The 144,179-nt window shown below is 49.5% G+C and overlaps 2 protein-coding genes across 2 annotated transcripts; one reads left to right on the top strand and one right to left on the bottom strand.

The window, feature by feature from the left end:
• Positions 1-44,424: 44,424 nt before the first annotated feature.
• Positions 44,425-57,696, top strand: TBX6 (T-box transcription factor 6). Its single transcript, XM_063935291.1, has 8 exons — positions 44,425-45,289; positions 51,278-51,530; positions 54,107-54,374; positions 54,987-55,133; positions 55,275-55,345; positions 55,635-55,702; positions 56,064-56,355; positions 56,461-57,696. Exons 1-8 carry the CDS (start codon positions 45,172-45,174, stop codon positions 56,804-56,806), a joined length of 1,563 nt encoding a protein of 520 aa, XP_063791361.1. The 5' UTR covers positions 44,425-45,171; the 3' UTR covers positions 56,807-57,696.
• Positions 57,697-71,399: 13,703 nt separating this feature from the next.
• Positions 71,400-104,907, bottom strand: PPP4C (protein phosphatase 4 catalytic subunit). The gene is made up of 9 exons (XM_063935290.1): positions 104,592-104,907; positions 82,925-83,046; positions 82,248-82,299; positions 75,558-75,608; positions 75,185-75,286; positions 74,794-74,967; positions 72,836-72,962; positions 72,560-72,749; positions 71,400-72,480 (listed from the first exon to the last, which is right to left on the bottom strand). The coding sequence occupies exons 2-9, from the start codon at positions 83,020-83,022 to the stop codon at positions 72,351-72,353; spliced, it is 924 nt and encodes a 307-aa protein (XP_063791360.1). The 5' UTR covers positions 83,023-83,046; positions 104,592-104,907; the 3' UTR covers positions 71,400-72,350.
• Positions 104,908-144,179: the final 39,272 nt, after the last annotated feature.

Genomic DNA, 144,179 nt, shown 5'->3' with positions numbered 1-144,179 from the left:
GCTGGCAGCAGAGTCCTGTGAGTAATATACAGAGAGCCCCAGTCCTAGTACTAAGGCAGCAGCGTAGAGGGCAGGGCCGTCTTTCCGTATTGGCTCAATGGGCTCTTGCCCAAGGGCCCCAGGAGTATAAGGGTCCTTGGCTGATAGCTGAGGGTCCCCTCTTTCCAGGGGTACCAGATTTTTGAAAATCGGCCCTGGGGAACCGGAGATATCTGACTTCAAAGCAGTGGTCCCCATCTGAGCCTGTTATTTGCTCTTCCCAGACAGATATCTTCAGTTCTGTCTAGCTTAGAGTATTTCTAAGGGTATAATCCTAAAGCTGCGACTCTCACCTTTTGGTGGACACTGGCAGCTTGTCTCTACTATGCCCAGAACCAGAGATATCAGCCTTCCAGCAGCCAGTCCCTTCTCCAGCTCCACACGCCTGGTATGCAGTTTTACATTTTCGTTGGTGGATTGCTCTGACTCCTGAACTCTGATCCCCAAGTCCCCAGTAACTCCTGAAAGGTGGGACTCTCTAGTTTTTTTTATCCCATTCAAATCAAATAAATATATTTCCAGGAACTGGAGATATCTGCAGTCAAGTAAGCTGCCCTCCCACCGGAAAATGATAAATATTAAACCCACTCCACTATCCACTCCTCCCCTGCATATTAAACACCCCCTACCACCCTGGAAGTCATGTACCAGGGACCCTTCATTCAGCCCAATGCCCCTTTCTACAGTTTAGCCCCATCTGTGCAGTAAAGGAGTAATTAGCAGAAATTACCGCTCCAGGTCGTACATGCTGAGCGGAAGATAGAACACCCCCTACAGCCCGGGGGACATCAAAGCTGCCGCTGGAGGATGGGTAGGGGGCCCAGTGCATTGCTGTGCCCAGGGGCCTACACTTCTGTTAAGACGGCCCTGCGTGGAAGAGCGGTGTCCTAACTGTAGGTTTGCAAAGGATGGGAGAATCCCATAAAAGTGCAATTATTATACTAAAAATACATATCCTAATCTTGAATGTGCAATTGATTGTGCAAAGTGATCCCAGAGCTCTAATTGCCAGCGTTCTAGAATATTCAGATATCCTTATAGCATTTATTTATTGTTAGTAGCAAACTGGAGCCTGTGTCCTCAGTGCTGGCCTAGCTCTGAATTCAAAAATGTTGGTATACTGTGTTTAAAGTCCTTATGAATATGAAGCAATGGTTGACTGAAGGCAGAGGTTACTTACCGAGGTCAGCTAGGAAGGGATCAGTCTGTGTGGCGGTCACATTCAGATTAGGCAGCCTCACAAGACTTGTGACCATTCGCTCTGGTTCACCTGCCGCTGGCTGGGAAAGGTCAGTGTGTGTAGCTCTACCCAGAGGGTCCGCGAATCGCAACAAAATGCCGCAAGTGGGCGGAGCCTAATGCCGCGAGTGGGCAGAGCTACACTCACAAGCCGCGATTAGCAATAACATTTATTTGGTCGATCAGGGGGGGGGTTGGGGTACTCAGAACCCCCCCCCTGGGTGCGCCACTGATTTAGGTGATAATAAAATAATGTGAAAACACCCATTTCACATATTTTCGTGAAAATAATATTGATAAATATGCCTAGTAAAGCATATTATCTCCATAGCTCTCAATGGAGAAGAGAACATCTTTTCTCCAATGTTTTCTCCAAAAAATAACACCATTTCTTTTCTAGATGGTGTTCTGATAGAAGAAATTAGAGATGTACACACAACGGTACAGGCAGACAACAAATATATTCATAAAAAGAAATACTGTGGGGAATTGAAAATTGATACATATGAGATATATTTGAAATAGATGCCAATGGGATATACACATAGAAGATAAGAATTAGATATGAGATGTACTGTACATATGAGACAAATGTGAGCTACATACATATTAGATAGATAGATAGATAGATAGATAGATAGATAGATAGATAGATAGATAGATAGATAGATAGATATTTGTACATATGACAGAAATACATATGATAGTAATTAATTTAGATACAGTGGCGGAACTACCACCAGTGCAAGCTGTGCCTTGCACTGGGTCCCACCGCTGTGACGGGGCCCAAAGCCAGGGGCACATAATGAGTCAAACTGACTCCTTACATGCCGCCTGCCGCTGTGTGCTGCGGGACACCGAAGAGAAGAGAAGGAGAGCACAGGGACGCAGCCACGGGGAGAAGGAGGGAGAGGGACTCGGGAGCCACAGCAGGGAAATGTAATTGGTGGAGGCGCCGCTGCAGCTGTCCCTCTCCTTCCACATAGGCTGACCGCCGCCACTGTGAATGCTGGGATGCACTTCCCTCATCACAGCAGCGGCGGCCATCCTATGTGGAAGGAGAGGGACAGCTGCAGCGGCGTCTCCACCAATTACAGTGCGCTGCTGCGGTTCCCGAGTGCCCCTCCCTCCTCCTCCTCCTCCTCCCCTGCCCGGGATCTGCCAGAAGCTGCACGGAGGAGCATGACTGCCTGAGCCAGTGGAGACAGCATCATCTTATCTTTCTGTCTGTCTATCTATCTATTTATCGATCTATCTATCTATCTATCTATCTATCTATCTATCTATCTATCTAATATCTATCCTGTCTGCCATAATGTGTAAAAAGGGGGACGCTGTCTGCCATAATGTGTAGAAAGTGGACACTGTCTGCCGTAATGTGTAGAAAGGGGAACGCTGTCTGCCGTAATGTTTAAAAAGGGGGACTGCCTGCCGTAATGAGTAAAAAGGGGGACGCTGCCTGCCGTAATGTGTAGAAAGGGGGACTGTCTGCCATAAAGTGTAAAAAGAGGATGCTGTCTGCCGTAATGTATAAAAAGGGGACGCTGTCTGCTGTAATGTGTAGAAAGGGGACTTTGCTGTAAGGTGTAAAAGGGGCTCTACCTGGTGTAGTGGCGCTACTGTGTGGCGTAATTTGAATAATGGAGACTACTGTGCACCGAAATATGAATTGGTATTATTTTGTGGCCACACCCCTTCCCCATGATGCCACGCCCCTATATATTTTTGCGCGCAATGCCCCTATTTTACATAAAGGGGGGCGCAGATGCCGTTTCTTGCACACAGCGCTAAAACGTCTAGTCACGGCACTGTTGCTAGGTATCCATTTCCCTGGCCCTGAGCAGGTCCCCCTCACCAGATCCTCTCCAGCACAGTGCCCCCATTGCATCCAAATAATCACCCCCCTCTCCACATCCTAAATCTAGGACACATCCACATCCTAAACCTGAACGGATCCCATCTGTATGTGTATCTCTACCCTGTTATGTCATACTGTACTTTGCATCCCTGAGTGCCGCTGAATATTGTATATATATATATATATATATATATATATTTATTTTATGTATAGCTATTGATATATTATTTAAAAAAAGGGATTGCTGGCCACACAGGTGTATGTGTATATGTGTATATATATATATATATATATACATATACATAGAATATGGACGAATTGGCACTCCCATATCGGTGTCAGAGATGCACAGGTGCCTCCTCCAAATAAAAGAATCGTATAGACAGGAAGAAGGAGCGTCACTCAGCGACTTGAATAGCAAAACGGTGTATTAAAACAACACAAATGTACACCTTGACAAAAGGGCATGTGAGCCCCGAAACGTTGGTTTCCGATTGTGTTGTTTTAATACACCGTTTTGCTATTCAAGTCGCTGAGTGACGCTCCTTCTTCCTGTCTATATATATATATATATATATATATATATATATTATACGGGAGCATGCAAGGAATCCCTAATTTGGAGTTGGAGGTGAGGGGGTGGACTTGGACGGGATGAGGAGGGGGGGGGGGGGGGCAAAGCATTTTGTTGCACCTGCGGCCCACCACTCGCTAGTTCCGCCACTGATTAGATATATATATTTGAGATAGATATGATAGATAAATATTAGATATATAAATATTATATAGCTATGAGATATAAGGAAATATGAGATAATAATATGAGACTGATATGAGCTATAGTAGAGTCATATTAGATATATACATATGAGATATATGTGAGATAAATATTAGATATATACATATTATATAGACATGGAATATAAGGAAATATGAGATAATATGAGATTGATATGAGATACAGTAGAGTCATATTAGATATATACATATTAGATAGATAAATATTAGATATAAACATGTTATATAGACATGGGATATAAGGAAATATGAGATAATAATATGAGACTGATATGAGATACAGTAGAGTCATATTAGATATAGACAGATACATAAGGTATATATATAAGGCAATGATCCTCTGCACTCACCGCTCCTAGATCTGGGGTGCAATATTGTATGTGACCACATTATCTAAATACAAATCACAGAGGCTCTGCACACACCATAGCACACAGCGAGTAACCAGCGACACAGGTTGGATTAAATAAATTACCAGGGGTGCATGGGAAGGGGTGATCACAAAAAGATTCACTCAAAAAGTAATCACATAAACAATAGGCATTAATCCACGGCACTCACCATTCCTAGATCTGCCGTGCAATGTGGTATGTGATCAAATTGTTTAAATAAAAATATGTATTGATCAATATATGACCCAAAACCCCACTGCTTACTATGGTGAGTGCAGAGCCTCTGTGGTTTGTATATATATGTGTATATATATATATATATATATATATATACACACACACATGACAGATACATATCAGACAGATATGCGTTTGAGCATGAGACTAGCAGCACCCACTTACAGAAGATTGCTGGGAAATGCACGGCTTCATAAAAAAGGTAAATAGAAAAAGACACTAAAGCCAGCAACATCCAATTATAAATGTTTATATTCACTTTTCAACATATAACCAAAAGCACTAAAAATCACATATAGTGCATGATGCAAAAAAGACAAAAGCAGGAGACCAATTACTGATGCATGTAACACGGCATAATTGCATACTGCTACTCATTATATATATATAAACATAAATAACTGGATGCTGCGGCATTAGTGTCTTTATATATATATAAATATATAATATACATATGAGCTACATACATATACAGTATATATATATATATATATATATATACTTTTTTTTTTTTAGATAGATGGGTAACTAAGATATTAAATAAATGGGTAACTCAGGGCTACTCACAAATGTATAAGCTACATATATATTGGATAGATATGAGATATAAGTAAGTATGAGAGATATATCTCATACATACAGATGATATATAGATTTATATGTGTATAGACGGATGGGTAAGGCAGGGCTGCTCACACATGTATAAGTCACATATAGATATATCTCATACATACAGATGATATATAGATATATATGTGTATAGACGGATGGGTAAGGCAGGGCTGCTCACACATGTATAAGTTACATATAGATATATCACATACATACAGATGATATATAGATATATATGTGTATAGGGTTAGACGGATGGGTACGGCAGGGCTACTCACACATGTATAAGTTACATATAGATATATCTCATACATACAGATGATATATAGATATATATGTGTATAGAGTTAGACGGATGGGTACGGCAGGGCTACTCACACATGTATAAGTCACATATAGATATATCTCATACATACAGATGATATATAGATATATATGTGTATAGACGGATGGGTAAGGCAGGGCTGCTCACACATGTATAAGTTACATATAGATATATCACATACATACAGATGATATATAGATATATATGTGTATAGAGTTAGACGGATGGGTACGGCAGGGCTACTCACACATGTATAAGTTACATATAGATATATCACATACATACAGATGATATATAGATATATATGTGTATAGAGTTAGACGGATGGGTACGGCAGGGCTACTCACACATGTATAAGTCACATATAGATATATCTCATACATACAGATGATATATAGATATATATGTGTATAGACGGATGGGTAAGGCAGGGATGCTCACACATGTATAAGTTACATATAGATATATCACATACATACAGATGATATATAGATATATATGTGTATAGAGTTAGACGGATGGGTACGGCAGGGCTACTCACACATGTATAAGTTACATATAGATATATCACATACATACAGATGATATATAGATATATATGTGTATAGAGTTAGACGGATGGGTACGGCAGGGCTACTCACACATGTATAAGTCACATATAGATATATCTCATACATACAGATGATATATAGATATATATGTGTATAGACGGATGGGTAAGGCAGGGCTGCTCACACATGTATAAGTTACATATAGATATATCACATACATACAGATGATATATAGATATATATGTGTATAGACGGATGGGTAAGGCAGGGCTGCTCACACATGTATAAGTTACATATAGATATATCTCATACATACAGATGATATATATGTGTATAGAGTTTGACGGATGGGTACGGCAGGGCTACTCACACATGTATAAGTTACATATAGATATATCTCATACATACAGATGATATATATGTGTATAGAGTTAGACGGATGGGTACGGCAGGGCTACTCACACATGTCTCTGCTGAGTTGGGGAGGGGAGGGCAGGTAGCAGCCCCGCATTACTCTGGTGTCCAGGCTCTGATCTGACACAGGACACATGGGACCAGCTTTATACAGAGGGAGGAGTGGCACTATACACTGGGAGTGGAGAGAGAATCCCATCACTGTGCAATACATTCAGCCACCAGGGCATAGATTGTTAGCTCTTGTGTCAAGTTTTATTCTACAGTCTACTCATAATAAATGTGTCCAGATTATAAACTCTGTGTTTCGTATTAGCATAATATTAATGCTTGTGCCACCTATGAGTTCTACAGAGTGACATAGGGGGTCATTCCGAGTTGATCGCTAGCTGCCAATGTTCGCTGCGAAGCAATCATTTTAAAAAATGGCAAAACTGCGCATGCGTATGGGCCGCAATGCGCACGCGCGGCTTACGGGTACAAAGAGCATAGATGTTTTGCACAGGTTCTAGCGACGATTCCATTCGCACAGCCGATCGCTAGGAGATTGATAGGAAGAGGGCGTTTATGGGTGTCAACTGAACGTTTTCTGGGAGTGGTAGGGAAAATGCAGGCGTGGCCGGGTGTTTGCAGGGCGGGTGTCTGACGTCAATTCCGGGACCTCCGTCGCTGCGATCATCGCACAGAATAAGTAACTACTACAGGGCTGGTCTTGTTTTGCACAAAATGTTTTTGTACCGCTCGGCTGCACAGGCGTTCGCACACTTGCAAAGCGAAAATACACTCCCCCAAGGGCAGCAACTATGCGTTTGCACAGTAGCTAAAAGTAGCTAGCGAGCGATCAACTCGGAATGACCCCCATAGTACAGATACCAGTCCGTAACAGCATAGTTCTGATGCAGGAGGTTACTGGCAGCTGGGCCTGATCTGTACATAAAGCAGCACCTAGGGCACCTGCCAGGACCACGTTACATTGTCTGTACACAGCGCCTAGGGCACCTGCCAGGACCACGTTACATTGTCTGTACCCAGCACCTAGGGCACATGCCAGGACCACGTTACATTGTCTGTACCCAGCGCCTAGGGCACCTACCAGGACCACGTTACATTGTCTGTACACAGCACCTAGGGCTCCTGCCAGGACCACGTTACATTGTCTGTACACAGCGCCTAGGGCACCTGCCAGGACCACGTTACATTGTCTGTACCCAGCGCCTAAGGCACCTGCCAGGACCACGTTACATTGTCTGTACCCAGCGCCTAGGGCACCTGCCAGGACCACGTTATATTGTCTGTACCCAGCGCCTAGGGCTCCTGCCAGGACCACGTTACATTGTCTGTACACAGCACCTAGGGCACCTGCCAGGACCACGTTACATTGTCTGTACCCAGCGCCTAGGGCTCCTGCCAGGACCACGTTACATTGTCTGTACCCAGCGCCTAGGGCACCTGCCAGGACCACGTTACATTGTCTGTACACAGCGCCTAGGGCACCTGCCAGGACCACGTTACATTGTCTGTACCCAGCACCTAGGGCACATGCCAGGACCACGTTACATTGTCTGTACCCAGCGCCTAGGGCACCTACCAGGACCACGTTACATTGTCTGTACACAGCACCTAGGGCTCCTGCCAGGACCACGTTACATTGTCTGTACACAGCGCCTAGGGCACCTGCCAGGACCACGTTACATTGTCTGTACCCAGCGCCTAAGGCACCTGCCAGGACCACGTTACATTGTCTGTACCCAGCGCCTAGGGCACCTGCCAGGACCACGTTATATTGTCTGTACCCAGCGCCTAGGGCTCCTGCCAGGACCACGTTACATTGTCTGTACACAGCACCTAGGGCACCTGCCAGGACCACGTTACATTGTCTGTACCCAGCGCCTAGGGCTCCTGCCAGGACCACGTTACATTGTCTGTACCCAGCGCCTAGGGCACCTGCCAGGACCACGTTACATTGTCTGTACCCAGCGCCTAGGACTCCTGCCAGGACCACGTTACATTGTCTGTACACAGCGCCTAGGGCTCCTGCCAGGACCACGTTATATTGTCTGTACCCAGCGCCTAGGGCACCTGCCATGACCACGTTACATTGTCTGTACCTAGCGCCTACGGCTCCTGCCAGGACCACGTTATATTGTCTGTACCCAGCGCCTAGGGCACCTGCCATGACCACGTTACATTGTCTGTACCCAGCGCCTAGGGCACCTGCCAGGACCACGTTACATTGTCTGTACCCAGTGCCTAGGGCTCCTGCTAGGACCACGTTACATTGTCTGTACCCAGTGCCTAGGACTCCTGCCAGGACCACGTTACATTGTCTGTACCCAGCGCCTAGGACTCCTGCCAGGACCACGTTACATTGTCTGTACCCAGCGCCTAGGACTCCTGCCAGGACCACGTTACATTGTCTGTACCAAGCACCTAGGGCACCTGCCAGGACCACGTTACATTGTCTGTACCCAGCGCCTAGGGCACCTGCCAGGACCACATTACATTGTCTGTACCCAGCACCTAGGGCACCTGCCAGGACCACGTTACATTGTCTGTACCCAGTGCCTAGGGCTCCTGCCAGGACCAAGTTACATTGTCTGTACCCAGCGCCTAGGGCACCTGCCAGGACCACGTTACATTGTCTGTACCCAGCGCCTAGGGCACCTGCCAGGACCACGTTACATTGTCTGTACCCAGCGCCTAGGGCACCTGCCAGGACCACGTTACATTGTCTGTACCCAGCGCCTAGAGCTCCTGCCAGGACCACGTTACATTGTCTGTACCCAGCGCCTAGGGCTCCTGCCAGTACCACGTTACATTGTCTGTACCCAGCACCTAGGGCACCTGCCAGGACCACGTTACATTGTCTGTACCCAGCACCTAGGACTCCTGCCAGGACCACGTTACATTGTCTGTACCCAGCGCCTAGGGCACCTGCCAGGACCACGTTACATTGTCTGTACCCAGCGCCTAGGGCACCTGCCAGGACCACGTTACATTGTCTGTACCCAGCACCTAGAGCTCATGCCAGGACCACGTTACATTGTCTGTACCCAGCGCCTAGGGCTCCTGCCAGGACCACGTTACAGTGTCTGTACCCAGCGCCTAGGGCACCTGCCATGACCACGTTACATTGTCTGTACCCAGCGCCTAGGGCTCCTGCCAGGACCACGTTACATTGTCTGTACCCAGCGCCTAGGGCACCTGCCATGACCACGTTACATTGTCTGTACCCAGCGCCTAGGGCATCTGCCAGGACCAAGTTACATTGTCTGTACCCAGCGCCTAGGGCACCTGCCAGGACCACGTTACATTGTCTGTACCCAGCGCCTAGGGCATCTGCCAGGACCACGTTACATTGTCTGTACCCAGCGCCTAGGACTCCTGCCAGGACCACGTTACATTGTCTGTACCTAGCGCCTAGGGCTCCTGCCAGGACCACGTTATATTGTCTGTACCCAGCGCCTAGGGCACCTGCCAGGACCACGTTATATTGTCTGTACCCAGCGCCTAGGGCACCTGCCAGGACCACTTTACATTGTCTGTACCCAGCGCCTAGGGCATCTGCCAGGACCACGTTACATTGTCTGTACCTAGCGCCTAGGGCTCCTGCCAGGACCACGTTATATTGTCTGTACCCAGCGCCTAGGGCACCTGCCAGGACCACGTTATATTGTCTGTACCCAGCGCCTAGGGCACCTGCCAGGACCACGTTACATTGTCTGTACCCAGCGCCTAGGGCACCTGCCAGGACCACGTTACATTGTCTGTACCCAGCGCCTAGGGCTTCTGCCAGGACCAAGTTACATTGTCTGTACCCAGCGCCTAGGGCTCCTGCCAGGACCACGTTACATTGTCTGTACCCAGCGCCTAGGGCTCCTGCCAGGACCACGTTACATTGTCTGTACCCAACGCCTAGGGCACCTGCCAGGACCACGTTACATTGTCTGTACCCAGCGCCTAGAGCTCCTGCCAGGACCACGTTACATTGTCTGTACACAGCACCTAGGGCACCTGCCAGGACCACGTTACATTGTCTGTACCCAGCGCCTAGGGCACCTGCCAGGACCACGTTACATTGTCTGTACCCAGCGCCTAGAGCTCCTGCCAGGACCACGTTACATTGTCTGTACCCAGTGCCTAGGGCTTCTGCCAGGACCACGTTACATTGTCTGTACCCAGTGCCTAGGACTCTTGCCAGGACCACGTTACATTGTCTGTACCCAGCGCCTAGGCCTCCTGCCAGGACCACGTTACATTGTCTGTACCCAGCGTCTAGGACTCCTGCCAGGACCACGTTACATTGTCGCCAGGACCACGTTACATTGTCTGTACCCAGCGCCTAGGGCTTCTGCCAGGACCACGTTACATTGTCTGTACCCAGCACCTAGGGCTTCTGCCAGGACCACGTTACATTGTCGCCAGGACCACGTACATTGTCCCCAGTGCCTAGGGCTTCTGCCAGGACCACGTTACATTGTCTGTACCCAGCGCCTAGGACTCCTGCCAGGACCACGTTACATTGTCGCCAGGACCACGTTACATTGTCTATACCCAGCGCCTAGGGCTCCTGCCAGGACCACGTTACATTGTCTGTACCCAGCGCCTAGGGCTTCTGCCAGGACCACGTTACATTGTCTGTACCCAGCGCCTAGGGCTCCTGCCAGGACCACGTTACATTGTCTGTACCCAGCGCCTAGGGCACCTACCAGGACCACGTTACATTGTCTGTACCCAGCGCCTAGAGCTCCTGCCAGGACCACGTTACATTGTCTGTACCCAGCGCCTAGAGCTTCTGCCAGGACCACGTTACATTGTCTGTACCCAGCGCCTAGGGCACCTACCAGGACCACGTTACATTGTCTGTACCCAGCGCCTAGGGCACCTGCCAGGACCACGTTACATTGTCTGTACCCAGCGCCTAGGGCTCCTGCCAGGACCACGTTACATTGTCTGTACCCAGTGCCTAGGACTCCTGCCAGGACCACGTTACATTGTCTGTACCCAGCACCCAGGGCACCTGCCAGGACCACGTTACATTGTCTGTACACAGCGCCTAGGGCTCCTGCCAGGACCACGTTACATTGTCTGTACCCAGCGCCTAGGGCTCCTACCAGGACCACGTTACATTGTCTGTACCCAGTGCCTAGGGCTCCTGCCAGGACCACGTTACATTGTCTGTACCCAGCGCCTAGGACTCCTGCCAGGACCACGTTACATTGTCTGTACCCAGCGCCTAGGGCTCCTGCCAGGACCACGTTACATTGTCTGTACCCAGTGCCTAGGACTCCTGCCAGGACCACGTTACATTGTCTGTACCCAGTGCCTAGGGCTCCTGCCAGGACCACGTTACATTGTCTGTACCCAGTGCCTAGGACTCCTGCCAGGACCACGTTACATTGTCTGTACCCAGTGCCTAGGGCACCTGCCAGGACCACGTTACATTGTCTGTACCCAGTGCCTAGGACTCCTGCCAGGACCACGTTACATTGTCTGTACCCAGTGCCTAGGGCACCTGCCAGGACCACGTTACATTGTCTGTACCCAGCGCCTAGGACTCCTGCGTTACATTGTCTGTACCCAGTGCCTAGGGCTCCTGCCAGGACCACGTTACATTGTCTGTACCCAGTGCCTAGGACTCCTGCCAGGACCACGTTACATTGTCTGTACCCAGTGCCTAGGGCACCTGCCAGGACCACGTTACATTGTCTGTACCCAGCGCCTAGGACTCCTGCCAGGACCACGTTACATTGTCTGTACCCAGTGCCTAGGGCTCCTGCCAGGACCACGTTACATTGTCTGTACCCAGTGCCTAGGACTCCTGCCAGGACCACGTTACATTGTCTGAACCCAGTGCCTAGGGCACCTGCCAGGACCACGTTACATTGTCTGTACCCAGCGCCTAGGACTCCTGCCAGGACCACGTTACATTGTCTGTACCCAGCGCCTAGGGCACCTGCCAGGACCACGTTACATTGTCTGTACCCAGCACCTAGGGCACCTGCCAGTACCACGTTACATTGTCTGTACCCAGCGCCTAGGACTCCTGCCAGGACCACGTTACATTGTCTGTACCCAGCACCTAGGGCACCTGCCAGGACCACGTTACATTATCGCCAGGACCACGTTACATTGTCTTTACACTTTGAAAACGTCACTACAGAAATGTGTGGCATCTTACAAATACATAATAACAAATAATTATTAATAATAATAACAATTATAACAGAGCACCTCCTTCCTGCATTGCGATAGCAATACTGCCATCGCATCACAGGCCGGGATGAACCTCACAACCATCAGTCTCAATGGGTGGGTGGGGGGGGGGGGGGGGGGTGATAACTTCTGCTGTTTATAGAGAAAAATTACCAGGAAACTGCACATAGGCATTGGATCGCTTGTAACAATAATAATAATAATAATAATAATAATAATAATAATAATATAACTGTGTGACCCATTCCGGCCCAATGTGAGCCCTGATAACCACCCACGTGTACAGTATTAGTAAGTACAGTATCTGTCTGTGCTGGGTGTAATGTTCCGCTCTATAGATGAAGGAGTACAGTATGGCAGTACATATACTGTGGTGTGGGCGGGGAGGGGTCATCTGCCTATTCTCCTTCATTACACAATTAACACCTTGTTACCTGGCAGCTCCTCCCTTATACCCAGTACCCCTCCAGCTGCTGTTACACATCTGCTGCTGCCTTATTGTTTATGTCATTATATTATTATCATCATTAGTAACTATTTATATAGCGCCTCTATATTACACAGCACTGTACACCGATGTATATTCACATGGGCAGTATGGATGGTGTAATGGTTAGCATTACTGCCTCACAGCACTGAGGTCATGGGTTCCATTCCCACCTTAGCCCTAACTGTGTGGAGTTTGTATATTCTCCCCGTACTTGCGTGGGTTTCCTCCCACAATCCAGAAATATATTGCTAGGTTAATTAGATCCCAACAAACTTGAACCCTAGTGTTAATGTGTGCGCGTGTACATGTGTTAGGGAATATAGAGTGTAAGCTCCACTGGGGCAGGGACTGATGTGAATGGCCAAAATATTCTCTGTAAAGCGCTACGGAATATGTGCGCGCTATATAAATAACTGGTGACCAATAATAATTAAATCACATCGTATTATTGTAAACATTAGTAACTTTATATAGCGCCTCCATATTACTCAGCACTGTACACTGATGTATCACTGTAATTGTGTAGGTTCTAGATAAACACATAGTATTGCCCTGTAATACAGTAGTGCGTATTACTGTGTAGCGCCCACAGTTACATGGCCCCAGGGTGCTACCACTAATATACAGTAATCATTACAAATCCTCATTACCCACAGCCTCATATTCCTGGGCAGATTCCATTTTATCTGGGTGTGTCCCTTAATCCAATAACCTACCGCTAACTAGTAATGTGAATTTAAATGAAAGCTGGCCATAGCCTGTGCTATTGGATAGTGTATTGTGTATTGGATATTTAGTAGAACACTCATGTTCTCATTGGTTCAGACCACAACACGGCCGCCCATCTGTAGGGAGAGGAGCCCGTTAAGGTCAGCAAGTTGGAGAATCACTAGTAATTAAAGGTTTACAGTATACCTGCCCCATTCTCTGTCCTAGAATTCATAAAACACCAGATCTGCTTTTTTGTTCTATCATTTATTTATTTGCTTTGCGGATCATTATTGGTTCTCTGCTACACTGCTCCATACAGAGTCCTGACACCAGCACCTGATCCAAATCCAGACCCTGATGGGTCCTCTGCCCCAGAGCTATGGTACCGGGGACTGGTCAGCTGGTACTGGATGTCTCAATGTGCCCGGTCAGAGACCCCACCCCAAGGCAGAGACAACACAGGCTGTCAGCCCCCGCTCTACACAAACACTTTCCAGGTTATTAGTTTACGACGGACTAATAATCTTTACATTTGCCACTAATTACCCAGTGATGAGGTTTGCGGAGGAAGTGACCCAAATTCTGCATTTATATGTTCTCCTCACATCTGGGGGTAAATCTGCGTATTTAAGCAGGAAATATATAATGACAATACTATTCAGAGCATAACATGGAGTTTGAACGGTATTGCCGGTTTAAGTTTCCTGCTTTTCCTGCAAGTGTCGCAGCGACCGGGAGTACAAAGGCACAACCATCGGACGCACATCGGTCAAACATAGACCCTGCAAGTAACCCTATGGTCGCGCAGCACGGGCGCTGGAAATAAGGAGCTGGAACCAGTTTTACTGGGTACGGGATCAGTCGCAAGTACGTAGTAACACGCCCATAAAAACGGTCACGTTGTTGCCGCCACTCCTCCCCCGTTACCTCCCCCAGTGCTGACTAGCTGTCAATCACTTTGCAAGCAAATCCTCTCTGTGAGCGCCGTCACATGACCACTGCGGTACGTACGCAGTGCGACCTAAGACGCAAGAGCAGTAGCAAGCAATCGTTCTACTGCGCAAAGCATCAGCACTGCCTCCATGTTTCTGGAATCATTGCCTCTACAATCATCCCCATCTCCAGTTTAATCATGTTTCTAGGGACGCCAAGCTCCAATATCTGTATTAAGTCATGCCTGTTTTTACAGCATTGGAATAGGACCTATTTACGTAGAAGATGTATGTCTAGAGATGGGTGAAATTGCAGTTTCACTGCAGGACAGGACACATAAAATAGGTAACGTAATCCAGATGACACAGTCCTGCAGTTTTGCAAATCCGAACAATGGGACCGATTCAGTAAGGATTGCAAATTCTACTAATTTTCAATCCTTTTGTTAGCGTGCTGGGGGCCGCTCCCCGCCCCCCCCTCCCTTCAACAAGCAGAAATTGCAAAGCATCGCAATTTCTGCTTGGTAGCAGAAATTAAGGATGCCTCCTGCCGGCGCAGCTTAGCTGTGCCCGCAGGAGGCCCGGTGCCATGTTTCCTATCGCGCCGGCTGCATGTAACGTCACACAGCCACCATGATCACGCACCTGCCACGCCCCCGTTCATGCCGCACTGCCCCCCATTTGGCCGCCTCCGCCCCCGCAACGCTCCGTCTCCACACTGGAAACGGAGCGCTGTCGCTCCTCCCCCGCCCGCCTCTGTCTGATTGACAGGGCAGAGGCAATCAAATTTGCTGCCCCCCCCCCCCCCCCCCCCCTCCCCCGCAGAATATGCTCCCACCTCTTTTTCTCAGTCTTTGCTGTTGGACCCAATCTGAATCAGCCCCTATATATGCAAATTTAGGAGTGGATTTATCAATGGGTTTTATCCTGCGCAAGGAGTTGTAAAACTTGTTGCGTATGATAAATGGTGCTCCAGCCAAACAGCTCCCAACTGTCATTTTCAAACACATGGCAGTTGGAAGCTGATTGGCTGGAGCCCCATTTAACATGCGCAACGAGTTTTAAAACTCCTTGCGCAGGATAAAATCCGTTGATAGATCAGGCCCTTACATTCTGCTGAGTCTAATGGGCCCTACACACTTTGCGATCCGCCGCCGAGCTGCCCGACGGCGGATACGGACTGCGGGCGACCCGGCGGCGGGGGGGAAGTGACGGGGGGAGTGAAGTTTCTTCACTCCCCCAGTCACCCAGCTCCATAGCAGTGCAGGCAAATATGGACGAGATCGTCCATATTGGCCTGCATGCACAAGCGACGGGGCACCAGCGATGAACGAGCGCGGGGCCGCACATCGTACATCGCTGGTGCCTCCACACACTGAAAGATATGAACAGTATCTCGTTCATTAATGAACGAGATCGTTCATATCTTTCAGTATTCTCGCCCAGTGTGTAGGGCCCATAACTCTTCATCCTCTCGTCTTAAGAAATGTGTCATATTTCCTATGTACCGCGCCCATTGGGCGGCCCCTGCTTCCAGAATAGAGTCTGTTGTGTTACATTGCAGTCTGGAAATGGTTTATTATACAGCTGTCCCTCACGGATGGACCACGCCGCTGGCAGTATGGCTCTGCGCTATGTGCGCCGTGTTCACATACAGGTGTCCCAGCAGGTACAATAAATACTTGTGTGTGCTTATGGCCTGTGTAAACAGAAGTGTTTCCCCATCTGTCCAGTTCTCTCGCTGTCCCCTCTCTCCGGCTTCCTCTCTGCTGTTTTCCTTTCTCTCTCCCTCCTGTTATCCCTGCCTGTGATCAGAGCACGCTCTCCCCTGGGAGGTTGCTGGCTGCACTGCTCTCCTTTAATCTACCTCTCACCCCATGTGTCGCTTTCTGCGCCCGCACAGTCAGGGTGTGGAAATGCCCAGTGCCCCCCATGGCAGAATCAGTGGGAGCAGCTCTCTCCTCCCGGCTACACAGCCCTCTGATCTCTGGTGGGTGTTGTTACTGTCTTAGCCAGGCTGGAGCTTTCTGCAAGGCACCAGGCTTTCCCAGAATTCTCTGCGGCAGTGCAGGCTGGCCATGGAAGGGTTAAACCGATGAGCGCCGTTATGCATGGCGCGCTATGGCAAAGAGTATGGGGCAGATTTAACAACGGGTGATATGCTTGTTATCACTCGATACGCATGTTAAAGGGTGCTCCAGCCAATCAGCTCCTGTCATTTTTTAAACACATGACAGTTAGAAGCGGATTGGCTGGAGCACCATTTATCATTCGTATCGAGTGATAACGAGAATATCAACCTGCCCCTAAATCTGTCAATCCTGCCATGCGTTGCCCTGCACGTGGTACTGTGGAAAAAGTATATACAGAAGGTTTACTATTGAGCTTGCTATGGCTAAATAGGATATAATAAGTACTTACTGCGAGGTTGAGAGGTCAGTATAGCCAACGTGAAATACTCTGGACATTAGGCCCAACTGTCCATCATATACCGTCCAATGTCCAGCATAGTTCTCCTACCCAACTCATACGGTGCCAGTGTCCAACATATAGTTACATTACCAGCAAAACAGCCCCATGCCATCATATATATTCCCATCGTGCCACCCTATAGCCCCATTAGGTACCTGATAGCACGGGAAGCGGTCAAGATCCCGCCGGACGGAATCCCGGCGGTTGGAATACCGACACCGGGACCCCGACCGGCACAATACCGACATATTCTCCCTCTGTGGGTGTCCACGACACCCATAGAGGGAGAATAAATTAGTGTGCCGAGCGTAGCGAGGCACCGCGCCCACAGCGTGGCGAAGCTCCCCTGTCGGGATTGTGCCGGTCGGGATTCCGGTGTCGGGATTCCGACCGCCGGGATCCCGTCCGGCGGGATTACGTACTGATCCCAATAGCACCACCAGTAGCACCATACAGTCCCATCACACACCATATAGAATAAATAAGATTTTACTCACCGGTAAATCTATTTCTCGTAGTCCGTAGTGGATGCTGGGAACTCCGTAAGGACCATGGGGAATAGCGGCTCCGCAGGAGACTGGGCACAACTAAAGAAAGCTTTAGGACTACCTGGTGTGCACTAGCTCCTCCCTCCATGACCCTCCTCCAGACCTCAGTTAGGATACGGTGCCCGGAAGAGCTGACACAATAAGGAAAGGATTTTGAATCCCGGGTAAGACTCATACCAGCCACACCAATCACACCGTATAACTCGTGATACTATACCCAGTTAACAGTATAAAATATAACTGAGCCTCTCAAAAGATGGCTCAACAATAACCCTTTAGTTAAACAATAACTATATACAAGTATTGCAGACAATCCGCACTTGGGACGGGCGCCCAGCATCCACTACGGACTACGAGAAATAGATTTACCGGTGAGTAAAATCTTATTTTCTCTGACGTCCTAGTGGATGCTGGGAACTCCGTAAGGACCATGGGGATTATACCAAAGCTCCCAAACAGGCGGGAGAGTGCGGATGACTCTGCAGCACCGAATGAGCGAACTCAAGGTCCTCCTCAGCCAGGGTATCAAACTTGTAGAATTTAGCAAATGTGTTTGACCCCGACCAAGTAGCTGCTCGGCAAAGTTGTAAAGCCGAGACCCCTCGGGCAGCCGCCCAAGAAGAGCCCACTTTCCTCGTGGAATGGGCTTTCTCTGACGTCCTAGTGGATGCTGGGACTTCCGTAAGGACCATGGGGAATAGCGGCTCCGCAGGAGACTGGGCACAAAAGTAAAAGCTTTAGACTAGCTGGTGTGCACTGGCTCCTCCCCCTATGACCCTCCTCCAAGCCTCAGTTAGATTTTTGTGCCCGAACGAGAAGGGTGCATGCTAGGTGGCTCTCCTGAGCTGCTTAGAAGTAAAAGTTTAAATAGGTTTTTTATTTTCAGTGAGTCTTGCTGGCAACAGGCTCACTGCATCGTGGGACTAAGGGGAGAAGAAGCGAACTCACCTGCGTGCAGAGTGGATTGGGCTTCTTGGCTACTGGACATTAGCTCCAGAGGGACGATCACAGGTTCAGCCTGGATGGGTCCCGGAGCCGTGCCGCCGGCCCCCTTACAGAGCCAGAAGAGCGAAGAGGTCCGGAGAAATCGGCGGCAGAAGACGTTCCTGTCTTCAGATAAGGTAGCGCACAGCACTGCAGCTGTGCGCCATTGCTCTCAGCACACTTCACACTCCGGTCACTGAGGGTGCAGGGCGCTGGGGGGGAGCGCCCTGAGAAGCAATAAAACACTATAAAAACCTTATATGGCTAAAGAAATGCATCACATATAGCTCCTGGGCTATATGGATGCATTTAACCCCTGCCAGTTTTCCTGAAAAAAGCGGGAGAAAAGGCCGCCGTGAAGGGGGCGGAGCCTTTCTCCTCAGCACACAAGCGCCATTTTCTTTCACAGCTCCGCTGGAAGGACGGCTCCCTGACTCTCCCCTGCAGTCCTGCTACAAGAATCAGGGTAAAACAAGAGAGGGGGGGCACTATTGGCAGCTAATATAAAACAGCAGCTATAAAGGGAGAAACACTTACATAAGGTTATCCCTGTATATATATAGCGCTCTGGTGTGTGCTGGCAAACTCTCCCTCTGTCTCCCCAAAGGGCTCGTGGGGTCCTGTCCTCTTTCAGAGCATTCCCTGTGTGTGTGCTGGGTGTCAGTACGATTGTGTCGACATGTATGAGGAGGAAAATGATGTGGAAGCAGAGCAATTGCCTGTGTTAGTGATGTCACCCCCTAGGGAGTCGACACCTGACTGGATGGTCGTATTTAAAGAATTACGTGACAATGTCAGCACTTTGCAAAAAACTGTTGACGACATGAGACAGCCGGCAAATCAATTAGTGCCTGTTCAGGCGTCTCAGACACCGTCAGGGGCGCTAAAACGCCCGTTACCTCAGATGGTCGACACAGACCCAGACACGGATACTGAATCCAGTGTCGACGGTGAGGAGACAAACGTAATGTCCAGTAGGGCCACACGTTACATGATCACGGCAATGAAGGAGGCATTGAATATTTCTGACACTACAAGTACCACAAAAAAGGGTATTATGTGGGGTGTGAAAAAACTACCAGTAGTTTTTCCTGAATCAGATGAATTAAATGAGGTGTGTGATAAAGCGTGGTTTTCCCCCGATAAAAAACTGCTGATTTCTAATAAATTATTGGCACTATACCCTTTCCCGCCAGAGGTTAGGGCACGTTGGGAAACACCTCCTAGGGTAGATAAGGCGCTCACACGCTTATCAAAGCAAGTGGCGTTACCGTCTCCCGATACGGCCGCCCTTAAGGAACCAGCTGATAGAAGGCTGGAAAATATCCTAAAAGGTATATACACACATACTGGTGTTATACTGCGACCAGCAATCGCCTCAGCCTGGATGTGCAGCGCTGGAGTGGCTTGGTCGGATTCCCTGACTGAAAATATTGATACCCTGGATAGGGACAGTATATTATTAACTATAGAGCATTTAAAGGATGCATTACTATATATGCGAGATGCACAGAGGGATATTTGCACCCTGGCATCTAGAGTGAGTGCGATGTCCATTTCTGCCAGAAGAGCGTTATGGACACGACAGTGGTCAGGTGATGCGGATTCCAAACGACATATGGAAGTATTGCCGTATAAAGGGGAGGAGTTATTTGGGGTCGGTCTATCGGACCTGGTGGCCACGGCAACGGCTGGAAAATCCACCTTTTTACCCTAGGTCACCTCTCAGCAGAAAAAGACACCGTCTTTTCAAACTCAGTCCTTTCGTCCCCATAAGGGCAAGCGGGCAAAAGGCCACTAATTTCTGCCCCGGGGCAGAGGAAGGGGAAAAAGACTGCACCAGGCAGCCTCTTCCCAGGAGCAGAAGCCCTCCCCCGCTTCTGCCAAGTCTTCAGCATGACGCTGGGGCTCTACAAGCGGACTCAGGCACGGTGGGGGGCCGTCTCAAGAATTTCAGCGCGCAGTGGGCTCACTCGCAAGTGGACCCCTGGATCCTGCAGGTAGTATCACAGGGGTACAAATTGGAATTCGAGACGTCTCCCCCTCGCCGGTTCCTGAAGTCTGCTCTACCAACGTCTCCCTCCGACAGGGAGGCGGTAGTGGAAGCTATTCACAAGCTGTATTCCCAGCAGGTGATAATCAAGGTACCCCTCCTACAACAGGGAAAGGGGTATTATTCCACGCTGTTTGTGGTACCGAAGCCGGACGGCTCGGTGAGACCAATTTTAAATCTAAAATCCTTGAACACTTACATAAAAAGGTTCAAATTCAAGATGGAGTCACTCAGAGCAGTGATAGCGAACCTGGAAGAAGGGGACTATATGGTATCTCTAGACATCAAAGATGCTTATCTCCATGTCCCAATCTACCCTTCTCACCAAGGGTACCTCAGGTTTGTGGTACAAAACTGTCATTATCAGTTTCAGACGCTGCCGTTTGGATTGTCCACGGCACCACGGGTCTTTACCAAGGTAATGGCCGAAATGATGATTCTTCTTCGAAGAAAAGGCGTCTTAATTATCCCTTACTTGGACGATCTCCTGATAAGGGCAAGGTCCAGGGAACAGTTAGAGGTCGGAGTAGCACTATCTCAGGTAGTGCTACGTCAGCACGGGTGGATCCTAAATATCCCAAAATCACAGCTGATTCCAACAACACGTCTACTGTTCCTGGGGATGATTCTGGACACAGTCCAGAAAAAGGTGTTTCTCCCGGAGGAGAAGGCCAGGGAGTTATCCGAGCTAGTCAGGAAACTCCTAAAACCAGGCCAAGTGTCAGTGCATCAATGCACGAGAGTCCTGGGAAAAATGGTGGCTTCTTACGAAGCGATTCCATTCGGAAGATTCCATGCAAGAACTTTTCAGTGGGATCTGCTGGACAAATGGTCCGGATCGCATCTTCAGATGCATCAGCGGATAACCCTATCTCCAAGGACAAGGGTGTCTCTCCTGTGGTGGTTACAGAGTGCTCATCTTCTAGAGGGCCGCAGATTCGGCATTCAGGATTGGATGCTGGTGACCACCGATGCCAGCCTGAGAGGCTGGGGAGCAGTCACACAGGGAAGAAATTTCCAGGGCTTGTGGTCAAGCATGGAAACGTCTCTTCACATAAATATCCTGGAACTAAGGGCCATTTACAATGCCCTAAGTCAAGCAAGGTCTCTGCTTCAGGGTCAGTCGGTATTGATCCAATCGGACAACATCACGGCAGTCGCCCACGTCAACAGACAGGGCGGCACAAGAAGCAGGAGGGCAATGGCAGAAGCTGCAAGGATTCTTCGCTGGGCGGAAAATCATGTGGTGGCACTGTCAGCAGTGTTCATTCCGGGAGTGGACAACTGGGAAGCAGACTTCCTCAGCAGACACGACCTCCACCCGGGGGAGTGGGGACTTCACCCAGAAGTCTTTCAAGTGATTGTAAACCGTTGGGAAAAACCAAAGGTGGACATGATGGCGTCCCGTCTCAACAAAAAACTGGACAGATATTGCGCCAGGTCAAGGGACCCTCAGGCAATAGCGGTGGACGCTCTGGTAACACCGTGGGTGTACCAGTCGGTGTATGTGTTCCCTCCTCTGCCTCTCATACCAAAAGTACTGAGAATCATAAGAAGGAGAGGAGTAAAGACTATACTCGTGGCTCCGGATTGGCCAAGAAGAACTTGGTACCCGGAACTGCAAGAGATGCTCACGGAGGACCCGTGGCCTCTACCTCTAAGAAAGGACCTGCTCCAGCAGGGACCTTGTCTGTTCCAAGACTTACCGCGGCTGCGTTTGACGGCATGGCGGTTGAACGCCGGATCCTGATGGAAAAAGGCATTCCAGATGAAGTCAGGAAGGATGTAACCGCGAAACATTATCACCGCATTTGGCGAAAATATGTTGCGTGGTGTGAGGCCAAGAAGGCCCCCACAGAGGAATTTCAACTGGGTCGTTTCCTGCATTTCCTGCAAGCAGGACTGTCTATGGGCCTAAAATTAGGATCCATTAAGGTTCAAATTTCGGCCCTGTCGATCTTCTTCCAGAAAGAACTGGCTTCAGTGCCTGAAGTTCAGACGTTTGTCAAGGGGGTACTGCATATACAGCCTCCTTTTGTGCCACCAGTAGCACCTTGGGATCTCAATGTAGTTTTAGGGTTCCTAAAATCACATTGGTTTGAACCACTCACCACTGTGGAATTAAAATATCTCACATGGAAGGTGGTCATGCTGTTAGCTCTGGCGTCAGCCAGGCGTGTCTCAGAATTGGCGGCTTTGTCATATAAAAGCCCTTACCTAATTTTTCATTCAGACAGGGCAGAATTGAGGACTCGTCCTCAATTTCTCCCTAAGGTGGTTTCAGCGTTTCACATGAACCAACCTATTGTGGTGCCTGCGGCTACTAGGGACTTGGAGGACTCCAAGTTGTTGGACGTAGTCAGGGCCCTGAAAATATATGTTTCCAGGACGGCTGGAGTCAGAAAATCTGACTCGCTGTTTATCCTGTATGCACCCAACAAGCTGGGTGCTCCTGCTTCTAAGCAGACGATTGCTCGTTGGATTTGTAGTACAATTCAGCTTGCACATTCTGTGGCAGGACTGCCACACCCAAAATCTGTTAAAGCCCATTCCACAAGGAAAGTGGGCTCATCTTGGGCGGCTGCCCGAGGGGTCTCGGCTTTACAACTTTGCCGAGCAGCTACTTGGTCAGGGGCAAACACGTTTGCTAAATTTTACAAATTCGATACCCTGGCTGAGGAGGACCTGGAGTTCTCTCATTCGGTGCTGCAGAGTCATCCGCACTCTCCCGCCCGTTTGGGAGCTTTGGTATAATCCCCATGGTCCTTACGGAAGTCCCAGCATCCACTAGGACGTCAGAGAAAATAAGAATTTACTTACCGATAATTCTATTTCTCATAGTCCGTAGTGGATGCTGGGCGCCCATCCCAAGTGCGGATTGTCTGCAATACTTGTATATAGTTATTGTTACAAAAAAATCGGGTTGTTTATTGTTGTGAGCCATCTTTTCGGAGGCTCCTACGTTTATCATACTGTTAACTGGGTTCAGATCACAGGTTGTACAGTGTGATTGGTGTGGCTGGTATGAGTCTTACCCGGGATTCAAAATCCTTCCTTATTATGTACGCTCGTCCGGGCACAGTATCCTAACTGAGGCTTGGAGGAGGGTCATAGGGGGAGGAGCCAGTGCACACCAGCTAGTCTAAAGCTTTTACTTTTGTGCCCAGTCTCCTGCGGAGCCGCTATTCCCCATGGTCCTTACGAAAGTCCCAGCATCCACTACGGACTATGAGAAATAGAATTATCGGTAAGTAAATTCTTATTTTTACAGATTTAGGATGCGTCAGTCCAGCCGCAGAATGTGCAAGTTGAATCGTGCTACAGATCCAGCGAGCAATAGTCTGCTTTGAAGCAGGTGCATCCAACTTGTTGGGCGCATGCAGGATAAATAGCTAATCAGTCTTTCTGACTCCAGCTGTCCTGGAAACATAGATTTTTAGGGCCCAGACTACGTCCAGCAACTTGGAGTCCTCCAAGTCACGAGTAGCCGCAGGCACCACAATAGGCTGGTTCAAATGAAACGCTGAAACCACCTTTGGGAGAAATTGGGGACGAGTCCTCAATTCCGCCCTATCCATATGGAAAATCAGATAAGGGCTTTTACAAGACAAAGCCGCCAATTCTGACACACGCCTGGCCGAAGCCAAGGCCAACAGCATGACCACTTTCCACGTGAGATAATTTAGTTCCACGGTTTTAAGTGGTTCAAACCAATGCGACTTTAGGAAATCCAACACCACGTTGAGATCCCAAGGTGCCACTGGGGGCACAAAAGGGGGCTGAATATGCAGCACTCCCTTAACAAATGTCTGAACTTCAGGTAGTGAAGCCAGTTCTTTTTGGAAGAAAATCGATAGAGCCGAAATCTGGACCTTAATGGAACCCAATTTTAGGCCCATAGTTACCCCTGACTGTAGGAAGTGCAGAAATCGACCTAGCTGAAATTCCTCCGTTGGGGCCTTCCTGGCCTCACACCACGCAACATATTTCCGCCATATGCGGTGATAATGGTTTGCGGTCACTTCTTTCCTAGCTTTAATTAGCGTAGGGATAACTTCCTCCGGAATGCCCTTTTCCTTCAGGATCCGGCGTTCAACCGCCATGCCGTCAAACGCAGCCGCGGTAAGTCTTGGAACAGACAGGGCCCCTGCTGCAGCAGGTCCTGTCTGAGCGGCAGAGGCCATGGGTCCTCTGAGATCATTTCTTGAAGTTCTGGGTACCAAGCTCTTCTTGGCCAATCCGGAACAATGAGTATAGTTCTTACTCCTCTCCTTCTTATTATTCTCAGTACCTTGGGTATGAGAGGCAGAGGAGGGAACACATACACCGACTGGTACACCCACGGTGTTACCAGAGCATCCACAGCTATCGCCTGAGGGTCCCTTGACCTGGCGCAATATCTTTTTAGCTTTTTGTTGAGGCAGGACGCCATCATGTCCTCCTGTGGACTTTCCCATTGTTGTACAATCATTTGGAAGACTTCTGGATAAAGTCCCCACTCTCCCGGATGGAGGTCGTGTCTGCTGAGAAAGTCTGCTTCCCAGTTGTCCACTCCGGGAATGAACACTGCTGACAGTGCTAACACATGATTTTCCGCCCATCGGAGAATCCTTGTGGCTTCTGCCATCGCCATCCTGCTTCTTGTGCCGCCCTGTCGGTTTACATGGGCGACCGCCGTGATGTTGCCTGACTGGATCAGCACCGGCTGGTGTTGAAGCAGGGGTCTTGCCTGACTTAGGGCATTGTAAATGGCCCTTAGTTCCAGAATATTTATGTGTAGGGAAGTCTCCTGACTTGACCATTGTCCTTGGAAATTTCTTCCCTGTGTGACTGCCCCCCAACCTCGAAGGCTGGCATCCGTGGTCACCAGGACCCAGTCCTGTATGCCGAATCTGCGGCCCTCTAGAAGATGAGCACTTTGCAGCCACCACAGCAGCGACACCCTGGCCCTCGGAGACAGGGTTATCAGCCGATGCATCTGAAGATGCGATCCGGACCACTTGTCCAACAGATCCCACTGAAAGATCCTTGCATGGAACCTTCCGAATGGAATTGCTTCGTAAGAAGCGACCATCTTTCCCTGGACTCGCGTGCAGTGGTGCACCGACACCTGTTTTGGTTTTAGGAGGTCTCTGACTAGAGATGACAACTCCTTGGCCTTCTCCTCCGGGAGAAACACTTTTTTCTGTTCTGTGTCGAGAACCATCCCCAGGAACAGTAGACGCGTTGTAGGAACCAGCTGCGACTTCGGAAAGTCCAGGATCCAGCCGTGCTGTTGTAGCACTGCCCGAGCTAGTGCTACTCCGATCAGCAACTGTTCCCTGGACCTCGCCTTTATAAGGAGATCGTCCAAGTACGGGATAATTATAACTCCCTTTTGTCGAAGGAGTATCATCATCTCTGCCATTACCTTGGTAAATACCCTCGGTGCCGTGGACAGACCAAACGGCAACGTCTGGAATTGGTAATGACAGTCCTGTACCACAAATCTGAGGTACTCCTGGTGAGGGGGGTAAATGGGGACATGCAGGTAAGCATCCTTGATGTCCAGTAATACCATGAAATCCCCTTCATCCAGGCTTGCAATAACCGCCCTGAGCGATTCCATTTTGAACTTGAACCTTCGTATATAAGTGTTCAAGGATTTCAAATTTAAGATGGGTCTCACCGAACCGTCCGGTTTCGGTACCACAAACATTGTGGAATAGTAACCCCGTCCCTGTTGAAGGAGGGGTACCTTGACTATCACCTGCTGCGAATACAGCTTGTGAATTGCCTCCAGCACTGCCTCCCTGTCCGAGGGAGCCGTCGGCAAGGTAGATTTGAGGAAACGGCGAGGGGGAGACGTCTCGAATTCCAGCTTGTACCCCTGAGATACTACCTGTAGAATCCAGGGATCCACCCGTGAGCGATCCCACTGGTCGCTGAAGTTCTTGAGACGGGCCCCCACCGTACCTGGCTCCGCCTGTGGAGCCCCAGCGTCCTGCGGTGGACTTAGAGGAAGCGGGGGAGGACTTTTGTTCCTGGGAACTGGCTGTATGCTGCAGCTTTTTCCCCCTACCTCTGCCTCTGGGCAGAAAGGAAGCGCCTTTAACCCGCTTACCTTTCTGAGGCCGAAAGGACTGTACCTGATAATACGGTGCTTTCTTTGGCTGTGAGGGAACATGGGGTAAAAATGCTGATTTCCCAGCTGTAGCTGTGGAAACGAGGTCCGAGAGACCATCCCCAAACAACTCCTCACCCTTGTAAGGCAAAACTTCCATGTGCCTTTTAGAATCAGCATCACCTGTCCACTGCCGAGTCCACAATCCTCTCCTGGCAGAAATGGACATTGCGTTTATTTTAGATGCCAGCCGGCAAATATCCCTCTGTGCATCTCTCATGTATAAGACTGCGTCTTTAATGTGCTCTACGGTTAGCAATATAGTGTCCCTATCTAAGGTATCAATGTTTTCTGACAGGGAATCTGACCACGCAGCTGCAGCACTGCACATCCATGCTGAAGCAATAGCTGGTCTCAGTATAATGCCTGAGTGTGTATATACAGACTTCAGGATAGCCTCCTGCTTTCTATCTGCAGGTTCCTTTAAGGCGGCCGTGTCCGGAGACGGTAGTGCCACCTTCTTTGACAGACGTGTGAGCGCTTTATCCACCCTAGGGGATGTCTCCCAACGTGACCTGTCCTCTGGCGGGAAAGGGTACGCCATTAGTAACTTTTTAGAAATTACCAGTTTCTTATCGGGGGAAGCCCACGCTTCTTCACACACTTCATTTAATTCATCAGAAGGGGGAAAAACCACTGGTAGTTTTTTCTCCCCAAACATAATACCCTTTTTTGTGGTACCTGGGGTAATATCAGAAATATGCAACACATTTTTCATTGCCGTAATCATGTAACGGGTGGCTCTATTGGAATGTACACTAGTCTCATCATCGTCGACACTGGAGTCAGTATCCGTGTCGACATCTGTGTCTGCCATCTGAGGTAGCGGGCGTTTTAGTGCCCCTGATGGCTTTTGAGACGTCTGGGCAGGCACAGGCTGAGAAGCCGGCTGTCCCACATCTGCTATGTCGTCAAACCTTTTATGTAGGGGGAGGGTTAGGCACTAGGGGAAGGGTTACGTACTGGGGGGGGGTTACGGTTAGGCACTAGGGGAAGGGTTAGGTACTGGGGGGGTTAGGGTTAGGCACTAGGGGAAGGGATAGGCTTAGGCACTAGGGGAAGGGTTAGGCACTAGGGGGAGGCTAGGGATAGGCACTAGGAGGAGGCTAGAGTTAGGCTACAGGAGCGGAGGTATAGGGTTAGGCACTAGGGGGAGAGTTAGGCACTAGGGGAAGGGTTAGGTTTAAGTACTAGGGGGAGGATTAGGGTTAGGCACTAGGGGTGTTTAGGGTTAGGCACTATCGGGGGTAAGGGTTAGGCACTAGGGGGAGGTTAGGGTTAGGCTACAGGCGCAGAGGGTTAGGGTTAGACACTAGGGGGAGGTTAGGGTTAGGCTACAGGCGCAGAGGGTTAGGGTTAGACACTAGGGGGAGGTTAGGGTTAGGCTACAGGCGCAGAGGGTTAGGGTTAGACACTAGGGGGAGGTTAGGGTTAGGCTACAGGCGCAGAGGGTTAGGGTTAGACACTAGGGGGAGGTTAGGGTTAGGCTACAGGCGCAGAGGGTTAGGGTTAGACACTAGGGGTAGGTTAGGGTTAGGCTACAGGCGCAGAGGGTTAGGGTTAGACACTAGGGGTAGGTTAGGGTTAGGCTACAGGCGCAGAGGGTTAGGGTTAGACACTAGGGGGAGGTTAGGGTTAGGCTACAGGCGCAGAGGGTTAGGGTTAGGCACTAGGGGTGGATTAGGGTTAGGCTATGGGAGTGGAGGGTTAGGCTACAGGAGCGGAGATTTAGGGTTAGGCACTGCCACTAGGGGAGGTTAAGGTTAGGCCTACCACAATGATATAAAATTTTCACCAAAAAAACCCAACAACAATTAAATCGAGTATGGAGATATAAGGGACACTAGGGGTTGCCAGGTACACATTAAGGGGTACTTGGAATAAAATCCCTTGCATTTGTGTATGAGGCACTGTAACTCCTCCCAAAGCCACCCCTTTCCTCACCCCCACACAGAGGAAACATGGAAAAATGCTACATTATAGCTAAAAATTCATACCTTGAAAAACACACTGTTAGGCTTCCATGAGGACTGAGTAACACTGACCTAGAGTACAGGTTCTCAAACTCGGTTCTTAGGACCCCAAACAGCGCATGTTTTCAAGGTCTCCTCACAGAATCACAAGTGAAATAATTAGCTCCACCTGTGGATATTTTAAGCTGGGTACATACCTGGTCGATGGATCTAATGATTGGTAAGTGCATACACACTTACCAATCGTCCACCTGATGTGTCGCGCCTGACATCACAATTGGGCGGGCATTTAAATGCACCTGCCCAGTAGAGATGTCAGTCACCGGCGGTCCCTGCAACAAGTCTACACACAGCCTGTAGATATATATCGGCCATCGGCTGTGCTGCAGGACCGACGCGGTATGTCTGTGCTCTAGGGTATCCGGTCTCTAGGGTTAGGGTTATGGAGTTACGGAGAAAACGACACCCAAAAAAACAAAAAACTCATGTAGACTTTTTGTCACGTCGACCTTGCTCATGTCAACCTAATGCCTGTGTCGACCTATTTTATGTGTCGACTTAGTCACTGTTGACCAATAGTTGTCGACCTAGTTACTGTCGACTTAAGTGTGATCAACCCTCCATACCACACCTGTGCTCTAGGGCAGTGTTTCTCAAACAGTCCTCATGGAACCCTAAAGCCCCTTTCAGACATGTGACCCGGGAATTTGCAAATTCACAGGTCTCAGCTCCGTGAGTTGTGTGTCCTTTCACACATGTAGAAATCCCAGGTTGATGCACGTTCACCTGCAACACCCCAGGATTTAGCTGCATGTCTGAAAGTGGCTTTACTGTTACAGCGCATTTTTCAAGGTATCCCCAGGAATAATTAGCACCATCTGTAGATCTATTGGGTTAGTCAATTAACACGCCTGTGCTCCAGCTAGATGATCTGGAAAACTTGCACTGTTAAGGGGCCTACACACTGGGCGATGTTTTCGATCATCAATATTATTGACCAACGATATTATCGATGGCCATTTTTACCTACACACTGGACGATATTGATGGTCAATTTGGATGATATGAGAGTGTAGAGATGTGCCCTGTGCGGATGTCGCACTTCAAACTTGGCGTCGATTCGGCAGGCAATTGGAAGCGCCGCCCGCGGGCTTTCAAATCCGGCGCCCTCCGTGAGCCAATTGCGGCTCGCGGAGCGGCAGCCAATAGGAAGCGTTCGCGGCAAGCCTATCGGAGCTCGCCGCGCCACCCCTGGCCTGACGCCGCATGGACCAGGAGAGGAGAGGCCGCACCGAAGAGCGGTGAAGAGATCCTGAGGCCGCGGAAGAGGCCAGAAGACTCCGGGGTCCAGCAAGAAGATCGGCGCCGGCAGCTGGATGCGGAGAAGAGGCGGTGGCGCCGCTGGCCAGGACGGGCCAGCGGCAGAAGATTGAAGTTGAGGACCGGAGAAGGCTGTAGTGGTGGGATGAAAGAGGGCTCCACGAAGTACCCCACTACAGCCTCTCCCACCGGGACAGGTAGGCCCTCAGTGAGGGTACCTGTCACCCCCCCTCCCTAGACCATCATGGTTCGGGCACTAGGCCCGTGGGTACATTCAGGCCCCAGGCCTGTGGGGCAAGATAGGCAGGCACTAGACCCGTGGCCAAAATCAGGCATTAGGCCTGTCCCCATATTAGAGGGCATTAGGCCCTAGTATAAGTGCGGCCAAATTAGGGATGTATGGTGACTTGGTACTAGGCCCAGGTCACCAAGCATGAGCCCATTGAAGGCAGGCTTGTAAGCCTGAGCCAAATTAAATAAGAGTGATCTGGGCACTAGGCCCAGGTCACCCATCTGGCCCCAAATTAGGCGGGCGCTAGGCCCGTGGGATAAAGTCAGGCCTCTGGCCTGTGTGCAGCTAGGGGGCACTAGGCCCAGTATAAATAGAGTGCACCCTCATTTAGGCCTTGCAAGGTGGTAGGCCCAATTAAGCGGCAAGGGGAAGTGGGCAAGTTGTGCGGCGCCCACTCCCCAGTAATCCAAAGTAAGTTTCCCCTGTGTGGAGCAGCGGTCCAGCTCCACACACGTAGTACCAACAGTCAGGGCCGGCTCCAGGCCTACTAGCACCCTGAGCGAGAAAATGTAAAAGCGCCCCCCCCCCCCCATGCGCGCGCCGCAGGCGCGCGCTCTCGGAAAAGTGGGTGTGGCCTCTGGAAAAGTGGGCGTGGCCTCATAACTTCATATCATCAAACTATAAACACATTTTCACACAATTAGCCGCCTTACACATAGCCACAGTAGTGTTCCTTACACACAATGTCTCCAGTATAGTGCCAGATACACATAATGTGCAGTGCCAGATAGACATGACATGCCCCGCAGCAGTGCCAGCTACACATGACATGCCCCGCAGCAGTGCCAGCTAGCCAGCTACACATGACATGCCCAGCAGCAGTGCCAGCTAGCCAGCTACACATGACATGCCCCGCAGCAGTGCCAGCTACACATGACATGCCCCCCAGCAGTGCCAGCTACACATGATAGTGTTCACTTTTTAGGGCATGGTGCTGATCACAGGGAGGGCACTTTTTTAAGTTAGGAGGGCAAAATGATGTACATACTGCTTGTTGTTCCCATACCTATATGCCAAAGAATGGACAGTGCGCGCCGAAGGCGCGCAGCAAAAATTAAGGGGAGTTACTTCGTGAGGAAGGTACGTGGCCACATAATAGTGGCAATTTGCATTACACCACACAGTAGTGCAGCTAATACACACTGCACCAGGTAGAACCTCCTATACACTTTGCGTCAGGCACAGCACTGAGACACATTGCACCAGGGAGAGCACTGAGACACATTGCCTAGCCACAGACGCCTAGCGGGAACACTACATGACATGCCCCCCAGCAGTGCCAGCTACACGTGACATGCCCCCCAGCAGTGCCAGCTACACGTGACATGCCCCCCAGCAGTGCCAGCTACACGTGACATGCCCCCCAGCAGTGCCAGCTACATAAATGGCCACACAGTGCCAGATATGCACCCACAGTTCAGATACATAAATGCCCCCAAAGTGCCAGATACATAAATGCCTCCACAGTGTAGATATGCCCCCCACAGTGCCAGATACATAAATGCCCCCACAGTGCCAGATACATAAGTGCCCCCACAGTGCCAGATACATAAGTGCCCCCACAGTGCCAGATATAAAAATGCCCACACAGTGCCAGATATGTCCCCACAGTGCCATATATAAAATTGCCCCCACAGTGCCAGATATGCCCCCACAGGGCTAGATATGCCCCCAGTGCCAGATACATAAATGCCCACATTGCCAGATGCATAAGTGCCCCCACAGTGCCAGATATGCCCCCCACAGTGCCAGAAATGCCCCAACAGTTCCAGAAATGCCCCCACATTGCCAGAAATGCCCCCACAGTCCCAGAAATGCCCCCACACAGGGCCAGATAAATGCCCCCACACAGGGCCAGATAAATGCCCCCACACAGGGCCAGATAAATGCCTTCACAGAGCCAGATATGCCCCCACACAGGGCCAGATAAATGCCCCCACAGAGCCAGATATGCCCCCACAGGGCTAGATATGCCCCCAGTGCCAGATACATAAATGCCCACATTGCCAGATGCATAAGTGCCCCCACAGTGCCAGAAATGCCCCCACAGTTCCAGAAATGCCCCCACAGTGCCAGAAATGCCAGAAATGCCCCCACAGTGCCAGAAATGCCCCCACAGTCCCAGAAATGCCCCCACACAGGGCCAGATAAATGCCCCCACACAGGGCCAGATAAATGCCCCCACACAGGGCCAGATAAATGCCCCCACACAGGGCCAGATAAATGCCCCCACACAGGGCCAGATAAATGCCCCCACACAGGGCCAGATAAATGCCCCCACACAGGGCCAGATAAATGCCCCCACAGAGCCAGATATGCCCCCACACAGGGCCAGATATGCCCCCACACAGGGCCAGATAAATGCCCCCACAGAGCCAGATATGCCCCCACAGTGCCAGATATGCCCCCAGTGTGCCAGATAAATGCCCCCACACAGGGCCAGATAAATGCCCCCACAGAGCCAGATATGCCCCCAGTGTGCCAGATATGCCCCCAGTGTGCCAGATATGCCCCCAGTGTGCCAGATATGCCCCCAGTGTGCCAGATATGTCCCCAGTGTGCCAGATATGCCCCCACACAGGGCCAGATAAATGCCCCCACAGAGCCAGATATGCCCCCAGTGTGCCAGATATGCCCCCAGTGTGCCAGATATGCCCCCAGTGTGCCAGAAATGCCCCCAGTGTGCCAGATAATCCCCCCAGTGTGCCAGATAATCCCCCCAGTGTGCCAGATAATCCCCCCAGTGTGCTAGATAATCCCCCCAGTGTGCCAGATAATCCCCCCAGCGTGCCAGAAATGCCCCCACATTGCCAGAAATGCCCCCACATTGCCAGAAATGCCCCCACACAGGGCCAGATAAATGCCCCCACAGAGCCAGATATGCCCCCAGTGTGCCAGATATGCCCCCAGTGTGCCAGATATGCCCCCAGTGTGCCAGATATGCCCCCAGTGTGCCAGATAATCCCCCCAGTGTGCCAGATAATCCCCCCAGTGTGCCAGATATGCCCCCACGGTGCCAGAAATGCCCCCACACAGGGCCAGATAAATGCCCCCACAGAGCCAGATATGCCCCCAGTGTGCCAGATATGCCCCCAGTGTGCCAGATATGCCCCCAGTGTGCCAGATATGCCCCCAGTGTGCCAGATAATCCCCCCAGTGTGCCAGATAATCCCCCGTGTGCCAGAAATGCCCCCACATTGCCAGAAATGCCCCCACACAGGGCCAGATAAATGCCCCCACATAGCCAGATATGCCCCCAGTGTGCCAGATATGCCCCAATGAGCCAGATATGCCCCCCACAGTGCCAGAAATGCCCCCACAGAGCCAGATATGCCCCCAGTGTGCCAGATATGCCCCCAGTGTGCCAGATATGCCCCCAGTGTGCCAGATATGCCCCCAGTAGAGCCAGATATGCCCCCAGTGTGCCAGATATGCCCCCAGTGTGCCAGATATGCCCCCAATGAGCCAGATATGCCCCCCACAGTGCCAGAAATGCCCCCACAGAGCCAGATATGCCCCCAGTGTGCCAGATATGCCCCCAGTGTGCCAGATATGCCCCCAGTGTGCCAGATATGCCCCCAGTAGAGCCAGATATGCCCCCAGTGTGCCAGATATGCCCCCAGTGTGCCAGATATGCCCCCAATGAGCCAGATATGCCCCCCACAGTGCCAGAAATGCCCCCACAGAGCCAGATATGCCCCCAGTGTGCCAGATATGCCCCCAGTGTGCCAGATATGCCCCCAGTGTGCCAGATAATCCCCCCAGTGTGCCAGATAATCCCCCCAGTGTGCCAGATATGCCCCCACGGTGCCAGAAATGCCCCCACATTGCCAGAAATGCCCCCACACAGGGCCAGATAAATGCCCCCACAGAGCCAGATATGCCCCCAGTGTGCCAGATATGCCCCCAGTGAGCCAGATATGCCCCCAATGAGCCAGATATGCCCCCCACAGTGCCAGAAATGCCCCCACAGAGCCAGATATGCCCCCAGTGTGCCAGATAAATGCCCCCACAGTGCGATCCATAAATGTTTGACCCCCCCACCAAATACCTGAGGCGCTGAGTCTGAGAGAGGGAGGAGGAGTGCTGGCGTGAGTGCTGGCGGGCGGGAGAGTGAGGATCCGAGTGCCGGTGGGCGGGCGGCCACTTGTGTGCGCTATGCGCGGCGCCGGCGTCTGACGTTAGACACCGGCGCCGCGCAGCGCACGCCGCACACACGGACGGCGGGGACAACGCGCTGCACACACACACAGGGCCGGCTCGCTTCGAATATGGCGGCGCCAGCGCGCGGCGCCCATTAAGGGTGGCGCCCTGCGCGGCCGCTCTATTCGAACATGCCTAGAGCCGGCCCTGCCAACAGTAAGCGGAAAGAAACTTAAAGGGACAGCACTGTTGTATAATCTTGCACCGTACTGTTATTGTGATGTGTGTTATTTCCGTGCAGGACAAAGTTTGTGCATAGTTTGTGTTGCACCACATACACCTGGGCTAGTTTGAGGGCTCTGTTCATGTAGCTAGTGTAGCGGACGCACACTAAGTTAGTTCTTGGCCCTGCGTGGCTGTTGTTTCTTTTTGCCTCCTTACAGGGACCTGTAAGTGGAGAAGATCTGAGTACAAGATTGGAAACGGTGAGCATCATCTGTGTCAGTCTGTCCCTCTGTCCCCTGAGTGCCGGTTCAGTGGACCTTGCTCGGCTATGCGAGGTCCTGAGTACACCTCAGCATGAGAGCGCTGTTAGGTGAGAGTTGAGTGGCTGAGGCTTTCTGCCGATGATGATTTTCACCTAACCGGTGAAGGTCGCCGCCACACCGGGAATATCCTATTTTCCTTTGGAAAAGAGTTGATACTCCTTCATTGATTTCCTTTCCTTCCTAGCTCTTCCGTCGTCTGCTCCTAGAAGGGGATTGCCGTGTCCGGGTCCAAGTGAATATTCCAGGCCCATTGAGGATTCCGTGACCTGAAGGTGAAAGTGCGGCGCGAGGTAAGCAGGAAGACTAATCCTGCACGGCAGCAGGCACTGCACCCGCACCCCTCTCACAAGAGTACATAGGGGGTCATTACGAGTTGTTCGCTATGCTGCGATTTGTTGCTAACTGCGCATGCGCATGGTACGCAGCGCGCATGTGCTAAGTTATTTAACACAGAACTTAGTAGATTTGCTGGTGTTCGTACGACGCTTTTCAGTCGCACTGCTGTTCGGTAAATGACAAGAAAGGGGCGTTTCTGGGCGGCAACTCAGCGTTTTCACGGCGTTGGCTAAAAACCGCAGGCATGTCAGGGAAAAACGCGGGAGTGTCTGGAGAAATGGGGGAGTGGCTGGCCGAACGCAGGGCGTGTTTGTGATGTCAAACCAGGAACTAAACGGACTGAGCTGATCGAAATCTAGGAGTAGGTCTGGAGCTGCTCAGAAATTGCAAAGAATTATTTAGTAGCAGTTCTGCTAATCTTTCGTTCGCTATTCTAAGATACACTCCCAGAGGGCGGCGGCCTAGCGTGTGCAATGCTGCTAAAAGCAGCTAGCGAGCGAACAACTCGGAATGAGGGACATAGATCTATATCGTCCAAATTGAGTGGCATGTATCAACGTTGATCGTTCACCGATGAACGATTGCGGGCACACGCATCGTTCATCATTGATGCATCCACACTGAAAGATATGAACGATTTATCGTTGCTGCATCTTGGCCCCTGCATAGCCACATACAGTGTTCTTGGAATGCTCCGGCCACGCACCCTGCAGCCTTTACAGCCGCTCGGAACAGGGCAATAGTGTCTCACGATGGCAGTCCCATTGCCCTGCTACGGCGATTGACCCCCAGCAGTGATTATACCATTTTATAGTATCAGCAACCCTTGCCGACACAGCCTAGTGCTGGTAGTGTAATTTTCAGGGGGAGTCTTTGCTTTTTGTCCCCCTGGACTCACTTAATTCGTGGGAGAGGGATATAATCTTATTTACTTTACTCATATTTACTTATTTTTTCAGCCGGTGCAAGGTCCACGCTGGTGATGATGGTTATGGCATCACTGCCATGTTGTTCCGCATTTACCTCACCTCACGTCCCTGCTTTCTTCAGACCACACATGCCATACCTCCCAACATTCCTGGTTTAAGCAGACATGTTTGTCCCGGTGGAGAAGTTGGGGGGGGGCGGGTAGCAGCAGAGCGGGAGGGAAAGGTGCCACGTGCAATAAGTAAGGCGAAGTGGCAAAGGGTAAGGATGGACAACGACCATCAATTTTATCAGCAAACATCTATGGTTTGCAAACGGTGGTCAATATTTTTTCCCCAATGGTGGAGGTCCATTGTTTCTCCGCCAGATAGTGGAGTACCAATAGCGATGTGGCAATGATTTCCTGCCATCGATGGAAAGTACTGATGGAGACCATCAATGGTGAACTATTCGATGGCCATCCCTAGCAAAGGTCACCCAGAATTCTCATCATATTCAGCACATAAATCGCCACTTATATTACACTCGGCATTCAGAAGTCCTACAGACATCATTATTAAGGAGTAGGAGCCATATCTCTCCCCACAGTGCCCCCAGTGTTTGGGCATGGGATAACGCCCCCATGACCACTAAGTTGCAGTGATGACCATAGACAGAGCAGTATTTACTGTGACGATTCTCCAAGATTAACCGCTGGCTCTGCCAGGCCGTTAGCCCCCACTGGCTGGGAATATAGGGGGTTAATAACATTCCCCAGATCTCCTTCATATAATGGTGATCATAGCATGGTGATATACAGAGGAGTGCCTATAACGAAGCATCAGGCGCGGCAAGTTTTTGGGGCAGCAAGACGAAGGGAAATAAAACAAATTACAATATTTTGATTGCTGATACATCTATTATTGGGGGTCATTCCGAGTTGATCGCTCGGTAACAGTTTTTAGCAGCTGTACAAACGCTATGCCGCCGCCCACTGGGAGTGTATTTTAGCTTAGCAGAAGTGCGAACAAAAGGATCGCAGAGCGGCTACAAAAAAATTTTGTGCAGTTTCAGAGTAGCTCAAAACCTACTCAGCGCTTGCAATCCCTTCAGACTGTTCAGTTCCTGTTTTGACGTCACAAACACGCCCTGCGTTCGCCCAGCCACGCCTGCGTTTTTCCTGCCACGCCTGCGTTTTTCCAAACACTCCCTGAAAACGGTCAGATGACACCCAGAAACGCCCACTTCCTGTCAATCACTCTGCGGCCAGCAGTGCGACTGAAATGCTTCGCTAGACCCTGTGCAAAACTACATCGTTCGTTGTGCTTGTACGACGCGCGTGCGCATTGCACCGCATACGCATGCGCAGAACAGCCATTTTTTAGCCTGATCGCTGCGCTGCGAACAACTGCAGCTAGCGATCAACTCGGAATGACCACCAGTATCCGTAATTTATATGGCGCCACAAGGGCTCAAAGGTTTGGTGCTATTGTTGGCTGGGGTTGAGGAGATTATGGTATAAATGAGGGAAGAAAAAGTAAATGAGGGAAGGGGGCCCTGCTCGTGAGAGTTTATAATCTAATTAGCCTTTCTCCCTGGCAATGTGCACAAATCTCATATGCAAGGGTCTTTGGTGGTCTGGGTAAGGGGTGAGAAGGACGCCCCTCAGGCACACCCCTGGTATCATATCATGATGATGTACACTAATTAGCAGTAATAGAATGTAACTGCACTCATTATGGGTATGTGTGAAAGCTCTAGCACAGTCTGTACACCTGTTAGGTGGAAGTGGACGTGTCACCTGCCCACACCCTCAGCTGCTGTCACTAGCAGGGCCAGACGGACGCTATATTCCTTTTTATAGGCAAGCCGCTGTCCTAGCTTTTTCCCTAGAAACCTGCATCCAGGACATGAAGTGTCCTTATCTCACTAATGTCGGCATCTGTCGTGCTCTTACACAACATGCCGACGCAGCCGTGGAAGTAAGTGTGTACGGGGAAAAAAAGTGTTTGTTCTCTCGTCCGCAGAGCTTTACTCATCTGAAGATAAGACCACCCCTATGTGTTTGAATGTGCATCGCATGGGCCTGCCGGTGCTAAGTTCCGGAACATGCGCAGTGCCAAAACACGCAAGATCAGCCTCCAAATGGAAGTTCCATTCGCCAGCGCGCCACAAAAAGCCTGTTTATTTTAGGAATGGATTTTGCCCTGTTAACAAAATAATCCTAAGTATTTAAAGAGGCGGCATTTACGTTGTCTGGATTTATGCCGGAAATAAAATCATGATTATTAGTCATGTGCAAAATAAACGTAAAGGCGCATATAGCGCTGGACGCATATTCCCTGCCCCGAATCCAAAAATGAAGTAGCACAACCCTTCTGTCACCAGGCTGCTGTAATGCTGGCACAGGATCCTACGTTCTACCCACCATCCTGCCTATATGACATCATATGGAGCCTCTGCATTATTATTATAAGTAGCGCGGCCATTTATTATGAGGTAACGGCCGCAAATGTCTATGGGGACTGTGATAATGAGCAATTTACCAAATGACAATAAGCTTAGCCTCTCGGAGCTTGGCCCGGGAGCTGGCACCATCCTTACACGGCGTTAGCCTACTGTAGCCTAAAGGCCCTCCAGCTGCTGCGGGACTACACATCCCAGCATACCCTGCCACAATGTTAGAATGCCCTAATAGCAAAACTGTGGCAGGGCATGTGTAGTTCCACACCAGCTGGAGGGCAGAATATTAAATACCACTGAGCTACAATATCACAATATTTTCCCCCGTCAGCTCGCACATGCCCAAAGGCAGCGCATACACATTAGATATACTGGGTATGTAACGTAACGTTACTTCATGGTGACAGGCGCTAATCAGAGCCTGTGTCAAGCAAGAGACAAGTAATAAATGCCACACTGATATAGGGGTCTATTCATGAAGCAGTGAAAAGTGTGGAGAAGTTGCCCATGGCAACCAATCAGCTGCTCCGTATCATTTTATAGAATGCACTTTATAAACGTTACCTCAACACTGAGTGGTTGCCACGGGCAACTTCTCCACTGGCTCACTTCTCCACTCTTTTCACTGCTTCATGAATAGACCCCATAATGTGATATAATGGGGAGAAATGTCACAATATTAGTAAATGAGCACTTATACACCCCTCTCCGTTTAATGTATCCCTTCCCAGTCCCTTCCTCACCAACTTTCACATTACAGAGACAGTTTTCAGGCCCGGCAGGGGTCCAGAGAGTGATTTTCTGCATTCCCACAGTAGGAAAGGCGTCATATACCCCCATCGCCACCGGGGGAGCCCTTCCTCAATTTTATTCCCTGTGCCCAGTATAATGAGACATCCCCCAGTATACAGCTCAGCAATGGTTGTGTCTATGTTGCCTTCGTGCAAAGGACCTGGACGTGACAAAACGAGTGGGCAGGAGACAACTTCCGCCCTTACAGCTCCTAAATGTTTTCTTCGTTCTCCGATCGTTTGGTTTTTTTTTTTCTATGCAGGATTGGACCCTCGCCACACTTTTCTATTCCAAATAGATTGTGACATGGACCCAGGGGGTTATGGGTAAGGTCCTCTGCACGAAGAGAATTTAGACGCTACCGCTCAGCAATGTCAGTCTGGACACATATGATGTATACGTGTCTTCTCAATTTGCTGCCCACCAAAACTTGCTGCCTGAGGTTACCCCAAGATAAGCCCATGCTGGTGCAGTTCTGTATCTGTACTTGCTTATTTTTGTTCGTTGCCCCATGGGGCTGGGTAAAAAAACTCAGCAAGTCCAGGCCAGACTCTACAGCAACAGTCCCCCCTCACTCCTAATTTAATTGACCCCTGTAAATGTATTATAATGACATCACAGGCCTGATTTAGAGTTAGGAGAATTTTTTTCATTTTTTTTTTATAAATCTGCAACTATCCAGATTGTCAGCAGCTTTTACAGCACTGCGTGCGATATGGGGAATGGGGGCACGGCCTGGTATGTACCAAAGCTCGGAGAGAGATAATGTACCAGCCAATCAGCTCCTGTCAGTTTACAGGCTGTGTTTGAAAAATGACAATGAGTAGCTGATTGGTTGGTACGGTAAACTGAGCTAGAAGCTGGTTGGTAGCTATGGAAAACTCTCTACTTTATCTCTCTGGAAGGTTTGATACACCTCCCCCCCTTATCTTTTATAGGATATGCCCCACGAGAGGTAGGACGACGAGATACTGGATTGGTCACATGACTGAGAGGCAGAAGCAGCAGTCATGTTAGTTGGGACAGCACCATAGACTCGGCATTGTGGGAGCAATTGGGAGGAATGGCCAAGTGTCAGAAATCATCCTGCCACCTAATGTCTGGCAGGCGACCAGGAAGGTTAGCCTAGACATACACCAGTAGCCCCGGGCACCTTCGGACAGAAGTCTGGTCCAGCAGGATGTTTTGTCGCATTGATCGCCAAAATTAATATGGGTCCTTTCTATTGTAAACTATAAATCCCCCTTTGATAGTTGGGGTTGGGGGGGGGGGGGATTATAACATGGTCGGCTCCCAATTCTTGGATGTACCATTCTCTGGCAGAGGTCTCCCTCGCCAATGCAGGGTTGGCATCCAATATATACTAATGCAGCTCCACCTTACTGATGTTTGGTGACTGTGGGCCTAATTCAGACCTGATCGCAACAGCAAACTTTTTCTCTAATGGGCAAAACCATGTGCAGTGCAGGTGGGGCAGATGTAACATGTGCAGAGAGAGTTAGATTTGGGTGGGGTTCCTTCAAACTGAAATCTAAATTGCAGTGTAAAAATAAAGCAGCCAGTATTTACCCTGCACAGAAACAATTGTGCACAGAGGAGAGAGAAGCGGATTCTCTCCCCACAGGGTGTCACAGGGCCAAATTCAGACCTGATTGCAAAAGCAAAATCTTTCTGTATCGGGCAAAACCATGTGCAGTGCAGGTGGGGCAGATGGAACATGTGCAGAGAGAGTTAGATTTGGGTGGGTTATATTGTTTCTGTGCAGGGTAAATACTGGCTGCTTTATTTTTACACTGCAATTTAGATTTCAGTTTGGAGGCACCCCACCCAAATCTAACTCTCTCTGCACATGTTACATCTGCCCCACCTGCACTGCACATGGTTTTGCCCAATACAGAAAGATTTTGCTTTTGCAATCAGGTCTGAATGTTGCCCTGTGACACCGTGTGGGGAGAGAATCCACTTCTCTCTCCTCTGTGCACAATGCGCATACAAGTAGATTACTTATTATTACTAGAGATGAGCGGTTCAGATTTACTCGGATCTCAAAAATGGCATCTTATTGGCTATACAGCTGTCACGTGTTTTGGATAGCCAATTAGAAAAATCCAGATAAATCCCAACTTGTGCTAGTTTAGCATTAAGAACCGAGTCAATCCGAACTCGCACACCTCTAACTATTACTACCTGAATCTGTAATCACTACTTCCTGTTCTGCGGGGATTGAGCCGAGAATGGTGATAATTTGGAGAACTATTGATAAATAGGCGGGTAATGACCCGTAGTGGGAGACTTTCCTTACTCGGGGAGGCTCCCGGTGCGCAGAAAGCTACGTCACATTCCACTCCGGCTGGGAGGTTTGTGGGGGCCCCAGGGCAACTAGCTTGTGGTGGTCCTCACCCGTAACATTATCAATATGATATGCTGGCGTTAGTAAAAAGTATAATGTGTACATATTCCCAACATCAACAAATGTGATAAACACCCTCTAGTGCCCCACTACACATTATGCCGCACAGAAGCTCCAGGTCACGTTAGACCACGGTGCCAGCCACGCTGGTGATGTAACTATGTGTGAGGGGCCCTGGGTTGTTCAGCGTATCCATGACTACATCAAGGGGATCTCTCCGCTCCTAGGTAGTGTCCTCGTCACCTTATGCTCGGGGCCTGGTGCGGCCCAGGAACACCCATGTCGCTGAAAGAGCGCTCCGATGGTAGACGGAGCAATCTGTACACTCTTGCAAACTCTATTCACCTACAAAAGGCGGAGGCCTATCTTAGTATGACGGAAGCTCGGCTGGGGCTATAATGCTCCCAGTCAGGTCTGGAGAGCAGTGTCAGGACAAGGTGACTCGGCCCCCAATACAGAAGGTGACAAATCGCGCCCATCTCTCGTCTTCCACATATCCGAGCCCGGGAAAAAGGGAATTCTCCTTACTGAAGGCATCACGTGTGCCTGGGTTGGTGTGGCGACACAGTAGCTAGCACTGCTGTCTCACATTGGCTACATTTTACACAGGGCCGCATCTGTGTGGAGTTTGTATGTCCTCGCTTTTTTCAGCTATTTCCTCCGGGGGCTCAGTTTCCACATACAGCCCAAAAACACACTGGTAGGCTAACTAAGTGTATGTGCCTGCGGTACAGGACTTAGGGGACAATTAATGCACGGACAGATATCCCTACTGCTGGCAAAAATAGGCGTTTTCGCTAATAATGGGGATTTTCTCTTAATTTCTTTCCTATACAAGAATTACGGGGAAGCCTATTTAAAAAATATCACCACAGTCCTTATCACAACGGGCCTGGTTCCTGAAGTGGCAGCAGCTGGGCCGTGTCTGCGTCTTTTGGTGATCGCGCATCTGCAACTGTAAGCAAACGCCAATACAAAGCCCTTCCCTGGGGCACATCCGTGTGTATGACTGTGCAAGGACTGAGACGCCCACCACGAGCGCCTATAGACGCTGTAATACCGCCTGGTGCGTCTTTAGACATCATCATCAGTCACGGCGTCGATGCTTGTAGAAAGTGACTGTTTGGAGATGTTAATGGGGAGTTACAGGGAGTGGTTGGAATAACGCAGGCGTGTACGTGACGTCAGCTGCGAGCTCGTACGTGCAAAAACATGTCACCTGTGCCGCTACTGTACCAACCCCAGACCTTGATGTACCTCATTTTGTACGCAGCTGCGACTGAGTTTGCAATGACTCCAGAGGACCGCTGGTCAGCCACACCACACCCAATCTAACTCTCTCTGCACATGTTACATCTGCCCCACCAGCAGTGTTTTACACATTAGCTAACAAATTTGCTGCTGCGATCAGATCTGAATTAGGCCCAATGTCTCTTATTATTTGTGTAATGCACTTTTAGAATATTTTTGAATTTTTAAAAAAATAATTTATATCTATTTTTTTTTTACTAGTGAAAGTAAAAGCCCAAATCGGTCTTCAAATTCCAAAGCGCAAACGTATTTAGAATATGCAATCTCCATACAAGTAGCGTCCCGTGACCTCAGCGCTACAAGGCAGCTCTGCTAACCACTGTGCTGCTGCGCACTAAACTATTAGGTGCTTCATAATCTAAAAAAAAAAAAAAAAACTTCATACCGTTAAGCACAATTTATTGTCTGCGTAATAACCTTCAATAATTAGTAACTGCTGCATGACGCAGGGCAGGAGCCGAGGACTGCCACCAGCACACACGTAAATATGGCCGGCGTGGGGAAAATCTATAAATACCATCACTTTTCCCATTTTGACAACTCCTTAAACACGGCGAGTCTTCCTGGAAATTAGCGGCCAGTGCAGGGATTGACACGCTCCTAAATTCTCTCTCATTCTTGTCACCATTGCAACAATCTGGCCAGCGTGCCAGGGGTCTCAGCACAGACTGTGTGTGGGGGAGCAGCCAGTCAGGGGTTAAACACGGGCAGTTCAATGTTCGCACCTACCTGTGAAAGAAGTACAAAGAGGAGTTTGGTGTCTGCACCCAGATGTCACCTAGTTGTTTAGGACATCTGCGAGGACCATGTTATCGTTGGGGGGGGGGGGGGGGGGGGGGGGCGTGTAGGTATGAATTTGGGGTAGTGGTTGGGTGTCTCAGTACTGGGGTACGGAGACCTAATGTGTAGAAAGCTGGAACATGTCTGTCTGATAGAGTGCTAGCCCGTAGTGGCTCTCTGGTACATGCAGTGCAGCCGGAGACGCACAGGCAGGCGTTATAATGGCAAGCACAGAATTATGCCTGTATATTAATACATTGTCTTGTGTAACTTTACAGAACATGAGCAAAGTTTATCCTGCAAACATATGTTCTCTCCATATTCCAGAAATAATAATGGAAAGCAGAGTGGAAGCTTGCGAGCAGGGCCCTCCTACCTCTAGGTCTGTTCTTCCAATTGTAAAGCGCAACGGAATTTGCTGCGCTATATAAGAAACTGTTAATAAATAAATGTCGCAAATATATAGCAGGTTCCTATGAGCTTATGGATGCAGATCATTTGTATGACGCGTCCATTACACAGGGACTTGTCCTCTTATCACCCATTCCCGGCCCCCCTCCTGTTTCCCCATCTCCACTCCCTGAATACTGCATTTCCTGACAACTGGTCAAACTGAGGCTCGGAGTGGCCATAAAGACCCTTTAATAAAGTTTAATTCAGTCCTAATGTGTGAAGAGACCTCCCCCAGCTCTTCCCTCTCACCTAGCAGGAGGGTCTTACATCAAAAGGTATAGGATGGGCTTTAAGGATCACTCAATGTGCTGCCCTCATACTAGCTGCTGCCAGTTGGGAAGGGTCTGGGTTATCTTAGATCGTGTTGGCCTGGGACCCTCTAGCAGTTGATGGTGTGACACTGCAGAGCCATGTATCATTCTGATATATTCCAACAATATGGACCATCGTACACGGTGAGACCACCACACGCCCTGCCGCCCACCTACCCTGCAGCCAGTGGGCACCATGAGGCCTACAGATACTCAGGTATGTATGACTTGTGGGGCCTTTCCATTGCATGCCGTCTCCCGTAGTAACTGGACCATCAGCTGGCGATAGCTCTACTAGTCACATAGAAACACTTGTCCCCTTTTTTTTACCTTAGTTCTTAGTAAGGAGATCATTATGTCTGTGCCATTCATGTTCAAATTGCTGTACTGTACTGGCCTCTACTACCTCTGATGGGAGGCTATTCCACTGGTCCACTACTCTTTCTGTGAAGTCATTTTTCCTCAAGTTTCCTTTGAAGCTACTACCCCACTCTGCAGTGTCTGCCCATGTCCTTGTGTTCTAATACTTCTTTTCCGTTGGAGAATGTTTCCCTCCTGGACCTTGTTAAAACCTTGTTATATATGAAACTTTCTATCATGTCCCCCCTTTTCTCTTCCAGCTCAGGACTCTCTAGATAACTGTAGAGGACTGTGAGGTCCTGGCATGTAAGAGGCTATTCTATAATTATGGGGGCTGCACCTGGATGACAAGTGTGTATCTCTGAGGCGATGGTGTATTATAGTGTGTATCTCTGAGGTGCTGGTGTATAATAGTGTGTATCTCTGAGGCGATGGTGTATAATAGTGTGTATCTCTGAGGCGATGGTGTATAATAGTGTGTATCTCTGAGGCGATGGTGTATAATAGTGTGTATCTCTGAGGCGCTGGTGTATAATAGTGTGTATCTCTGAGGCGATGGTGTATAATAGTGTGTATCTCTGAGGCGATGGTGTATAATAGTGTGTATCTCTGAGGCGATGGTGTATAATAGTGTGTATCTCTGAGGCGCTGGTGTATAATAGTGTGTATCTCTGAGGCGATGGTGTATAATAATGTGTATCTCTGAGGCGATGGTGTATAATAGTGTGTATCTCTGAGGCGATGGTGTATAATAGTGTGTATCTCTGAGGCGCTGGTGTATTATAGTGTGTATCTCTGAGGTGCTGGTGTATTATAGTGTGTATCTCTGAGGCGATGGTGTATAATAGTGTGTATCTCTGAGGCGCTGGTGTATAATAGTGTGTATCTCTGAGGTGCTGGTGTATTATAGTGTGTACCTCTGAGGTGCTGGTGTATTATAGTGTGTATCTCTGAGGCGATGGTGTATAATAGTGTGTATCTCTGAGGTGCTGGTGTATAATAGTGTGTATCTCTGAGGTGCTGGTGTATTATAGTGTGTATCTCTGAGGCGATGGTGTATAATAGTGTGTATCTCTGAGGTGCTGGTGTATTATAGTGTGTATCTCTGAGGCGATGGTGTATAATAGTGTGTATCTCTGAGGCGCTGGTGTATAATAGTGTGTATCTCTGAGGTGCTGGTGTATTATAGTGTGTATCTCTGAGGTGCTGGTGTATTATAGTGTGTATCTCTGAGGCGATGGTGTATAATAGTGTGTATCTCTGAGGTGCTGGTGTATTATAGTGTGTATCTCTGAGGCGATGGTGTATAATAGTGTGTACCTCTGAGGTGCTGGTGTATTATAGTGTGTATCTCTGAGGCGCTGGTGTATAATAGTGTGTATCTCTGAGGTGCTGGTGTATAATAGTGTGTATCTCTGAGGTGCTGGTGTATTATAGTGTGTATCTCTGAGGCGATGGTGTATAATAGTGTGTATCTCTGAGGTGCTGGTGTATAATAGTGTGTATCTCTGAGGTGCTGGTGTATTATAGTGTGTATCTCTGAGGCGATGGTGTATAATAGTGTGTATCTCTGAGGTGCTGGTGTATTATAGTGTGTATCTCTGAGGCGATGGTGTATAATAGTGTGTATCTCTGAGGTGCTGGTGTATTATAGTGTGTATCTCTGAGGTGCTGGTGTATTATAGTGTGTATCTCTGAGGTGCTGGTGTATTATAGTGTGTATCTCTGAGGTGCTGGTGTATTATAGTGTGTATCTCTGAGGTGCTGGTGTATTATAGTGTGTATCTCTGAGGTGCTGGTGTATTATAGTGTGTATCTCTGAGGTGCTGGTGTATTATAGTGTGTATCTCTGAGGTGCTGGTGTATTATAGTGTGTATCTCTGAGGTGCTGGTGTATTATAGTGTGTATCTCTGAGGTGCTGGTGTATTATAGTGTGTATCTCTGAGGTGCTGGTGTATTATAGTGTGTATCTCTGAGGTGCTGGTGTATTATAGTGTGTATCTCTGAGGTGCTGGTGTATTATAGTGTGTATCTCTGAGGGACTGGTGTATAATAGTGTGTACTTCTGAGGTACTGGTTTATAATACAGTAGGTGTGTATCTGTGAGGCACTGGTGTATAATAGTGTGTATCTCTGAGGTGCTGGTGTATAATAGTGTATACCTCTGAGGTGCTGGTGTATAATAGTGTGTATCTCTGAGGCGCTGGTGTATAATAGTGTGTATCTGTGAGGCACTGGTGTATAAAAGTATGTATCTGTGAGGCACTGGTGTATAATAGTGTGTATCTCTGAGGTGCTGGTGTATTATAGTGTGTATCTCTGAGGTGCTGGTGTATAATAGTGTATACCTCTGAGGTGCTGGTGTATAATAGTGTGTACCTCTGAGGTACTGGTTTATAATACAGTAGGTGTGTATCTCTGAGGTCCTGGTGTATTATAGTGAGTGTCTCTGAGGCGCTGGTGTATAATAGTGTGTACCTCTGAGGCGCTGGTGTATTATAGTGTATATCTCTGAGGCACTGGTGTATAATAGTGTATACCTCTGAGGCACTGGTGTATAATAGTGTATACCTCTGAGGTGCTGGTGTATAATAGTGTGTATCTCTGAGGTGCTGGTGTATTATAGTGTGTATCTCTGAGGCGCTGGTGTATAATAGTGTGTATCTCTGAGGCACTGGTGTATAATAGTGTGTACCTCTGAGGTACTGGTTTATAATACAGTAGGTGTGTATCTCTGAGGTCCTGGTGTATTATAGTGAGTGTCTCTGAGGCGCTGGTGTATAATAGTGTGTACCTCTGAGGCTCTGGTGTATAATAGTGTGTATCTCTGAGGCGATGGTGTATAATAGTGTGTGTCTCTGAGGCGCTGGTGTATAATAGTGTGTATCTCTGAGGCTCTGGTGTATAATAGTGTATATCTCTGAGGCGCTGCTGTATAATAGTGTGTATCTCTGAGGCGCTGGTGTATAATAGTGTGTACCTCTGAGGCGCTGGTGTATAATAGTGTGTACCTCTGAGGCGCTGCTGTATTATAGTGCGTGTCTCTGAGGTACTGATGTATAATGATTGTGAATCTTAGGAGATCTGACATATATATCGTACCTATAATAATCAGAGGGTTGGTCTAGAACAGTGATGGGCAACAGGCAGCCCTGGGGCCACTTGTGGCCCTTTGCTTACAGCTCCAAGCTCCTGATTCGTTGTCATATTGGTTTGCTATATCGTGTAACACTTGTTTAAGCAACCTGCAGATATTATTACACATAGGTGCCTCTGTCATTGTTTACATTAGTGGTTCCCAAACTCCATCCTCAAGGACTCTCAGCAGTTCATGTTTTCCAGGTCTCCTCACAGAACCGCAAGTGAAATAATTACCTCCACCTGTGGATCTTTTAAAATGTGTCAGTGAGTAACGAATACACCTGGAAAACATGACCTGTTGGGGGTCCTTGAGGATCGAGTTTGGGAACCACTGGTTTACATGTATTGATTTAACTTGGTGCTGATGCGCGGCCCTTTTGAAGACCAGAGGGCCACCCAATGCAGCCCCTGAAGTTTATCAGGGTGGTGATCACTGATCTAGAAGTGGATATTGGGGTGAGAGGTAATTGGGGTGTGTGAGGTGCCACTTCTGTATGATTTGGACACAGCTCAGTATTTAATCATTGTTGAGTGTGTAATGCAGAGGTTCTCAAACTCGGTCCTCAGGACCCCACACAGTGCATGTTTTGCAGGTAACCCAGCAGGTACACAGGTGTATTAATTACTCACTGACACATTTTAAAAGGTCCACAGGTGGAGCTAATTATTTCACTTGCGGTTCTGTGAGGAGACCTGCAAAACATGCACTGTGTGTGCCCCCAAGGACCGAGTTTGAGAACCTCTGGTGTAATGTATCCCGCTGTTACACAGACTCTCCATTGAATGTCACACACAGGCTGACACACATCATGAGGAGGTTGTTTATCTGAAGAGCTGATAGTGAGGTTCTGTCTCTCCTGGAGCTGGCAGGTCCTGATAATGGGGTAGCAGTTGATTTACCGATAGACACAATACCAAAGGTCATAATCCCTACAGCCATTGACTGACAGTCAAAATACCAACATTCATTATACCGGCATGTCCAAAATGCCGACATAGAATACCGACATGTCAAAATGCAGACAGGATTTTTTGCCCCAAAACAGACTTGTTCATGCTTTACCATCCCAGTGACCTGGAAGGGGAATATAATAGTGTGCCAAGCGCAGTGAGCCATGCGAGGGGACGCGGTACACTTACATAGTGTCCATGTCGACCTATGTCCACATTGACGCCAAAACCCCCCAGAAAAACTCATGTCGGTATTTTGAAATGTCGATATTTCAAATGCCGGTATTCTAACTATGTCGGCATAATGAATGTCGATATTTTGACTGTGTCGGTATTGTGTCCGTAGGTTAATCATACCGAACCCCTGATAATGTTGTGTTCCAGGTGTGTTTGTCAGGTTCTGGGTCTGTGAGGTTCTGTGCACCTGGGTCGATGAGGTACTGGAATATCTGATACTATGAGGTACTAATGTGCTCCGGGTCTGTCAGGTTCTGATGTATCTGGGTCTAAGATGTATTGATGTGCCCTGGGTCTGTGAGGTACTGATTCCCTGGATCTATGAGGTACTGATGTATCAGAGTCTGTGAGGTTCTGGTGCACCTGGGTCTATGAGGTACGGATGTCCCCTGGGTCTGTAAGGTTCTGGTGTATTTGGTACTGTGAGGTTCTGGTGCACCTGGGTCTATGAGGTACGGATGTCCCCTGGGTCTGTAAGGTTCTGGTGTATTTGGTACTGTGAGGTTCTGGTGCACCTGGGTGTATGAGGTACTGGAATGTGCTCTGGGTCTGTAAGGTTCTGGAGTATCTGGGTCTGAGAGGTATTGATGTCCCCTGGGTCTGTAAGGATCTGGATCTATGAGGTACTGGTGTTCCTGGGTCTTTGAAGTACTGATGTACCCTGGATCTGTGAGGTTCTGGTGCCCCTTGGGTCTGTGAGGTAATTATGTTTCCTGTTCTATGAGATACTGGTGTACCTGGGTCTTTGAGGCACTGGTGCACATGGGTCTATGAGGTACTGATGTTTCCTGGGTCTATGAGGTACTGATGTGCCCTGAGTCTGGGAGGTACTGCTGTATCTTGGTGTGTGAGGCACTGGTGCACATGGGTCTATGAGGTACTGATGTGCCCTGAGTCAGGGAGGTACTGCTGTATCTGGGTGTGTGAGGCACTGGTGTACATGGGTTTATGAGGTACTGATGTGCCCTGAGTCTGGGAGGTACTACTGTATCTGGGTGTGTGAGGTACTGATGTTCCCTGGGTCTATGAGGTACTGATGTATCTGGGTTTGGGATTTTGGCATATTTGTAAGGTTATGGTACCAAACTCAGGAACTGGGATATGTGGAAATCCTGTTGTATTTTTGAACCTTTCATATTTGAGGCTCTGGTGTTCCTGATTGTGTGAGCCGGGCTGTGTTATGGATATGTAATACAGTTGTGGTGTGTTTGTGGCATCTGTACTCCTGGTCTGTGTTAGATTTATTTGGGAAGAAGAGGGAATCCACCCATCTCGTTACCATAACTCCCTGCAGGGTTCCAATTAGCAGGACATGGCAGCCATTTAGCACCTACTTGTCAACCAGACCAGCTTGTGGCTGACTTGAGGCCTGTGAGAACAGCCGGCACTAGCAGGATGACACGCAGGCCTGGCCTGACATGTTTCCTGCATACGTGTATGTATGTATGTATGTATGTATGTATGATGCGCACTAGATCCTATGCTGTTACTTTCTGATTTGTCTCCTCATTACAGAATTGGACGTTGCCCCCAGTCAGAGGTATGATGGCCTGTTTACAACGCTCGATCCTTCCCAGAGGATCCTGGGAGCAGCCCCCCTCACACCTCTCTCATTGCCTCCCGGTCCAGCTCTGGGGTTTGGCCAGCCGCAATCCATGTGTGAAGCACCTCGACTTCCCGGGAACGTCAAGATGACGCTGGAGAACAAGGATCTGTGGAAACAATTCCACGCCATAGGCACAGAAATGATCATCACTAAATCCGGGAGGTGAGAAAATGGCAGCGGGGGTCTTACAGGGGGAACAGAGCAGGAACTCCGCAGTGTCAGTAGTGCTTAGTGAATAGATAGACAAGAGTAAATCTTTATGGCAGGATAGGGCAACACGGGGGCAGACACGGCATGCTGGGATTTGTAGTTAACAGCTAGAGACCCACAGCTCGCTGTGGATGAGGTATGGGAAAGGAAAGTGCAGGTACATGACAACACAAGCCCAGGAAAAGTATCCTGTATTGTTTCTCCATGGTTTAAGAAGGTGCTAGAAGCGTAAGACATGTAACCAATCAGCAATGATGTATCACCCAGCACCCATACACATTTCAGCTTTCCTAAAAGCTGATTGGTTACCGACGGCTAAGGTACAGAATAGCCCTATGACCTATGCAGTTTAAGGTGCGAGTTGCGGCCTCCATGGGACGTGTTTTCCCAGCACATCCCACAGAGGCTCGATCATTTTGAGATCTGGAAAGTATGGAGACCAAGTGAGCACCTTGAACTCTCTGTCATGTTCCTCAAACCATTCCATTAGCAGTATGGCCAAGCGCATTATCCTGCTGGAAGAGGCCACTACCATCAGGGAATACCACTGCCGCTAAGGGGTGTACTTGGTCTGCAACAATGTTTAGGTAGATGATACATGTCAAAGTAGCAACCATATGAATGGCAGGGAATACATACGATATACTGGCTGTTGGGATGACAGCTGCCAGTATCCCGACAGTGGCATCCTGGCAGCCGGCATACCAGCTTCGCTGCACTCGTCACGCCTCGGGCCCGTGGACCCACCACCCGAGTGGGAATACAGGGCGGTAGTGGGGATTCCAACGACTGCCGGCATTTAGCCACCTGTCGGGATTCCGTCGTTGGATCCTGGATGCTGGGATCCTGACAGGCGGTATATTAACCGCAGACCGAATGGCAGGGCACAAGGTTTCCCTGCAGAATATTGCCCAGTGCATCACACTGCCTCCGCCGGCTTGCCTTCTTTCCATAGTGCCTCCTGGTGCCATCTCTTCCCCAGGAAAATGCTGCACTCGCAGACGGATGTCTACATGATGTAAAAAAGAATGATTCATCAGACCAGGCCACCTTCTTCCATTGCTCCATGGTCCAGTTCTGACGCTCACATGCCCGTTGTAGGTGCTTTTGGCGGTGGACAGAGGTCAGCATGGGCACTCTGACCGGTCCGGGGCGGCTACACAACCCCATACTCAAGCTGTGATGCACTGTGTGTTCGGACTCCTTTCCATCGCAGCCAGCATTAACTTCATCAGCCGTCTGAGCTACAGTAGCGCTTCTGTGGGATAGGACTGGACGGGATAGCTTCCACTCCTCACATGCCTCAATGTTCTGACCCAGTCATCTAACCATCACAATCTGGCCCATGTCAAAGTCTTTAAACCTCGGCACTCATGAATTATACAGGTTCTGTGGCTGGCTGACTTCATGCCTGCATTCCACCTGGTTTTGATCAGCCACAGAACCTGTGTAATCCATGATCGTCCCTGTTGAAAGAGATACTATGGTAAGCCTACTCTTAAGGCATTTTATACTGTTTTGATTTTACATATACTGTATATACATAAGCTTACCATACTATCCCTTTAATCAGGGACGATTATGGCTTACACAGGTTCTGTGGCTGATCAAAACCAGGTAGAATGCAGGCATGAAGTCAGCCAGCCACAGAACCTGTGTAATGCATGAGTGTCTCAGTTTAAAGGGATAGTATGTACAGTCTTAAAATCATCAGTGAATGGCCTGATACCTCTGTGTATCTCAAGATGCCCTCAGTTTCATCAGGTTCTGCCCAAGACGGCTCCCTACATATGTGGGCAACCTAGGAATGGAGCCCAATGCGTGGTGCTCTGGCCGAATGGCTGGAATGATCTATGTGCGGCCAGCGTAATTCATTATTATCTTATTCATTATATACCTCCCAACATTTTAAAGTAACAACATTGGGACAAAATAAGGCCTTGCACACAAACCCCACCCCAATCTGTGTAGCCACACCCATATTCACTTAAAGGCACACCCATTGTCCCATAAATCCCACCCCTTTTAGGACCTTAAAATTGGAACAATTTAGAGGTAACAAGCATTTGTGTTTATGATGTTCAGTTATAGGGTTATTATCATGGTGGTGACTTTGCCGAAAGGACCTTTCCCGTCAGGCGCTGGGTCAACGTCATTGTCTATTGGGAATAGTAACCAGGCCTCTGAAAATCAGACAGCCTCTTGGGTAGTCTTATATAAATTTCCTATAGAAACAGGTGCAAGCACAGTCAGTTATATCACTGAAAGCATAACTGACACGCTGTGCTTTGTCTATTTCACCTTTTTCTCCTAGCTAAGCATCGCTATAATGACATTGTAAGAGCCCTAGGAGGGCATTAGCTGTTTGCGATGGGGGTGGGATAAAATGCTCCCTTACGTTTACTTTATTTGAACCCCTCCCCATCTCATACCAGTGCCTCCAATCTCTCTATCTGCCTGGTTCCTCTTACAGTTTGCTTTCTCTTCTGCACTTAACCTCCTCGCTCTCTTATTTGTGTCCCTTCCAGGAGGATGTTCCCTCAGTGTAAGATCAGCGTGACTGGGCTGGAGCCGGACGGGAAGTATGTCCTCCTAGCTGACATCCTACCAGTGGACAACTCCCGCTACAAGTGGCAGGAAGACCACTGGGAGCCCAGTGGGAGAGCAGAGCCGCGGCTGCCCGAGAGAGTTTACATCCACCCGGATTCTCCCGCCCCTGGATCCCACTGGATGAAGCAGCCAATTTCCTTCCACAAGATCAAGCTCACCAACAACACCCTGGACCAGTTGGGACATGTAAGCCACGAGAGGCAGCGAATGGTCCGCAGCTGTACGGGTTGTGCCAAACCAAAAAGTTTTTGTTTTGTTTCCAATATGCTTTGTTGTGGGATGTGTTGGATGCGTGGAGCTACAAGTGTACAATTGTTTTTGGATGCATCTAAGGAATAGGAATCCTGCAGCATTTATTATATATATGTGCTCACGGCTGCATATACAATTGCCACAATAGGACATTATGAAGTTTGCACCTTGAGATAACTTTTATTTACTTGCTTATTCGCGCACTCCTGCAACTTTTACAAAATATAGATTTATCTTACTAATTCATCATTGCATATGACGCTGCTGCTTCTGCGCTGTGTATACGTCTAGAGATCAGCATTGTGCTTGCCTTCACTAGCAACAAAATGACTGATGATATAAAGGCCTGGCTTCAGGGCACAGGCATTCTTTAAAGTCACTGACTTGTACGGTATATAAACATCCCCAACTGTAACGGATCTTTGTGCTCGCATCCATGAACCAATGGGGCTGACGCTAGTAAAATCATGGGAAGAGAGTTAGGTGGGGACAAGATGGCTGCCGTGCTAGTGAGCTAGTCAGCTGACCTGTACTCTTTTCCCGCAGATCATCCTGCACTCCATGCACCGATACCAGCCGCGATTCCACATCGTTCGAGCCCAGGATGTGTTCAGCCGAAGATGGGGGGGCTGCTCGTCCTTCACCTTCCCCGAGACCATGTTCCTTACTGTCACAGCCTACCAGAATGAGAAGGTCGGACGAATGGGGAAATTTGGCTCCACTGTACGCCGCTGTAGTGAGGCGTTGTCAGGCAGCTTGTAGGAATGGGAGCAGGGTCTCGTGGATGAAGGCCTACATATTTTTATAGGATTTCTTTTATTTACTTGTTTGCAGATAACGCAGCTCAAGATCCAGACAAACCCATTTGCAAAAGGTTTTCGGGAGGACGGGCTGAAGAATAAGAGGTTAGTAGGGTGCGCAGTGTATACATTCATGTCTGTGGACCCGTATTTGGGGTGAGAGGTCCCATTGCATCTGAGGCCACTGTACCCTGGGGCGCATCTGTAAGACAAAGTGAACGGATGGGGATAACGCCCCGTTTATCACCTTATCCAAACCACTCTCGTCTGTCTCAGCCCCCAAATACGCCAAGATCCTGCACTTTGGGCGGCAGCGGATTGCGTTCAATACGTGTTTTATGCGCTGTACTTATTATTATAATAGTGATAACACAGCTGTGTGCTTTTTTTGTAGAGATCGCCCCATGCGGGTGAAGAGGAAACTGATCAATGTAGAAGAGGAAGAAGAGACCTTTACTCCACGTAGGTTGCCAGTACTCTCTGCCAATATGCCACCTTCATTCTATAGGGGGCTGTGTTAACTCCCATGGCACCCAAGAAGGGGCAGCATTCTTACTACTCCGGCAGGCCCTATGCCAGCTGCCATGCGTGCCAATGACTGCAGAGAGGTGTATGTATAGTGCAATAATTCCTGCCAGCTGTGGGACAGCTTTACACCATCTCAGTAACACATGAATTACTGCCATGCAGCACATGTTGGTACTTGTAGTTCCCCAACAGCTGGTGACTCAAAGGTTGCCAAAGCACAGAGTACATCATAGGTATTTTAGTCCGTGCAAATGTTAATTGTTCCTTTCTCCCCATTTGCTATCCCCTCTCCTAGCGGAATGTAAGAGACCCCTGTATTCAGGACCCTGTGATTCCACTCTGGATCTAGGAGGAGGTCTGGGTATCCCATTACCCAGCCCGGATTGTTCTTTCCATCCCATAACACCCCCAGACCCAACGCCACCCTCCTCTGAAGCCACTGACCCACCCACTCTGCCGATGACAGCAAATCAGGACCAGGGGGATACCATAGAGATGAACCCCCAAACTACAGAGACTTACCTGCAGCCTGAGAGCCAGCCCTACCCTGAGCTACAATCCTCCAGAGAGGACGCAATGTACACTTGGTGAGTATCTGTGTATGGGCTGTCAGTGCAGTATTATAGTGCTGTTTAATCTGCTATGTTTATGTATAGAGGAAACAAGTATCTCAGTCCTCTTCTCTCTATCAGCAGTGCACCCGAACCAGCTGTTTCGCAGGGCCCGGGGCCCCGTCGTCCACCCACGCTACAGCGCTTCCCACCACCATTTCAGGTGCCCCACGAAGCCACTCAGCTCTATGACAGCCAAGCAGACTACAGGCTTTACAGCCAGGACCTAGGCTGTGCGGGCAATTATGGCCCAGGATCCTGCGCCCTCACCCCGTCTGGCCGCGAGGAGGAAGGGGGTGGCCGAGGTTACCCCAAGAACTCAGACATCCGCTTTCAACACTTTCTCTCCAATTCCGGGCCCAAGCTGGGGTTGCCATTTTCCGGTGCTCAGCTGCAACGTCTCTACACAGGGGGAGGCTGGATGTGAGAGCGACGCTCTGCAGAGACTGCGCCTAGGGAGCCCTGACCGGGACCTAGCGGAAGAGAACTCCTCCTAGATCAGCGATTATAGTCTGCACGCAGCGGGTGTGAGCTGAGTGTGCAGCGATTGGACACACCATGGGAGCCGAACAATGACTCTGCCAACCGTTGTGCCACAGCGCGATCCCCTTCACCCTTTCCATGTGTGTACACCGCAGCTGCCTGGCCTGTTGGCGCTGGGCAGAGTCTGTTTTGATTGCTAGCTTAGCTGTGCCTAAGACACAGACAATATTGAACTCAATCTGACAGAGCTGGGGGTGGGGAGCTTGTGTTTGAAAGTTATGTTACGTATTATCGCACATTTTCAGCCAATGTGGAGGTGGTGGCTGTATAAATCTTACAGCAGTCATGGGAATTGCTAGAACCCAGTAACAGAAGGACTGAATAGCACAAAGAGGGTAACTGCAATACTTGGTGTAAAGCGTCAGTACAAGACCCGCCGTCACCACATTGGTGGGAACGAAGAATTCCAAGGGACTGGTTTTATTTTCCTGCCCATAGCCACCATCTATATTACTGGCTGTAATTAGCAGCCGCCCAAGAGAACATTTTCCGGGTGCGAGATGAGGACACACAGAGAAGGGCAAAATCCAGCTCTGCCATCAACCTTTGTGTTATTCACCCTGTCTTTGCATTAAACTGTTTGATGTGTGTGTTTCTATGCGTGTGCACGTACACTATATAGGTCTGCTGCATTCTTGGAAGAAAGCGACAAGTCTTGAAAGCAGCGGTCCTTACAGTGGGGTACACAAGGATTTATCTGTCTGGTGGAAACAGAACTCTGGCAATGTATGGGAACAGATGACAATCATCCATTTGCTCCCAAACACTGGAAACCAAACCATGGTCGTTCAGACAAATCAGTTAAATCTGTTTGATTTAACAAATTTATCTAAACAATCTTTTTTGTCCTTTTTCCAGCATTTGGGAGCAAATCGTTAACTGTCATCGGCTCCCATACATTGCCAGAACTTTGCTCCCACCAGACAGATTAATCATCAGGTGTGTACCCAGCGTTAGGCACACAAACAGGCCAGGGTTTAGGGATTCCATGCTTGAGCATACCTGACTTAATCAGTCTCTCAGTCAATTTGATTCAATCATGGAAATCCTTAAAACCGGTCCTGCTGTAACCTTTTCAACACTTCTGACAGCAAGAACGCTTCTAAACCAGTTTTGGCAATCTATAGCTACTCTGGAACTACAAGTAGCAGCATCCCCAGGCAGCCCTATACAGATACTTGCGGCCCCATCCCTAGAAAGGCATAAGACACCTAACACTGACCCAGAGGGATAGAAGTAGCAGTGAGGCTGCAGCTGCATTCTCATTAGTATTATCCTGTCTGCACCTGCACCCCCTCCACAAACCTCAGACACCATTTGTCCTCCACTCCCCCCCCAATCCCCTTTCATCCCAGTGTCTCGTTTCACACCTCCCCATCCGCTAACATCTGCTCTGCCAGCCCCAGTACACAGGAAGATGTAAATGTACCATCCTCACCTACAGGAACTTCTATTAATTCACTTGTAAAACATTTTACAAAACACTGATCAGTTCCTTCAGCAGCCTGCAGGGGGAGTACACTCTGAGATACCCAGATGACTTGCTTGGATCACAAACCAGTTCATTACAGATACCTCATAAGGGGACAGTCCCTGCAGATGGGAATGAGCCCAGTTACACAGATGAAGAGACAGAACAATGGGGATAGTGGAAGAAGGAAGAGCGAGATTATCCGCCATAAGCTACATTATCTATGGTGCCAATATCTCCCTATTAGTAGCTTTCCCCCCCCCCCCCCCTCCCCCCCTCCCCCCTCCCCCATCCCGAACAGGATTGCTCACGACTGTATTATATTACTATCCCCTCTTTTTTACCACCTTTATTTTCTTACCACATTTCTGCCATTTGTTACTTTGTTAATATTATCTATAAAATGAATAAAATGTCATTTGTTTCATAAAGAATTGCCTCATGTCAATGTTCAAAAGAACGAATGCTTAGTAGGGGGTACGGTCTGTGCCGCTCCTCTACACAGAGGTCATTACAGAAGTCATCTAGTGCATTGTGCAGCCACTGTGGGTTGGAAGGAGAATCCAGAAGCCGCTTGGGGATGGGGACAATGACAATGTAAGAACAGAATCACCGCTTGGCCACAGGTTGGCTAGATGAGCCATAGTGGGAAAAATGAGAGTACATAGTCCAACAAAAAGTATAAATCTACCAAAAATATTTATTCCACCATTGAGGCACTATGAGCTGATAGCATCTCATAGGCTTATGAGAAAGTATTATGCGTTTCACGGGTCACTGGCCATTTCCTCAGCTAGCGACATGAGCTGACAAGAGCGCCAGAAGTAGAGAGCCGGCAGTTTTCAGTTTATTACAGACAACCTGCTACACTTCATTCCTTTCCTACAAAATGATTAAATGTAAGAGCAGCACAGCGATGACACGTGGGGAGCAGCTACCGTAACCGCGCACAGCGGTGTGACATGTAGGGTGCAGCTAATTGTAACCGCGCACAGCAGTGACACGTGGGATGCAGCTAACTGTAACCGCAGTGACACATGGGGTGCAGCTAATTGTAACCGCGCACAGCAGTGACATGGGGTGCAGCTAACTGTAACCGCAGTGACACATGGGGTGCAGCTAATTGTAACCGCGCACAGCAGTGACATGGGGTGCAGCTAACTGTAACCGCAGTGACACATGGGGTGCAGCTAATTGTAACCGCGCACAGCAGTGACACGTGGGATGCAGCTAACTGTAACCGCAGTGACACATGGGGTGCAGCTAATTGTAACCGCGCACAGCAGTGACATGGGGTGCAGCTAACTGTAACCGCAGTGACACATGGGGTGCAGCTAATTGTAACCGCGCACAGCAGTGACATGGGGTGCAGCTAATTGTAACCGCACACAGCAGTGACATGTGGGGTGCAGCTAATTGTAACCACAGTGACACATGGGGTGCAGCTAATTGTAACCGCGCACAGCGGTGACACGTGGGGTGCAGCTAATTGTAACCGCAGTGACACATGGGGTGCAGCTAATTGTAACCGCGCACAGCGGTGACATGTGGGGTGCAGCTAATTGTAACCGCGCACAGCGGTGACATGTGGGGTGCAGCTAATTGTAACCGCAGTGACACATGGGGTGCAGCTAATTGTAACCGCGCACAGCAGTGTGACACGTGGGGTGTATTTAATTGCAACCGCGCACAGTGACGTGACACATGGGGTGCAGCTAATTGTAACAGCAGTGAAACATGGGGTGCAGCTAATTGTAACCGCGCACAGCGGCGTGACATGGGGTGCAGCTAATTGTAACCGCAGTGACACATGGGGTGCAGCTAATTGTGACCGCGCACATCGGTGACACGTGGGGAGCAGCCAATTGTGACCACGCACAGCGGTGACACGTGGGGTGCAGCTACCGTAACCGCGCACAGCGGTGTGACACGTGGGGTGCAGCTACCATAACCGCGCACAGCGGTGTGACACGTGGGGTGCAGCTACCATAACCGCGCACAGCGGTGTGACACGTGGGGTGCAGCTACCATAACCGCGCACAGCGGTGTGACACGTGGGGTGCAGCTACCATAACCGCGCACAGCGGTGTGACACGTGGGGTGCAGCTACCGTAACCGCGCACAGCGGTGTGACACGTGGGGTGCAGTTACCATAACCGCGCACAGCGGTGACACGTGGGGTGCAGCCAATTGTAACCGCAGTGACACATGGGGTGCAGCTAATTGTAACCGTGCACAAATGTGACGTGGGGTGCAGCTAATTGTAACCACGCCCAGCGGTGACACGTGGGGTGCAGCTAATTGTAACCGCGCACAGCGGCGTGACACATGGGGTGCAACTAATTGTAACCGCAGTGACACATGGGGTGCAGCTAATTGTAACCGCGTACAGCTGTGATGTGACACGTGGGGTGCAGCTAATTGTAACCACGCACAGCGGTGACACGTGGGGTGCAGCTAATTGTAACCGCACACAGCAGTGACACGTGGGGTGCAGCTAATTGTAACTGCAGTGACACGTGGGGTGCAGCTAATTGTAACCGCGCACAGCTGTGACATGTGGGACGCAGCTAATTGTAACCGCGCACAGCTGTGACATGTGGGACGCAGCTAATTGTAACCGCGCACAGCTGTGACGTGGGGTGCAGCTAATTGTAACCGCGCACAGCGGTGACATGTGGGACGCAGCTAATTGTAACCACGCACAGCGGTGACATGTGGGACGCAGCTAATTGTAACCACGCACAGCTGTGACATGTGGAACGCAGCTAATTGTAACCACGCACAGCTGTGACATGTGGAACGCAGCTAATTGTAACCACGCACAGCGGTGAAACGTGGGGTGCAGCTAATTGTAACCGCGCACAGCTGTGACGTGGGACGCAGCTAATTGTAACCACGCACAGCTGTGACGTGGGGTGCAGCTAATTGTAACCGCGCACAGCTGTGACGTGGGATGCAGCTAATTGTAACCACGCACAGCGGTGACACGTGGGGTGCAGCTAATTGTAACCGCGCACAGCTGACACGTGGGGTGCAGCTAATTGTAACCGCGAACAGCTGTGACATGTGGGACGCAGCTAATTGTAACCGCGCACAGCGGTGACATGTGGGACGCAGCTAATTGTAACCACGCACAGCGGTGACATGTGGGGTGCAGCTAATTGTAACCGCGCACAGCGGCGTGACACATGGGGTGCAGCTAATTGTAACTGCCTACAGCGGTGACACGTGGGGTGCAGCTAATTGTAACCGCAGTGACACGTGGGGTGCAGCTACCGTAACCGCGCACAGCGGTGTGACACGTGGGGTGCAGCTACCGTAACCGCGCACAGCGGTGACACGTGGGGAGCAGCCAATTGTAACCGTGCACAAATGTGACGTGGGGTGCAGCTAATTGTAACCACGCCCAGCGGTGACACGTGGGGTGCAGCTAATTGTAACCGCGCACAGCGGCGTGACACATGGGGTGCAGCTAATTGTAACCGCAGTGACACATGGGGTGCAGCTAATTGTAACCGCGTACAGCAGTGACACGTGGGGTGCAGCTAATTGTAACCGCAGTGACACATGGGGTGCAGCTAATTGTAACCGCGCACAGCTGTGACGTGGGGTGCAGCTAATTGTAACCGCGCACAGCTGTGACGTGGGGTGCAGCTAATTGTAACCACGCACATCGGTGACACGTGGGGTGCAGCTAATTGTAACCGCGCACAGCTGTGACACGTGGGACGCAGCTAATTGTAACCACGCACAGCTGTGACGTGGGGTGTAGCTAATTGTAACCGCGCACAGCTGTGACGTGGGGTGCAGCTAATTGTAACCGTGCACAGCTGTGACATGTGGAACGCAGCTAATTGTAACCACGCACAGCGGTGACATGTGGGACGCAGCTAATTGTAACCGCGAACAGCTGTGACATGTGGGACGCAGCTAATTGTAACCGCACACAGCGGTGACATGTGGGACGCAGCTAATTGTAACCACGCACAGCGGTGACATGTGGGGTGCAGCTAATTGTAACCGCGCACAGCTGTGACATGTGGGACGCAGCTAATTGTAACCACGCACAGCTGTGACGTGGGGTGCAGCTAATTGTAACCACGCACAGCTGTGACATGGGATGCAGCTAATTGTAACCACGCACAGCGGTGACACGTGGGGTGCAGCTAATTGTAACCGCGCACAGCTGTGACATGTGGGGTGCAGCTAATTGTAACCGCGCACAGCTGTGACGTGGGGTGCAGCTAATTGTAACCGCGAACAGCTGTGACATGTGGGACGCAGCTAATTGTAACCGCGCACAGCGGTGACATGTGGGACGCAGCTAATTGTATCCACGCGCAGCGGTGACATGTGGGGTGCAGCTAATTGTAACCGCGCACAGCGGTGACATGTGGGACGCAGCTAATTGTAACCACGCACAGCGGTGACACGTGGGGTGCAGCTAATTGTATCCACGCACAGCGGTGACATGTGGGGTGCAGCTAATTGTAACCGCGCACAGCGGTGACATGTGGGACGCAGCTAATTGTAACCGCGCACAGCTGTGACGTGGGGTGCAGCTAATTGTAACCACGCACATCGGTGACACGTGGGGTGCAGCTAATTGTAACCGCGCACAGCTGTGACACGTGGGACGCAGCTAATTGTAACCACGCACAGCTGTGACGTGCGGTGTAGCTAATTGTAACCGCGCACAGCTGTGACGTGGGGTGCAGCTAATTGTAACCGTGCACAGCTGTGACATGTGGAACGCAGCTAATTGTAACCACGCACAGCGGTGACATGTGGGACGCAGCTAAATGGAACCACGCACAGCTGTGACGTGGGGTGCAGCTAATTGTAACCGCGCACAGCTGTGACGTGGGGTGCAGCTAATTGTAACCGCGCACAGCTGTGACACGTGGGGTGCAGCTAATTGTAACCGCGCACAGCTGTGACGTGAGGTGCAGCTAATTGTAACCGCGAAGAGCTGTGACATGTGGGACGCAGCTAATTGTAACCGCACACAGCGGTGACATGTGGGACGCAGCTAATTGTAACCACGCACAGCGGTGACATGTGGGGTGCAGCTAATTGTAACCGCGCACAGCTGTGACATGTGGGACGCAGCTAATTGTAACCACGCACAGCTGTAACGTGGGGTGCAGCTAATTGTAACCACGCACAGCTGTGACATGGGATGCAGCTAATTGTAACCACGCACAGCTGTGACATGTGGGGTGCAGCTAATTGTAACCGCGCACAGCTGTGACGTGGTGTGCAGCTAATTGTAACCGCGAACAGCTGTGACATGTGGGACGCAGCTAATTGTAACCGCGCACAGCGGTGACATGTGGGACGCAGCTAATTGTATCCACGCACAGCGGTGACATGTGGGGTGCAGCTAATTGTAACCGCGCACAGCGGTGACATGTGGGACGCAGCTAATTGTAACCACGCACAGCGGTGACACGTGGGGTGCAGCTAATTGTATCCACGCACAGCGGTGACATGTGGGGTGCAGCTAATTGTAACCGCGCACAGCGGTGACATGTGGGGTGCAGCTAATTGTAACCGCGCACAGCGGTGACACGTGGGGTGCAGCTAATTGTATCCACGCACAGCAGTGACACGTGGGGTGCAGCTAATTGTAACCGCAGTGACACATGGGGTGCAGCTAATTGTAACCATGGTAACACGTGGGGTGCAGCTAATTGTAACCGCGATAGTTACGGAAGTCAAACTTTTGCAATTGAGAATTGAAAAAAAAAAATAAGAATTTACTTACCGATAATTCTATTTCTCGGAGTCCGTAGTGGATGCTGGGGTTCCTGAAAGGACCATGGGGAATAGCGGCTCCGCAGGAGACAGGGCACAAAAAAGTAAAGCTTTTACCAGATCAGGTGGTGTGCACTGGCTCCTCCCCCTATGACCCTCCTCCAGACTCCAGTTAGGTACTGTGCCCGGACGAGCGTACACAATAAGGGAGGCAATTTGAATCCCGGGTAAGACTCATACCAGCCACACCAATCACACCGTACAACTTGTGATCTAAACCCAGTTAACAGTATGATAACAGAAAGAGCCTCTTAAAGATGGCTCCTTAACAATATAACCCGAATTTGTTAACAATAACTATGTACAGTATTGCAGATAATCCGCACTTGGGATGGGCGCCCAGCATCCACTACGGACTCCGAGAAATAGAATTATCGGTAAGTAAATTCTTATTTTCTCTATCGTCCTAAGTGGATGCTGGGGTTCCTGAAAGGACCATGGGGATTATACCAAAGCTCCCAAACGGGCGGGAGAGTGCGGATGACTCTGCAGCACCGAATGAGAGAATTCCAAGTCCTCTTTTGCCAGGGTATCAAATTTGTAGAATTTTACAAACGTGTTTTCCCCCGACCACGTAGCTGCTCGGCAGAATTGTAATGCCGAGACCCCTCGGGCAGCCGCCCAAGATGAGCCCACCTTCCTTGTGGAATGGGCCTTAACAGATTTAGGCTGTGGCAGGCCTGCCACAGAATGAGCAAGTTGAATTGTGTTACAAATCCAACGAGCAATCGTCTGCTTAGAAGCAGGGGCACCCAACTTGTTGGGTGCATATAGTATCAACAGCGAGTCAGATTTTCTGACTTCAGCCGTCCTTGAAATGCATATTTTTAAGGCTCTGACAACGTCCAACAACTTGGAGTCCTCCAAGTCGCCAGTGGCCGCAGGCACCACAATAGGTTGGTTCAGGTGAAACGCTGATACCACCTTAGGGAGAAAATGCGGACGAGTCCTCAGTTCTGCCCTATCCGAATGGAAGATTAGATAAGGCTTTTATAAGATAAAGCCGCCAATTCAGATACTCTCCTGGCGGAAGCCAGGGCCAGTAACATAGTCACTTTCCATGTGAGATATTTAAAATCCACCTTTTTCAATGGTTCAAACCAATGGGATTTGAGGAAATCTAAAACTACATTTAGATCCCACGGTGCCACCGGAGGCACCACAGGAGGCTGTATATGCAGTACTCCTTTAACAAAAGTCTGTACCTCAGGAACTGAGGCCAATTCTTTTTGGAAGAATATTGACAGGGCCGAAATTTGAACCTTAATAGATCTCAATTTGAGACCCATAGACAATCCTGATTGTAGGAAATGTAGGAAACGACCCAGTTGAAATTCCTCCGTCGGAACACTCCGATCCTCGCACCACGCGACATATTTTCGCCAAATGCGGTGATAATGTTTCGCGGTGACTTCCTTCCTTGCCTTAATCAAGGTAGGAATGACTTCTTCTGGAATGCCTTTCCCTTTTAGGATCTGGCGTTCAACCGCCATGCCGTCAAACGCAGCCGCGGTAAGTCTTGAAAGAGACAGGGACCCTGTTGTAGCAGGTCCCTTCTCAGAAGTAGAGGGCACGAGTCGTCCGTGACCAACTCTTGAAGTTCCGGGTACCAAGTCCTTCTTGGTCAATCCGGAGCCACTAGTATTGTTCTTACTCCTCTTCACCGTATAATCTTCAATACCTTTGGTATGAGAGGCAGAGGAGGAAACACATATACTGATTTGTACACCCAAGGTGTTACCAGTGCGTCCACAGCTATTGCCTGTGGATCTCTTGACCTGGCGCAATACTTGTCCAGTTTCTTGTTGAGGCGAGACGCCATCATGTCTACCATTGGTCTCTCCCAACAGTTTATTAGCATGTGGAAGAGTTCTGGATGAAGACCCCACTCTCCCGGGTGAATATCGTGTCTGCTGAGGAAGTCTGCTTCCCAGTTGTCCACGCCCGGGAAGAACACTGCTGACAGTGCTATTACGTGATTCTCCGCCCAGCGAAGAATCTTGGCAGCTTCTGCCATTGCACTCCTGCTTCTTGTGCCGCCCTGTCTGTTTACATGGGCGACCGCCGTGATGTTGTCCGACTGAATCAACACCGGTTTTCCTTGCAGGAGTGGTTCCGCCTGGCTTAGAGCATTTTAGATTGCTCTTAGTACCAGAATGTTTATGTGAAGAGACTTTTCCAGGTTCGTCCATACCCCCTGGAAGTTTCTTCCTTGTGTGACTGCTCCCCAGCCTCTCAGGCTGGCGTCCGTGGTCACCAGGATCAAATCCTGTATGCCGAATCTGCGGCCCTCCAATAGATGAGCCTTTTGCAACCACCACAGAAGATATACCCTTGTCCTTGGCGACAGGGTTATTCGCAGGTGCATCTGAGGATGCGACCCTGACCATTTGTCCAACAGATCCCTTTGGAAAATTCTTGCATGGAATCTGCCGAATGGAATTGCTTCGTAAAAAGCCACCATTTTTCCCAGGACTCTTGTGCATTGATGTACAGACACCTTTCCTGGTTTTAGGAGGTTCCTGCAGGTCGGATAACTCCTTGGCTTTTTCCTCGGGAAGAAAAACCTTTTTCTGAACCGTGTCCAGAATCATCCCTAGGAACAGCAGACGTATCGTCGGAAAACAGCTGCGATTCTTGGAATATTTAGAATCCAGTCGTGCCGTCGAAGAACTACTTTAAATAGTGCTCTTCCGACCTCCAACTGTTCTCTGGAACTTGCCCTTTTTAGGTCGTGCAAGTAAGGGATAATTTAGATGCCTTTTTTCTTTGAAGAAACATCTTTTCGGCCATTACCTTGGTAAAAAGGCCCGGGGTGCCGTGGATAATTCAAACGGCATCGTCTGAAACTGATATTGACAGTTCTGTACCACGAACCAGAGGTACCCTTGATGAGAAGGACAAAATTTGGACATGGAGGTAATCCTTGATGTCCAGGGACACCATATAGTCCCCTTTTTTCCGGTTCGCTATCACTGCTCTGAGTGACTTTATCTCGATTTGAACCTTTTATGTAAGTGTTCAAAACATTTTAGATTTAGACTATGTGTCACCAAGCCGTCTGGCTTCAGTACCACAATATAGTGTGGAAAAATAATACCCTTTTCCTTGTCGTAGGAGGGGTACTTTGATTATCACCTGCTGGATATACAGCTTGTGAATTGTTTCCAATGCTGCCTCCCTGTCGGAGGGAGCCGTTGGTAAAGCAGACTTCAGGAACCTGCGAGGAGAAGATGTCTCGACTCTCCAATCTTTACCCCTGGGATAATACTCGTACGATCTAGGGGTCAACTTGCGAGTGATCCCACTGCGCCCTGAGACTCTTGAGACTACCCCCCCACCTTGAGTCCGCTAGCACGGCCCCAGCGTCATGCTGAGGACTTGGCAGACGCGGTGGAGGGCTTCTTTTCCTGGGAAAGGGCTGCCTGCTGCAGTCTACTTCCCTTACCTCTATGTCTGGGCAGATATGACTGGCCTTTTGCCTGCATGCCCTCATGGGAAAGGAAAGATTGAGGCTGAAAAGACGGTGTCTTTTTTAGCTGAGATGTAACTTGGGGTAAAAAAGGTTGGATTTCCCAGCTGTTGCTGTGGTCCCCAGGTCCGATGGACCGACCCCCAAATAACTCCTTCCCTTTATACAGCAATACTTCCATGTGCCGTATGGGATCTGTATCACCTGACCACTGTCGTGTCCCTGACATCTTCTGGGAGATATGGACAACGCACTTATCTTGATGCCAGAGAGCAAATATCCCTCTGTGCATCTCACATACATATATATAGAATGCATCCTATTAAATGCTCTACATGAATAAAATATTTTCAGTCAGGGAATCCGACCAAGCCAACCCAGCACTGCATCTCCAGGCTGATGGCGATCGCTGGTCGCAGTATAACCACCGTATGTGTGTATATACTTTTAGGATATTTTTCCAGCTTCCTATCAGCTGGCTCCTTGAGGGCGGCCGTATCTGGAGACGGTAACGCCACTTGATAAGCGTGTGAGCGCCTTATCACCCTAAGGGGTGTTTTCCAACGTACCCTAATTTCTGGCGGGAAAGGGTATAACGCCAATATTTGCTATCGGGGTAACCCTACGCATCATCACACACTTCATTTTATTTTATCTGATTCAGGAAAAACTACAGGTAGTTTTTTCACTCCCACATAATACCCTTTCTTGTGGTACTTGTAGTATCAGAAACACGTAACACCTCCTTCATTGCCCTTAACGTGTGGCCCTAATGAGAAATACGTTTGTTTATTCACCGTCGACACTGTATTCAGTGTCCGTGTCTGTGTCGACCGACTGAGGTAAAAGGGCGTTTTTAAAACCCCTGACGGTGTTTCTGAGACGCCTGGACCGGTCCTAATAGATTGTCGGCCGTCTCATGTCGTCAACCGACCTTGCAGCGTGTTGACATTCTCGCGTAATTCTCTAAATAAGCCATCCATTCCGGTGTCGACTCCCTAGAGAGTGACATCACCATTACAGGCAATTTCTCCGCCTCCTCACCAACATCGTCCTCATACATGTCGACACACACGTACCGACACACAGCACACACACCGGGAATGCTCTGACAGAGGACAGGACCCACTAGCCCTTTGGGGAGACAGAGGGAGAGTCTGCCAGCACACACCAAAAACGCTATAATTATATAGGGACAACCTTATATAAGTGTTTCTCCCTTATAGCATCTTTTATATATATACAATATCGCCAAAATCAGTGCCCCCCCCTCTCTGTTTTAACCCTGTTTCTGTAGTGCAGTGCAGGGGAGAGCCTGGGAGCCTTCTCTCCAGCTTTTCTGTGAGAGAAAATGGCGCTGTGTGCTGAGGAGATAGGCCCCGCCCCTTTATCGGCGGGCTCGTCTCCCGCTATTTTTGAAGTTAGGCAGGGGTTAAATATCTCCATATAGCCTCTGTGGGCTATATGTGAGGTATTTTTTGCCTCTAATAAGGTTTTTATTTGCCTCTCAGAGCGCCCCCCCCCAGCGCTCTGCACCCTCAGTGACTGTTGTGTGAAGTGTGCGGAGAGGAAAATGGCGCACAGCTGCAGTGCTGTGCGCTACCTTTATGAAGACTCAGGAGTCTTCAGCCGCCGATTTTGGACCTCTTCTCTCTTCAGCGTCTGCAAGGGGGCCGGCGGCGCGGCTCCGGTGACCATCCAGGCTGTACCTGTGATCGTCCCTCTGGAGCTAGTGTCCAGTAGCCAAGCAGCAAATCCACTCTGCACGCAGGTGAGTTCACTACTTCTCCCCTAAGTCCCTCGTTGCAGTGATCCTGTTGCCAGCAGGACTCACTGTAAAGTAAAAAACCTAAGCTAAACTTTCTCTAAGCAGCTCTTTAGGAGAGCCACCTAGATTGCACCCTTCTCGTTCGGGCACAAAATCTAACTGGAGTCTGGAGGAGGGTCATAGGGGGAGGAGCCAGTGCACACCACCTGATCTGGTAAAAGCTTTACTTTTTTGTGCCCTGTCTCCTGCGGAGCCGCTATTCCCCATGGTCCTTTCAGGAACCCCAGCATCCACTTAGGACGATAGAGAAAAAGTCATTTGCAGGATGATTAACTGCATATTGATCCTGTCTATAGTCTCTGCCATCCATCTCCCCCTCCTACCCTCCAATTCTGTATGACACCGGATACCCTCACCCCTCCCCTTTCACCTTAGTCACACAGCAGTGATTGGAAAGGGCTATGCGGCAGGCCAGTTGTCCCGCCCTCTCCCAGGTTCAGCTGCAGTAGAAGAGCTTGAGTCCTGGGAGGCGGCTGTGCTCAGTCACTGATTGGCTGTGAGCAAGCGGCATAGTGATGTTATCACGCAGTGTGCTCCCTACCTAGTTACCGAGAGCAACTGTAGCATCTATCCTACCAGATGCTGGGGGAGCATGAGAGGATAGAGGAGGTAAGTATTATCCCACTGCCCCCGCCCAATCCAGTGAGTGTTTTGTTTAGCGTAATACCAGGGATTAATGTTTAGAATCAAGGGTTTGCTTGAGACTGACTTCCACAAGAGTAGTGCTCTGTCTGTATAGATCTACATTACTACCAAGTTGGACCCTTTGATTTATAGCAATAAAACTAGGACTGTTTCACAATGATAACAGTCACATGACCAGTCCACCCTGCAAGCATGCTTCACTATGTCCCAGGCCTGTACCCATTTACTGGTGACATGAGTGATAGCGTAAAACACAGATCAGACTAACACTAGCGCCCAATACTGTATGGCAAGCAGAGAACCCTGGGAAGAATGGTCTATAAATGTCCACACACACACGGTCCCAGAGCAATTCAAGATCAGAAAACTAACTATAAGCTGGAGCCACACAACCATGTGGTTTGAGCCAAGACTTGCCAATGTGGTCAGAGAGGTACTAGGATCAGGTGCCCAGCAGGAATAGGAGGATGAATAGTGAAGTCCTGGCCCCTGCAGACGCTAATCATGTGTGTATGGAGAACCACTAAGTGTTGCTGAAACCTTCATATCAGACAAGTAATTTTCATGTTCAATGTAGACTTCTCCACCAAGAAATTAAAACCAACTTCCAGAACACACAAGACACAAGGGGGTATAATAAAACCTATTAGTCTACAGGAGGACCCTGAACCCCCCTCAGCAGTGGGTAAGAGTACAATGGATATTTCCCTGGGGATGTGTGCATCACTGTCAATCTCCAAAATATAAGATAGATAACACCCCCCCCCTCCCCCTCTTATACATCACTAGCAGGGACATCTAGAATTCACTACTACAATAGTACACATCACAGTAGCAGCCTCAAAGATGTTGCTCCCTGCTTCCATTTACCGTCTCATTGGACTGTAACAAGGAGACCTAGGCTGGTCAGGAGCTAGGTGTCACCTGCCTCGTGCATAAAACACAATGGGCAACAGTCTCCAAACACAGCAACTGCCAGTGCCTAACAGACGGAGGATTAAGACAAAAAGACAACCCAAAATGCATTACGTGATATTTCCATTTTTTTTTTTTTTATCCTTTTTCTTGTTTTATTAGCAGACTTGTGGCTGTATCTACCAAAAAGTAAAATAAAAAATAATAAAAACTTTGACTGAGATGCGCATGATGTAGCCTGACTCTGGGGCCGGAGGCAAAGGAGTCAGTCTTCTTCCACATGTAAAGAGCACGGATATAAAAAGACTGCAGAGAGAGAAATGTTCAAAGGGGAATAATACAGAGCATTTATGTTGGGAGGATAAACCGTAAAACATCAAATGAATCGGCACGAGACAGGCCAATTGTATCATGGTAACCCGACCCCTGCAGTGCTCTGCATTTTAGCACTTGATAATGTATTTTGTCTGATGAGACTACAGCTACACGGGGAAGGAACTGAGGTGAAAGAACAAAGTTTCTACCTGAAAAAAGTGGAGACCGGAAATAATCAGGAACGGAAGGAGGGGGGGGGTGAAGGGGAAAAAAAAAAAATTGTGGCTTGGGGACTGATCATATGGCAACGGGAACCACACAGCGTTCTCAGTCCTGCCGGGATTGTGGACCCAGGGTCTGCTTGCACTAAGGCACTCCAAACTAGCATCATCGCAGTGGGGGAAAAGACCTCCTCCCAGGGAGGGACTGTATGAGGAATGACTGGATTTGGGTTTTAGGAATTTATAAAATATAGGAAGAAACTCCTAAAAACATCTAAAAGTGAAAGGATTTTGGTTTCCTTGCATACCACCACCCCACGTGCCACCCTTCCTCCCTATGAATTCACGCTCTGTTGCCCATCCCATGAAAGTCTTGCAGAGCATTAAGAACACCCCCTTTCCTGAGACACAAAACACATTGCTCCATTCTGCAACCTGCAGAGCACTGCTCCTGTAATCCGTCCCCCCCCCCCCTCAAAGATTGTTACCTGCCCCAAACATCAGAATATAGTGCACCCCAAGTCTGGACACATGTTCCCCTCAGTCCCTCCACCTCATTGCAGAATGTTATCCCCTCAAAAGACCTAAACATGGAGCAGAGAGGCAAAAGTCTGCAGGCTCTTCTTCCCCACAGTAGGTTCTGGTACCGCAGCCAGAGAGAAAGGGGAAATAGACGCTTGGAAGTTCAAGAGACACCAGGAGGACATAGTGGAGAGGCCCGGAAATTGTAGGGACAGGTCACAGGAAGTAGTCGGCGACTGGTTTCTTGGAGGGAATGCCTCTGGTCTCTTGTGGAGCAGCTTCAAAAATGATGAACTCTTTCTGAAGGTGCTCGTCCAGCTCGAGGATGGCAGCTACGTTTCCACATCTAGATAGGAGCGAGAGTGGCGTTAGAGAGCGCTACACCTAGGATATCGTTCCTGCTTCCTGTACAGGCCCAAGCTTACCTATAACAGTAGTTTGGCGCAGACCATACAGTCAGGACTGTCTCATTGAAGTGCCACTTATACCCCTCCATAACAAGTTGGTGTGCCCTGCAGATCATATCTATGTTGTTTGCAGCATTGAACTGCACTACAACATCACTGCCGAACAGGTAGCCGGCTCCCCGAGGGCTCACTCCCCAACCAGTGGTATCTGTAGGTAAGAGACACCAGGATCAGCTTGGAGAGAGACTCAAGACACGGAAGAGAGCCGTTACGGTAAGAGACAGTAATGAGTACCTTCTGGATCAGACCAGAGGAGGTCGCACATAGGGCCATCGTGGGGAACTTCCTGTTTGCGGTCAATGGTTCGGATCTGGTCCAAAGTCTGTATTGATGGAGATAACCCGCCATGTACACAAAAGATCTGTAGAGAGAGTGACTTCACAATCATACGTGGCCATTAACATCATAACAATACATGCTTAGAAACTTTTTAAAAAAACAGCCGACGAATGAAGGATGGGAAAATAAGCACCTCACTGCCCACTCACACCAAAGTAGTCACAAATGGCTACATCTACGAACCTAAGATAGCCAGTAGTCTACCATTGTGTAACTAAGCCCGTGGACCAAAGCGATTTGCCCTGAGATTGTTGCCAAATCTGGTTGCGGCTAGCTTTACTCCTGCAAGCGATGCAGAGTTTCCAGGCCAAAAGAGAGCAGGTACACTGCTACATGGAAGAAATGGCCCACTTGCCGGTCAAAAAATCCGTGCCTTTAAGGGTATGCTATCACACACTGATGACCGATACAGGTTATAAGTCTATACCATAGCATGTACGAACCAAAGCAGATACCAAACACAAATTGGATGGGGGGGGGGGGGGGGGGGGGGTTTGAAGAGACAAGGCGTGGGAGCTGACAACCATCACATTTATGTGTACAGTCATCTTCCGACTGTGGAGGACATGGCAAGTCCAGAAGTAATTCATCTGCTCAGCACACAACTGCCACCCGTGTGTGACCACATGGTTAAACGAGCCTGATGCTTATATTCCAACATAATAGCCTCCCACTATTTCTGTGTGGATAAACACACGGAACTTATTGCCAATTAGCTGATAGGGTGTTACAAACATAACACCGCTCAGAAAATGACAGGTTTTTTTGAATGAGTGAATTAGGTGAAGAACATGTATTTAAAACTAATCCAAAACGATTTTACATAATATAAAAAAAAAAAATCGGATCTTCACCATTAGGAACAGCAGTAAGATCAAAATGTTTTTCCCAGCAGATACTCACATGAGCAGCGACCAGGTACACAATGGTGGGGAATTCAAATGTTTGAAAAGTCGGTTGGGTGTCTGTTATTTACTGTCTAAATAACAGACACCCAACTGACTGTTTAAACAATTAATATTCCCCCAATGAGTTTGATTCAATTCAGCTCAAATTGAATAACGCCGGAAAGGAGGTCCCAGAGCTATTCAATTCAGCGCGCTGTTATGTCGGAGAATGCTCCTTAGACACGGTGTTTAGTTGCGAGAACCGGCATTCTTCAACTTAAGTTCCTGCCACAATGCAGCTTCCGCCGTGCTAAGGGCAGAAAACAGCATTGCGCCAGTAGTTTTGTCGGATTTCTGCTCGCACTCCATGAGGGGTGCAAGAGAAATCCTTTAGTTGGGATTGACATCGCACTGAGCTGAATAGCTCCGGGAGCTCCTTCCCGGTGCTATTCAATTTTGCGCTGAATTGAAGTCGAGCCCAATGAGGGGAGCTGGGGGGTTAATTTACATCTCCCTAGCAGCTGCTAACATCTGTAGCCGCCAGGTTGGGGGCCCTGCTGTGTTGACCAATCAGCAGTGATCGGCACACTGGGGGGGGGGGGGTTAAGGGAAGCAGAGGAACCGGAAGATTCCTCAGAGCAGCAGCTGTGAGAAGAGTCTCCTCCTGCAGCCAACAACTCTGTACCCGATTGATCTGGTCGCAAACGATGCGACCAGATTAGATAACACTGCCTGGTGTGGTCGCAAATGGTGAGACCATGCCAGGCAAGTGGTTAAAGCAGAGTTTGCAGCAAAATAAAGCAAGTACATATATTACATGTTTTACTAGATTCTAACTCCAATTTTAAAACCAAGGCTGAACCTCTGCCCCCATACCAAAAATCATCCAAGCAATTTAATAGAACATTAAATGGTTCAAGTATAATTGTACAACAGGTGCAGAATCCTTTGCCGACTGGTTCTCACCTTTCCATCGATGATGGCAGACAAGCTGAGATAGTCAAAGATCTCAGTGCAATACCGCCATACTGTAACCGAGCCGTACTTGCGCAGACACTCATCGTAGAAACCATAGACTTGTGTGATCTGTCGACTCTCGTGGTTCCCGCGAATCAGTGTGATCCTGTCAGGGTAGCGGACCTGCAAGTTACAGACCATATTCGGTTATACCATCGCATTTGGTCAGGCAGAACAAGTCTGCAAGATAAAGAGCTGAGAGATATATTCCCAAGGTGGCTGCAAGTCACTAAGGATGGACACAGAACGATAGCCAGTCAGTACCTGGAGGAGTATAATAATCCTCCTGCTATAGGAGGTTGTATAGGCGGGAAACGTGCAAGCTCACTATATTTCTTACCTTCAAAGCTAGGAGGAGAAGGAATGTTTCAACGCTGTAAAACCCACGGTCAACAAAATCTCCCATGAACAGGTAATTTGTTTCTGGGACGTCTCCCCCAACCTGAAAGCAGAACATGATGAAATAAGGGGGATATGAAGTGTTTACAAGTTAGGGACACTCGAGAACAGCCCCCTGCAAACCCCAGCCCAGAAAAAGCAGTAATTCATATCTATAAGATAAGCTGGTCTTCTGTGTCACCCGATCTCCTTTTGTACAGCGATGCAGGATGTTGCAGTAGACGGGCCACCACCTGATGGCACTATAAGCTGGCAGCAGTATATCTGCACTCCGCTGCAGGTAACAGGAGCTTCCATGAGGTGGCGTAACTCACCCTAAATAACTCCTTCAGGTCATAGAACTGGCCGTGGATGTCGCCGCACACCTGGAGAGGAAAAAATTAAGATTTTACTCACCGGTAAATTTTTCTCGTAGTCCGTAGTGGATGCTGGGGACTCCGTAAGGACCATGGGGAATAGACGGGCTCCGCAGGAGACTGGGCACTCTAAAGAAAGATTTAGTACTACCTGGTGTGCACTGGCTCCTCCCTCTATGCCCCTCCTCCAGACCTGTTAAGGAAACTGTGCCCGGAAGAGCTGACATTACAAGGAAAGGATTTTGGAATCCAGGGTAAGACTCTAGCAGCCACACCAATCACACCGTATAACTTGTGATAACCATACCCAGTTAACAGTATGAACAAACAACATAGCATCAACCAAAGGATGCCAATATAACATAACCCTTTATTAAGCAATAACTATATACACGTATTGCAGAAAGTCCGCACTGGTGACGGGGCGCCCAGCATCCACTACGGACTACGAGAAATAGATTTACCGGTGAGTAAAATCTTATTTTCTCTAACGTCCTAGTGGATGCTGGGGACTCCGTAAGGACCATGGGGATTATACCAAAGCCTCCAAACGAGCGGGAGAGTGCGGATGACTCTGCAGCACCGAATGGGCAAACACAAGGTCCTCCTCAGCCAGGGTATCAAACTTGTAGAATTTTGCAAAAGTGTTTGAACCCGACCAAGTAGCAGCTCGGCAAAGCTGTAATGCCGAGACCCCTCGGGCAGCCGCCCAAGAAGAGCCCACCTTCCTTGTGGAATGGGCTTTCACTGATTTTGGATGCGGCAATCCTGCCGCAGAATGAGCCTGCTGAATCGTGTTACAGATCCAGCGCGCAATAGTTTGCTTTGAAGCAGGAGCACCCAGCTTGTTGGATGCATACAGGATAAACAGCGAGTCAGTCTTCCCGACTCCAGCCGTTCTGGAAACATAAGTCTTCAAAGCCCGGACCACGTCCAGCAACTTGGAATCCTCCAAGTCACGAGTAGCCGCAGGCACCACAATAGGTTGGTTCAAATGAAACGAAGACACAACCTTTGGTAGAAATTGCGGATGAGTCCGCAATTCTGCCCTGTCCATATGAAAAACCAGATAGGGGCTTTTACATGACAAAGCCGCCAATTCTGACACACGCCTAGCCGACGCTAAGGCCAACAGCATGACCACTTTCCATGTGAGATACTTTAGCTCCACGGTCTTAAGTGGCTCAAACCAGTGGGATTTCAGGAACCCCAAAGACCACGTTAAGATCCCAAGGTGCCACAAAAGGGGTCTGAATATGCAGCACTCCCTTAACAAACGTCTGAACCTCAGGCAGTGAAGCCAGTTCCTTTTGAAAGAAAATGGATAGGGCCGAAATCTGGACCTTTATGGACCCTAATTTTAGGCCCATAGTCACTCTTGACTGTAGGAAGTGCAGGAATCGACCCAGCTGGAATTCCTCTGTAGGGGCCTTCCTGGCCTCACACCAAGCAACATATTTTCGCCATATACGGTGATAATGTTTTGCTGTCACGTCTTTCCTAGCCTTTATCAGCGTAGGAATAACTTCATCCGGAATGCCCTTTTCCGCTAGGATCCGGCGTTCAACCGCCATGCCGTCAAACGCAGCCGCGGTAAGTCTTGGAACAGACAGGGCCCTTGTTGTAACAGGTCCTGTCTGAGAGGCAGAGGCCATGTGTCCTCTGTGAGCATTTCTTGCAGTTCCGGGTACCAAGTCCTTCTTGGCCAATCCGGAGCAATGAATATTGTTCTCACTCCTCTTTTTCTTACAATTCTCAGCACCTTGGGTATGAGAGGAAGAGGAGGAAACACGTAGACCGACTGGAACACCCATGGTGTTACTAGTGCGTCCACAGCTATCGCCTGAGGGTCCCTTGACCTGGCGCAATACCTGTTTAGCTTTTTGTTGAGGCGTGACGCCATAATGTCCACCTGTGGGAGTTCCCATCGATTTGCAATCAGCGTGAAGACTTCTTGATGAAGTCCCCACTCTCCCGGGTGGAGGTCGTGTCTGCTGAGGAAGTCTGCTTCCCAGTTGTCAACCCCCGGAATGAACACTGCTGACAGTGCCTGCACGTGATTCTCCGCCCAACGAAGAATCCTGGTGGCTTCTGCCATCGCCACCCTGCTTCTTGTGCCGCCCTGTCGGTTGACATGGGCCACTGCAGTGATGTTGTCTGACTGAATCAGCACTGGTTTGTCTCGAAGCAGAGGCTCCGCTTGGCTTAGGGCGTTGTATATGGCCCTTAGTTCTAGGATATTTATGTGCAGACCAGTCTCCTGACTTGACCACAGCCCTTGGAAGTTTCTTCCCTGAGTGACTGCCCCCCAACCTCGGAGGCTTGCATCCGTGGTCACCAGGACCCAGTCCTGTATGCCGAACCTGCAGCCCTCGAGGAGGTAAGCCCTCTGCAGCCACCACAGAAAAGACACCCTGGCCCTGGGGGCCAGGGTGATCAGCCGATGCATCTGAAGATGCGATCCGGACCACTTGTCCAACAGATCCCACTGAAAAATCCTGGCATGGAACCTGCCGAAGGGAATGGCTTCGTATGACGCCACCATCTTTCCCAGGACTCGCGTGCAGTGATGCACTGACACCTGTTTTGGCTTCAGGAGGTCCCTGACCAGAGTCACAAGCTCCTGAGCCTTCTCCTCCGGGAGAAATACCTTCTTCTGGCCTGAATCCAGAATCATGCCCAGGAAGGGTAGACGCTTCGTAGGAATCAGCTGCGACTTTGGAATATTCAGAATCCAGCCGTGCTGCCGCAACACTTCCTGTGAGTGTGCTACGCTGATCAGTACAGGTTGAGTATCCCATATCCAAATATCCGAAATACGGAATATTCCGAAATACGGACTTTTTTGAGCGAGAGTGAGATAGTGAAACTTTTGTTTTCTGATGACTCAATGTACACAAACTTTGTTGAATACACAGTTATTAAAAATATTGTATTAAATGACCTTCAGACTGTGTATATAAGGTGTATATGAAACATAAATGAATTGTGTGAATGTAGACACTTTGTTTAATGCACAAAGTTATAAAAAATATTGGCTAAAATGACCTTCAGGCTGTGTGTATAATGTGTATATGAAACTTAAATGCATTCTGTGCTTAGATTTAGGTCTCATTGCCATGATATCTCATTATGGTATGCAATTATTCCAAAATACGGAAAAATCCCATATCCAAAATACCTCTGGTCCCAAGCATTTTGGATAAGGGAGACTCAACCTGTAATTGCTCCCTGGACCTCGCCTTTATGAGGAGATCGTCCAAGTATGGGATAATTGTAACTCCTTGCTTCCGAAGGAGCACCATAATCTCCGCCATCACCTTGGTAAATATTCTAGGTGCCGTGGACAGGCCAAACGGCAGCTTCTGGAATTGGTAATGACAGTCCTGTACTACAAACCTGAGGTACTCTTGATGAGGTGGATAAATGGGGACATGCAAGTAAGCATCTTTGATGTCCAGAGACACCATGAAATCCCCCTCTTCCAGACTTGCAATGACCGCTCTGAGCGATTCCATTTTGAACTTGAATTTCCTCAGATAAATATTCAGGGATTTTAAATTCAAGATGGGCCTGACCGAACCATCCGGTTTCGGTACCACAAACATAGTGGAATAGTAACCCCTTCCCTGTTGAAGGAGGGGAACCTTTACTACCACCTGCTGGAGGTATAGCTTGTGAATTGCCGCCAGCACTACCCTCCCTTTCCATGGGGGAAGCTGGCAAGGCCGATTTTAGGTAACGGTGAGGGGGCGTCACCTCGAACTCCAGCTTGTATCCCTGAGACACAATTTGTATAGCCCAAGGATCCACCTGTGAGCGAACCCACTGGTGGCTGAAATTTCGGAGACGCGCCCCCACCGCTCCTGGCTCCGTCTGTGGAGCCCCAGCGTCATGCGGTGGATTTAGTGGAAGCCGGGGAGAACTTTTGTTCCTGGGAACTAGCTGCATGGTGCAGCTTTTTTCCTCTACCCCTGCCTCTGGCAAGAAAAGATGCCCCTCTCACTTTCTTGCTCTTTTGCGAACGAAAGGACTGCATTTGGTAATACGGTGCTTTCTTCGGCTGTGAGGGAACATAAGGCAAGAAATTTGACTTCCCTGCCGTAGCAGTGGAAACTAGGTCCGAGAGACCTTCCCCAAATAATTCTTCAGCCTTATAAGGCAAAACCTCCATGTGTTTTTTAGAGTCGGCATCCCCTGTCCATTGCCGAGTCCATAAGACCCTTCTGGCAGAAATGGACATTGCGTTTATTCTATAGCCCAGCAGGCAAATTTCCCTCTGGGCATCACGCATATATAGGACAGCGTCCTTGATATGTCCCAGGGTCAGTAGAACAGTGTCCCTGTCCAGGGTATCTATCTCCTCCGAGAGATTATCAGTCCAAGCTGCTACAGCACTACACATCCATGCCGAAGCAATTGCTGGCCTCAGTAGAGTACCAGAATGTGTATAAACCGACTTCAGGATAGCTTCCTGCTTTCTATCCGCAGGATCCTTTAGGGCGGCCGTATCCTGAGACGGCAGGGCCACCCTCTTAGATAAGCGTGTCAACGCCTTGTCTACCCTCGGGGAGGATTCCCAGCGTAACCTGTCCGTTGGCGGGAAAGGATACGCCATCAGTAATCTCTTGGAAATTACTACTTTCCTATCAGGGGAATCCCACGCTTTTACACATAATTCATTTAATTCATGTGAAGGGGGAAATGTCACTTCTTGCTTTTTCTCCCCATACATATAAACCCTCTTGTCAGAGACAGGGTTTTCCTCTGATATGTGCAATATATCCTTCATTGCTATAATCATGTAGCGGATGGCTTTAGTCATTTTAGGCTGCAACTTTGCATCATCGTCATCGACACTGGAGTCAGACTCCGTGTCGGCATCTGTGTCCACCATCTGGGATAGCGGGCGCTTGTGAGACCCTGGCGCCCTCTGCATTGTAGGATCAGGCATGGGTTGAGACCCTGACTGTCCCAAGGCTACAGCTTTATCCAACCTGTTATGTAAGGAGCTTACATTATCATTTAACACCTTCCACGTATCCATCCAATCAGGTGTTGGCACAGTCGGCGGCGACACCTCATTCACCTGCACTTGTTCTGCCTCCACATATCCTTCCTCAAACATGTCGACACTGACGTACCGACACACCGCACACACACAGGGAATGCTCTGACTGAGGACAGGACCCCACAAAGGCTTTTGGGGAGACAGAGAGCGTCTTTCCAGCGGAGCTGTGTAGAGAAAATGGCGCTGGTGTGTTGAGGAAGAAGGCCCCGCCCCCTCAGCGGCAGGCTTCTGTCCCGCTTCTATGTGTAAAAAATGGCGGGGGTTCGAACATATATCCAGTGCCATTTTGCCAAAAGGTACCTTAATTGCTGCCCAGGGCGCCCCCCCCTGCGCCCTGCACCCTACAGTGACCGGAGTGTGCGGGTGTGCTGCGGGAGCAATGGCGCACAGCTGCAGTGCTGTGCGCTACCTTAAGTGAAGACAGGAGTCTTCTGCCGCCGATTTCGATGTCTTCATGCTTCTGTACTTCTGGCTCTGCGAGGGGGACGGCGGCGCGGCTTCGGGAACGGACGATCAAGGTTAGGAACCTGTGTTCGATCCCTCTGGAGCTAATGGTGTCCAGTAGCCTAAGAAGCGCAACCTAGCCGCAGTTAGTAGGTTTGCTTCTCTCCCCTCAGTCCCACGTAGCAGAGAGTCTGTTGCCAGCAGAAGCTCTCTGAAAATAAAAAAACCTAAACTAAAATACTTTCTTCTTAGCAAGCTCAGGAGAGCCCACTAAAAGCATCCAGCTCTGGCCGGGGCACAGATTCTAACTGAGGTCTGGAGGAGGGGCATAGAGGGAGGAGCCAGTGCACACCAGGTAGTACTAAATCTTTCTTTAGAGTGCCCAGTCTCCTGCGGAGCCCGTCTATTCCCCATGGTCCTTACGGAGTCCCCAGCATCCACTAGGACGTTAGAGAAAAGTAATGGGACATATATATTCTGAGGCACTTCATCACTCAGGCTTTATTACAAGAGATATTGTGGCCACACAGGCTGTGAGAGCCTCGCTGGGGAACATAGGGGGTCATTCCGAGTTGTTCGCTCGTTGCAGATTTTCGCAACGGAGCGATTAATGCGAAAACGCGCATGGTACGCAGTGCGCATGCGCTAAGTATTTTAGCACAAAACTTAGTAGATTTACTCACGGCAGAACGATGAATTTTCATCGTTGAAGTGATCGGAGTGTGATTGACAGGAAGTGGGTGTTTCTGGGTGGAAACTGACCGTTTTCTGGGAGTGTGCGGAAAAACGCAGGCGTGCCAGGAAAAAACGCGGGAGTGTCTGGAGAAACGGGGGGAGGGGCTGTCCGAACGCAGGGCGTGTTTGGGACGTCAAGCCAGGAACGAAACGGGCTGAGCTGATCGCAGTGTAGGAGTAAGTCTCGAGCTACTCATAAACTGCTAAGAATTTTCTATTCGCAATTCTGCTAAGCGAAGATGCACTCCCAGAGGGCGGCGGCGGCTTAGCGTGTGAAAATGCTGCTAAAAGCAGCTTGCGAGCGAACAACTCAGAAAGTATTATGGGGGTGATTCCAACATAACAAGGGCTCAGCTCACAGTCACACGTAGCACAATGAAGGATAAAATGTTCCTTACCGTGACTGGCGAGTCCACCCTCTGCACATTGCTTTCTTCTACTAGTATCTCCCTGCCGAAGAACAGACATCACATAAAACACCAAGACTCAGCATTTTCCCCAGCTGTCCAACATGACCCATTTCAGCTGCAGCCCTTTAACATTATAAATTCATCTGAAAGCTACAGCAAGGCGTCACTTACAAGTCTACTTCACAACATGAAGAACTAGATGCTATATGGGGAGGGCAGTTTATATCGGTCACACTGCAGATTCCTCCCTCACAACTCTGACATCGCACCTCTGTCGGAGTAACGGAAAACTTGCAATGCCGGCTGATGTAGAGTCACATCTCGTTGATGCAAAGGGATTTAATTCATTCTCATGTGGAATATTTACAAAGCGGCAGCTTGCTACTAGGAAGGTTTCACCTCTAGACTGTCACTCACACCGGGCATCACAGTTAATATTAGCGTTGCTTTAAATTTTAATCTCTTAAATATACTCTTAATTCACAGATCTTGGAGCATCAGACATCATAAGGTTAGACTACAGATAACAGAAGTACATCTCACATGTTCAATTTAAACTGCAGTGTAAACCCGCAGGAAGCACAAGAGGTACACGTGGCCCTCGTCAGTACTGGTCTAAGTAGTAAGCAGGTAGTGATGGCTTCTAGTGACAGCCGGGGACTCACCGGGCCTTGGCACAAAGGGCTTTAACTTCACTCTCCTTGATGAGCTCACAGCGTCTCAGCTGCTCAATCTGCCGATCGAGGTCACTGATTTCAGTCATGGCTCCTCCTTACCGAGCCGCCTTCTGGGGTGAAGAGAAGGGAATTACACAGATTAGTTATATCTGTACAGAAGTCAAAATCGGATGTTCACAAAGTTGGTGACATTACATGGACAAGGGATAAGACGTTCTACCAGGCAGCAATCCAACTACTACAAAACAAGCAGAACTAAAGACACTACAGCCAGATCCATTCATTCTGAATGCGCTAAAGGAATAGTAAGAAATAAAGTGAGAACATAGAGACCCTGAAAACATCTACCAGACATTGACTAACATGGAGGTGAAGCCGGGACATCTACTAATCCGGCCTCTTCCCGACAACCTTACTACACAATCACAGCAGAGCTACACAAACAAAGCTCCTTCACACAACTTACAACGAAGTATCAAAAAAAATAGAGAAGCTCACAGCAGCACAGAGGCTTGCAGCTTACACTAAATAGGAGAACTACATTTTTTTTTCTATGTAACTGGTTGCTCACATTAACCTTTGGGGCAGTACGGATAGTGTAATGGTTAGCACTACTGCCTCACAGTACTGAGGTCAGGAGTTCAGTTCCCACCATGGCCCTGTGTGGAGTTTGTATATTCTCCCCGTACTTGTGTGGGTTTCCCCCGGGTACTCCAGTTTCCTCCCACAATCCAAAAATATACTGGTAGGTTAATTGGGGGGTAATTCCAAGATGATCGCAGCAGGAATTTTTTTTTAGCAGTTGGGCAAAACCATGTGCACTGCAGGGGGGGGCAGATGTAACATGTGCAGAGAGTTAGATTTGGGTGGGTTATTTTGTTTCTGTGCAGGGTAAATACTGGCTGCTTTATTTTTACACTGCAAATTAGATTGCAGATTGAACACACCCCACCCAAATCTCTCTCTCTCTCTGCACATGTTATATCTGCCCCCCCTGCAGTGCACATGGTTTTGCCCAACTGCTAACAAAGTTCCTGCTGCGTTCAACTCAGAATTACCCCCTTGGATCCCAACAAAATTAACCCTATCGTGAATGCGATAGGGAATATAGGATTGTAAACTCCACTGGGGCAGGGACTGATGTGAAAGGCCAAACATTCTCTGTACAGCGCTGTGGAATGTGTGTGCACTATATAAATAGCTGGTAATAACCTCTCATTGTTGCTCCTCTATTCGGTCATATAATGATGCTGCAAGAGATGGAGCCGGGGCTCGCCCTGTGGCACCAGTTACAGTACACATAGTATGACAGCTGCAGGAAGTCTGACAGTCTCTTCATACATGACCACTGTGGCGGACAGTCTTCCGCAATGGTCATGTATGTAACGCCATCACCTTGATTGCAAAGAGCTACAAAACGCTCTGGTAGATCACAGCACCAGGCCAATCCTGTTGCTCAACCATTGGCTCATTCAGTTTGGGCACGTCACATGTCACCTGGCCATTGGTCCTCCTGTACGACAAGCAGCCAGGTTATACAGATTATACAATTACAAACCCCCTACAGACATTGCCTATTGTAATCAGTTATATATAGTAGGTGCCCGGCTCGGAGGGGAGCTTTACCCTGCAACCCCAAGGCCACAGCATGTCCAAGGAATACAGCCTACTCCTATCACATCTGTATAGCACTTCCAGTCACTGTTCACCCGCAAGTCTCCTAACTAGAGCTACCTCCCTTTAAACCAGAAAGATGAGCAGGATGACGCAGGCCAAGACATCAGCCCCGGGGATACAGATTAACCTATTCCAAGATGTACTAGCTGGGGGCTAGAGATGCACGTCTCGCAGGAAGAGACACGAAGCAAGGAGAGTACTGACTCCTCTGCATGTCCCGCATTACAGCAGGCAGTTGTGTCCAGGTGAGGGAAACAAGATTTCCCATCTTCTGAGACATTCTGGACACCACAATACACTGAGATGCATGACTCCATGCATTGTTGAGAATTTGGGTAAAATAGAACCTCAGTTCACTGAATATACAGACATCGGTAGAAAGAGACGGCCCTTTGGCACCGTGAGGTGGACTGGTCCCTGTGTGTGTAAGAAGCACCTGACCAAAAGAATGAAGACTGACCATTAAGGCCTGCACAAGGATTCATGCAGCCAATAATTTCTCCCAGGAACCATGACTGGTCTGCAGCTATAGGCTTCGCCCACAGAAGGGCTTCCACCACTGTGCAGGCAGCAGGTGAACGTTTCCATAGTCACTGACTGACAACTACCTCCAATGTTCTATTACTGCTCTGGTATCGTAGTCTACAGTAACTTCTCTATAGTGTAAACCTGGGTCATCGTGCGCAACAATAGACTGGCTACATTTTAAAGTGCTGTGAGAGAACAACTAAGATGCAGCAGTAATGATACACAAAGTCTGCACAGAGCTTAGCAGGCCAGTAAGACACGCCCATGGCCAAAAGTCCTGAGAATGACACAAGTATTGGTTTTCACAGTTTGCTGCTTGAGTGATTTTAGACCTTTTTGTCAGATGTTACTGTGGTATACTGAAGTAACATCACAAGCATTTCATAAGTGTCAAAGGCTTTTGACAATTACATTACGTTTATGCAAACGGTTAATATTTGCCGTGTTGACCCTTCTTTTTCAAGACCTCTGCCATTCGCCCTGGCATGCTGTCTATCAACTTCTGGGCCACATACTGACTGATGGCCGCCCATTCTGCCTAATGAATGCTTGGAGTTTGTCAGAATTTATGGGTTTTTGTTTGTCCACCTTGAGGATTGACCACAAGTTCTCAATGGGATTAAGGTCTGGGGAGTTTCCTGGCCATGGACCCAAAATTTAAAGGTTTTGTTTCCCGAGCCTCCTAGTTATCACTTTTGCCTTATGGCAAGGTGCTTTATCATGCTGGAGAAGGCAATGTTCCTCACCAAGCTGTTCTTGGATGGTTGGGAGAAGTTGCTCTTGGAGGATGTTTTGGTACCATTCTATATTCCCAGCTGTGTTCTTAGGCAAAATTGTGAGTGAGACCACTCCCTTGGCTGAGAAGTAACCCCACACATGAGTGGTCTCAGGATGCTTTACTGTTGACATGACACAGGACTGATGGTCACACTCACCTGTCCTTCTCGGACAAGCGTTTTTCCAGATGCCACAAACAATCTGAAAGGGAATTAATCAGAGAAAATGACTTAACCCCAGTCCAATCCCTGTACCTTTTGCAGAATGTCAGTCAGTCAAGTCCCTGATGTTTTTCCTGGAGAGAAGAGTTTTCTTTGCTGCCCTTGTCCGGAGAAGGAAAGGCGAGTTCTGTGTCATGCCAACAGTAAAGCATCTTGAGACCATTCATGTGTGGGGTTGCTTCTCAGCCAAGGGAGTGGGCTCACTCACAATTTGGCCAAGAACACAGCCATGACTAAAAATGGTACAAAAACATCCTCCAAGAGCAACTTCTCCTAACCATCCAAGAACAGTTTGGTGATTAACTTTTCCAGCATGGTGGAGCACCTTGTAATAAGGCAAAGGTGATGACTAAATGGCTTGGGAACAAAATAACGAAATTTTGGGTCCATGGCCAGGAAACTCCCCAGACCTTAATCTCACTGAGAACTTGTGGTCAATCCTCAAGAGGCCAGTGGACAAACAAAAACCCACAAATTCTGACAAACTCCGAGCATTGATTATGCAAGAATGGGCGGCCATCAGTCAGTATGTGGCTCAGAAGTTGATTGACAGCATGCTGGGCGAATTGCACAGGTCTTGAAAAAGAAACTGCAAATATTGCCTCCTTGCATAAACTTATGGGCCCTACACACTAGGCGATGTTAGCCATTTTATCAACCAACGATATTATTGATGGTCGATTTTTCCGCCAACGATTTTTGCATACACACTGGACGATATCGATGGCCAATTTGGACGATACGAGAGTACATACATCTATATCGTCCAAAATGACTTGCATGTATAAACAAGGATAGCTAAACCATGAACGATCGCGGAGCCGCTCATCGTTCATGCACGCACACTGACCAATCTATCATTCGTTTTTTTAACGATATCGTTCATGTCGATCATAGTTATCGGCAACTGTGTAGGGTCCCTTAAATGTAATTGTCAATAAAAGCCTTTGACACTTATGAAATGCTTGTGATGTTACTTCAGAATACCATAGTAACATCTGACAAAGAGGTCTAAAAACACTTGAGCAGTAAACTTTTTGAAAACCAATACTTGTGTGATTCTCAAAACTTTTGGCCACGGCTGTACAATATTCCCATGGATGGCTGGTTCAGCTATCATTTTATTGATCTGGCTTTATACCATGAGGTCAATACTTTAAACTGTATGTATCCTTGCACTTGTCACTGTGCAGCTCAATAGGCCAAGCACTCCAAGTCATGGGAACTAACCTAAAATGAAACGCCAGCAATTTCAGTACGGTGCTATGGAAACCCCCCTGATGTCACGGAAAAAGTCGTAATGGGCGCTCGGATAAATAAAACGGAATATATACATTTTATTACATTCACATATACCTAAAGCTCAACTGTTCTGCTGTTCGAGCACGAGTGCCGCAGGCCCCGACTCCTGAGATGGCCAGCAGAATTGAGAGAGAAGTGTCCCGTTTGGACACCCAAATGGCACTTCTCACATTGTGCGCAGGACTTCAGTTAGGTCTGGTCGCTTTTGGCGCCTAATGGAGCAACAACTGAATTGCTTTAACAGGCACCTAAAAATTAATTGCACCTGTTGTTACAATAGGACACTACTTACTGGCGCTTGTTTAGCCTCCTAAGAAAACGAAGACAATATTCAGGCAGGGAGAGGGGCAGACGCTGACCAGAAGGGGCGCGTTCAACTGGCACCAAATACAGGACAGACTGACCACACGGGCTCAAAGTGAGTAATACAGGGTTACCCCTAAAAAAACGTTTGGAACGTAGCATTACCCACAGGGACTAGATCTCAGCTGCTACTTGCTACCTAGGAAAAGTACATAACCTTACAGCTAGGTATACACTTGCACAATCATACTTGAGATCCACTAAGGGAGGTGTCAAAATCCGGTAAAAAAATCCGGCACTGGTAAAACAGAGTGGATCGATGAATTCGCTGGCGATCCACGCATTGTCGAATTTGTGGGCGTTTTCGTCCATTTTCACCGATACCGATTCAACCAAAGTGAAAAGGCATGGAACGGGCGAAAACGCCCACATATGAATACCCTTGGTCGAACTAGTGCCGTTTTTTTTTTCAGCTAGCCGAAAAACGGCACATAATTGAATACCCCCTTTAAGTTTGAAGGGCCAGATGGACATGCAGATTAATGTGCACGCACTACTACAATGTACTAATCTGTGATCCTCATCTGCAGGAGCAGTAGAAGTATTGGACAGAATGGCCATAGGCGCTTACACACCAAGTTTTGTCCAACACTGTACCATGACATCTGAGGAATATTTGGAAGCCCATAATACCTGATGCAATCAGTTTTCTTCAAAACATGATTGAGGTGTGTACACTCTTCAAACACCTCATGAGCGGGTCAGCAATCAGCAGAACGGCCGATTGTAAAGGTGTAGTCCGTAGCTTTACTGTCAAGAAGCCTCGATATGAACAATTTAATTTTATTTCCCCGCAGCTGCCACAGGATGGTACCCAAGGGAGCAATCTAATGGTCACTCTGTTCAGGCTCAAATAACTGCAGGACAATTCACTGCCAAAACGCACTTTTCACATAGCGCCCGTGACTTTAGTCCGGTTTAGCCGCGCTGGTGCTTTTGGGCACATCAGAAGTAATGGGCGTCCTCTCCGAGCAACCACTGAATTGCTCAGACAGGCGCCAATTCCTATAGGAGCCCAAAAAACAAACAATTGAATCAACCCCCTGACCGAAGTCTGCAGGAATCACAGGAAAGAGCAGGTAAACATGACAACTTTCATATAGCTGGCATTGCAGTCTACATTATTCATTAATGCGATGCTTTGTGCCATGATAATCCAATTAGATGATTTATAAGGAGGGTGGGTGGGGGGTCTGGGATAGGGGTATTTACTTAACAGATGGGGTTAAAACATTAAGGCTTTGCTTCCACTGGCATCGATTCCATACGCTAAATTTATGAAGGAGTATAAAACACAGGGGAGTGGTCTGGAAATGTTCAGAATGGTCTCCAGTCACATCACTAATCATTGCATTTGTAGTGTTGCTGTATTCCAAGCGCTAAACGCCAGGGGCTAGTCAATAACGTGGCAATTTCCAAGACCATGGCTAACTTACAGTAAGTGCCCAAAACTATGGAATTGCCATGTGCAGCAAGCTGCAGAGGGTGCACTTACCGCAGCTCCAGAGAATTCACAGTATGTGCACCCCTGGAGCACCCCAGGCAGTAACTGAATAGCTCCAGACAGAGCCACACAGAATGCAGAGATAACATTTGTATAAACAATGACTGGTACCTGAACTCAGGACTACAGCCACAAATGTTTACATACATTACCACCAGGTCCCGTGTCATTAGTCGACTGATGGCCCTAATCTGATCTCACTTCACGCAGAAACAAGTTCATCCTCTAAGACATGTTTCATCAAAATCACGCTTTCAGAAGCATTTTGGGTGTGTAAACAGGGAAATTGGCAGATAAAGGAACATTAATTACCCTGAGGGAAACAGCTGACTGCAACCTTTAAACATCAGGGACTCCTGTATAGGACACGCTGTGTGATGATAAAGCGCTCGTCAGCAAGATCTAATCGTTTCCAGAGACCAGGCCAGCTCCCTTTATGAAGGATCTGACTCTCTACAGGTCCTTCCCACCTCTATTACCCTTCTGACATGTAGCGTTAAAGCGTATTATAGCCACACTTCCACATCACAGCCCACTGGCTGCTTTCTATAGTTTATTATTATGCCTTCTCCTTTTCTAAACACTATTCTCCCCACCTGTGTAATCTGCATGTGCAAGACTATGCTGCAAATACTTCTATGTACAGAGATGGAGAGATTCCCACGTATGTAAATAGACTCAATTAGCTGCAGGATTTACAGCAGGCTTGTATCTCCCTGGGGCTATTAACTGCAGTTTGCCCCCTCCTGAAATACTCAACCCAGAATCTATGGGTTATCTACAGGGCTTATCACACCGGGCTGCGGACTGAATAGTTCCGTCCGTTAAACCAAGGAACAGCCGCCACGTGTAAGTCCCGCAGATAAGGGGCCCCTCAGAGTACTGAACGCTGCAGAGATAATGCCATTATCTGGCACTATGCAGTCACGTAGCAGAGTAACTGCCAGTATCTATGCCACCATTACAGTCTACAGCCCTAAGTGGCATCCTCACCACCCCGTGTGGCGATTATATCCCATACTATCATTATTATCGTACACATCACCAGAACGGTGAACAGGACGACTAACGAGCTGTGTGAATGGTCTATACATAATATGCATATTGGCCCCGCTAAAGATAATGGTTCAAAGGGACATTTTAGATTATACAGTATGTAACTATTACACATTCTATACATTACTGATCAATGTGCCAAGCAAAGAAAGCACAATCCTGGCTATATAATAACAGTTATCACTTCTACGTATAGTAACTCACAATCGGGACATAGCAACTCTACCAGTAATATAAATACTAATGGTTCTAGCTGCCACTAGGGGGGTGACCTGTGTGACTGTAGAACAGACACTGAAATCACATAGAGGGGCATACACTGGGATCCATTCCGCGAGGTACCCCCGAACCAAAGCATGTCCGACTGGGGGTGGGGCAGGCAGCATTTTCTAGAACTAGGCATGTCACCCTCATATTGTAGGAGCCCCGGCTGAGAGGGCAGAAAGCGGGCGGCTGTTTTAGCAGGGCGCCGCAGAAAGGGCAGGGCCCCCCTAAAACAGCCTAGCGTGAACACTATCATCATCAGCGGGAAGGTAGATTAAAAAAAATGTAAGATTCCTCAGAGGTTTTTTATCAGGATTTAACCAAGCTTCCTTGGCTAGGGCGTTTTAACTCCTTAGACACTGGAAAGGTAGCTGAACTCTTGGGTCTAACATTAAAATATATCTCCTCATCCGGTTCCGGATCAGGTATGTGAAGGACATAAATGAGGGCCTCCACCCCAGGGGACAGAAAACTATCCTCGTCCATATCACATCCACATCTGGCTGATCAGAATCAGTATCAGTGGGGAAAACATGTAGCAAGGAGCGTTTGTGTGAAGCCACTAGAAGGGGTTGTGAATCTGTTGCTCTAGCCACACAATCTATGGAGTGTTTTAACACCTGGCTCTCTCTTAGCTGCTGCTAGCTGAGATTTTACATTGTGAATCATGCTTTTAAAGCTATCCAACCAGTCAGGTGCCTGTGAGCTGGTTCCTTGAGGAGACCAGGAACATTGCTCAGACATGAGACCCCGCAGAAGACAGGGTAGAATTACAAGCAGCACACATAACTAAGCCCTTAGACATGATGCAGTAGCCAAGAAAAAAAAAAAAAAAAAAAGCGCAGCTAAATGCCCCACACAGACCCTAGAAAGCCCTTTGGAGTGAGAGGAGCGGACCCAGTACACAGAACCACAAAGCACGTATGTAGTGAATATAATAACAGTGCAGCGTGCTCCCCCCTGGTACCAGTTCTGATAGCCTGTAACAGCGTGTGTCCTGGAGGAGCAGTGTGCCTGCAGCCTTGATGATCCGCAGCAGCAAGGAAATGGCGCCTTCCCGCCGCCGGTCCTGCTCCAGGTAGCCCCGCCCCTCACAATTGCACACAGTCCCTTTTAATTTTATACTGGCAAAAAGGTGTAAAACACTATTTCTCCTATGTCCTAGAGGATGCTGGGGACTCCCAAAGGACCATGGGGGTATAGATGGGATCCGCAGGAGACATGGGCACTTTAAGACTTTAATGGGCGTGAACTGGCTCCTCCCTCTATGCCCTCCTCCAGACCTCAGTTAGATTCTGTGCCCAGAGGAGACTGGTCACACACTAGGGGAGCTCTACAGAGTTTCTCTAAAAAAGACTTTTGTTAGGTTTATTATTTTCAGGGAGACCTGCTGGCAACAGGCTCCCTGCATCGTGGGACTGAGGGGAGAGAAGCAGACCTACTTCTGTGAGTTGAAAGGCTCTGCTTCTTAGGCTACTGGACACCATTAGCTCCAGAGGGTCTGATCACTTGGTATAGCCTAGCTGTTCGTTCCCGGAGCCGCACCACCGTCCCCCTCACAGAGACTGAAGAGAGAAGCTGGGTGAATAGCAGAAGCAAGAAGACTTCAGGGGCAGCAGAAGACTTCAGTTCTTCCTTGAGGTACCGCGCTGCGCGCCATTGCTCCCACACACACACAAGGCACTACATGGGTGCAGGGTGGGTGCCCTGGGCAGCAATAAAACCTCTAACTGAGACTGGCAAGTTGGTATACAGTGCATAGGCACTGTATACAGACCCCCGCCAGTATAAAGAAAAGCGGGACACAAGCACGCCATTGAGGGGGCGGGGCTTCGTCCTCCAGCTCTAACCAGCGCCATTTTATCTCCACAGCTTGCTGCAGAGACGCTGCTCCTGGCCCTTCACTGCTGTCACAAGTAACAGGGTGCAAAAAACAAGGGGGGGAGGCACAGCAATTTGGTGTTGATTACTATTATATAAAAGCCCTTATAGGTCTGGGGCATTATTTAATTCTTTCAGACCGGTGAGGCGCTGGGTGAGCTGGCAAACTCCCTCTCTGTCTCTCTGAAGGGCCTTACTGTGGGTCTGTCCCCTATAGCCCAGTGTGTTTGTGGGTGTCGGTGCGTGGGTGTCGACATGTCTGAGGCTGAATGCTCTTCCCAGGAGGAGGCTGTGGTGGGGGCTGAACAGAATGAGGGAGTGACGCCGTCGGCACCACCGACTGCTGATTGGGTAGAGATGTGGAGTGTTTTAAATACAAGTGTGGCTTGGTTGGACAAATCTGAGGCTCAGAACCAAGCATGGAGACAATCCATGGGAGATGTTTTGTCACAATCTCAGACCCCCTCAGGGTCCCAGAAACGTTCATTTACCCAGATACCGACACGGATTCCGACTCCAGTGTCGACTATAACGATGCCAAGTTACAGCCTAAGGTGGCTAAGAGTATTCAGTACATGATTGTGGCAATAAAAAGTGTTGCATATCACAGAAGACCCTGCTGTCCCCGAGACAAGGTTCTGTATGTTTAAGGGAAAGAAACCTGAGGTAACGTTTCCTCCCTCATGAACTGAACGCTCTTTTTGAAAAAGCTTGGGAATCTCCTGACAAGAGACTGCAGGTTACGGTGGGAATCCTCCCCTACGGTGGACAAAGCCCTGGCGCATTTGTCCAAGAAGGTGGCGCTACCGTCCCCGGACACGGCAGCATTTAAAGATCCTGCCGAAGGTAAGCAGGAAACTACCTTGAAATCTATTTATGTCACTACGGGTACGCTGCTCAGGCCGGCCGTGGCATCGGCATGGGTGAGTAGCGCTATTGAAAAGTGGGCAGATAACTTGTCATCTGTAATAGACACCGTGGATAGGGAAAGCATGCTTTTGACGCTGGGTCACATCAGGGACGCTGCGAGAGATATTGGCCTCTTGGCTTCAAGGGCCAATGCCATGGCAATCTCGGCTAGGAGGGCGTTGTGGACGCATCAATGGAACGGTGATGCGGATTCTAAAAAGGCTATGGAGGCTCTGCCCTTCAAAGGTGAAGTTTTGTTTGGTGAAGGCCTCGCGGACCTGGTTTCTACAGCTACCGCGGGTAAGTCGTCATTTTTGCCTTTTGTCCCTCGACAGCAAAAGAAAACCCCTCAATACCAGATGCAGTCCTTTCGGTCTCAAATTCAGGAAAGGACGAGGGTCTTCTTTCCTTGCTGCTAGAGGTAAGGGAAAAGGATCGCCGGCTGTGGCAAGCTCCCAGGAGCAGAAGTCCTCCACGGCTTCTGACAAATCCACCGCATGATGCTGGGGCTTCGCTGCGGGTGTCCGCACCGGCGGGGGCGCGTCTTCAGCTCTTCAGTCAGGTCTGGGTTCATTCGGGTCTGGATCCTTGATGCTGGAAATTGTGACCCAAGGATACAAACTGGAGTTTCAAGACGTGCCTCTGCACCGATTTTTCAAATCGGCCTTGCCAGCTTCTCTTCCAGAAAGAGAGGTAGTGTGTGCGGCAATACAAAAGCTGTGTCGGCAGCAAGTCATTGTAGCGGTGCCCCCGTTACAGCAGGAAAGGGGGTGGGGGGGAGGGTTTTATTCAACCCTGTTCGTGGTCCCGAAACCGGATGGCTCGGTCAGACAGATTCTGAACTTAAAATCCCTCAATCTGTATTTAAAAAGATTCAAATTCAAGATGGAATGTCTCCAAGCAGTGATCTCCAGTCTGGAGGGGGGGGGGGGGGGGGGGGATTTTATGGTGTCAGTCGACAAAGGATGCTTACCTACATGTCCCCATATATCCTCCACATCAGGCTTACCTGAGGTTCGCTGTTCAGGATTGTCACTACCAATTTCAGAAGTTGCCGTTTGGTCTTTCCACAGCCCCGAGGATTTTCACCAAGGTAATGGCGGAAATGGTACTCCTGCGCAAGCGAAGGGTCACAATTATCCCGTACTTGGATGATCTCCTGATAAAGGCGAGATCACAGGAGCAGTTGCTAAAAAACGTTACGCTCTCCCTGACAGTTCTGCAACAACATGGCTGGCTCCTAATTTTGACAAAGTCGCAGTTGATCCCGACAACACGGCTGTCGTTTTTGGGCATGATTCTGGACACGGAACTACAGAGAATTTTTCTCCAGTCGGAAAAAGCTCTGGAAATCCAAAACATGGTCAAGAAGCTTCCGAAACCACCAAGAGTGTCGATTCATCAATGCACTAGAGTGCTGGGGAAAATGGTGGCGGCCTACGAGGCCATTCCGTTTGGCAGGTTCCATGCAAGAACTTTTCAGTGGGACCTGTTGAACAAGTGATCCGGGTCCCGTCTACAAATGCACCGGAAGATAAGCCTGTCCCCCAGGGCCAGGATTTCTCTCCTGCGGTGGCTCCAACTTTCTCACCTTCTAGAGGGTCGCAGGTTCGGGATCCAAGATTGGATCTTGGTGACCACGGATGCGAGTCTCCGAGGTTGGGGAGCAGTCACACAGGGGCAGGGAAAATGGTCAAGCCAAGAAGCTTGTCTACACAAACATTCTGGAATTAAGGGCCTTCTACAAGCGGAACATCAGCTGCGCTGCCTACCCGTCCTGATTCAGTTGGACAACAACAGCGGTGGTGCACATAAACCGCCAAGGCGGAACAAGGAGCAGAGCGGTGAATGCGGAGGCCACCAAGATCCTTCGCTGGGCGGAAAAGCATGTAAGCGCTCTGTCAGCGGTCTTCATTCCAGGCGTGGACAACTGGGAAGCAGACTTCCTCAGCAGACACGATCTCCATCCAGGAGAGTGGGGTCTTCATCAAGAGGTCTTTGCAGAAGTGACAGGTCGTTGGGGAATTCCTCAAAGACATGATGGCGTCTCGCCTCAACAAGAAACTTCAGACGTATTGTTCCAGGTCGAGGGACCCTCAGGCAGTAGCTGAGGACGCTCTAGTGACACCATGGGTGTTTCAGTCGGCCTATGTGTTCCCTCCACTTCCTCTCATCCCAAAGGTGATAGGGATCATAAGAAGAACAAGAGTTCAGGCTATACTCGTTGTTCCAGATTGGCCACGGAGGGCCTGGTATCCGGATCTTCAGGAATTACTCATAGGAGATCCCTGGCCTCTTCCTCTAAGAGAGGATCTATTACAGCAGGGGCCGTGCGTGTTCAAAGACTTACCGCGGTTGCGTTTGATGGCATGGCGGTTGAACGCCAAATCCTAGCACTGCGGGGCTAGCAGTTTTGAGCCAGTATGTCCGCGGCGGGCACCGCAGCTCTGGGCCCGTGACCGCCGCGCGACCAGCCGCCATTCCGCACCAGGGACCCACTAACCGGGACCCGGTGTAACACTCACAGCACCAGTAACTTCGGTATCTGTTAGAGGGTGGCAGCTAGCTGCCGGCGTGGGCACACATACTAACGATGTGTGATCAGCACCTCAGGAGCTCAGTGTCCTGTCAGCTGCGATTACAAGCCATTAACCCTCCGGAGGTTGGTTTGGTCCCCCCTCTAAGTCCCCCGAAGCAGGTAGTCTGTCTGCCAAGCAGAGCTACCTGAAAATAAACTACATTTAAAAGTAAAGAAAAAATCTCTGGAGCTCCAGAGAAGTGCACCCGGCTCCTCGGGCACCTTTGTCTAAACTGAGTCTGGTAGGAGGGGCATAGAGGGGAAGAGCCAGCACACACACACTACAAGTTTGAAAGTGCCAAGGCTCCAGTGGACCCGATCTATACCCATGGTAGTAAAGTACAAGACCCCAGTATCCACTAGGACACAAGATAAATATAGTATAACAGAGGGAGGGGGGACACGCACAGTACGAGGGACACACACAGAGGGAGGGGGACACACACAGAGGGAGGGGGACACACACAGAGGGAGGGGGACACACACAGAGGGAGGGGGACACACACAGAGGGAGGGGGACACACACAGAGGGAGGGGGACACACACAGAGGGAGGGGGACACACACAGAGGGAGGGGGACACACACAGAGGGAGGGGGACACACACAGAGGGAGGGGGACACACACAGAGGGAGGGGGACACACACAGAGGGAGGGGGACACACACAGAGGGAGGGGGACACACACAGAGGGAGGGGGACACACACAGAGGGAGGGGGACACACACAGAGGGAGGGGGACACACACAGAGGGAGGGGGACACACACAGAGGGAGGGGGACACACACAGAGGGAGGGGGACACACACAGAGGGAGGGGGACACACACAGAGGGAGGGGGACACACACAGAGGGAGGGGGACACACAGAGGGAGGGGGACACACAGAGGGAGGGGGACACACAGAGGGAGGGGGACACACGCAGTACGAGGGACACACAGAGGGAGGGGGACACGCAGTACGAGGGCCACGCAGAGGGAGGGCGACACACAGTACGAGGGCCACGCAGAGGGAGGAGGGGGACACACAGTACGAGGGCCACGCAGAGGGAGGGGGACACACAGTACGAGGGCCACGCAGAGGGAGGGGGACACACACAGTACGAGGGCCACGCAGAGGGAGGGGGACACACAGTACGAGGGCCACGCAGAGGGAGGGGGACACACAGTACGAGGGCCACACAGAGGGAGGGGGACACACACAGTACGAGGGCCACACAGAGGGAGGGGGACACACAGTACGAGGGCCACACAGAGGGAGGGGGACACACACAGTACGAGGGCCACACAGAGGGAGGGGGACACACACCGTACGAGGGCCACACAGAGGGAGGGGGACACACACCGTACGAGGGTCACAGAGGGAGGGGGACGCACACAGTACGAGGGCCACACAGAGGGATGGGGACACAGTACGAGGGTCACACAGAGGGAGGGGGACACAGAGTACGAGGGTCACACAGAGGGAGGGGGACACACAGTACGAGTATTGCAGTGAGGGGGAACAAATAGTATGAGGATCAGACAGGCAGGGACTATAGTACAAGGACCACACAGGAGGTGTATATGTAGTATGAGGATGTCACAAAGGGGGGATATAAAGTACGAGGACCCCACATATATGCAGCGGGAGGGGTATAGAGTACGAAGGGGGTATTTCCCCCTCTGTGTGACCCTCATACTGTGTATTTCCCCTCTTCTGTGTGACCCTTATACGTATATCCTCCGTCTGCTACCTTCATGCTGTATATACCCCCCCCCCCCCAATGGGATCCCTGTATTTTAATAAAAACACACATAGCTATAGCGAGATTTTATATATATATATATATATATATATATATATATATATATATATATATATATATATATATATATATATATATATATATATATATATATATATATATATATATATATCTCTCTCTCTATACGCAACACATTGGGGGGGGGCTGACACATAGTAGGAGGATCATACAGAGGGTGGACGGGGATATATAGTACGAGGGTAAAACAGGGGGGCTATATCGTACAGGATGTTGGTCACACGGGAGGATATATAGTATGAGGGTCACACGGGTGGGGGGGGATACACAGTGTGAGGTTAACACGGGGGGGGGATAAGGGCTATACAGTAGCAGGATAACGGGGGGGGGGATATACAGCGTGAGAGACACACACAGAGGGGGGATATACAGCGCAATAGTCACACACACACACACACACAATGGGGATATATAGCGTGAGAGTCACACACGGGGATATATAGCGTGAGAGAGAGGGGGGATATATAGTGCGAGAGTCGCACACACACAGGGGGGCTATATAGCGCGAGAGTCACACACACAGAGGGAGGCTATATAGCACGAGAGTCACACACACACAGAGGGGGGATATATAGCGCAAGAGACGCACACAGAGGGGGAATATATAGCGCGAGAGTCACACACACACAGAGGGGGATATATAGCATGAGACACACAGAGGGGGGATATATAGCGCGAGAGAGGGGGTATATATAGCGCGAGAGTCACACACACACAGGGGGGCTATATAGCGCGAGAGTCACACACACAGAGGGAGGCTATATAGCGCGGGAGTCACACACACACAGAGGGGGATATATAGCACGAGAGTCACACACAGATGGGGGATATATAGCGCGAGAGTCACACACAGAGGGGGGATATATAGCGCACGAGACACACACACACACAGAGAGGGGATATATAGCATGAGTCACACACAGAGGGGGGATATATAGCGTGAGAGTCACACACACACAGGGGGGGATATATAGCGCGAGAGTCCCACACAGAGGGGGATAAATAGCGCGAGAGTCCCACACAGAGGGGGATATATAGCGCGAGAGTCACACATACACAGAGGGCATATATGGCGTGAAAGTCACACACACAAAGGGGGGGGGGGGGTGTAAATGGTGTGAGGCACAGAGGAGAGGGGGGGATAGACGAGAGTCACACAGAGGAGAGGGGGGATAGACGAGAGTCACACAGAGGAGAGGGGGGGATAGACGAGAGTCACACAGAGGAGAGGGGGGGATAGACGAGAGTCACACAGAGGAGAGGGGGGGATAGACGAGAGTCACACAGAGGAGAGGGGGGGATAGACGAGAGTCACACAGAGGAGAGGGGGGGATAGACGAGAGTCACACAGAGGAGAGGGGGGATAGACGAGAGTCACACAGAGGAGAGGGGGGGATAGACGAGAGTCACACAGAGGAGAGGGGGGGATAGACGAGAGTCACACAGAGGAGAGGGGGGGATAGACGAGAGTCACACAGAGGAGAGGGGGGGATAGACGAGAGTCACACAGAGGAGAGGGGGGGATAGACGAGAGTCACACAGAGGAGAGGGGGGGATAGACGAGAGTCACACAGAGGAGAGGGGGGGATAGACGAGAGTCACACAGAGGAGAGGGGGGGATAGACGAGAGTCACACAGAGGAGAGGGGGGGATAGACGAGAGTCACACAGAGGAGAGGGGGGATAGACGAGAGTCACACAGAGGAGAGGGGGGATAGACGAGAGTCACACAGAGGAGAGGGGGATAGACGAGAGTCACACAGAGGAGAGGGGGGGGGATAGAGAGTCACACAGAGGAGAGGGGGGGGGATAGAGAGTCACACAGAGGAGAGGGGGGGATAGACGAGAGTCACACAGAGGAGAGGGGGGGGATAGACGAGAGTCACACAGAGGAGAGGGGGGGGGATAGACGAGAGTCACACAGAGGAGAGGGGGGGATAGACGAGAGTCACACAGAGGAGAGGGGGGGGATAGACGAGAGTCACACAGAGGAGAGGGGGGGGATAGACGAGAGTCACACAGAGGAGAGGGGGGGGATAGACGAGAGTCACACAGAGGAGAGGGGGGGGATAGACGAGAGTCACACAGAGGAGAGGGGGGGGATAGACGAGAGTCACACAGAGGAGAGGGGGGGATAGACGAGAGTCACACAGAGGAGAGGGGGGGATAGACGAGAGTCACACAGAGGAGAGGGGGGGATAGACGAGAGTCACACAGAGGAGAGGGGGGATAGACGAGAGTCACACAGAGGAGAGGGGGGATAGACGAGAGTCACACAGAGGAGAGGGGGGGATATCAACATGGATAAAACTGAGCTTATCTTTCCCCCAGCCAGAGCAACACCCCCTACAAATATCTCTATCACTGTTGACAACACTATCATCTCCCCCGTTCCCCAACTCCGCTGCTTGGGCGTCACTCTTGACTCCTCCCTCTCCTTTGCACCCTACATCCAAGCTCTGGCGCAATCTTGTCGGTTCCAGCTACGCAACATTGCTCGCATCAGGCCATTTCTCTCCCATAGGGCAACTAAACTTATCATCCACTCACTGGTCATCTCACGACTCGACTACTGTAATGTTCTCCTCACTGGCCTCACTTGCTCCCACATCGCTCCCCTCCAATCTGTCCTCAACTCCGCAGCTAGGCTCATCTTCCTCTCCCGCCACTCCCCTTCAACAAAATCTACACTGGCTCCCATTCCCCTACAGAATCCTCTTCAAACTCCTCACCCTCACATACAAGGTCATCTCTAATTCCACTGCTCCCTACGTCTCCAACCTCCTCTCCCTTCATACTCCCTCCCGCCCACTACGGTCGGCTGATGACCGTCGCCTCTCCACCGCCCTGGTCACTGCTTCCCATGCACGAGTTCAGGATTTTGCCCGTGCTGCACCCCTTCAGTTGAATGCACTCCCCCGCTCCATTAGACTCTCCCCGACCTTGCAAAGCTTCAAACGGGCATTGAAAACCCACCTATTTATCAAAGCGTACCCCTCCAATGCATAACCTAGTCCTTAGGCTGCTCCTCCGTCCCCCTGCCTTGGACATCTCTGCTTTGCTCGCATACCACCATCAGGCTTCTACCTGCTTGCTTGCACCTCATGTCATCTGTCTGTTGCCCCTCCCCACTAGATTGTTAGCTCTTCAGAGCAGGGCCCTCTTTCCTCTTGTCTAAACCCTCTTCTTGACACATTTCACTCAGCGACCATCTTTACCTGCTTTTTCTCCTGCTGGTAAAGGCTCATCTCTATCTATGGCCGCCAGCCCCAAGTAGCACAATGATTACTCCCTCACTACTTACATCTTAGCTGCATTATGTATGAGAATTGTGGTGCTCTTTGTTACCTGCACTCTATTTGTTATTTATTTACTGTTATGCTAAGTTTTGTCTCCCTGTACGGCGCCCTATAAATAAAATGTAATAATAATAATAATAGACGAGAGTCACACAGAGGAGGGGGGGGGGGGGGGGAGTAGACGAGAGTCACACAGAGGAGGGGGGGGGGGGGGGAGTAGACGAGAGTCACACAGAGGAGGGGGGGGGATAGACGAGAGTCACACAGAGGAGGGGGGGGGATAGACGAGAGTCACACAGAGGAGGGGGGGGGATAGACGAGAGTCACACAGAGGAGGGGGGGGGGATAGACGAGAGTCACACAGAGGAGGGGGGGGGGATAGACGAGAGTCACACAGAGGAGGGGGGGGGATAGACGAGAGTCACACAGAGGAGAGGGGGGGGATAGACGAGAGTCACACAGAGGAGAGGGGGGGGATAGACGAGAGTCACACAGAGGAGAGGGGGGGGGGGATAGACGAGAGTCACACAGAGGAGAGGGGGGGGGGATAGACGAGAGTCACACAGAGGAGAGGGGGGGATAGACGAGAGTCACACAGAGGAGAGGGGGGGGATAGACGAGAGTCACACAGAGGAGAGGGGGGGATAGACGAGAGTCACACAGAGGAGAGGGGGGATAGACGAGAGTCACACAGAGGAGAGGGGGGATAGACGAGAGTCACACAGAGGAGAGAGGGGGGATAGACGAGAGTCACACAGAGGAGAGAGGGGGGATAGACGAGAGTCACACAGAGGAGAGGGGGGATAGACGAGAGTCACACAGAGGAGAGAGGGGGGATAGACGAGAGTCACACAGAGGAGAGAGGGGGGATAGACGAGAGTCACACAGAGGAGAGGGGGGATAGACGAGAGTCACACAGAGGAGAGGGGGGGGATAGAGAGTCACACAGAGGAGAGGGGGGGGATAGAGAGTCACACAGAGGAGAGGGGGGGGATAGAGAGTCACACAGAGGAGAGGGGGGGATAGACGAGAGTCACACAGAGGAGAGGGGGGGATAGACGAGAGTCACACAGAGGAGAGGGGGGGGATAGACGAGAGTCACACAGAGGAGAGGGGGGGGATAGACGAGAGTCACACAGAGGAGAGGGGGGGGATAGACGAGAGTCACACAGAGGAGAGGGGGGGGATAGACGAGAGTCACACAGAGGAGGGGGGGGGGATAGACGAGAGTCACACAGAGGAGGGGGGGGGGGGATAGACGAGAGTCACACAGAGGAGGGGGGGGGATAGACGAGAGTCACACAGAGGAGGGGGGGGGGGATAGACGAGAGTCACACAGAGGAGGGGGGGGGGATAGACGAGAGTCACACAGAGGAGAGGGGGGGGGATAGACTAGAGTCACACAGAGGAGAGGGGGGGGATAGACTAGAGTCACACAGAGGAGAGGGGGGGATAGACTAGAGTCACACAGAGGAGAGGGGGGGGATAGACGAGAGTCACACAGAGGAGAAGGGGGGGATAGACGAGAGTCACACAGAGGAGAGGGGGGGGATAGACGAGAGTCACACAGAGGAGAGGGGGGGATAGACGAGAGTCACACAGAGGAGAGGGGGGGATAGACGAGAGTCACACAGAGGAGAGGGGGGATAGACGAGAGTCACACAGAGGAGAGGGGGGATAGACTAGAGTCACACAGAGGAGAGGGGGGATAGACGAGAGTCACACAGAGGAGAGGGGGATAGACGAGAGTCACACAGAGGAGAGGGGGGATAGACGAGAGTCACACAGAGGAGAGGGGGGATAGACGAGAGTCACACAGAGGAGAGGGGGGATAGACGAGAGTCACACAGAGGAGAGGGGGGATAGACGAGAGTCACACAGAGGAGAGGGGGGGATAGACGAGAGTCACACAGAGGAGAGGGGGGGATAGACGAGAGTCACACAGAGGAGAGGGGGGGATAGACGAGAGTCACACAGAGGAGAGGGGGGATAGACGAGAGTCACACAGAGGAGAGGGGGGATGGGGGGATAGACGAGAGTCACACAGAGGAGAGGGGGGATAGACGAGAGTCACACAGAGGAGAGGGGGGGGATAGACGAGAGTCACACAGAGGAGAGGGGGGGATAGACGAGAGTCACACAGAGGAGAGGGGGGGATAGACGAGTCACACAGAGGAGAGGGGGGGATGGGGGGATAGACGAGAGTCACACAGAGGAGAGGGGGGGATAGACGAGAGACACAGAGGAGAGGGGGGGATAGACGAGAGTCACACAGAGGAGAGGGGGGGATAGACGAGAGTCACACAGGAGAGGGGGGGATAGACGAGAGTCACACAGAGGAGAGGGGGGGATAGACGAGAGTCACACAGAGGAGAGGGGGGGATAGACGAGAGTCACACAGAGGAGAGGGGGGGATAGACGAGAGTCACACAGAGGAGAGGGGGGATAGACGAGAGTCACACAGAGGAGAGGGGGGATAGACGAGAGTCACACAGAGGAGAGGGGGGGATAGACGAGAGTCACACAGAGGAGGGGGGGGGATAGACGAGAGTCACACAGAGGAGGGGGGGGGATAGACGAGAGTCACACAGAGGAGGGGGGGGATAGATGAGAGACACAGGAGGGGGGGATATATTGTATGAGGGTCAGAGGGGGTATATAAGGCACGAGTCACACAGAGGAAGGGGGGGGATACACGATAGTCACAGAGGGGGGGATACACGAGAGTCACACAGAGGAGGGGGGGGATACACGAGAGACACACAGAGGCACGAGAGTCACACAGAGGAAGGGGGATACATGAGACACAGGGAGGGGATATTATTGTATGAGGGTCAGAGGGGGTGTATATGGCACGAGAGTCACACAAGGAGGGGGGTAAATGGCGTGAGAGTCACACAGAGGAGGGGGGGGATACACGAGAGTCACAGAGGAGGGGGATACACGAGAGTCACAGAGGAGGGGGGGATACACAAGAGTCACACAGAGGGGGGGATACACGAGAGTCACACAGAGGAGGGGGGGGATACACGAGAGTCACACAGAGGAGGGGGGGGATACACGAGAGTCACACAGAGGAGGGGGGGGATACACGAGAGTCACACAGAGGAGGGGGGGGATACACGAGAGTCACACAGAGGAGGGGGGGATACACGAGAGTCACACAGAGGAGGGGAGGATACACGAGAGTCACACAGAGGGGAGGGGATATGGCATGAGAGTAACACAGGAGGGGGGGAATATGGCATGAGAGTAACACAGGGAGGGGGGGAATATGGCATGAGAGTAACACAGGGGGGGGGGGGATATGGCACGAGAGTCACACGGGGGGATATGGCACGAGAATCACACACGGGGGGGGGGGGATATATGAGGGTAACAGAGGGGGGGATACACAGCAGTATGAAGGGGAGCCATATAGACATATGAAGATCACAGACGGGGGAGGATCCGTCGCCGGGGAGTCTGAGATTACCTCAGCCGTGTCCCGGGAGACGCTGTGGCCGGTGTATCTCGGGGTAGGACGGTGTTTCCCCGGCTCCTCCTCCCTCCGGTGTCTCTCTCTCCCCCGTCTCCCGCTTCCTCCTCCACACACCGAGAGCGAGACACCGCGAGAGGATGACGTCAGCAGCCCAGCGTCACCGCGAGGCCCCGCGCGCTCTCGCCCCCCTCCTCTGTAGCCCTGCCTGGCAACGGGCCGTGCGCGAGCCTGTGAATGCTGCAGCTTTATTAGTCACTCTCTCCGCGCGCACGCTGACACTCCGAGCCGCTGCCTGTCTGTGTGAGAGGAGGGGTCGTGAGGCTCCAGGCTTATATAATGTCCTCCTCCTCCCCCTGCTGGTAGCATAATACAGTCACCCTGCAGCTGCTCCTGCCTCCCTCAGGGCGGCCTGTGTCACACACTGAGCCGCACACAGTCACACTGTAGTCACAGCACTGAGTACAATGCAGGGGTCCCTCCTCAGTAATCATGCACATGCTTGGGGTTAGCTGGAATTTGTAGTTCTACAACAACTGCATACCCTCCAACTGTACCTTTTTAATAGGTACAGTACCTTTTTTTCATGGTCTGTACCGATTTTTGGCTCTCCAAACTTCCATTGAAAGTAAAGGAAAAGGGACGTGGCCACGCCCCCTTTACCCACGGCCACGCCCCTTTTTCGGTTTTGTACCGATTTTTCTGTGTAAAATGTTGGAGGGTCTGCAACTGGTGGGCCAGTCTATGCTTAGTGCCTGCTCTCAAATCTGCTGTAAATGATCACTGGCTAGAAGGGTATGCTGAGACTTGTAGTTCCACAGTCCTCCCAGCGCTATAAGCAGCCCACGTCTGTCTTATTTTCCTGCGTGATGAGGGTGTATTTATTTTTTAAGAAGATCCCATCATGTAACCCCGGGGTTCTCGCCCTACCCTCACCTCATGTACGCCACAGGTCATGCTGCGGATCTGTGAGGGATGACCCATTTTATAGATTAACTCACCTGGACATGGTTATAGGAAATCCAGAAAACACGGCCTGCTGGTGATACAAGAGGACTGGAGCTGAGAGCAGGAATAGCAATAAATGGCGGCTGTGATCAGTCAGTGACTGCAATAAGAGAGGATGGCGTTATTCCACTTATCCACTACCCTTTCTGTCATTTTTCCTCAAGTTCCCCCTGAACCTCAGCGCATGTCCTTGTCTTCTACTACTTCTCTTTGCTGTGAAGAATGTCTCCCTCTTGTACCTTGTTAAAACCCTTGATATATGTGAAGCTTTCTATCACGTCCCCCCTTCCCCTTCTCTGCTCCAAACTATACGTTATTAAGGTCTTTTAGGAGCCCATTTCCAGGGGCTAGCTGCAAATATTATGTATCCCCTGAATGTATGAAGGAGGGGTTGCAGCTGGTATCTCCGAAACCTGCTGCGATCCCTCCATTACCGTCCGCAGCCTGCCCTCCTTTGACACCCACAGCATTCCGATATTGACCCCCGCAGCTACCGCAATTTCCTGACTGTGGTAGCCCATGGATGCACATTGCGGGAACCCTCAGCCAAAAATGGCCACTGTGCACGGCAGTGAGGCTACCGCGCATACGCAGAGGCCCGGTCAACCCGCTCGGTACATCGCAGGGACGGGCTCCTTTCAGATGCATACCTCCCATCTGTCACGATTTTCGTGGGACAGTCCCTCTGTCCCACCCGAGGGCCGCAGTGTCCCGCGGTGGGAGAGGGGGGGCAGTTGCGAGGCTCCTGCACTCGCTGCTCTGGTCTATTCAGTGGAGACAGGAGAAGGGGCATGCCAGCAGTACACAGAGCACCGGGCATGCCCCTCAGTGACGAGAACGGGGCGTGGCTCGCGATCGCGGGCCTCTCCCAAGAAACCACGCCCCCTTTCCATAGGCCACACCCCTTTTCGGGAGCACGCGCGGGTGTCCCTCTTCATCTAATAAGAAAGTTGGGAGGTGTGCAGATGCCGAATGTAAGTATGCCGGGGTCAGACTGTGGGTAGGGAGGGATAGGGGGGTTGGAGATTACGGTTAGGCTACTTACCTAACAGGTGTCGGGATTCTGCGCATCAGGATACCACTGTCAGTATTTTGCCTGCTGGTATCCCGCTACCATCCCTCTCAGTCAGGAGGTTAACCTCGCTCATTGGGCCTAATTCAGACCTGATCGTAGCAGAAAATTTGTTAGCAGATGGGCAAAACCATGTGCACTGCAGGTGGGGCAGATGTAACATGTGCAGAGAGAGTTAGATTTGGTTGGGTTACATTGGTTCTGTGCAGGGTAAATACTGGCTGCTTTATTGTTACACTGCAATTTAGATTTCCGTTTTAACACACCCCACCCAAATCTAACTCTCTCTGCACATGTTACATCTACCCCCCCCCCCCCCCCCCCCCCGCAGTGCACATGGTTTTGCCCATCTGCTAACAAATTTGCTGCTACGATCAGGTCTGAATTAGGCCCATTATATCTAATGCTGGGTACACACTAAACGATGTGTGTACTCAGCGACGGCACAATTTGATGACAAATGCAATGATAAACCGCGCAGTCCATACACACTATGCAATGCATTGTCACCCGCCACATTTAAAATGTATGCCGTTAGTCTCTGGGTCGTCCCATTGGGCATGCAGCACGCCCCGACAGGGCGACCCGCGGGAGCGCGCAATCGCGGGTAGTCACTGGGCGATGTGGCCGATACATCGTTGAGATCCACGTTGGAACGATGTATCGTCAAATTAATTGACTAGTATGGATCCGGCTTAACTACAGCAATCGTCTATCTAGCATTCCCCACACTCATCCCTCTACTATCCGTTATAAAATCCGTGTACTCGCTCCCATATAACTTAGCGAAGATAATAGTACATTAACATTGTCTCTATGGGGCTTATTCATAATCACTTATAGCCCAGTCAAACGTGCAGAATTATTAGGGGCCTTGCAAGATGGCGCTGGTTCCCTATGGGAAAAAGGTCCGGAGTTGCGGAGAGACATCCAATCAGATCCCTCCGCCGGCTCCACACTGCGAGATACTTTGGCTGTGCGCATGATTGAACACAGGTCATACGTGCACAGTCAGCTGGGTCATCTCCGATAAGTATCACTGCTACTTTTGTAACTCGCAGATAGCCCCCCATGATAAATAGGCCCTATATCATATAAAAGACAACTATCTGTGTTTTTCTCTGACGTCCTAGTGGATGCTGGGAACTCCGTAAGGACCATGGGGAATAGCGGGCTCCAAAGGAGGCTGGGCACTCTAGAAAGATTTATGACTACCTGGTGTGCACTGGCTCCTCCCACTATGACCCTCCTCCAAGCCTCAGTTAGATTTTGTGCCCGGCCGAGGTTGGATGCACACTAGGGGCTCTCCTGAGCTCTTAGAAAGAAAGATAGACTTAGGTTTTTTATTTTCAGTGAGACCTGCTGGCAACAGGCTCACTGCAGCGAGGGACTAAGGGGAGAAGAAGCGAACTCACCTGCTTGCAGCCGGATTGGGCTTCTTAGGCTACTGGACACCATTAGCTCCAGAGGGATCGACCGCAGGCCCAGTCCTTGGTGTTCGGTTCCGGAGCCGCGCCGCCGTCCCCCTTACAGAGCCAGAAGCAAGAAGAGGTCCGGAAAATCGGCGGCAGAAGACATCAGTCTTCTCCAAGGTAGCGCACAGCACTGCAGCTGTGCGCCATTGCTCCTCACACACACTTCACACTCCGGTCACTGAGGGTGCAGGGCGCTGGGGGGGGGGGGCGCCCTGAGAAGCAATTATAACACCTTGGCTGGCAAAAATACCACAATATATAGCCCTAGAGGCTATATATGTGGAAAATACCCCTGCCAGAATCCAAAAAAAAGCGGGAGAATAGGCAGCGGAAAAGGGGCGGAGCTATCTCCTGCAGCACACTGGCGCCATTTCTCCTTCACAGATCCACTGGAAGGAAGCTCCCTGGCTCTCCCCTGCAGTCTACACTACAGAAAAGGGTAAAAAAGAAAGGGGGGGGCACTAAATTTAGGCGCTGTATAGATTATATAGAAAAAGCAGCTATAGGGGACATAACTCAGTTAGTCCCTGCATTATATAGCGCTCTGGTGTGTGCTGGCATACTCTCACTCTGTCCCCCCAAAGGGCTTTTGTGGGTCCTGTCCTCTGTTGGAGCATTCCTTGTGTGTGTGCGGTGTGTCGGTACGGCTGTGTCGACATGTTTGATGAGGATAATGATGTGGAGACGGAGCAGATGCCTTTAGAAGGGATGTCACCCCCTGCGGGGCAGACACCTGAATGGTTGAGCTTATGGAAAGAAATGAGTGCACGTATAGACTCCTTACATAAGAAATTTGACGACATGCCAAATGTGGGACAGCCGACTTCTCAGCTCGTGCTTGTCCAGGCGTCGCACAGGTCATCAGGGGCTCTAAAACGCCCGCTACCTCAGACCGCAGACCCAGATGTCGACACTGATACTGACACCAGTGTCTACGACGATGAGTCTAATCTGATGCCCACTAAGGCCATTCACTGCATGATTGAGGCAATGAAAGAGGTGTTACACATTTCTGATATAAATACAGGTACCACTAAAAAGGGTATTATGTTTGGGGAGAAAAAACTACCCGTAGTTTTTCCCCCATCAGATGAATTAAATGAAGTGTGTGAAGAAGCGTGGGCTTTCCCTGATAAAAAATTGGTAATTCCTAAGAAGGTACTAATGGCGTTCCCTTTCCCGCCAGAGGATAGGTCACGTTGGGAAACACCTCCTAGGGTGGATAAAGCGCTCACACGTTTGTCAAAAAAGGTGGCACTACCGTCTCCGGATACGGCCGCCCTCAAGGAACCTGCTGATAGAAAGCAGGAGGCGATCCTGAAGTCTGTATATACACACTCAGGCATTATACTTAGGCCAGCTATTGCGTCAGCTTGGATGTGCAGTGCTGCCGCTGCGTGGTCAGATAAACTGTCAGAAAATATTGACACATTAGACAGAGACACGATCCTGTTAACCATAGACCATATAAAAGACTCAGTCTTATATATGAGAGATGCACAGAGGGAAATCTGCCGACTGGCATCTAAAGTTAGTGCATTGTCCATTTCTGCTAGGAGAGGCTTATGGACTCGCCAGTGGACAGGAGATGCAGATTCTAAAAGGCACATGGAAGTGTTGCCATATAAAGGTGAGGAATTATTTGGGGATGGTCTCTCGGACCTAGTTTTCACAGCAACGTCTGGGAAGTCAGCATTTTTACCCCATGTCCCCTCACAGCCTAAGAAGGCGCCGTTTTATCTAGAGATGAGCGCCTGAAATTTTTCGGGTTTTGTGTTTTGGTTTTGGGTTCGGTTCCGCGGCCGTGTTTTGGGTTCGAACGCGTTTTGGCAAAACCTCACCGAATTTTTTTTGTCGGATTCGGGTGTGTTTTGGATTCGGGTGTTTTTTTCAAAAAACACTAAAAAACAGCTTAAATCATAGAATTTGGGGGTCATTTTGATCCCAAAGTATTATTAACCTCAAAAACCATAATTTACACTCATTTTCAGTCTATTCTGAATACCTCACACCTCACAATATTATTTTTAGTCCTAAAATTTGCACCGAGGTCGCTGTGTGAGTAAGATAAGCGACCCTAGTGGCCGACACAAACACCGGGCCCATCTAGGAGTGGCACTGCAGTGTCACGCAGGATGTCCCTTCCAAAAAACCCTCCCCAAACAGCACATGACGCAAAGAAAAAAAGAGGCGCAATGAGGTAGCTGTGTGAGTAAGATTAGCGACCCTAGTGGCCGACACAAACACCGGGCCCATCTAGGAGTGGCACTGCAGTGTCACGCAGGATGGCCCTTCCAAAAAACCCTCCCCAAACAGCACATGACGCAAAGAAAAAAAGAGGCGCAATGAGGTAGCTGTGTGAGTAAGATTAGCGACCCTAGTGGCCGACACAAACACCGGGCCCATCTAGGAGTGGCACTGCAGTGTCACGCAGGATGTCCCTTCCAAAAAACCCTCCCCAAACAGCACATGACGCAAAGAAAAAAAGAGGCGCAATGAGGTAGCTGTGTGAGTAAGATTAGCGACCCTAGTGGCCGACACAAACACCGGGCCCATCTAGGAGTGGCACTGCAGTGTCACGCAGGATGTCCCTTCCAAAAAACCCTCCCCAAACAGCACATGACGCAAAGAAAAAAAGAGGCGCAATGAGGTAGCTGACTGTGTGAGTAAGATTAGCGACCCTAGTGGCCGACACAAACACCGGGCCCATCTAGGAGTGGCACTGCAGTGTCACGCAGGATGTCCCTTCCAAAAAACCCTCCCCAATCAGCACATGATGCAAAGAAAAAGAAAAGAAAAAAGAGGTGCAAGATGGAATTGTCCTTGGGCCCTCCCACCCACCCTTATGTTGTATAAACAAAACAGGACATGCACACTTTAACCAACCCATCATTTCAGTGACAGGGTCTGCCACACGACTGTGACTGATATGACGGGTTGGTTTGGACCCCCCCCAAAAAAGAAGCAATTAATCTCTCCTTGCACAAACTGGCTCTACAGAGGCAAGATGTCCACCTCATCTTCACCCTCCGATATATCACCGTGTACATCCCCCTCCTCACAGATTATCAATTCGTCCCCACTGGAATCCACCATCTCAGCTCCCTGTGTACTTTGTGGAGGCAATTGCTGCTGGTCAATGTCTCCGCGGAGGAATTGATTATAATTCATTTTAATGAACATCATCTTCTCCACATTTTCTGGATGTAACCTCGTACGCCGATTGCTGACAAGGTGAGCGGCGGCACTAAACACTCTTTCGGAGTACACACTTGTGGGAGGGCAACTTAGGTAGAATAAAGCCAGTTTGTGCAAGGGCCTCCAAATTGCCTCTTTTTCCTGCCAGTATAAGTACGGACTGTGTGACGTGCCTACTTGGATGCGGTCACTCATATAATCCTCCACCATTCTATCAATGTTGAGAGAATCATATGCAGTGACAGTAGACGACATGTCCGTAATCGTTGTCAGGTCCTTCAGTCCGGACCAGATGTCAGCATCAGCAGTCGCTCCAGACTGCCCTGCATCACCGCCAGCGGGTGGGCTCGGAATTCTGAGCCTTTTCCTCGCACCCCCAGTTGCGGGAGAATGTGAAGGAGGAGATGTTGACAGGTCGCGTTCCGCTTGACTTGACAATTTTGTCACCAGCAGGTCTTTCAACCCCAGCAGACCTGTGTCTGCCGGAAAGAGAGATCCAAGGTAGGCTTTAAATCTAGGATCGAGCACGGTGGCCAAAATGTAGTGCTCTGATTTCAACAGATTGACCACCCGTGAATCCTTGTTAAGCGAATTAAGGGCTGCATCCACAAGTCCCACATGCCTAGCGGAATCGCTCCCTTTTAGCTCCTTCTTCAATGCCTCCAGCTTCTTCTGCAAAAGCCTGATGAGGGGAATGACCTGACTCAGGCTGGCAGTGTCTGAACTGACTTCACGTGTGGCAAGTTCAAAGGGCATCAGAACCTTGCACAACGTTGAAATCATTCTCCACTGCACTTGAGACAGGTGCATTCCACCTACTATATCGTGCTCAATTGTATAGGCTTGAATGGCCTTTTGCTGCTCCTCCAACCTCTGAAGCATATAGAGGGTTGAATTCCACCTCGTTACCACTTCTTGCTTCAGATGATGGCAGGGCAGGTTCAGTAGTTTTTGGTGGTGCTCCAGTCTTCTGTACGTGGTGCCTGTACGCCGAAAGTGTCCCGCAATTTTTCTGGCCACCGACAGCATCTCTTGCACGCCCCTGTCGTTTTTAAAAAAATTCTGCACCACCAAATTCAAGGTATGTGCAAAACATGGGACGTGCTGGAATTTGCCCATATTTAATGCACACACAATATTGCTGGCGTTGTCCGATGCCACAAATCCACAGGAGAGTCCAATTGGGGTAAGCCATTCCGCGATGATCTTCCTCAGTTGCCGTAAGAGGTTTTCAGCTGTGTGCGTATTCTGGAAAGCGGTGATACAAAGCGTAGCCTGCCTAGGAAAGAGTTGGCGTTTGCGAGATGCTGCTACTGGTGCCGCCGCTGCTGTTCTTGCGGCGGGAGTCCATACATCTACCCAGTGGGCTGTCACAGTCATATAGTCCTGACCCTGCCCTGCTCCACTTGTCCACATGTCCGTGGTTAAGTGGACATTGGGTACAACTGCATTTTTTAGGACACTGGTGAGTCTTTTTCTGACGTCCGTGTACATTCTCGGTATCGCCTGCCTAGAGAAGTGGAACCTAGATGGTATTTGGTAACGGGGGCACACTGCCTCAATAAATTGTCTAGTTCCCTGTGAACTAACGGCGGATACCGGACGCACGTCTAACACCAACATAGTTGTCAAGGACTCAGTTATCCGCTTTGCAGTAGGATGACTGCTGTGATATTTCATCTTCCTCGCAAAGGACTGTTGAACAGTCAATTGCTTACTGGAAGTAGTACAAGTGGGCTTACGACTTCCCCTCTGGGATGACCATCGACTCCCAGCGGCAACAACAGCAGCGCCAGCAGCAGTAGGCGTTACACGCAAGGATGCATCGGAGGAATCCCAGGCAGGAGAGGACTCGTCAGAATTGCCAGTGACATGGCCTGCAGGACTATTGGCATTCCTGGGGAAGGAGGAAATTGACACTGAGGGAGTTGGTGGGGTGGTTTGCGTGAGCTTGGTTACAAGAGGAAGGGATTTACTGGTCAGTGGACTGCTTCCGCTGTCACCCAAAGTTTTTGAACTTGTCACTGACTTATTATGAATGCGCTGCAGGTGACGTATAAGGGAGGATGTTCCGAGGTGGTTAACGTCCTTACCCCTACTTATTACAGCTTGACAAAGGGAACACACGGCTTGACACCTGTTGTCCGCATTTCTGGTGAAATACCTCCACACCGAAGAGCTGATTTTTTTGGTATTTTCACCTGGCATGTCAACGGCCATATTCCTCCCACGGACAACAGGTGTCTCCCCGGGTGCCTGACTTAAACAAACCACCTCACCATCAGAATCCTCCTGGTCAATTTCCTCCCCAGCGCCAGCAACACCCATATCCTCCTCATCCTGGTGTACTTCAACACTGACATCTTCAATCTGACTATCAGGAACTGGACTGCGGGTGCTCCTTCCAGCACTTGCAGGGGGCGTGCAAATGGTGGAAGGCGCATGCTCTTCACGTCCAGTGTTGGGAAGGTCAGGCATCGCAACCGACACAATTGGACTCTCCTTGTGGATTTGGGATTTCGAAGAATGCACAGTTCTTTGCTGTGCTGCTTTTGCCAGCTTGAGTCTTTTCATTTTTCTAGCGAGAGGCTGAGTGCTTCCATCCTCATGTGAAGCTGAACCACTAGCCATGAACATAGGCCAGGGCCTCAGCCGTTCCTTGCCACTCCGTGTGGTAAATGGCATATTGGCAAGTTTACGCTTCTCCTCCGACAATTTTATTTTAGGTTTTGGAGTCCTTTTTTTACTGATATTTGGTGTTTTGGATTTGACATGCTCTGTACTATGACATTGGGCATCGGCCTTGGCAGACGACGTTGCTGGCATTTCATCGTCTCGGCCATGACTAGTGGCAGCAGCTTCAGCACGAGGTGGAAGTGGATCTTGATCTTTCCCTAATTTTGGAACCTCAACATTTTTGTTCTCCATATTTTAATAGGCACAACTAAAAGGCACCTCAGGTAAACAATGGAGATGGATGGATTGGATACTAGTATACAATTATGGACGGGCTGCCGAGTGCCGACACAGAGGTAGCCACAGCCGTGAACTACCGCACTGTACTGTGTCTGCTGCTAATATATAGACTGGTTGATAAAGAGATAGTATACTCGTAACTAGTATGTATGTATAAAGAAAGAAAAAAAAACCACGGTTAGGTGGTATATACAATTATGGACGGGCTGCCGAGTGCCGACACAGAGGTAGCCACAGCCGTGAACTACCGCACTGTACTGTGTCTGCTGCTAATATATAGACTGGTTGATAAAGAGATAGTATACTCGTAACTAGTATGTATGTATAAAGAAAGAAAAAAAAACCACGGTTAGGTGGTATATACAATTATGGACGGGCTGCCGAGTGCCGACACAGAGGTAGCCACAGCCGTGAACTACCGCACTGTACTGTGTCTGCTGCTAATATATAGACTGGTTGATAAAGAGATAGTATACTCGTAACTAGTATGTATGTATAAAGAAAGAAAAAAAAACCACGGTTAGGTGGTATATACAATTATGGACGGGCTGCCGAGTGCCGACACAGAGGTAGCCACAGCCGTGAACTACCGCACTGTACTGTGTCTGCTGCTAATATATAGACTGGTTGATAAAGAGATAGTATACTCGTAACTAGTATGTATGTATAAAGAAAGAAAAAAAAACCACGGTTAGGTGGTATATACAATTATGGACGGGCTGCCGAGTGCCGACACAGAGGTAGCCACAGCCGTGAACTACCGCACTGTACTGTGTCTGCTGCTAATATATAGACTGGTTGATAAAGAGATAGTATACTCGTAACTAGTATGTATGTATAAAGAAAGAAAAAAAAACCACGGTTAGGTGGTATATACAATTATGGACGGGCTGCCGAGTGCCGACACAGAGGTAGCCAGAGCCGTGAACTACCGCACTGTACTGTGTCTGCTGCTAATATATAGACTGGTTGATAAAGAGATAGTATACTCGTAACTAGTATGTATGTATAAAGAAAGAAAAAAAAAACCACGGTTAGGTGGTATATACAATTATGGACGGGCTGCCGAGTGCCGACACAGAGGTAGCCACAGCCGTGAACTACCGCACTGTACTGTGTCTGCTGCTAATATATAGACTGGTTGATAAAGAGATAGTATACTCGTAACTAGTATGTATGTATAAAGAAAGAAAAAAAAAAACCACGGTTAGGTGGTATATACAATTATGGACGGGCTGCCGAGTGCCGACACAGAGGTAGCCACAGCCGTGAACTACCGCACTGTACTGTGTCTGCTGCTAATATATAGACTGGTTGATAAAGAGATAGTATACTCGTAACTAGTATGTATGTATAAAGAAAGAAAAAAAAACCACGGTTAGGTGGTATATACAATTATGGACGGGCTGCCGAGTGCCGACACAGAGGTAGCCACAGCCGTGAACTACCGCACTGTACTGTGTCTGCTGCTAATATATAGACTGGTTGATAAAGAGATAGTATACTCGTAACTAGTATGTATGTATAAAGAAAGAAAAAAAAACCACGGTTAGGTGGTATATACAATTATGGACGGGCTGCCGAGTGCCGACACAGAGGTAGCCACAGCCGTGAACTACCGCACTGTACTGTGTCTGCTGCTAATATATAGACTGGTTGATAAAGAGATAGTATACTCGTAACTAGTATGTATGTATAAAGAAAGAAAAAAAAACCACGGTTAGGTGGTATATACAATTATGGACGGGCTGCCGAGTGCCGACACAGAGGTAGCCACAGCCGTGAACTACCGCACTGTACTGTGTCTGCTGCTAATATATAGACTGGTTGATAAAGAGATAGTATACTCGTAACTAGTATGTATGTATAAAGAAAGAAAAAAAAAACACGGTTAGGTGGTATATACAATTATGGACGGGCTGCCGAGTGCCGACACAGAGGTAGCCACAGCCGTGAACTACCGCACTGTACTGTGTCTGCTGCTAATATATAGACTGGTTGATAAAGAGATAGTATACTCGTAACTAGTATGTATGTATAAAGAAAGAAAAAAAAACCACGGTTAGGTGGTATATACAATTATGGACGGGCTGCCGAGTGCCGACACAGAGGTAGCCACAGCCGTGAACTACCGCACTGTACTGTGTCTGCTGCTAATATATAGACTGGTTGATAAAGAGATAGTATACTCGTAACTAGTATGTATGTATAAAGAAAGAAAAAAAACCCACGGTTAGGTGGTATATACAATTATGGACGGGCTGCCGAGTGCCGACACAGAGGTAGCCACAGCCGTGAACTACCGCACTGTACTGTGTCTGCTGCTAATATATAGACTGGTTGATAAAGAGATAGTATACTCGTAACTAGTATGTATGTATAAAGAAAGAAAAAAAAACCACGGTTAGGTGGTATATACAATTATGGACGGGCTGCCGAGTGCCGACACAGAGGTAGCCACAGCCGTGAACTACCGCACTGTACTGTGTCTGCTGCTAATATAGACTGGTTGATAAAGAGATAGTATACTACTAATATTATATATACTGGTGGTCAGGTCACTGGTCACTAGTCACACTGGCAGTGGCACTCCTGCAGCAAAAGTGTGCACTGTTTAATTTTAATATAATATTATGTACTCCTGGCTCCTGCTATAACCTATAACTGGCACTGCAGTAGTGCTCCCCAGTCTCCCCCACAATTATAAGCTGTGTGAGCTGAGCAGTCAGACAGATATATAATATATATAGATGATGCAGCACACTGGCCTGAGCCTGAGCAGTGCACACAGATATGGTATGTGACTGACTGAGTCACTGTGTGTATCGCTTTTTTCAGGCAGAGAACGGATATATTAAATAAACTGCACTGTGTGTCTGGTGGTCACTCACTATATAATATATTATGTACTCCTGGCTCCTGCTATAACCTATAACTGGCACTGCAGTAGTGCTCCCCAGTCTCCCCCACAATTATAAGCTGTGTGAGCTGAGCAGTCAGACAGATATATATAATATTATATATAGATAATAGATGATGCAGCACACTGGCCTGAGCCTGAGCAGTGCACACAGATATGGTATGTGACTGAGTCACTGTGTGCTGTGTATCGCTTTTTTCAGGCAGAGAACGGATTATAAATAAAACTGGTGGTCACTGGTCACTATCAGCAAAACTCTGCACTGTACTGAGTACTCCTAATGCTCCCCAAAATTAGTAAATCAAGTGTCTCTCTAATCTATTCTAAACGGAGAGGACGCCAGCCACGTCCTCTCCCTATCAATCTCAATGCACGTGTGAAAATGGCGGCGACGCGCGGCTCCTTATATAGAATCCGAGTCTCGCGATAGAATCCGAGCCTCGCGAGAATCCGACAGCGTCATGATGACGTTCGGGCGCGCTCGGGTTAACCGAGCAAGGCGGGAAGATCCGAGTCGCTCGGACCCGTGAAAAAAAACATGAAGTTCTGGCGGGTTCGGATTCAGAGAAACCGAACCCGCTCATCAGGTTCAGTCCTTTCGGACCCAGAAAAACAGGCGTGGAAAAGGCGGGTCTTTTCTATCCAGAGGCAGAGGAAGGGGAAAAAGGCTGCAACAAACAGCAGGTTCCCAGGAGCAAAAGTCCTCCCCCGCTTCTTCTGCCAAGTCCGCCGCATGACGGTGGGGCTCCACAGGCAGAGCCTGGTACGGTGGGGGGCCGCCTCAAGAATTTCAGCGATCAGTGGGCTCGCTCACAGGTGGATCCCTGGATCCTTCAAATAGTATCTCAGGGGTACAAACTGGAATTCGAGGCGTCTCCACCCCACCGGTTCCTAAAATCTGCCTTGCCGATTGCTCCCTCAGACAGGGAGGCGGTGCTAGCGGCAATTCACAAGCTGTATTCCCAGCAGGTGATAATCAAGGTACCCCTACTTCAACAAGGCCGGGGTTATTATTCCACACTATTTGTGGTACCGAAACCGGTCGGTTCGGTGAGACCCATTTTAAATTTGAAATCCTTGAACACATACATAAAAAAATTCAAGTTCAAGATGGAATCGCTCAGGGCGGTTATTGCGAGCCTGGATGAGGGGGATTACATGGTATCCCTGGACATCAAGGATGCTTACTTGCATGTCCCCATTTACCATCCTCACCAGGAGTACCTCAGATTTGTGGTACAGGATTGCCATTACCAATTCCAGACGCTGTCGTTTGGACTGTCCACGGCACCGAGGGTATTTACCAAGGTGATGGCGGAAATGATGATACTCCTTCGAAAAAAGGTAGTTTTAATTATCCCGTACTTGGACGATCTCCTAATAAAAGCGAGGTCCAAGGAACAGTTGTTGGTGGGAGTAGCACTATCTCAGGAGGTGCTACACCAGCACGGCTGGATTCTGAATATCCCGAAGTCACAGCTGGTTCCGACGACACGGCTACTGTTCCTGGGTATGATTCTGGATACAGTCCAGAAAAAAGTGTTTCTCCCGGAGGAGAAAGCCAGGGAGTTGTCATCTCTAGTCAGAGACCTCCTGAAACCAAAACAGGTATCAGTGCATCGCTGCACGCGGGTCCTGGGAAAGATGGTGGCTTCTTACGAAGCAATTCCCTTCGGCAGGTTTCATGCCAGAATCTTTCAGTGGGACCTGTTGGACCAGTGGTCCGGATCGCATCTTCAGATGCATCGCTTGATAACCCTGTCTCCAAGAACCAGGGTGTCTCTACTGTGGTGGCTGCAGAGTGCCCATCTTCTAGAGGGCCGCAGGTTCGGCATACAGGACTGGGTCCTGGTGACCACGGTTGCCAGCCTTCGAGGCTGGGGGGCAGTCACACAGGGAAGAAACTTCCAAGGACTATGGTCGAGTCAGGAGACTTCCCTTCACATAAATATTCTGGAACTAAGGGCCAGCTACAATGCCCTAAGTCAGGGGTGGCCAACCAGTCAGAGACAAAGAGCCAAGAAATCTTGTTAGGTACATCAAAGAGCCGACTTCGAGCCGAAGGTGCACTTGCAAAAATGGGGTGTGGCCTTGTGCCTGCTAGGCCACACCCCTGGTATAAAATACATTGAAAAAGCCAGATCCAACATAAAATACAATGAAAAAGCCACTTCTACATCAAATAATTGAAAAAGCCAGATCCAACATAAAATGCAATGAAAAAGCCACTTCTACATCAAATAATTGAAAAAGCCAGATCCGCATAAAATATATTGAAAAGCCAGATTCACATAATACACTTCAGTTCCCCCATGTGTCACTCCAGCCAGCACCCGCCTGTGTCACTCCAGCCAGCTCCCTCAGTTCTCAGTCTACGTAGTGCTGCTGCATGTCTGGCTGGAGTGCAGCAGTTTACAGATCTCTTGTGGTCACGTGACTTTGAGTGTTAGGAGCCACATTTGAATGAAGAAAGAGCCGCATGTGTCTCAAGAGCCACGCGTTGGCCACCACTGCCCTAAGTCAAGCAAAATACCTGCTCCTACAACAGCCGGTGCTGATCTAGTCAGACAACATCACGGCAGTCGCCCATGTAAATCGACAGGGCGGCACAAGAAGCAGGATGGCGATGGCAGAAGCCACAAGAATTCTCCGATGGGCGGAGAATCATGTACTAGCACTGTCAGCAGTGTTCATTCCGGGAGTGGACAACTGGGAAGCAGACTTCCTCAGCAGACACGACCTCCACCCGGGAGAGTGGGGACTTCATCCAGAAGTCTTCTAGATGCTGGTAAACCGTTGGGAAAAACCACAGGTGGACATGATGGCGTCCCGCCTCAACAAAAAGTTAAAAAGATATTGCGCAAGGTCAAGGGACCCTCAGGCGGTAGCTGTGGACGCTCTAGTGACACCGTGGGTGTACCAGTCGGTTTATGTGTTCCCTCCTCTGCCTCTCATACCAAAGGTATTGAGAATAATAAGAAAGCGAGGAGTAAACACCATTCTCGTGGTTCCGGATTGGCCGAGACGAGCGTGGTACCCGGAACTTCAAGAGATGCTCTCAGAGGACCCGTGGCCTCTACCGCTCAGACAGGACCTGCTACAGCAGGGGCCCTGTCTGTTCCAAGACTTATCGCGGCTGCGTTTGACGGCATGGCGGTTGAACACCGGATCCTAAAGGAAAAGGGTATTCCGGAAGAAGTCATTCCTACGCTTATTAAGGCAAGGAAAGATGTTACGGCAAAGCATTATCACCGCATATGGCGGAAATATGTTGCATGGTGTGAGGCCAAAAAGGCCCCAACAGAGGAATTTCAACTAGGTCGATTTCTGCATTTCCTGCAAGCAGGAGTAAATATGGGCCTAAAACTAGGCTCCATTAAAGTACAGATCTCGGCTCTGTCGATTTTCTTTCAAAAAGAACTAGCTTCAGTACCTGAAGTTCAGACATTTGTGAAAGGAGTGCTGCATATTCAGCCCCCATTTGTGCCTCCTGTGGCACCTTGGGATCTCAACGTGATGTTGAGTTTCTTAAAATCACATTGGTTTGAGCCACTAAAAACCGTGGATCTGAAATATCTCACGTGGAAAGTGGTCATGTTATTGGCCTTGGCTTCAGCCAGGCGAGTGTCAGAATTGGCGGCTTTGTCTTGTAAAAGCCCTTATCTGATTTTCCATATGGATAGGGCAGAATTGAGGACTCGTCCCCAATTTCTCCCTAAGGTGGTGTCAGCGTTTCACCTGAACCAGCCTATTGTGGTGCCTGCGGCTACTAAGGATTTGGAGGACTCCAAGTTGCTAGACGTTGTCGGGGCCCTGAAAATATATGTTTCCAGGACGGCTGGAGTCAGAAAATCTGACTCGCTGTTTATCCTGTATGCACCCAACAAGCTGGGTGCTCCTGCTTCTAAGCAGTCTATTGCTCGCTGGATTTGTAGTACAATTCAGCTTGCACATTCTGTGGCAGGCCTGCCAAAGCCAAAATCTGTCAATGCCCATTCCACAAGGAAGGTGGGCTCATCTTGGGCGGCTGCCCGAGGGGTCTCGGCTTTACAACTTTGCCGAGCAGCTACTTGGTCAGGGGCAAACACGTTTGCAAAATTCTACAAATTTGATACCCTGGCTGAGGAGGACCTGGAGTTCTCTCATTCGGTGCTGCAGAGTCATCCGCACTCTCCCGCCCGTTTGGGAGCTTTGGTATAATCCCCATGGTCCTTACAGAGTTCCCAGCATCCACTAGGACGTCAGAGAAAATAAGAATTTACTCACCGGTAATTCTATTTCTCGTAGTCCGTAGTGGATGCTGGGCGCCCATCCCAAGTGCGGATTGTCTGCAATACTTGTAAATAGTTATTGTTAACTAAAGGGTTATTGTTGAGCCATCTGATGAGAGGCTCAGTTGTTTTCATACTGTCAAACTGGATATAGTATCATGAGTTGTACGGTGTGATTGGTGTGGCTGGTAAGAGTCTTACCCGGGATTCTAAATCCTTCCTTATTATGTCAGCTCGTCCGGGCACAGTGTCCTAACTGAGGCTTGGAGGAGGGTCATAGTGGGAGGAGCCAGTGCACACCAGGTAGTCATAAATCTTTCTAGAGTGCCCAGCCTCCTTCGGAGCCCGCTATTCCCCATGGTCCTTACGGAGTTCCCAGCATCCACTACGGACTACGAGAAATAGAATTACCGGTGAGTAAATTCTTATTTTCTTATTGCCCTTCTATACTGAAGGATGGCGTCACGTGGGGCTTTTCCTACTGCCACGAAATGCAGATGGTTCTCAAACGACCTAAAATGTTTGCATTGGGCGGTAAAGCTGTTTTTGTGTCATACGAGAGCAATTAACCTGTAAAAATGCTCCTTTTATTAAGAATGCTGCATTCTTCTGTGTTCTGCAACCAGTGACGCAGTTTGAAAGCTCACTTGTAAAGAGCAATTGGGTACCTTATTGGACAACCAATCACTACTTGGATACATGTTAAAATGAGTTCTAGAAATGAATGCCCCCATGCATCACACAGTGCTCCCAGGAACAGATAGGACCGTCAGTGTCATGATCTAGTTAGATCCAGATACTCGTTGCCCCTGTGTCCTTAGTGGTAGAGCGTGCACTCAGCGATCACTTTATTAGGTACATCTGTATTCCTGCTCGTTAATGCAAATAAAACAAAAGAGCGTCCTGCAAGCGGCAGTTCTGTGGCCAAAAATGCCTTTTCTCTGACGTCCTAAGTGGATGCTGGGGACTCCGTCAGGACCATGGGGATTAGCGGCTCCGCAGGAGACAGGGCACAAAAGTAAAAGCTTTAGGATCAGGTGGTGTGCACTGGCTCCTCCCCCTATGACCCTCCTCCAAGCCTCAGTTAGATTTTTGTGCCCGGCCGAGAAGGGTGCAATCTAGGTGGCTCTCCTAAAGAGCTGCTTAGAGTAAAAGTTTTGTTAGGTTTTTTATTTTCAGTGAGTCCTGCTGGCAACAGGCTCACTGCTACGAGGGACTTAGGGGAGAAGAAGTGAACTCACCTGCGTGCAGGATGGATTGGCTTCTTAGGCTACTGGACACCATTAGCTCCAGAGGGATCGAACACAGGCCCAGCCATAGAGTCCGGTCCCAGAGCCGCGCCGCCGACCCCCTTGCAGATGCCGAAGAGTGAAGAGGTCCAGAAACCGGCGGCAGAAGACTTTTCAGTCTTCATGAGGTAGCGCACAGCACTGCAGCTGTGCGCCATTGTTGTCAGCACACTTCACACCAGCGGTCACTGAGGGTGCAGGGCGCTGGGGGGGGCGCCCTGGGCAGCAATGAAATACCTATACTGGCTAAAAGATACATCACATATAGCCCCTGGGGCTATATGGATGTATTTAACCCCTGCCAGGTCTCAGAAAAACGGGAGAAGAAGCCCGCCGAAAAGGGGGCGGAGCCTATTCTCCTCAGCACACAGCGCCATTTTCCCTCACAGAAATGCTGGTGGGAAGGCTCCCAGGCTCTCCCCTGCACTGCACTACAGAAACAGGGTTAAAACAGAGAGGGGGGGCACTTATTTGGCGATATGATTATATATATTAAGATGCTATAAGGGAAAAACACTTATATAAAGGTTGTCCCTGTATAATTATAGCGTTTTGGTGTGTGCTGGCAAACTCTCCCTCTGTCTCCCCAAAGGGCTAGTGGGGTCCTGTCCTCTATCAGAGCATTCCCTGTGTGTGTGCTGTGTGTCGGTACGTGTGTGTCGACATGTATGAGGACGATGTTGGTGAGGAGGCGGAGCAATTGCCTGTAATGGTGATGTCACTCTCTAGGGAGTCGACACCGGAATGGATGGCTTATTTAGGGAATTACGTGATAATGTCAACACGCTGCAAGGTCGGTGCAGACATGAGACGGCCGGCAAACCAATTAGTACCTGTCCAGGCGTCTCAAACACCGTCAGGGGCTTTAAAACGCCCATTTACCTCAGTCGGTCGACACAGACACGGACACTGACTCCAGTGTCGACGGTGAAGAAACAAACGCATTTTCCATTTGGGCCACACGTTACATGTTAAGGGCAATGAAGGAGGTGTTACATATTTCTGATACTACAAGTACCACAAAAGAGGGTATTATGTGGGGTGTGAAAAAACTACCTGTAGTTTTTCCTGAATCAGATAAATTAAATGAAGTGTGTGATGATGCGTGGGTTTTCCCCGATAGAAAATTATTGGCGTTATACCCTTTCCCGCCAGAAGTTAGGGCGCGTTGGGAAACACCCCTTAGGGTGGATAAGGCGCTCACACGCTTATCAAAACAAGTGGCGTTACCGTCTCCAGATACGGCCGCCCTCAAGGAGCCAGCTGATAGGAGGCTGGAAAATATCCTAGAAAGTATATACACACATACTGGTGTTATACTGCGACCAGCGATCGCCTCAGCCTGGATGTGCAGCGCTGGGGTGGCTTGGTCGGATTCCCTGACTGAAAATATTGATACCCTTGACAGGGACAGTATTTTATTGACTATAGAGCATTTAAAGGATGCATTTCTATATATGCGAGATGCACAGAGGGATATTTGCACTCTGGCATCAAGAGTAAGTGCGATGTCCATATCTGCCAGAAGATGTTTATGGACACGACAGTGGTCAGGTGATGCAGATTCCAAACGGCACATGGAAGTATTGCCGTATAAAGGGGAGGAGTTATTTGGGGTCGGTCCATCGGACCTGGTGGCCACGGCAACAGCTGGAAAATCCACCTTTTTCTCTAACGTCCTAGTGGATGCTGGGAACTCCGTAAGGACCATGGGGAATAGCGGGCTCCGAAGGAGGCTGGGCACTCTAGAAAGATCTTAGACTACCTGGTGTGCACTGGCTCCTCCCACCATGACCCTCCTCCAAGCCTCAGTTAGATTTCGTGCCCGGCCGAGGTTGGATGCACACTAGGGGCTCTCCTGAGCTCTTAGAAAGTTATAGTCTTAGAATTTGTTTTTTTCAGTGAGACCTGCTGGCAACAGGCTCACTGCAGCGAGGGACTAAGGGGAGAAGAAGCGAACTCGCCTGCTTGCAGCCGGATTGGGCTTCTTAGGCTACTGGACACCATTAGCTCCAGAGGGATCGACCGCAGGCCCAGCCTTGATGTTCGGTCCCGGAGCCGCGCCGCCGTCCCCCTTACAGAGCCAGAAGCAGGAAGATGGTCCGGAAAATCGGCGGCATGAGGACATCCTGTCTTCACCAAGGTAGCGCACAGCACTGCAGCTGTGCGCCATTGCTCCTCATACACACTTCACACTCCGGTCACTGAGGGTGCAGGGCGCTGGGGGGGGGCGCCCTGAGGCAGCAATAAAAACACCTTGGCTGGCTAAAATACCTCAATATATAGCCCCTGGGGCTATATATGAGGTAAATACCCCTGCCAGAATCCCCAAAAAAGCGGGAGAATAGGCCGCGAAAAAGGGGCGGAGCCTATCTCCTCAGCACACTGGCGCCATTTTTCCCTCACAGCTCGGCTGGAAGGAAGCTCCCTGGCTCTTCCCTGCATTTCTACAGTACAGTAAGAGGGAAAAGAGAGGGGGGGCACTAAATTGGCACTGTATACAGTATAAGCAGCTATTAGGGACATAACTCAGTTAGTCCCTGTATATATATAGCGCTCTGGTGTGTGCTGGCATACTCTTACTCTGTCCCCCCAAAGGGCTTTTGTGGGTCCTGTCCTCTATTTGAGCATTCCCTGTGTGTGTGGAGTGTGTCGGTACGGCTGTGTCGACATGTTTGAGGAGGATAATGATGTGGAGGGGGAGCAGATGCCTTTAGCAGAGATGTCACCCCCTGCGGGGCAGACACCTGAGTGGATGGTATTATGGCAAGAAATGAGTGCACGTATAGACTCCTTACATAAAAAATTTGACGACATGCCGACTGTGGGACAGCCGAGTCTTCAGCTCGTGCCTGTCCAGGGTCTCAAAAGTCATCAGGGGCTCTAAAACGCCCGTTATCTCAGGTGGCACAAGTAGATGTCGACACGGATACTGACGCCAGTGTCGACGACGATGAGTCAAATTTAATGCCCGTTAAGGCCATTCGCTGCATGATTGAGGCAATGAAAGAGGTGTTAAATATTTCTGATTTACATCCAGGTACCACAAAAAAGGGTATTATGTTTGGGGAGAAAAAACTACCTGTAGTTTTTCCCCCGTCAGATGAATTAAATGAAGTGTGTGAAGAAGCGAAGAAATTACTAATGGCGTTCCCTTTCCCGCCAGAGGATAGGTTACGTTGGGAAAGACCCCCGAGGGTGGATAAAGCGCTCACACGTTTGTCAAAAAAGGTGGCACTACCGTCCCAGGATACGGCCGCCCTTAAGGAACCTGCTGATAGAAGGCAGGAGGCGATCCTGAAGTCTGTATATACACACTCAGGCATTATACTCAGACCAGCGATTGCGTCAGCTTGGATGTGCAGTGCTGCCGCTGCATGGTCAGATAACCTGTCAGAAAATATTGACACACTAGACAGAGACACGATCCTGTTAACAATTGACCATATCAAAGACTCAGTCTTATACATGAGAGATTCACAGAGGGAAATCTGCCGGCTGGCATCTAAAGTAAGTGCACTATCTATCTCTGCTAGGAGATGCTTATGGACTCGCCAGTGGACTGGAGATGCAGATTCCAAAAGGCACATGGAAGTTTTGCCTTATAAAGGGGAGGAATTATTTGGGGATGGTCTCTCCGACCTAGTTTCCACAGCAACGTCTGGGAAGTCAGCATTTTTACCCCATGTCCCCTCACAGCCTAAGAAGGCGCCATTTATCAGGTTCAGTCCTTTCGATCCCAGAAAAACAAGCGGGGAAAAGGAGGGTCTTTTCTGTCAAGAGGCAGAGGCAGGGGAAAAAGGCTGCAGCAAACAGCAGGTTCCCAGGAACAAAAGTCCTCCCCCGCTTCCTCTTCCAAGTCCGCCGCATGACGGTGGGGCTTCACAGGCGGAGCCAGGTACGGTGGGGGCCCGCCTCAGGAATTTCAGCGTTCAGTGGGTTCGCTCACAGGTGGATCCCTGGATCCTTCAAATAGTATCTCAGGGATACAGGCTGGAATTCGAGGTGATTCCACCCCGCCGTTTCCTAAAATCCGCCTTGCCGATTGCTCCCTCAGACAGGGAGGCAGTGCTAGCGGCAATTCACAAGCTGTATTCCCAGCAGGTGATAATCAAGGTACCCCTACTTCAACAAGGCCGGGGTTACTATTCCACACTATTTGTGGTACCGAAACCGGACGGTTCGGTGAGACCCATTTTAAATTTGAAGTCCTTGAACACATACATAAAAAAATTCAAGTTCAAGATGGAATCGCTCAGGGCGGTTATTGCAAGCCTGGACGAGGGGGATTACATGGTATCCCTGGACATCAAGGATGCTTACCTGCATGTCCCCATTTACAATTCTCACCAGGAGTACCTCAGATTTGTGGTACAGGATTGCCATTACCAATTCCAGACGCTGCCGTTTGGACTCTCCACGGCACCGAGGGTATTTACCAAGGTTATGGCGGAAATGATGATACTCCTTCGAAAAAAGGGAGTTTTAATTATCCCATACTTGGACGATCTCCTAATAAAGGCACGATCCAAGGAACAGTTGTTAGTGGGAGTAGCACTATCTCAGGAAGTGCTGAGCCAGCACGGTTGGATTCTGAATATCCCAAAGTCACAGCTGGTCCCCACGACACGTCTAATGTTCCTGGGAATGATTCTGGACACGGCCCAGAAAAAAGTGTTTCTCCCGGAGGAGAAAGCCAGGGAGTTGTCTTCTCTAGTCAGAGACCTCCTAAAACCAAAACAGGTATCGGTGCATCACTGCACGCGAGTCCTGGGAAAGATGGTAGCTTCTTACGAAGCAATTCCATTCGGCAGGTTCCATGCCAGAATCTTTCAGTGGGACCTGTTGGACAAGTGGTCCGGATCGCATCTTCAGATGCATCGTTTAATAACCCTGTCTCCACGAACCAGGGTGTCTTTTCTGTGGTGGCTGCACAGTGCTCATCTTCTGGAGGGCCGCAGATTCGGCATACAGGACTGGGTCCTGGTGACCACGGATGCCAGCCTACGAGGCTGGGGGGCAGTCACAAAGGGAAGAAATTTCCAAGGACTATGGTCAAGTCAGGAGACTGCCCTTCACATAAATATTCTGGAACTAAGGGCCATTTACAATGCCCTAAGTCAAGCAAAATCCCTGCTCCTACACCAGCCGGTGCTGATCCAGTCAGACAACATCACGGCAGTCGCCCATGTGAATCGACAGGGCGGCACAAGAAGCAGGACGGCGATGGCAGAAGCCACAAAAATTCTCCGATGGGCGGAGAATCATGTACTAGCACTGTCAGCAGTGTTCATCCCGGGAGTGGACAACTGGGAAGCAGACTTTCTCAGCAGGCACGACCTCCACCCGGGAGAGTGGGGACTTCATCCAGAAGTCTTCCAAATGATTGTAAATCAATGGGGTCGTCCACAGGTGGACATGATGGCGTCCCGCATAAACAAAAAACTAGAGAAGTATTGCGCCAGGTCAAGAGACCCTCAGGCGATAGCGGTGGACGCCCTAGTGACACCGTGGGTGTACCGGTCAGTGTATGTGTTCCCTCCTCTACCTCTCATACCAAAGGTACTGAGAATAATAAGAAAGCGAGGAGTAAACACAATTCTCGTGGCCAAGAAGAGCGTGGTACCCGGAACTTCAAGAGATGATCTCAGAGGACCCTTGGTCCCTGCCGCTCAGACAGGACCTGCTACAGCAGGGCCCCTGTCTGTTCCAAGACTTACCGCGGCTGCGTTTGACGGCATGGCGGTTGAACGCCGGATCCTGAAGGAAAAGGGCATTCCGGAGGAAGTCATTCCTACGCTTATTAAAGCCAGGAAAGATGTTACGGCAAAACATTATCACCGCATATGGCGGAAATATGTTGCATGGTGCGAGGCCAAAAAGGCCCCAACAGAGGAATTTCAACTGGGTCGATTTCTGCATTTCCTGCAAGCAGGAGTGAATATGGGCCTAAAACTAGGCTCCATTAAAGTACAGATCTCGGCTCTGTCGATTTTCTTTCAAAAGGAACTAGCTTCAGTACCTGAAGTTCAGACATTTGTGAAAGGAGTGCTGCATATTCAGCCCCCATTTGTGCCTCCTGTGGCACCTTGGGATCTCAACGTGATGTTGAGTTTCTTAAAATCACATTGGTTTGAGCCACTAAAAACCGTGGATCTGAAATATCTCACGTGGAAAGTGGTCATGTTATTGGCCTTGGCTTCAGCCAGGCGAGTGTCAGAATTGGCAGCTTTGTCTTGTAAAAGCCCTTATCTGATTTTCCATATGGATAGGGCAGAATTGAGGACTCGTCCCCAATTTCTCCCTAAGGTGGTGTCAGCGTTTCACCTGAACCAGCCTATTGTGGTGCCTGCGGCTACAAAGGATTTGGAGGACTCCAAGTTGCTAGACGTTGTCGGGGCCCTGAAAATATATGTTTCCAGGACGGCTGGAGTCAGAAAATCTGACTCGCTGTTTATCCTGTATGCACCCAACAAGCTGGGTGCTCCTGCTTCTAAGCAGTCTATTGCTCGCTGGATTTGTAGTACAATTCAGCTTGCACATTCTGTGGCAGGCCTGCCACAGCCAAAATCTGTCAATGCCCATTCCACAAGGAAGGTGGGCTCATCTTGGGCGGCTGCCCGAGGGGTCTCGGCTTTACAACTTTGCCGAGCAGCTACTTGGTCAGGGGCAAACACGTTTGCAAAATTCTACAAATTTGATACCCTGGCTGAGGAGGACCTGGAGTTCTCTCATTCGGTGCTGCAGAGTCATCCGCACTCTCCCGCCCGTTTGGGAGCTTTGGTATAATCCCCATGGTCCTTACATAGTTCCCAGCATCCACTAGGACGTCAGAGAAAATAAGAATTTACTCACCGGTAATTCTATTTCTCGTAGTCCGTAGTGGATGCTGGGCGCCCATCCCAAGTGCGGATTGTCTGCAATACTTGTAAATAGTTATTGTTAACTAAAGGGTTATTGTTGAGCCATCTGATGAGAGGCTCAGTTGTTTTCATACTGTCAAACTGGATATAGTATCATGAGTTGTACGGTGTGATTGGTGTGGCTGGTAAGAGTCTTACCCGGGATTCTAAATCCTTCCTTATTATGTCAGCTCGTCCGGGCACAGTGTCCTAACTGAGGCTTGGAGGAGGGTCATAGTGGGAGGAGCCAGTGCACACCAGGTAGTCATAAATCTTTCTAGAGTGCCCAGCCTCCTTCGGAGCCCGCTATTCCCCATGGTCCTTACGGAGTTCCCAGCATCCACTACGGACTACGAGAAATAGAATTACCGGTGAGTAAATTCTTATTTTCTTATTGCCCTTCTATACTGAAGGATGGCGTCACGTGGGGCTTTTCCTACTGCCACGAAATGCAGATGGTTCTCAAACGACCTAAAATGTTTGCATTGGGCGGTAAAGCTGTTTTTGTGTCATACGAGAGCAATTAACCTGTAAAAATGCTCCTTTTATTAAGAATGCTGCATTCTTCTGTGTTCTGCAACCAGTGACGCAGTTTGAAAGCTCACTTGTAAAGAGCAATTGGGTACCTTATTGGACAACCAATCACTACTTGGATACATGTTAAAATGAGTTCTAGAAATGAATGCCCCCATGCATCACACAGTGCTCCCAGGAACAGATAGGACCGTCAGTGTCATGATCTAGTTAGATCCAGATACTCGTTGCCCCTGTGTCCTTAGTGGTAGAGCGTGCACTCAGCGATCACTTTATTAGGTACATCTGTATTCCTGCTCGTTAATGCAAATAAAACAAAAGAGCGTCCTGCAAGCGGCAGTTCTGTGGCCAAAAATGCCTTTGCACACAGCGCCATTTTCCCTCACAGAAATGCTGGTGGGAAGGCTCCCAGGCTCTCCCCTGCACTGCACTACAGAAACAGGGTTAAAACAGAGAGGGGGGGCACTTATTTGGCGATATGATTATATATATTAAGATGCTATAAGGGAAAAACACTTATATAAAGGTTGTCCCTGTATAATTATAGCGTTTTGGTGTGTGCTGGCAAACTCTCCCTCTGTCTCCCCAAAGGGCTAGTGGGGTCCTGTCCTCTATCAGAGCATTCCCTGTGTGTGTGCTGTGTGTCGGTACGTGTGTGTCGACATGTATGAGGACGATGTTGGTGAGGAGGCGGAGCAATTGCCTGTAATGGTGATGTCACTCTCTAGGGAGTCGACACCGGAATGGATGGCTTATTTAGGGAATTACGTGATAATGTCAACACGCTGCAAGGTCGGTGCAGACATGAGACGGCCGGCAAACCAATTAGTACCTGTCCAGGCGTCTCAAACACCGTCAGGGGCTTTAAAACGCCCATTTACCTCAGTCGGTCGACACAGACACGGACACTGACTCCAGTGTCGACGGTGAAGAAACAAACGTATTTTCCATTTGGGCCACACGTTACATGTTAAGGGCAATGAAGGAGGTGTTACATATTTCTGATACTACAAGTACCACAAAAGAGGGTATTATGTGGGGTGTGAAAAAACTACCTGTAGTTTTTCCTGAATCAGATAAATTAAATGAAGTGTGTGATGATGCGTGGGTTTTCCCCGATAGAAAATTATTGGCGTTATACCCTTTCCCGCCAGAAGTTAGGGCGCGTTGGGAAACACCCCTTAGGGTGGATAAGGCGCTCACACGCTTATCAAAACAAGTGGCGTTACCGTCTCCAGATACGGCCGCCCTCAAGGAGCCAGCTGATAGGAGGCTGGAAAATATCCTAGAAAGTATATACACACATACTGGTGTTATACTGCGACCAGCGATCGCCTCAGCCTGGATGTGCAGCGCTGGGGTGGCTTGGTCGGATTCCCTGACTGAAAATATTGATACCCTTGACAGGGACAGTATTTTATTGACTATAGAGCATTTAAAGGATGCATTTCTATATATGCGAGATGCACAGAGGGATATTTGCACTCTGGCATCAAGAGTAAGTGCGATGTCCATATCTGCCAGAAGATGTTTATGGACACGACAGTGGTCAGGTGATGCAGATTCCAAACGGCACATGGAAGTATTGCCGTATAAAGGGGAGGAGTTATTTGGGGTCGGTCCATCGGACCTGGTGGCCACGGCAACAGCTGGAAAATCCACCTTTTTCTCTAACGTCCTAGTGGATGCTGGGAACTCCGTAAAGACCATGGGGAATAGCGGGCTCCGAAGGAGGCTGGGCACTCTAGAAAGATCTTAGACTACCTGGTGTGCACTGGCTCCTCCCACCATGACCCTCCTCCAAGCCTCAGTTAGATTTCGTGCCCGGCCGAGGTTGGATGCACACTAGGGGCTCTCCTGAGCTCTTAGAAAGTTATAGTCTTAGAATTTGTTTTTTTTCAGTGAGACCTGCTGGCAACAGGCTCACTGCAGCGAGGGACTAAGGGGAGAAGAAGCGAACTCGCCTGCTTGCAGCCGGATTGGGCTTCTTAGGCTACTGGACACCATTAGCTCCAGAGGGATCGACCGCAGGCCCAGCCTTGATGTTCGGTCCCGGAGCCGCGCCGCCGTCCCCCTTACAGAGCCAGAAGCAGGAAGATGGTCCGGAAAATCGGCGGCATGAAGACATCCTGTCTTCACCAAGGTAGCGCACAGCACTGCAGCTGTGCGCCATTGCTCCTCATACACACTTCACACTCCGGTCACTGAGGGTGCAGGGCGCTGGGGGGGGGCGCCCTGAGGCAGCAATAAAAACACCTTGGCTGGCTAAAATACCTCAATATATAGCCCCTGGGGCTATATATGAGGTAAATACCCCTGCCAGAATCCCCAAAAAAGCGGGAGAATAGGCCGCGAAAAAGGGGCGGAGCCTATCTCCTCAGCACACTGGCGCCATTTTTCCCTCACAGCTCGGCTGGAAGGAAGCTCCCTGGCTCTTCCCTGCATTTCTACAGTACAGTAAGAGGGAAAAGAGAGGGGGGGCACTAAATTGGCACTGTATACAGTATAAGCAGCTATTAGGGACATAACTCAGTTAGTCCCTGTATATTTATAGCGCTCTGGTGTGTGCTGGCATACTCTTACTCTGTCCCCCCAAAGGGCTTTTGTGGGTCCTGTCCTCTATTTGAGCATTCCCTGTGTGTGTGGAGTGTGTCGGTACGGCTGTGTCGACATGTTTGAGGAGGATAATGATGTGGAGGGGGAGCAGATGCCTTTAGCAGAGATGTCACCCCCTGCGGGGCAGACACCTGAGTGGATGGTATTATGGCAAGAAATGAGTGCACGTATAGACTCCTTACATAAAAAATTTGACGACATGCCGACTGTGGGACAGCCGAGTCTTCAGCTCGTGCCTGTCCAAGGGTCTCAAAAGTCATCAGGGGCTCTAAAACGCCCGTTATCTCAGGTGGCACAAGTAGATGTCGACACGGATACTGACGCCAGTGTCGACGACGATGAGTCAAATTTAATGCCCGTTAAGGCCATTCGCTGCATGATTGAGGCAATGAAAGAGGTGTTAAATATTTCTGATTTACATCCAGGTACCACAAAAAAGGGTATTATGTTTGGGGAGAAAAAACTACCTGTAGTTTTTCCCCCGTCAGATGAATTAAATGAAGTGTGTGAAGAAGCGAAGAAATTACTAATGGCGTTCCCTTTCCCGCCAGAGGATAGGTTACGTTGGGAAACACCCCCGAGGGTGGATAAAGCGCTCACACGTTTGTCAAAAAAGGTGGCACTACCGTCCCAGGATACGGCCGCCCTTAAGGAACCTGCTGATAGAAGGCAGGAGGCGATCCTGAAGTCTGTATATACACACTCAGGCATTATACTCAGACCAGCGATTGCGTCAGCTTGGATGTGCAGTGCTGCCGCTGCATGGTCAGATAACCTGTCAGAAAATATTGACACACTAGACAGAGACACGATCCTGTTAACAATTGACCATATCAAAGACTCCGTCTTATACATGAGAGATGCACAGAGGGAAATCTGCCGGCTGGCATCTAAAGTAAGTGCACTATCTATCTCTGCTAGGAGATGCTTATGGACTCGCCAGTGGACTGGAGATGCAGATTCCAAAAGGCACATGGAAGTTTTGCCTTATAAAGGGGAGGAATTATTTGGGGATGGTCTCTCCGACCTAGTTTCCACAGCAACGTCTGGGAAGTCAGCATTTTTACCCCATGTCCCCTCACAGCCTAAGAAGGCGCCATTTTATCAGGTTCAGTCCTTTCTATCCCAGAAAAACAAGCGGGGAAAAGGAGGGTCTTTTCTGTCAAGAGGCAGAGGCAGGGGAAAAAGGCTGCAGCAAACAGCAGGTTCCCAGGAACAAAAGTCCTCCCCCGCTTCCTCTTCCAAGTCCGCCGCATGACGGTGGGGCTTCACAGGCGGAGCCAGGTACGGTGGGGGCCCGCCTCAGGAATTTCAGCGTTCAGTGGGTTCGCTCACAGGTGGATCCCTGGATCCTTCAAATAGTATCTCAGGGATACAGGCTGGAATTCGAGGCGATTCCACCCCGCCGTTTCCTAAAATCCGCCTTGCCGATTGCTCCCTCAGACAGGGAGGCAGTGCTAGCGGCAATTCACAAGCTGTATTCCCAGCAGGTGATAATCAAGGTACCCCTACTTCAACAAGGCCGGGGTTACTATTCCACACTATTTGTGGTACTGAAACCGGACGGTTCGGTGAGACCCATTTTAAATTTGAAGTCCTTGAACACATACATAAAAAAATTCAAGTTCAAGATGGAATCGCTCAGGGCGGTTATTGCAAGCATGGACGAGGGGGATTACATGGTATCCCTGGACATCAAGGATGCTTACCTGCATGTCCCCATTTACAATTCTCACCAGGAGTACCTCAGATTTGTGGTACAGGATTGCCATTACCAATTCCAGACGCTGCCGTTTGGACTCTCCACGGCACCGAGGGTATTTACCAAGGTTATGGCGGAAATGATGATACTCCTTCGAAAAAAGGGAGTTTTAATTATCCCATACTTGGACGATCTCCTAATAAAGGCACGATCCAAGGAACAGTTGTTAGTGGGAGTAGCACTATCTCAGGAAGTGCTGAGCCAGCACGGTTGGATTCTGAATATCCCAAAGTCACAGCTGGTCCCCACGACACGTCTAATGTTCCTGGGAATGATTCTGGACACGGCCCAGAAAAAAGTGTTTCTCCCGGAGGAGAAAGCCAGGGAGTTGTCTTCTCTAGTCAGAGACCTCCTAAAACCAAAACAGGTATCGGTGCATCACTGCACGCGAGTCCTGGGAAAGATGGTAGCTTCTTACGAAGCAATTCCATTCGGCAGGTTCCATGCCAGAATCTTTCAGTGGGACCTGTTGGACAAGTGGTCCGGATCGCATCTTCAGATGCATCGTTTAATAACCCTGTCTCCACGAACCAGGGTGTCTCTTCTGTGGTGGCTGCACAGTGCTCATCTTCTGGAGGGCCGCAGATTCGGCATACAGGACTGGGTCCTGGTGACCACGGATGCCAGCCTACGAGGCTGGGGGGCAGTCACAAAGGGAAGAAATTTCCAAGGACTATGGTCAAGTCAGGAGACTGCCCTTCACATAAATATTCTGGAACTAAGGGCCATTTACAATGCCCTAAGTCAAGCAAAATCCCTGCTCCTACACCAGCCGGTGCTGATCCAGTCAGACAACATCACGGCAGTCGCCCATGTGAATCGACAGGGCGGCACAAGAAGCAGGACGGCGATGGCAGAAGCCACAAAAATTCTCCGATGGGCGGAGAATCATGTACTAGCACTGTCAGCAGTGTTCATCCCGGGAGTGGACAACTGGGAAGCAGACTTTCTCAGCAGGCACGACCTCCACCCGGGAGAGTGGGGACTTCATCCAGAAGTCTTCCAAATGATTGTAAATCAATGGGGTCGTCCACAGGTGGACATGATGGCGTCCCGCATAAACAAAAAACTAGAGAAGTATTGCGCCAGGTCAAGAGACCCTCAGGCGATAGCGGTGGACGCCCTAGTGACACCGTGGGTGTACCGGTCAGTGTATGTGTTCCCTCCTCTACCTCTCATACCAAAGGTACTGAGAATAATAAGAAAGCGAGGAGTAAACACAATTCTCGTGGTTCCGGATTGGCCAAGAAGAGCGTGGTACCCGGAACTTCAAGAGATGATCTCAGAGGACCCTTGGTCCCTGCCGCTCAGACAGGACCTGCTACAGCAGGGCCCCTGTCTGTTCCAAGACTTACCGCGGCTGCGTTTGACGGCATGGCGGTTGAACGCCGGATCCTGAAGGAAAAGGGCATTCCGGAGGAAGTCATTCCTACGCTTATTAAAGCCAGGAAAGATGTTACGGCAAAACATTATCACCGCATATGGCGGAAATATGTTGCATGGTGCGAGGCCAAAAAGGCCCCAACAGAGGATTTTCAACTGGGTCGATTTCTGCATTTCCTGCAAGCAGGAGTGAATATGGGCCTAAAACTAGGCTCCATTAAAGTACAGATCTCGGCTCTGTCGATTTTCTTTCAAAAGGAACTAGCTTCAGTACCTGAAGTTCAGACATTTGTGAAAGGAGTGCTGCATATTCAGCCCCCATTTGTGCCTCCTGTGGCACCTTGGGATCTCAACGTGATGTTGAATTTCTTGAAATCACATTGGTTTGAGCCACTAAAAACCGTGGATCTGAAATATCTCACGTGGAAAGTGGTCATGTTATTGGCCCTGGCATCAGCCAGGCGAGTGTCAGAATTGGCGGCTTTATCATGTAAAAGCCCTTATCTGATTTTTCATATGGATAGGGCAGAATTGAGGACTCGTCCCCAGTTTCTCCCTAAGGTGGTGTCAGCGTTTTACCTGAACCAGCCTATTGTGGTGCCTGCGGCTACTAAGGATTTGGAGGACTCCAAGTTGCTAGACGTTGTCAGGGCCCTGAAAATATATGTTTCCAGGACGGCTGGAGTCAGAAAATCTGACTCGCTGTTTATCCTATATGCACCCAACAAGCTGGGTGCTCCTGCTTCTAAGCAGACTATTGCTCGTTGGATTTGTAGTACAATTCAGCTTGCACATTCTGTGGCAGGCCTGCCACAGCCAAAATCTGTCAATGCCCATTCCACAAGGAAGGTGGGCTCATCTTGGGCGGCTGCCCGAGGGGTCTCGGCTTTACAACTTTGCCGAGCAGCTACTTGGTCAGGGGCAAACACGTTTGCAAAATTCTATAAATTTGATACCCTGGCTGAGGAGGACCTGGAGTTCTCTCATTCGGTGCTGCAGAGTCATCCGCACTCTCCCGCCCGTTTGGGAGCTTTGGTATAATCCCCATGGTCCTTACGGAGTTCCCAGCATCCACTAGGACGTTAGAGAAAATAAGAATTTACTCACCGGTAATTCTGTTTCTCGTAGTCCGTAGTGGATGCTGGGCGCCCATCCCAAGTGCGGTCTATCTGCAATACTTGTACATAGTTATTGTTAACTAAATCGGGTTATTGTTGAGCCATCTGTTGAGAGGCTCTATCGTTTCATACTGTTAACTGTGTTTCATATCACGAGTTGTTCGGTGTGATTGGTGTGGCTGGTATGAGTCTTACCCGGGATTCAAAATCCTTTCCTTATTGTGTACGCTCGTCCGGGCACAGTACCTAACTGAGGCTTGGAGGAGGGTCATGGTGGGAGGAGCCAGTGCACACCAGGTAGTCTAAGATCTTTCTAGAGTGCCCAGCCTCCTTCGGAGCCCGCTATTCCCCATGGTCCTTACGGAGTTCCCAGCATCCACTACGGACTACGAGAAACAGAATTACCGGTGAGTAAATTCTTATTTTTACCCCAAGTCACATCTCAGCAGAAAAAGACACCATCTTTTCAGCCTCAGTCCTTTCGTCCCCATAAGGGCAAGCAGGCAAAAGGCCAGTCATATCTGCCCAGGGATAGAGGAAAGGGAAGAAGACTGCAGCAGGCAGCCCATTCCCAGGAACAGAAGCCCTCCACCGCTTTTGCCAAGTCCTCAGCATGACGCTGGGGCCGTACAAGCGGACTCAGCTGCGGTGGGGGGTCGTCTCAAGAGTTTCAGCGCGCAGTGGGCTCACTCGCAAGTGGACCCCTGGATCCTACAAGTAGTATCCCAGGGGTACAGATTGGAGGTTCGAGACGTCTCCCCCTCGCAGGTTCCTGAAGTCTGCTTTACCAACGTCTCCCTCCGACAGGGAGGCAGTATTGGAAACAATTCACAAGCTGTATTCCCAGCAGGTGATAATCAAAGTACCCCTCCTACAACAAGGAAAGGGGTATTATTCCACACTATATTGTGGTACTGAAGCCAGACGGCTCGGTGAGACCTATTCTAAATCTGAAATATTTGAACACTTACATACAAAGGTTCAAATCAAGATGGAGTCACTCAGAGCAGTGATAGCGAACCAGGAAGAAGGGGACTATATGGTGTCCCTGGACATCAAGGATGCTTACCTCCATGTCCCAATTTGCCCTTCTCACCAAGGGTACCTCAGGTTCGTGGTACAAAACTGTCACTATCAGTTTCAGACGCTGCCGTTTGGATTGTCCACGGCACCCCGGGTCTTTACCAAGGTAATGGCCGAAATGATGATTCTTCTTCAAAGAAAAGGCGTCTTAATTATCCCTTACTTGGACGATCTCCTGATAAGGGCAAGGTCCAGAGAACAGTTGGAGGTCGGAGTAGCACTATCTCAAGTAGTTCTACGACAGCACGGGTGGATTCTAAATATTCCAAAATCGCAGCTGTCTCCGACGACACGTCTGCTGTTCCTAGGGATGATTCTGGACACAGTCCAGAAAAAGGTGTTTCTCCTGGAGGAGAAAGCCAGGGAGTTATCCGAGCTAGTCAGGAACCTCCTAAAACCAGGAAAAGTGTCAGTGCATCATTGCACAAGGGTCCTGGGTAAAATGGTGGCTTCTTACGAAGCGATTCCATTCGGCAGATTTCACGCAAGAACTTTTCAGTGGGATCTGCTGGAAAAATGGTCCGGATCGCATCTTCAGATGCATCAGCGGATAACCCTGTCTCCAAGGACAAGGGTGTCTCTTCTGTGGTGGCTGCAGAGTGCTCATCTACTAAAGGGCCACAGATTCGGCATTCAGGACTGGGTCCTGGTGACCACGGATGCCAGCCTGAACGGCTGGGGAGCAGTCACACACGGAAAAAATTTCCAGGGAGTGTGATCAAGTCTGGAGACTTCTCTCCACATAAATATACTGGAGCTAAGAGCAATTTACAATGCTCTAAGCTTAGCAAGACCTCTGCTTCAAGGTCAGCCGGTATTGATCCAGTGGGACAACATCACGGCAGTCGCCCACGTAAACAGACTGGGCGGCACAAGAAGCAGGAGGGCAATGGCAGAAACTGCAAGGATTCTTCGCTGGGCGGAAAATCATGTGTTAGCACTGTCAGCAGTGTTCATTCCGGGAGTGGACAACTGGGAAGCAGACTTCCTCAGCACGACCTCCACCCGGGAGAGTGGGGACTTCATCGGGAAGTCTTCCACATGATTGTGAACCGTTGGGAAAGACCAAAGGTGGACATGATGGCGTCCCGCCTGAACAAAAAACTGGACAGGTATTGCGCCAGGTCAAGAGACCCTCAGGCAATAGCTGTGGACGTTCTGGTAACACCGTGGGTGTACCAGTCGGTGTATGTGTTCCCTCCTCTGCTTCTCATACCTAAGGTACTGAGAATTATAAGACGTAGAGGAGTAAGAACTATACTCGTGGCTCCGGATTGGCCAAGAAGGACTTGGTACCCGGAACTTCAAGAGATGCTCACAGAGGACTCATGGCCTCTGCCGCTAAGAAGGGACTTGCTTCAGCAAGTACCATGTCTGTTCCAAGACTTACCGCGGCTGCGTTTGACGGCATGGCGGTTGAACGCCGGATCCTAAGGGAAAAAGGCATTCCGGAAGAGGTCATTCCTACCCTGGTCAAAGCCAGGAAGGAGGTGACCGCACAACATTATCACCACATGTGGCAAAAATATGTTGCGTGGTGTGAGGCCAGGAAGGCCCCACGAAGAAATTTCAACTCGGTCGATTCCTGCATTTCCTGCAAACAGGAGTGTCTATGGGCCTCAAATTGGGGTCCATTAAGGTTCAAATTTCGGCCCTGTCGATTTTCTTCCAGAAAGAATTGGCTTCAGTTCCTGAAGTCCAGAAGTTTGTCAAGGGAGTACTGCATATACAACCCCCTTTTGTGCCTCCAGTGGCACTGTGGGATCTCAACGTAGTTCTGGGATTCCTCAAATCACATTGGTTTAAACCGCTCAAATCTGTGGATTTGAAATATTTCACATGGAAAGTGACCATGATGTTGGCCCTGGCCTCGGCCAGGCGAGTGTCAGAATTGGCGGCTTTGTCTCACAAAAGCCCATATCTGATTGTCCATTCGGACAGGGCAGAGCTGCGGACTCGTCCCCAGTTTCTCCCTAAGGTGGTGTCAGCGTTTCACCTGAACCAGCTTATTGTGGTACCTGCGGCTACTAGGGACTTGGAGGACTCCAAGTTGCTAGATGTTGTCAGGGCCCTGAAAATATAGGTTTCCAGGACGGCTGGAGTCAGGAAAACTGACTTGCTGTTATCCTGTATGCACCCAACAAACTGGGTGCTCTTGCTTCTAAGCAGACGATTGCTAGTTGGATGTGTAGTACAATTCAGCTTGCACATTCTGTGGCAGGCCTGCCACAGCCAAAATATGTAAATGCCCATTCCACAAGGAAGGTGGGCTCATCTTGGGCGGCTGCCCGAGGGGTCTCGGCTTTACAACTTTGCCGAGCTGCTACTTGGTCAGGGGCACACCCTGGCTGAGGAGGACCTGGAGTTCTCTCACTCGGTGCTGCAGAGTCATCCGCACTCTCCCGCCCGTTTGGGAGCTTTGGTATAATCCCCATGGTCCTGACGGAGTCCCCAGCATCCACTTAGGACGTCAGAGAAAATAAGAATTTACTTACCGATAATTCTATTTCTCGTAGTCCGTAGTGGATGCTGGGCGCCCATCCCAAGTGCGGATTGTCTGCAATACTTGTACATAGTTATTGTTACAAAAATCGGGTTATTATTGTTGTGAGCCATCTTTTCAGAGGCTCCGCTGTTATCATGCTGTTAACTGGGTTCAGATCACAGGTTGTACAGTGTGATTGGTGTGGCTGGTATGAGTCTTACCCGGGATTCAAAATCCTTCCTTATTGTGTACGCTCGTCCGGGCACAGTATCCTAACTGAGGCTTGGAGGAGGGTCATAGGGGGAGGAGCCAGTGCACACCACCTGATCCTAAAGCTTTTACTTTTGTGCCCTGTCTCCTGCGGAGCCGCTAATCCCCATGGTCCTGACGGAGTCCCCAGCATCCACTACGGACTACGAGAAATAGAATTATCGGTAAGTAAATTCTTATTTTTAATGAGAGAGGTCAGCTGGGAATGACTGAAGTGGTTGAAACTGACAGGAAAGTGACATTGGCGCAGATGTACTCAGCCTTGGAGAGGGCAAAAGTAGAGAGCACTAAAGTACCAAAACAATCAGCTCCCAGCTGTCATTTCTCAAACACAACCTGTAACATGGCAGTTGGGAGCTGATTGGTTGGTACTTTAGCTCATCTTGTCAACAAGACACTCCTCTGATGAAGCTGCAGGAATAACCATGATGAAACGCGTCAGATCTTTTTCTAGGACTGTTTATTAGACATTAATTCATCTCCAGTGACCAGCGTGCGCTCTTCCATGTTATTTACAAGCCAGCTCCACTCTATTGCCCCTACAGAGACCTGGGCCCAAGTAATACGTACATGCCTCCCCCCCTTGATCACATTTTGAAAGACATAACACCCTTCGCTGGATGTGTTGGGAACAACCGTTCCGTCACGTTGCTACAACGAGGGGGCTTTTTCTCACTGAAACCAAATAGTCCCCAGATGTCCATGTTTCAAGCATATATACCTGTGCATTGTCTGTAATGTTATTATCATTGATATATTATTATATCTTATGAATTGAGATATTATGGGGTCTATTTACTAAGCCTTGGAGAAAGATAAAATGGAGAGAAATAAAGTACCAACCAACTTCTATCATTTTTCAAACACAGCCTGTAACATGGCAGTTCGGAGCTGACTGGCTGGTACTTTATCCCTCTCCAAGGCTTAGTAAATATTATAGGGTATCTTGTGCGCATTACCATTTATCAGTATATTAGCGGTAAGCAAGTGTTGTTTTCTCCTTATATTCACGCTCCTATGAGTAAGGAGATTGAGCCTCTCCTATAACATTCATCAGTATCGCCATCTACTGGTCGGAATATATACTGTGCGTTATCAGCCTTGTGTCAACCAATCCAGCTGCTGCTGCTGGTTTAATGGGGCGGGGAATATTTCTTGGCACACGCTAGGTGCCTAAATTCTTTCTGACCACTGTATAAATGCCACAGTTTGCCTGGGTATTGCTGCCGATATGCATCGCATTATGGCTGGCTATTCCCAGCAGGATAAGACACCAGGTCACACAGCGTACGTCATCTCATCATGGCACGTGCACAACAAATTGTGTAGTGTGTACCCAGCTTTAAATGTAAGTAACAGGATTTGGCTGCAGATTGAATGGGAGAACGATGACAATTCGGAGTCAAAGGTGACACCTAGGCAGCGATCTTGAGGGGGTAGGGAGTTATAGGTGTGTTATCAGCAGAAACAGGGATGTCAGGTAGGTAACGGATGGCTGGTGGGAATGTTATTAGCCGAGTGTTTGGGGTGGCGACATGGCATCCCAGATGAGATTGCAGAAAACCATCCAGTATTGCAGACCAACACAGATGACGAGAGGTCACCCACGATGACGACGACGCTGAAATCCAAAGCTGAAGTTTCTAAAGTGACCCTATAGATGTAGGGGAGAAGCCAAGCTGAGCAATGCATCATTTCTAGGACGCTCTGAGTCAGATCGATGTGTATGAGAGAAGCGGGGGGCTGGACGCTGGCTTTGCTGATATTTCACCATCTTATTGAGGCGTTAGCAGGTAGAGATGAAAGAAGATGACGGAAGATGTTACATGTATAAAGCTGGCATTCTCTGGCACCCGGTGGCGGATGTCACAGTTACAGAAAGGAGAATGGAAAGAAGTCGGTGAGTGTTCATTAGAGGGGATTGGGGTTGTGATGGGGATTACATTATTCACAGACTTTTTCTATTTTCCTAATTTTATGCCCTTTGTTGCCCATATCGTCTCTCTCCTCCTCGCTTTACACATTCCAGAGAGTCGGAGTTTATTTCTTGACCCCAGAAGACGCAAGAGGCGATGACAGTCCAGGATGAGGCTTATTTGGGGACTTCCTTCTCAGTGTTTGGCGTCCGGTGCAGTATAAAACACATATGTCACACAGCACCGTTTAGTAAATATGTCCTGTTCATTAATGAAGTTATGATGCTGTGTGGTTTATGTCTTAAAGCTGACCCTGGAGGCTTTGTTAGCCCATTCTGCTAAAATAAGCATATATAAATGTACGCAGGATGATAAACGTACAGTATATGTATACCTCTACAGTATATGTGTATCTCTGGTGTACAGATTTATACATGAATGGACCATGTAGAGTGCAGTGGTGGAAGCTGTAGTACCCCTGAGATATTTGCACGTCGCACATTTACATAATCACATTGCACCCGCCCCCTAGGTGACCGTATTTGCATATGGCCAGGTGTGAAAGGTGATTCATCCTAAAGCTATTAATGATGAAAGAGAAGGAAAGCAGAGTGACGCAGGGTGATAGATAGATGCAGGGATTTGCCAACAGTCTCGTATGCAGAGGAAATTGTGATTCAGCACCGCCAATAACAGTATCTGCGACATCTCTGTGGTCACCGCAACACCAGACTCAATCCCGCGTCTCTGCACTCCAACCTCTCTCACTGCTGTCTCTTTTCATGTATATATTACGTCGTCTCTTACTTCCATTACTCTGTGTATTCATTCTACACGTTATATCCCTGTGTACGCACAGATCCACACGGGATAGGTAATGTTCTACCCCAGTGACAATTATTCAGCTGGATAAGGAACAGAATTGCTTCAAATACTAATGTGTGCACCGCTTTACAGTGCTCAGATGTTAGATCAGGCACTTTGTGCCTCGTGCCTCCAAGATGACACTAAGTGACTCTTAGTGGAGATGAATACAGTAGACTGCTAGCTCATTTGGGCAAGGCCCTCTTTATCTTCTGCCTCATGTTATTTTATGCTAGTGATTCATACCTCAAGCCCCTCATTGTACAGCGCTGTGTAATATATGTTACTGGATATTATAAAAGAAATAGTTACTAGCCCATCAAAATGACAGCTCATCATAACAGCAGTGCGCACCCGAACGGAACAACACTTGAACTGCTTCGTCGGGAGCCATCTAGTGACCGCCGGAGTGCAAAACACTTGAATTCCCCCCATAGAGGTGA

Source organism: Pseudophryne corroboree, chromosome 7 (genome assembly GCF_028390025.1).
Source record: "Pseudophryne corroboree isolate aPseCor3 chromosome 7, aPseCor3.hap2, whole genome shotgun sequence".
Classification (NCBI taxonomy): Eukaryota; Metazoa; Chordata; class Amphibia; order Anura; family Myobatrachidae; genus Pseudophryne; species Pseudophryne corroboree.
The sequence above is the reverse complement of the archived record's forward strand: the minus strand, read 5'-3'. Positions and strand labels throughout refer to the sequence as shown.

What these genes read in the sequence shown, in the direction of transcription:
- TBX6 (XM_063935291.1), top strand. Translation starts at nt 45,172, where the DNA reads ATGTATCATTCTGATATATTCCAACAATATGGACCATCGTACACGGTG. An exon ending in CCCTGGACCAGTTGGGACAT is followed by an intron (nt 54,375 to 54,986) that starts GTAAGCCACGAG and finishes CTTTTCCCGCAG; the next exon opens with ATCATCCTGCACTCCATGCA. An exon ending in GACGGGCTGAAGAATAAGAG is followed by an intron (nt 55,346 to 55,634) that starts GTTAGTAGGGTG and finishes CTTTTTTTGTAG; the next exon opens with AGATCGCCCCATGCGGGTGA.
- PPP4C (XM_063935290.1), bottom strand. Translation starts at nt 83,022, where the DNA reads ATGACTGAAATCAGTGACCTCGATCGGCAGATTGAGCAGCTGAGACGC. An exon ending in TTCTCCTCCTAGCTTTGAAG is followed by an intron (nt 74,968 to 75,184) that starts GTAAGAAATATA and finishes TGTAACTTGCAG; the next exon opens with GTCCGCTACCCTGACAGGAT. An exon ending in GCGCCAAACTACTGTTATAG is followed by an intron (nt 72,481 to 72,559) that starts GTAAGCTTGGGC and finishes GCTCCTATCTAG; the next exon opens with ATGTGGAAACGTAGCTGCCA.